Raw genomic sequence first — 123,325 nt, 5'->3', positions numbered from 1 at the left:
CGCCAGGCGGGCGGGTGGGCGGGGTTCGCGGGTCGCAGTCCCCGCCCGGAAGGGGCGGAGCCGCCGCCGCGGAGGCCGGCGCCCCGAGAGCGGCACCGACGCCTCGGCCTCCCGGGGCCTCGGTTCAAGGTCAAAGCGCCGGCCCGGCCCCGCTCCCCGCCCGGCCTGGGGCTGCCGGGGCCGCCCGGAGCCGCGGTCCCGCTCCCGGCGGCCTGGCCGCCGCCTCGGTTGCCAGGCACCGGACCAAGCACTTGCCCTCAGGCGGCCCGGTGGGGGCCGTGGAGGGGGGAGCGGAGGCCAGAGGGGCTTTGTCCAGGGCCGCGCGGGGAGGGCTGGGGGAGGGAACCGGACACCTGTCCCCACACCTGCCCCCAGCCCGAGCATTGACCTATGACCCAGGAGGTCACGGCTCAACCCCCAGTGGGGGGCGTGCAGGAGGCAGCCCATCAGGGATCCCGCATCATTGATGTTTCTCTCTCCCTCTCCCTTCCTCTCTGAAACCAATAAAAACATATTTTTTTAGAAAATCCATAAAGTTGCTGCAGGCAGGGAGGCCCGCACATGCGCTCCGAGCGCACTTCCCGGGTTTAACCACGTCCCGGAGCAGTGGGAGCTGCTGGGAGCACCCTGCCCCGATGGCCACACTGAGCCTGTGCCTGACACACAGTAGGACTCCAGCCGCGCTGGTCCCACCGGTGTCATTGGGGACCAGGGCCGCACCGGGAAGAAACCTCCCGGTTGTCAGGAGCGCTCTTTCCTTCCATCCCCAAGAGGCAAAGCAGCGGGTGTCCGCAGGGTTTGCTGTGAGCGCGGCCGACCCCGGTGGGCACCGAGGTCTCAGCCCGTGGCGGGCCCGGAGGCATCGCACTGCGTGTGTGGGCGCCCTCCCCCTGCCGTCATACGGAGATGGCATGATGCAAGAGCCAGCCAGCTTATCGGGCGTTCAGGAGCCCCTTCCACAAACACTATCAGGTGCCCCCGGGGAGACCTCCGAGCGCAGACGAGGGTTGTGGGGCCGTCTGCAGCAGGGCAGGCTCTACAGGCACGGCCGAGGGGAGGGAGGAGGCGTGTGTGATGTCATCCGTGGAGGGGGACAGGCTCGGGAAGGGCTGGGGTGGCGAGGGGGAGGGGAGAGGAGAGAGGGGAGTGTGGTGCTTGGAGGCGGCGGTCAGGCCGGAGTCTGCTCTCCACTGAGGGCGGAGGCACAGGGTCACAGGGGAGGCTCAGGGGCAGGAGTTCAGGCTGTGACGGGAGAGATGAGAGCACCCGTAGTAATTTATTCTTAAAAATACACGTTTGTTTATTTCAGAGAGGAAGGGAGAGGGAGAGAGAAACGTCCGTGATGAGAGAGGATTGTGGACCTGTGGACCGGCTGCCTCCTGGAGCCTGTGCCCTGATGGGAATCAAACCCTGACCTCCTGGGTCATAGGGTGAGGCTCAGCCCCGGAGCCCCGAGGCCATAGCCACTTAACAAGCACAGCGTTTTCATTCAGCCCCGCAGCGAAGCTCGGCTCGGACTGGTGCCAGCGCACGGAACCTCGGCGGCTCTTCTCCTCTGGCTGGGGAGCAGCCCCAGGGGAGGGTGGGAGGGCTGTGGAGGGGGGTGGCTGGGGGTGTGGCTGGAAGGGTGAGAGGGGGGTGATTGGGAAGCAGGTGGCTGGGAGGGGGTGGCTGGGAAGGGGGTGGCTGGGGAGGGGAGTGGTTGGGGAAGGGGTGGCTGGGGGGGTGGCTGGGGAAGGGGGTGGCTGTGGAGGGGGTGGCTGGGGAGGGAGTGGTTGGGGAGGGGGTGGCTGGGGGGGTGGCTGGGGAAGGGGGTGGCTGTGGAGGGGGTGGCTGTGGAGGGGGTTGTGGGGAGGGGGTTGTGGGGAGGGGGCGGCTGGGAGGGGGGGGTTGGGGAGGGGGGGGCGGGGGAGGGGGCGGCTGGGGAGGGGAGTGGTTGGGGAGTTGGTGGCTGGGGGGGGTGGCTGGGAGGGGGTGGCTGGGGAGGGGGTGGCTGGGGAGGGGGTGGTTGGGGAGGGGATGGCTGGGAAGGGTGGTTGGGGAGGGGGTGGCTGGGAGGGGGTGGCTGGGAGGGGGTGGCTGGGGAGGGGGTGGTTGGGAAGGGAGTAGCTGGGGGAGGGGAGCGTATGGAGGAGTGTGCAGGGACAAGGACAGCTCGGCTGTGGCCCAGCCTGGGAGAGGCCATATGCTCCGGAGGCCGGAGGCCAGTGTGCACCGGCCTCGCAGCGGGTTCTGGATCCGGCTGCCTTTTCCGGGAAGACCACCCAGGAGCGCCCGGTCTGTTCCCGCTACCTGCCAGGGCCCAGGGCAGGCTCGGGGCCTCCTGCCGGCTTCCTGGCCCAGGCCTGGCCCCTGCGGCTCTCAGAGTCCCGCCCGCCTGCCCGCCCGCAGCCTGTGGTTCCTCGGACCCGACCCCTCCTTCCTGCCCCAGCACGGCCGTGCATCGCTGAGTGCTGGACGCTTACACCTGTTCACTCACAGCCGCAACACACGCCGGTTCCTGGTACAACATGAAGCCATCGTGTTAACGTGCAGAGGTCTTCCCGTTAGCGCTTCCCGCCCATCAGTAAAACTTCCCACATGTGCAGCTACTGTAGTTTAATTGTTCCTATTTTTAAAAAAATTACTTTTATTGATGCCAGAGAGAGGAAGAGAGAGGGAGAGAGAGAAGAATCAATGATAAGAGAAAGTCATTGATCAGCTGCCTCCTGCACGCCCCCTACTGAGGATCAAGCCCCCAACCTGGGCAAGCTGTGACCTCCTGGTGTGTGGACTGATGCTGCTGTCTGTTTTTGAACTTGACATGGATAGTATCGTGCTGTATGTATTCTCACGTGCCTTGCCTTCCCACTTAACTTCATGGGATGGACGGGTGCCGTCTGGTGGAGCTGGACATTCCGTGTCGCGGCTGCTCAGTATGTCACGGTGTAGCCGTCGATGGCTGGGCACTCTGCCACAGCACAGACAGCCCCCGGAATGTCTGCTTACCCATACCCACGGGTTTTGAACGTGCCATCACCGGCCCTAACTAGATGTACTCTTAGCTTGTTTACGTCAAATCCATCTCAAACCGGTGGGAACTATGGGCAGGAGAGATTTTACTAAGCACCCGCCACGTTCCCACGGCCTACGGGGGTGGGACCAGGGCTCGGCAGGTCTTTCCCGCGGGCCCCAGTGCCGACTTCCAGCCACGGCGCTGTCTGCGTCGGTGAGGCCCCAGCCTGCCGGGCGGGGGAGGCTGGTAACGTCCCTGAGACTCACAAAAGGGTGTCGTTGGGGTGAGGAGCGAGAGCCAGTCAAGCGGGACAGAAACAGCCGCTCATTTAAATAGTTTATTTACAGCCTTTCCCGCCACCATCATTCCACGAGGATCACGAACACGGACACGGGGAGCATGCACCGCCCACGGGGGAGAGCTCGGCACAGGAGGACCTGACCGCTGGGGGCTCGGAGGACCGGGCGGCCCCTCGGCTCGCCGGCGCAGCCCTTCCCCCATCACAAAGGACGCGTCGCCCAGAGACAACCCCCCTTCTGGCCGAGCGAACCAGCGTTTCCTCAGTCAGCGAGCGCCGTCCACGCGGCCAGGCGGTCACATGGCGTCGAAGTGGAACCGGTGGGCTTCCTGCCGCTTCTCCCTGTCGTCCGCTTTCTGAAAGAGACGGCAGGCCGTTACACCCCGCGGCTCAGGTCTGGGAGACGGGGGTCAGTTTAGAAAAGCCCTCGGCAATGAACAGACACAGGCGTGATTCTGGAACCGTCTGCGCCCGGTTTTCAAAGTGGTTTTATAAGTAACGATCTACACTGACTCTGTAAGCCAGCCAGAGCCGTTCCTCCAACGCCTCCTTTTAACCGCGTGGTGCTTATTGGAAAGCAGGGGAGACGTGAGACTCTGTGAGGACGGAACCAGCGGTTACACTTCCCCACTCCCGCCCCTGCCCGATGTGATCACGTTAAAGCGCGTTAATGGTTTTGGGGTTACCCTCGTGAGTTAGCAGAACTGACTCTGTTCCCAGCAGAGTACTGTGCTCGGTGCTTCGAGGGATTAAGAAGACCCTCATTTTTGTATTTTGCTCTCAAGGAACTGAAAGGCTAGAGAGAAAAAAGCCAAACACACCGAATGGTGTTTCAGAATAAGAAGTGAAAAACGTGCCCGGCCGACGGTCGGCCGATGAACCAGGAGGTCAGGGTTCAGTTCCAGTCAGGGCACAGGCCCGGGCTGTGGGCTCCATTCCGGGGAGGGGGGGCGTGCAGCAGGCAGCCGATGGATGATTCTCTCTCCCTCCCTCTCCCTTCCTCTCTGACATCAATAAAAACATATATTTTTAAAAGTGGAAAATGCTGCCAGTGAGCTGAGAGGGAGAGGGCTTGGGATGGAGCTGCGGGTGCAGAAAAGAAATCCTTCAGGGACCGAAGGAGCCCTTTTGGGAAGCACCTGCCACCTGCTGGCTGGGCGCTTTGTATTCGTGCACACGTGGAAATGGCCTTCCATTTGCATCTAAACCGCCATAACCGCTGCCTGGTCCCCTCGCCGGCACCGTGTGGAAACCCGCACACTGGAGTCTGCTTTTCATTGGTCGGGGTTACACTGAGGCACAGGAATCACTCAGTGCAGAGGACACGTGACAGGAAGCTGGCACTTCAGCGCCTCGCCCTGGGGCCGCTGTGAGCCGGTGGGCTCCCTTCTTCTCAGGGAGAAAGAGGGGGAGGGGGAGAGGGGGGAGAGAGAGGGGGAGGGGGAGAGGGGGGAGAGAGGGGGAGGGAGAGAGGGAGGGAGAGAGGGAGAGAGAGAAAAGGAGAGGAAGAGGGGGGAGAGAGGGAGGGGGAGAGGGGGGGGAGAGGGAGGGGGAGAGGGGGGGAGAGGGAGGGGGAGAGAGGGAGGGGAGGGGGAGAGGGGGGAGAGAGGGGGAGGGAGAGAGGGAGGGAGAGAGGGGAGAGAGAGAAAAGGAGAGGAAGAGGGGGAGAGAGGGAGGGGGAGAGGGGGGGAGAGGGGGAGGGAGAGAGGGAGGGGGAGAGGGGGAGGGAGAGAGGGAGGGAGGGGAGAGGGGGAGAGAGGGGGAGGGAGGGAAAAGGAGGGGAGAGAGGGGGAGGGAGGGAAAAGGAGGGGGAGAGGGGGGAGAGAGGGAGGGGGAGAGAGGGAGGGGGAGAGAGGAAGAAAGGGAGAGAGAGAGAGGGAGAGGAAGAGAGGAAGAGAGAGGGGGAGAGAGAGGGGGGAGAGAGAGAGCGAGCGCTTGAGAGGTGTCACCCCGCAGAAGGCCTCCGCGGCTCTCCCGGGAAATCATGAACACTCATCAAAAATGACGATCCTTTTTCCAGGCCGTTAGGAAATTGTTTCCAATTTAATCTTCCCATGCACCTGGTGACTCGGGGCCATCACTCTGCCACTCTACCACAACATCAGCATTTTAAAAGAAATCGTCTCCTGTGATTTGTATGGCCTGCTGAGACACAGCACCTTAAGGGAATAAAAGCAAGAACCTATAAGGTGCCATTATGGCCCTGGCCAGCGCTGCCCAGTGGTTAGAGCATTGGTCCAAGCACCGAAGGGTCGAGGGTTCGGTTCCTGGTCAAGGGCACGTACCTGGGCTGCAGGTTCGATCCCTGGCCTGGTGGGGGCACGTGCGGGAGGCAGCCAATCGATGCCTCTCTCTCTCTTTCACACGTTTTTCTTTATGTCTCTCCCCTCCCTGCCACTCTCTCTGAGCCAGCGGGAAAGCAGCGCTCGGGAGAGGATTAACAGCAGTGAGGAAGAGACGCACGGACAGGAGTGGGGATCAGAAAGCCTCCCTCCGGTCGGAAAGGCTGGGACGGACCTTCTCCTGCCAGTGCAGCGTGCCGATGATGGCCAGGATGAACACGCACACGCCGATGAGCGCGATGGCCGTCAGCAGGACGATGTTGCTGGGCGTGAGGTACAGCTTGGCGCTCCAGCTGCCGAGGACAACAGAGGAGTCAGAACGGCCGTTTTGAACTAAGAACTATTCTACTGAGAGCAAAAGCCAGACGGCTTGTTCACGTCACCCCCGTCCGTCCCTGTGTCACCCACAAACAGAGCCGCCGCTGCCCTGGGGCAGGACTGACGCGTGGCCCTGAGGGTGCAGGCGCAGGCGCAGGTGGCAGCAGGCTTTCTGACGAGGGGCTGTGACCTTTCTCCTCGCTCTGAGGGCCCTCTGTCCAGGGGGCTTGGGATGACGTTAGGCGCTGCTTTCACACCCCGCTCGCCTCCTTAACTCCACACCTTGAACTCTACGCTGCTGGCCACAGGGTTTCGGTGAGGTCTCCTTAGCATCTTTCCTTGGGCCTCCGCGCACAGATGGACCAGCCCAGCTAAGACAAGCACGTGACCAGGTGGGTGCAGACACGGCTAGGGGGACCCTGGGCCGTCCCCGTGTCATGGTGGACGGGAGGCCCCGTACAGAAGCTCTGCGTCAGGGCAGCCTCAGCGCCAGCAGAGCGGGTCTCTGTGGCCCCACACGGCGGCACCGCACCCAGGGCCGGAGGCAGCACACTGCGGGTCCCCCACAAATCACTCCGCTCCCCCAGAGAGAGGCGATGGGTGTGTTCCATTCCAGAAGCTTAATAAAGGCACGCAGGTTCTGACGAAGGGCAAGTGAGACTGGCTGATTTGGGGCTAATTAAAATTTATTGATCCTCAAGTTAGTCTCTAGTGAGTAAATCTCAAAATACACCTCCAAGCAAAATCAGTCTGGCTTTTATTACGTCATAAATCTGGAAGGAACATTTCCTCAGAGAGAACAAGAGGAACGTGAAAAGTGTAGAGACTGCAGAGGAGCTGGGAGTTTTCCGGAAGCCCGGGAGTGGGGAGATCGGAGCTCATTAGAAAGCCCGGCGCCCCGACCTGCTGGTTCACAGCCGGTAAACCGAGGACCGACTGGTTAATGGGACGCGCAGAAACCCTCAGGTCGCCTGCTGGCTGTCGATAAGGTGCCATTTGTCTGCGCGGAGTGCGGGGCTTTGTGTGGGTCAGGGGCCTGCGGGCGGGCGGGGTGCCGATTGGGCCCGCCCTCCGGGGAGCACAGCAGGGAGCACAGGACAGACGCCGGTCTGGGCAGGAGGGCCGCCCTCCCTCAGGGAGCACAGCAGGGAGCACAGGGCAGACTCGGTCTGGGCGGGCAGGGTGCCGATTGGGCCCGCCCTCTGGGGAGCACAGCAGGGAGCACAGGACAGACGCCGGTCTGGGCGGGCGGGGTGCCGATTGGGCCCGCCCTCGGGGAGCACAGCAGGGAGCACAGGACAGACGCCGGTCTGGGCGGGCGGGGTGCCGATTGGGCCCGCCCTCCGGGGAGCACAGCAGGGAGCACAGGACAGACGCTGGTCTGGGCGGCGCTCAGGGGCCTTACCTCCGAGGCACGTCGTGGGGGTAGGGGATGACGATCAGCTGGGAGTTGGGGATGATGGCGGTCCACTCCTGCTTCCGCACCGCCTGCAGAGGGGAGCTCAGCGTCTGTCCCTCACACGCGCCTCTCCACCAGGAGCGGCCAGCGCCCTCTGGCCGCGGAGCCCTGGGCCCGGGAGGGAGGCTGCGTCCCCGTGCGGGGCCCGGCAGGCTCCCGGTGCTGCGGCTCCAGGTGTGCGATCTCTCAGGGAGGACTGCATGTCCGCCTCCCGGTGCGTTCCTTCCACAAATGTTATTATTTCTGCACGGCAGCCGCTGCTTCCAGGGCTGCGTACGGAGGCCGCTTGGAGCTCGGAGCGGAGGGGGTCTGACAAGCTCCTGAGACTCTGAGTGAGCAGGGGAGGGCGAGGCTCAGGGCGAGGAGGCGGGAGATCCAGCTCCCATTAGGACGTGCTCCCGCCAGGCCACCGCCAGCGATTCTCTTAGCTCTTTATTTGCATCACCGTGATCCAACTCAACTCAACTCAAGAGTCTGAATTCAGCCGAAACCAGTTTGGCTCGGTGGATAGAGCGTCGGTCTGCGGACTGAAAGGTCCCGGGTTTGATTCTGGTCAAGGGCATATACCTTGGTTGCGGGCACATCCCCAGTAGGGGGTGTGCAGGAGGCAGCTGATTGGTGTTTCTCTCTCATTGATGTTTCTGACTAGCTCTCTCTCTTCCTCTCTATAAAACATCAAGAAAATGTATATATTAAAAAAAAAAAAAAAAAAGAGTCTGAATTCAAATGTCTGAATAGTGAATATCAGAATACAGGTTAATTGTAAACAAGTATGTTTGTACGCACCTTCTCTCCAGAGGGACGGGGGATCCCGACATAGAGATGGTCAAGGAAATTCGCACTTCGACCCAAACCAAGCACGTTGTACGGCAGCTGGAGAGCCAGGTGGGCCGACTGGCTGAGCTGTCCGGCTGCATTTATTAAAAAAAAGAAAGGAAGGAAGAAAAAGAAAAGATACCTTTGGAAACAATGCGCTCATCAAATATCGGAAAGATAAACTTACAAATAGGAAGAGAATCTCACGAGGCAAAATCTTTTGTTCTAACAAGTTTGGCGCTGCAGTTCCTAATTTTCCTTGATTTTTCAGAATGCGTCTGACTCACTGCCTCCGTGCAGATGGGATTCCTAATTGCCGAGCAGCTGAACGAGCCGCAAACTTTCTCCCGTTCCTCCTGTTCTGTGCGTGCGTAAGTCATCCGTTCCCCCCGTCGCTCGGTTTTTGAAATCAGACCGAAAGGAGCACCAGTTGCTGCTTAGAGGTAGCCCGCCTCTCCCTCCGCCCCTCCCCCCGTGCTTGCCTTTCAGTGAGAGAGAAAGCACCGTCACTAGTTAAGTCCCTCCGTGTCCCCTGCTCTGTGGACGTGGCTCTTCCTGTCAGACCGTCAGTGGATGTGGAATTAAGGTAAGGGAACGATTCTTGCAAAAATTCATTTTTTCAGAGAGAAACCATGTCATGGGCATTCCAGAGGGCATTATCGTTCTTTCCATTTTCTTTTCTTTTTTTGTTTTGTGTTTTTTGACACAAAAATCTGCCTGATATTCGCTCAGCGAAGAGGAAGGACCCCAGCGTGTCCTGGATGCTCTGGCTTCACAAGGATCTGAATTGGGACGTGAGGAAGCGCTTTGTTCGAACGTCTGTGTCCTCACTTAGGCTGCCCTGACCAGCACCGTCTATTACGGCATCTGGTCATCACTGCTGGCCAGCTCCTCCCTCAATGCTGAAAGCTTTTACTTCTGGGATCTGTGTGTAACCGTGTGCAGTGGGCCGAAAAGGACACTCCGTGTACCTCCGTGAGGCCGGCATGTGCAGCGAGAAGGGCCGCACAGCCAGCTCTCCCGTGTGGCTGGGTCCGTAGAAACGAAGGATAAAAGCAGCTCTGCTTATGCGTCTCCATGGCGAGGCCTAGCGTCTCGGAGAGGCACTGAATGTCCCGGCCCCTTTTCTTGTTTAGAGAGTCGGAGCGATCGCAGGGAGCTTACTGCGCTCTCCGCCCCATCCCAGGCCGCTGGCACCTGTCAAAGGCACCCATCCCTCGCCGAGTCTCATTTCTTTTTTGTCTTAATGGCGTTTCTCTCCATTATTGCCTCAGAAGTATAGCAAGAGTTTTTCTTTACGATCGTATATCAAAACCAGCTCTGTGTAACGTTCTAGCTTCTCTTCCACTGGGGAAGAACCAGGACTGCTTTAGGCTGTAGACTGGATTCCTAATTTTTATTTCTTCCGGGAGGAGCTTAGTTAACTAATTTCCACTTCAAATTGAATAAAAATAACGCAAGTGATTTCTCTCAGTCTTTGTTACTTCAAGTGAAAAATCGGGTAACACTTTGGCTCCATCCCAGTCGGGGAATTTAAGGAATTAATGTATTTGTCACGAGGACCTTCTGTGACCTACTGATGTCAGTCTGCAGAGAGACTACGTGTGATGTGCAGGTGAGGGCTTGGTGAGGGGTGAGAGAGCGGGCTCACTCTGTCACCAGCTTACTTTGCCCACAGGGGTTCCTGTGTGTGAGCCGGGCACCCCGTCTTACCCGAACCGTTCTTCGCATAGCCGTTGGCATCCACGGTTGTGTACATGATGTACGGGCCGGGCTGATTCACTCCGAAGGGCTGCAATGGAAAGAAGGGTCGGCCTTGGGAAGTGAGTGAGCCCTCTTGTTGGACATCCAGGCGCTAATACTGTCCACCATATACGGTCAGCACCCGGAGCAGCTCCCCAGAGGACTGTCCCTCTTTGAAGTCTGGCAGCCCCCCCCCCCCCCCCCAGTCTGGAGCGGGACTGTTTGTTAAAAACAATCTTCAGGGTCCTGAGCTGACAAGGCACCTGGGAAGGTGCCTCCTTCCCAGCAAGCTCTCCCTGAGCACGGAGGGCACTGCAGTCACTCCTAACGGGTACTGCCTGGATTGTAACCTATGACAACTATTCTGTGTGTATCTACATATCACACATATCACGCAAAGAATTTCTCAGAAATATTGACAACTGAGAGTTTACTTACTGTTATCTTACGAGGACAGTCATTAGAACAGAGGCCGCTAAGAACTGTGGAGAAAAAAAAAAAAAGGCTATTTATTATCCTATATAATAAAAGCATACTGTGCAAATTGGCCGAATGGCAGAATGACCAGTCGCTATGACACACACGGACCACTGGGCAGACAGACGCTCAATGCAGGAGCGGCCCCCTGGTGGTCAGTGCACTCCCACGGGGGGGCGCCGCTCAGCCAGAAGCTGGGTTCACGCCTGGCGAGTGTGGCGGTGGGGGTGGGAGCCTCTCCTGCCTCCGCTGCGGGTGGACAGTAGAAGCAAGGGGTCCCGGGCCGCGGGCGGACATCCCCTGAAGGGTCCCAGACTGCAAGAGGGTGCAGGCCGGCTGAGGGACCCCTTCTCCCACCCTGGTGCACTAATCTTGTACATGAGGCCTCTAGTTACTAATAAAATGCAAACTTATATTTAAAGCAAACTCTTACTGTTTCACCTAAAATCTATTAATATGCTCTTCTGGTTGAGCAGAAACCAATTCATTTCTTTAGATCTGAGTAAATTAAATTTTTGTTGTTCATTTTATACCGGGATTTCAAAAGCCTTTGTGAAGCCATCAGGATGCTAATATATAGGTGAGGTAATTCTGGTTACATCCAGCTACAGCTACTGTGGGATTTATTTTCCAACTGGTTAGCTCCATTTCAAGGATGAATTGGAATCTGACAAAAGTGCCAAATGCAAACCAATTAAAATGCCTGCTGAGAAAAACAAATAGAAAAACATTTAGTACTTTATGCCTCAAACTAGACTTTTCCCATTTATATAGTCAAAGTTTCTGGTCACAGATTTTGGGCACGTTTGATAGCTGCTATAGAAAGCACAGCTATAAAATAATTGATGAGTCTACCGAACAACAAATATACAGAAATAATGACACACTTATTCTATAATCACCCGCAGAGAGAAGGCGAGGATATGGGAACAGTCCTTATAGGAGCGACCTCAGTAGGAGACACAGCTGCGCCCCGGCTACTGCAGGTGCGGCGACGCCGTGTGACAAAGCAGACACGTGCTAGGACACGCCCGTGTGTCACGAGCTGGAGAGAGCGGGAGGTCCCGCTCACACGCATGTGCTATCTCGAGGACAGTTACGAATGCGCCGGTTCACACAGGTCCATGGGAAAACGGGTTCTTCCCTTACGTTCTGTGACTATAACATGAAGATTGTTCTAACGGAAGTACCAAGGCCCTAAGACATGCATGGGCCTGATTGTTTCATCATGTGAGAAGAGAGCTGCTCATTCACGCTGAAGGCATGCATGTAATTCCATGTTTACATGACATACAACTTCAGGGAAGAGTGAAGTCAAGTTTTCTGCTTGCAACACAGTTTTCAGTGGTTACGTTGCTTTTCCGGGACAGTGGCTGGCTGGCCCTCCCTGTTTTATTCTCAAGGGTTCTTTTGTTTGTTTTTTGTTCATCTCCCCTCCACTCCAGGCAGACATCAGTATTTCTTTTCATTTGTCCCAAAGCCTGAGTGTCACACGCCTTCCCTGAAACCGTCTCTGCTGAACAGCGATTGCTCATGAGCCCGATGCTGCCTGGCAGGGGGCTCTGCAGCATTTCCCGCCGTCTCAGGGCCTGGCCACGGTCGCTGCCCCAGAAACACTCGTGCCAGCAGGAAGAGCTGGGTCCTTCAGTAAACGTCCGGAGAGTGGGCCGCGTGGAGGAAAGTGAGGGAGACGATAGCGAGTAACATAAAGATTACATTTGGCAACGGCCCAGATAATACCAAGAACTCCCACATTTCAATAATGAAGAGACGATCCATTTAAAAGTGAGCCAAAGGTCTGAACAGGCATCTCTCCGAAGAGGAGGAGGCGGACGAGTTCATGGGAAGGTGAGTGGCCGGCGAGGACAACTCGCACCGACCAGCGGAGTGCCTGCTACTCGAGTCCGGGAGTGGAGGCACCCCCCCCGGGGCTCTGCACCCCCCCCTCCTCCAGGGGCTCTGCACCCCCCCAGGGGCTCTGCACCCCCTCCTCCCCCAGGGGCTCTGCACCCCCCCAGGGGCTCTGCACCCCCTCCTCCCCCAGGGGCTCTGCCACCCCCCCAGGGGCTCTGCAACCCCCTCCTCCCCCAGGGCTCTGCACCCCCCCCAGGGGCTCTGCACCCCCCCAGGGGCTCTGCACCCCCTCCTCCCCCAGGGGCTCTGCACTCCCCTCTCCCCCAGGGGTTCTGCACCCCCCCCAGGGGCTCTGCACCCCCCCCCAGGGGCTCTGCACCCCCCCCCTCCCCCAGGGGCTCTGCACCCCCCCCAGGGACTCTGCACCCTCCCCCAGGGACTCTGCACCCTCCCCCAGGGGCTCTGCACCGGCCCGGGACAGGCTCCCCCCACCCCCACGGGGAGCTGGAGGACATCATGCTGTGAAACAGCCAGACGCGGAGGACGCAGGCTGGCCATCCCTCCTCAGGAGGCACCCGAGGAGCCCGGCTCACGGAGGGTGAAGTGGCGGTGACCAGGGACACTCGTCACAGTGCTTCCGGGCTGAGCCTGAGGCTTTGGCGGGACAGCGGAACCACCTCTGGGATCTGGCATCATCTCCCCCACTTCTCTCCCGGATGTGCGGGGAGTGGCGGGCTCTCAGGCGGACTTGTCCCCGCAGGAAGGAGCCGGAGAGGGCCGGCAGCCACTCCGGCACAAAGCTCACGGAGCTGAGGGCCACGGACACTGGCCACGGACTCGCCTGCAGCCACGCTCTCCTGCTTTGGGAAATGGCTGTTCTCTGTACGGGGTGCTGTGTCGGGCTCAGCACACTTGAGAATACCAGGTGTACCGGTTAATAATGCGGACTTCCTTCCATCAATAAAGTTACACATATGTTGATATATGCGAGTTGATATGTATGCTGTTTTAGTGTATTGATAGCAAGCTTCAAAACTTCGTCAAATTTTCTGAAGGTGTTAACATCATAGATATTTTTATGCTTAAAAATGTCAAATTTTGTGCTAAAAGAAGAGCATTTGCGGGAAGTCTTAATTCATTACTTTATTTTGAAGAAAAGTGCTGCTGAAGGTTACCGTATACTTCGGGAAGCTTATGGTGAACATGCTCCATCTCAAGATACTTGTGAACGCTGGTTTAAATGCTTTAAAAGTTATCCTTTCAATGTGAAAGACAAAGAACATCCAGGCCAACTGTAAAAATTTTGACGACCAACAATGACAAGCATTGTTGGATGAAGATGCGTGTCAAACTCAAAAACAACTTGCAGAAAGGTTAAACGTTGCTCAGCAAACAATTTCTGATCGTTTAGAAGCAACGGGAAAGATTTTAAAGGAAGGAAAATGGGTGTCACATCCACTGAACGAAAGACAAATGGAAAACTGAAAAGTCATCAGTAAAATGTTGCTTCAATGGCAAGAAAAAGTCTTTTTTGCATCTAATGTGACTGGCGATGTAAAATGGATTTACTTTGAGAATCCCAAACGCACAGAATCATGGGTTGATCCAGGTCAACCATCAACATCGACTGTTTGGAAAGAAGACAATGCTCTGCGTTTGGAGGGATCAGGAAGGTGTGGTGCATTATGAGCTTCTAAAATCTAAAACCAGGTGAAACCGTTAATACTGATCGCTTCCGACAACAAATAATCAATTTGAACCACGTTTTGTTCATAAAACCACCAGAATGGGCCAGAAGACACAGCAGAGTAATTTTGCTTCATGATGACACACCATCACACACCTCAAAGACACGTTAAAAGATCTTGCCTGGGAAGTATTAACCACCTGCTGCATTCACCAGCCCCTGCTCCTTCAGATGACCACTTGTTCTGATCGACGGCACACGCACTGTCTGAGCAGCACTTCAACACGTACAAAGTGGAAAATGGGGTCTCTGAATGGTCTGCCCCAAAACAAGAAACGTTCTATTGGGACGGTACCCACAAATTACCTGACAGATGGGGAAATGTGCAACTAGCGATGGACATCACTTTGAATAAAGCCCTTTGATGTTTCTCTTGAAGTTATCATGTTTTCTTTGATTATAAAATCTGCTATTATTAACTGGTACACCTAGTATTTACTCAAAATTACATAATGGGCTCTCTTTTCATTTTTGATAGAACAAGCTAAAAACTGGCTTGTATCCTGCATCTATTTTTGTTTTTTACAATACTTCCTCTGTCAAATTTGAAGTTTCATATTATATGGCCAAAAATGATAAGATTTCAACACGTTGTAGATAAAATTACACATATATTACCCAGCATGCATTCCTTGGCTTTTATAAGATTCGGGAAGGAATGAGGCCAATGCTTGGGCATCATTAACATCCTGCACATGATACTGTGTATGACAGTTTATACGCCCGGGACCGCGAGCGCTTCCAGGACTCGGGGCCTCGGGCGGTGGCCGGGCCCGGGTACTCTCAGATGCGGGGTAGGAAGTCACGGGCCACAGCCCCAGGAGACGCTGAGGTTTGTACACTGTTCACACGTAACTTTCCAAGCACAGACCTAGAACGGTATAAGGTAGCCCACGGACACGCCACACAGCTTCAACTGTCAACAGCACGTGGCCAACCACGTCCACGGCCACGGCCTGTTCCGGGCCCCGCAGGGGGACCTCAGGCCTGCGCTCCCGGGCAAGCACGTGGCTTCCGGCTGCTCCTTCTTTAAGGAGGGGGTCCTCTCTGCGCGGCCACGGGGTGGCCACGGTGTCGGCCACGGCGGCCCCGTGCCTGCTCTGCTTCAGGGAGAACAACCGCCCTAACTGGATGAGGACTCTGTTGTCATTTGTTATTATTTTAAAATTTATCTTTGTGGCTAAAAGCATCACAGATTTCCCCCTTTCCCACCACAGACCCCTCCACCCAAGATAAGCATTCCAAATACACAGCATGTTTAAAAATTTACTTTAGCCCTAGCCAGTTTGGCTCGGTGGAGAGAGCATTGGCCTGCGGACCAAAGGGTCCTGGGTTCGAGTCCTGTCAAGGGCACGCTCCGTGGTGGCAGGCTCCTCCCCGGCCCGGGCCCTGGTCACGTGCAGGAGGCAACCCATCGAGGTGCTGCTCTCACAGAGATGTGTCTCTCTGTCCCTCCCTTTCTCCCCCTAAGAATCAGTGGAAAATACCCCCAGGTGAGGATGAAGACAGAAACACCCAAAACAAACAAACAAAAATGTTTTGGCTCTAAAATAGCCGAATCATAGCCCATCCAAAATGGCAGAGGGGACACAGTCACATGGACGGGAAGTGCAGACTCATGCTGCTTCCTGTGGCCACATGGGTGATGGAGGCGGGGCCATCCTGGCTCATCCAAATCAGAGAGCATTCGCTAGGAAGGTCTCAGAAAGCAAATCACATGCTCTGTCACTTTCATTTCTCGCGTCTCCTAATGCCCATATTTCCGTGGTTAGCTAATCAGGACCACTTCAAAACCGTAATATTCACACGGAATACATGCCATTTCATTAACAAGTGGGCTGACTGGCTGTCCGGGTGTCAACTGTGATGACAGCAATAACACAGAGACAGTTACCTTTTCTCACCAATTCATGATAAAACTCTCAGCAAACCAGAAACGGGAGGTTTCCCGCACAACCCAGAGCGCCCACCGAACCCACAGCTCGTCCCGCTCAGCGTGAGACGAGCGCTTCCTGCGATCAGAAAAAGGCAGGAGTGCCCGCGCTCACCAGCCATCAGCCCAGGGTGGGATTCTAGCAAGAGCAAGAACGGGGGAGGCAGGGCCCGGAAGAGAGACACAGACCCACCATGCCTGTCTCTGGAGAAAGCCCCAGGGACCTAAAACCACCCCAGGAACTCCAAACCGAACAGCAGGAACCTTTACAATCACCTCGAGGGGCACAGACACAGGCAGACGCTGACGGAGCCCGTGTGGGGCCCGGGCCGCCCGGTGGCGGGAGGGGACGGGGACGGTGGGTGACTAAGTCCCCGGGGACGCGGGCGAGGAGCCATCACCGGCAGAGGGTGAGGGAGGCCTGTGGGTGGCTGGGTTGGCACAGAGTCACGCAGGCACTCCTGCGGATGCGGGTGGTAAGGGTGAAGCACTCACCGATGACCTTCACGAAGTAGGCGTCGGCCTCGAAGTTGTTCTTCAGCGCATGGATGGCCACGTCGCTCCTCCCGCCCCCTCTGCTGAGCACCACGATGTCTAGGATGCCCTGGGGGCGCAGACGGACCGGTGAGCACAGACACGGCATGCAGGGCCCGTTTCCACGTGAACGTCACCCTTCTCCACCCCCACGTGCACACGCAAACACACGGACAGGACAGACGCCCCGAGGAGGAACGCAGGGCGGGGAGACGCTGCTAATTCAGATCCCGGAGGACAGCGCTCTGCTCGGCTGACCCCGGGCTGACACGCGTGACGGCAAAGCCCCGGGACAGGGCCCCACGCCACGGCCACGGCCGGCAGAGGGCTGCCTGCCTGTGCCCCTCCTGTCACACTCCCTGCGGGAGGGGTGGCCTTGCTGACCCTGCTGGGGGAAAGAGGGTGCCTGTAGGGTAAGGTGACCAGACGTCCTGATTTTTAACAATTTTAATAAAGTTGTTAAACGATTGTTTAACGATTTTAATGAAATCGGGACTTTTTAAAAATGCCGTGGGACTCAGGACAAATTGCTAGAAATCGGGACAGTCCCGTCAAAAGCAGGACGTCTGCCCACCTTACTGCAGGGTCCCTTCCCAGCCCGTGGGGTGACCAGGGACCGGCTTTCCCACGCCAGCCGCCGTGTTTCTCCTGTGAGTGACGGCGCCCTGGTGCTGGGGGGGCGGGGGGGGGGTTTGGTGAAGCCTCTGCACAGCGAGGCGGTTAGTGATCTGATCCTCCCGCCTGCTCCCCGGCCCCGGGACTCACGTCCTCGTAGATGTCGAAGAAGGCGGCGGCGGCGGCCTGCGGGATCTGGCCCAGGTCCGTCAGCTCCCAGAACACGCGGAACATGCGGTGCGCGCCCTCACAGCTCGCGTTGTTGCAGGGCACGTTCTCCAGCAGGAAGGCCTGCTGGCCGCTGCGGGGAGGACAGGCGTGAGGTCACGGACACGCGTGCGCGTCACGCGGGCGGGGGCTCCCGGGGCGGTGCTGTGCACGTCTTCGTTTCACATCTTTACTGCGGACAGGGTCACATATGTCCCTCCCCCATTTCCCCTCTTATGCCCCCCTCCCCCCCACCTTCTCCCAGCTGTCCGTGCAGAGCGGTCTTCAGTGCTCCCGGAACAACACACACCGGGAGACGGTGAGCCCACAGCTGTGGCCGCCCAGCGGCCTCGGAGGACAGGAACCATTTCCTCTCACCCCCACAGGGCAGCGCGGTCAGGAGGCACCCCGCACGGCGATGGGACAGCGCGTCCCTCACTGTCGGAGGACGTGTGGACGTTCGCCGAGGTGACACCTTTCCCGGCGGTGTTTCACTCGGAGCTACAGACGCCCGCCCGGGAGAGCGCAGAGAACGCCTGGTGCTCAAACATCGGCGAGGAGACGCCTGTTCTCCCGGGAGGACGCTCTGGGCAGCAGGCACGGGCACGCGTGACTGTCCAGTAACCGTCAGCCCGTCCGTCCTTTACGGGGGGAGATGGCAATGGGACTCAGTCTGTCCTGTCACCGGCGTGTTTGGTGTTCACACCATATTCTAACAGCAGTTGCTGCGAAGCGCTCATTGCTTCCTGAAGGGGAGAGCTCCTGGGCGGGAAGCGCTCGCCCCACTGAAGTCCCAATGCTTCTTCCCGGGGGAAGTCTGACCACACGCTGAGTAAGACAATTACCACCTGCAGGAAGGGGCGTCATCCCGACCGGAAATGCATGGAAACGAGATTCAACCAGCGATGGATATGTAATCACCAATTAGGCCCTTTCTACCGCAGAGGACAAACCAGTTAGGTAATTGACCAGCAGAGGAAGGCAGATGGAAATAACTGGAGCTTCTGTGCAGCTGAAAACCTTCTCCCGGTCGGGCCTCCCTTGGCCTCGGGTGGCCCCAATGGCAGATTCACGCTCATCGCCCTAAGCTCTGCTACCCTGCCTGCGAGGGGAGAGAGTCTGTTCTCGCAATGAAGATGCTTGGAATCTGCCACGTCGTGGCACAGCCGAGATAATGTGAAATGGAAATTTACGCCGATGTCACCAATGAGCCGCGGCTCCGGGCTCGGGCACTGGAGGCGGTAAGCGAAGAGTACGGTTCAGAGACCGAAACCGCTCCGCGGGATTCAGCCCCAGCCGCACGCTGCGCTGAGCCCAGGCCCAGCCCCTCCTCTCGCCCAGGAGCCCGCTCCTGAGGCCGTGGCTCCGGAAAAGCCAGGTCCCTGGGCGTCCTCTTGGGTCAAACCTCCACTTCCTCTCGAGGGAGGGAGCCCCTTCCAAGGCCTGTGACCGCGGCACTGCTCCGTAACCGTTTCCCGGTCACACGTCACACACCGCATCTCCCCCGCGCCCAGCACCGTCAGCCTGGCCGTCTGCTCTGGGAGGGGGACGGGTTGCCCACCCCCCCAAAGGGCTCAGAAAGAGTCACAGATGCATTTTCTGGGGAGCTGAGAACCCCAGGCCTCTCCCCTACGTTGCCCCAACTGCTGGTTTTGGATTTAGAAAGAAACCACGTCTGAAATGCCGATCTCAGGCCTAAACAAAAACTCGGGCAAGGAAATGCTTTTCTGAGATCACGTGGCAGGACTGCCAGCACCCCGCTGTGAAAGGGTGGTGAGTGTGGGCCTCCTCGTCTCGTCCCTGACCTTAGGAAGAGCTTCCGGCTTGCCGTCACCGAGTATGATGCCAGCAGTGGCTTGTGGCCTTTCCTGTGTTTAGGCATGTCCCTTCCATGCCCACTCATTGTAAGAAATGGATGTTGAATTTCTTATGTACTGAGCATATGACTTTTATCCTGCACTCAGTGTATGTGACATAGTATGCTGCTTGACTGGTGGGTATTAAACCATCCTTGCATTCCGGGAATAAATCTCAGTTGATCATGGAATATGATTTTTTTTGTTCTACAGAAAATAAGTCTGTGAAAAAGAACTAGTGTTCTTTGCTCTTTCTTAAAAAAAAAAACACAAACTTTTATTGACTCTCCAGGAAGAGGGAGAGAGAGAGAGAGAGAGAGGAGAGAGAGAGAGAGAGAGGAAGAGAGAGAGAGAGAGAGAGAGAGAGAGAGAGAGAGGGAGAGAGAGGGAGAGAGAAACATCAATGATGAAAGAGAATCACTGATTGGATGCCTCCTGCACACTTTCTACTGGGGATTGAGCCCGCAAGCTGGGCCTGTGCCCTGCCTGGGAATGGAACTGTGACCTCCTGGCTCATAGGTTGATGTTCAACCCCTGGGCCAGCCGGCGGGCGGGAGGGTGTTCTAAGCAGCTGAAGAAGTTCAGGGACCACGTGAAGAAAAAGGACCCACCTGGTCTTGGTATTTGAGGACCGGACCACATCTGGGTGCCATTTAGTTACAAAGTGTCACGTGATGATACTTTACAAAACGGGGACTCGATCCCGTACCTGCCGGACGTGTTCCTCAGGATGGCCAGGGCGTCGGGGTAGCCGTCCATGTTGTAGTCGCCGATGCGGAGGGTGATGGGAACCGGGATGTCCGCCGGGTGCTGCTCCGGCACGAAGCCCCAGAGGGTGCCCTTGCTGCTGAAGTCCTGCAGGACCGGGACCCACTGCGCGCGGAGAGAGAGAGAGGGCCCTGCCGTCAGCTTAGGAGAAAACCACCGTCTGCAAAGCAGGCAGTCCCCTCCGGGTCCGCACGATAAACAGCACCTGCTTAAGTTCTTCTCGCCACGGGGGAGGGCGCCACACTTGACTCCGAACTGCGGCGCCCGCCGGCAGGAAGCGCTCTCTAACACTGACCACTAGCCGTCTTTCCCTGAACGGGCACGCACAGCCCCAGGAGGATTTCACAGGGCTTCAGAGTCTTAGGACTAACAGGGCATTACTGACTACGGAGCTGAACTGCCCACTTGAAAACCTGTATTGGCTGGAAATACAACCTTAGAGAAATAGTGTTAAAAGTCAGAGCCAGCTGTGATGTCACTGACGTCCTTCCAGAAGGACCGGGTTCGGGGCAGTGAGAACCCGACAACGCTCTTTCTGGACAACCTGGCTCCCGGCCGGGCCTCCGACACACGGCCTGACCTTGGCCATCGCTCCAGAGCCAGACACCACCCGCCGGGCTCTGACCACAGGCTCTGCCTGCCCCGGAGAGCTGGGTCCTGGAAGACGGAGCTCCGTGTCAGCCAGTCCTTTCTTTCTAAAGGAGTGAGTGGACAGAACAGAGAGAACAGGCTGGTTGTAAATAAGCGTTTGGAAGCCCCTTTCTTTCCTGAAGGCCCCCGTTCTCCCTGTGCACAGCTAACGCACACCGCGGCCCTGAGGGTGGAGAGGATGCTGACGGCGCAGACTGCCCCCGGGGAGCTGGGAGCGGGGACGCCGGAGACACCGAGACAGAAGCGGGTGCAGCGGGCGCCGAGGGCAGGGGCACGCACCCCCGCGGGGCTCTCTCTGACGAGCAGGGGAACTGCATGAAGCGGCTCCGGGAAAGGACTCGCTGCTCAGGGAGGCCGGACGCCTCTGTGCTGTCTGCAGGAGCACCATTTGCCAGGGAGAAGAGAGAAGCTTAAAGACACAGCTACAGAAAACAAGGCCCTTAAAAATACTTGTCTGAACTTTAACCACTTCTCCAATCTCATAAAGTAAAAAGGTTCTAAATATCATCAAACCATTTCCATGTTTCACTGGACTGAAAAAACAAACAAACAAACTGGTTTTGTTTTGGAAGATGGGAACTTCCTAAAGTGCCAACGCATCACCCCCTTCTGGAGGCCGACAGCTCACTGAGGAGGAGAAAGCGTTCCCGCGGAGGTGGCTGCTAGGGCCGGAGAAGCACAGCGCTTCCTCAGTGACATGACATCCCGCCGTCACCGCAGCCCGCACACTCGCCTCCCGGGGCTGGTGTGAGGTGTGTGCGGGGTGCCCCGGGGACGGCCCCGCAGGGGATCACTTACACCTGTGAATCCACTCGAGGTGTGTCACCTCCTGTCTCAGGGGTTCAAGCTTTAAGGAAGTCCAGGGCAATAACACTTACGACTGTAATAGCTAAATGTGTAAGGATGCTATTGGAGCATTGGGAGGACAAGGGCTATAGAATTATACGGCTTCAGATGCACAGCCCCACAACCATCATCTGTACACTGTGCTTCACCCCCCCCCCCCCCCCCCCCCCCGCCCCCGGTCAGGCTTCCTTCCATCACCATTCATCCCCTTTATCTCCCCTCCTTCCCCCCTGCGCAATCACCAAGCCGGTCTGCGGAGACTGGTTCTCCTTAGCAAAAGGTGGTGCTTGTACTTCTAAGGCTATAAAAGTCAGTGTGCTATTCTATCCTTTCACCGCCAAGTAGAAAGGAAAACGCATTAGCTCTGCCCTATTACTGGCTTCCTGCCAGCCCTGTCCACAGGGAGAAGTCCTCAGTGTCATGACCTATCGCTTCCTCGTCAGTCCTTGGCTGTGACTATCGGATCCTAAATCGTCCACCTACAGGCGGAGGGGAGAGTCGGTGGGAGATGACATGGATCTCGCTATCACAGACAGAAACCAGATCAGCCCGGTCAGAGTGAGAGTGCGTTTACCTTCCCCCCCCCCCGCATATAAATGCTAACACGTCATTTAACTACAGGACCGAGACCAGGTTTCTTCACCGGAATGATTGCAACAGCACTCCCCCCTCCACAGGCCAATAAAGAGCGGATGGAAACGCATGTCCTAAGGGAGGAAGTCCACACTTTGGTTTCTCTGCTTACTCTTCAGATCATCTTTCGGACCCTCCGGAGACCGCCTTCCCAGGCCTGACCCGCCCACGCCAGCGAGGGGACCTACCTGCTCCGCCCCGGACCTCGCCAGGTAGATGGCACTTCGCTGGCAGCCGGGATCCTCACAGCCCGGGAGCAGGTGGTCCATGTGCCCGTCTCCGTCTGCGGAAGAAGCGCTCAGAGTCGGCTGCAGCCCCGCCACGCGTGCTCCGTCCGGGCAGGGCACGCTCCCGCAGCCCCGCCACGCGTGCTCCGTCCGGGCAGGGCACGCTCCCGCAGCCCCGCCACGCGTGCTCCCTCCGGGCAGGGCACGCTCCTTCCCCCGCCACGCGTGCTCCCTCCGGGCAGGGCACGCTCCTTCCCCCGCCACGCGTGCTCCCTCCGGGCAGGGCACGCTCCCGCAGCCCCGCCACGCGTGCTCCCTCCGGGCAGGGCACGCTCCCGCAGCCCCGCCACGCGTGCTCCCTCCGGGCAGGGCACGCTCCTTCCCCCGCCACGCGTGCTCCGTCCGGGCAGGGCAGGGCACGCTCCCGCAGCCCCGCCACGCGTGCTCCCTCCGGGCAGGGCACGCTCCTTCCCCGCCACGCGTGCTCCGTCCGGGCAGGGCACGCTCCCGCAGCCCCGCCACGCGTGCTCCCCTCCGGGCAGGGCACGCTCCCGCAGCCCCGCCACGCGTGCTCCGTCCGGGCAGGGCACGCTCCTTCCCCCGCCACGCGTGCTCCGTCCGGGCAGGGCACGCTCCCGCAGCCCCGCCACGCGTGCTCCGTCCGGGCAGGGCACGCTCCTTCCCCCGCCACGCGTGCTCCGTCCGGGCAGGGCACGCTCCTTCCCCCGCCACGCGTGCTCCGTCCGGGCAGGGCACGCGCCCGCAGCCCCGCCACGCGTGCTCCGTCCGGGCAGGGCACGCGCCCGCAGCCCCGCCACGCGTGCTCCGTCCGGGCAGGGCACGCTCCCGCAGCCCCTCCACGCGTGCTCCGTCCGGGCAGGGCACGCTCCCGCAGCCCCGCCACGCGTGCTCCCTCCGGGCAGGGCACGCTCCCGCAGCCCCTCCACGCGTGCTCCCTCCGGGCAGGGCACGCTCCCGCAGCCCCTCCACGCGTGCTCCGTCCGGGCAGGGCACGCGCCCGCAGCCCCGCCACGCGTGCTCCGTCCGGGCAGGGCACGCTCCCGCAGCCCCGCCACGCGTGCTCCGTCCGGGCAGGGCACGCTCCTTCCCCCGCCACGCGTGCTCCGTCCGGGCAGGGCACGCGCCCGCTCCTTCCCCCGCCCACCTCGCCCCAGCACACCGAGCAAGCCGGCGGGACTGCTAAACGCGTTCCATCAGCACCCCTGGGCCTGGCTCCCGGTCACCCGGCTGCTTCCTGTTCTAACCGCTCACCTTTCTGGGCTACATACTTACCAACGTGGGGAAAAGCCCCGTTTCGGGGTCTGACGTGAAAACCGCCCAGTTAAAACAACGGGCTTCTGAGTTATTTACGTAATGATCGCTGCCGCCCCGGGAGAAAGAAGCATGCCTGTCCGCAGTACCCCACGGTCAGGCATGTTTTACATGTATTTACACGCGGTTTGTGTCACGTGCACGTTTAGGTGTCGCCTAGACAGCAGGATCTCAGTGGTCACAAAGCTCGCAGCCCCGACCTTTAAAAAGCAAGACGTTTTCTTTTCTTTCTTTCTTTTTTTTTTTTTTTAAAGGTTTAAAAAAAAAAATATATATATATATATATATATATATATATATATATATTTTTTATTGATTTTTTACAGAGAGGAAGGGAGATAGAGCTAGAAACGTCGATGAGAGAGAAACATCGACCAGCTGCCTCCTGCACATCCCCAGTAGTACATGCCCTTGACCAGAATCGAACCAGGGACCTTTCAGTCCGCAGACCGACGCTCTATCCACTGAGCCACACCGGCTTTGGCAAGCAAGACGTTTTCATCAATAAAAGAGCAAATGAAGGAAAACCAGATGTCATTTCCAGCTGCTGCGTTTGTCAAGCACGGCACACTGTCTGCAAAGACCTCTGGAGGGGGTGCGGAGGACCCGGGGCCACCCTCAGGGCTCCCCATCTGCTGCCCCGGAGCCTGATGGGGGGAGGGGGGCAGATTCTGATGTCCTCGCCAGGGAGTGGTCCCCTGGCTCCTAGGTTGGGGCCTGACTCGGCGCTGCTCTCATCCCTGACTCATGGCCACGGCTCATGGATCCGTGCCCCCGGGGCTGGGCTGCCGCGGGGCCTGTGCTGGGCGGTGCAGGGCTGCCACGGGGAAAGGCACACTGACAGACAGACGGCCGCAGACGGCCGTGAGCCTATGGAGGCTGAGGACCGCACCCAGAGGGAAAGCGCTTAGGCAGAGCGGGGACCTGGAGTGGAGTGACCTCAGCAGGTGCCTCTCAGAGGAAATGAGCGTTTTCATCTGATTCCAGCTCAGGGTCCTGGCGCTCTGGTGAGGACACACCTCCCGGGGGAGGGAACGTTAACAAAGCAGGGGACCGGGGATGGGAGGGCGGCTCGCTGCGGACGCCCGGAACAGCCCAGCTGAACAGGTTTAGACGATCTCAGGATTCCGTGTGAGAGAGAACCCACCGCCGCTGGGGAAGCCTTGTTCCTCGACGCCTTTTGGAACGGGCTCCTCCTGCGAGCTCCAGCCTTTATCCGCAGGCACCTGCTTCCCTTCCCTTCCTTTTTTTTTTTTTTTTTTTTTTACACCAAATGAATGGCGAACGTCTGGAGTCACGCTGACTTCCTGCCTGTCAGTCATTCCCTGACTTGGCTCACAGGAAGTGGGAGGCGGCAGATGAAGGCTGCGGTTCACAGACTCACTCAAATGCACAGGAAAATCCATCGTTTGTACATATTAATATTCATAGGCTTACTCAACGTACAGGAAAACGCATATTCCGTGTATTAATACGCACAGACTTACTCTATGCCAGCTGCTTTTTGGGACTCATTAGCAGCCTTGTTTTTTTCTAAAACCAACTAAGATTACAAGGACCATTTTTTTTTTTTTTTAATATTGTTGATTTCAGAGAGGAAGGGAGAAGGAGAGACAAAAACATCCATGATGAGAGAGAATCACAGATCAGCTGCCTCCTGAACGCCCCCCACTGGGGATCGAGCCCACAACCCGGGCCTGTGCCCTGACCGGAATCGAACTGTGACCTGGTTCAGAGGTTGATGCTCAATCACTGAGCCACACCAGCTGGACAGGACTTTTAAGTAGACGTTGTGGAATATTTATCTAAAGTCTACTGATATATTGATTCATATGCAACCTAGAATATATTTATTGACATGCTACCTAAAGTTATTAAAAATAGGGGAGAAATTAATTTTTTCATTAATTATATCCTATATTTTGTGCATCTTAAAAATGACAACATATAAATGAGCAACACATGCGCCTGAGCAACATAGTCACTTTGGCTCCCTAGCCTGGACGTATGGAACCTTCCCTGAGAGAGGCCCCAGTTCACTGTTACTGAACACACGTGGGCAAACTGCTCCTCCGCACCTGGGTCTGACCACAGCGTGCGCGCGTGAGGAGAGCCATCTACGACACGATGGCTGGGGGCGGCTGTCTGCTGACCCAGGTGGCCAGGGCAGAGTGGGGGGTGAACGTGAAGGTGGGACAGCCTTACCGAAATCTGCGAACGCTGACTGTCCCACCACCACCATGTTGTGAGGCTTTTCAAACACCGTCTTGCTGGAGAAGTTCCCGTCCTGTTAGAGGCAGAAAACGCTGGTTAGACTGTATGATCATCCGCCAGGGGGAAAAGCAAGCATTTGGCGGAAGCAGGAGAGAAGTAACTCGGACTTGTCCGTCCTACACAACGATCGTCATGGACAGGGCAGCGCAGCGCAGCGCGTGGACGGAGCCGTGCAGCTGGACGGCTCTCCGGTGTGGATCCCAGTGTGACCCCCTCCACTACACGTCACCCTGACCCCAGACACACTGAGCGCCCTCTTCCTCGTGTCAGGGGGTCTCAGAAACACTCAGCTATAAAAACAGGAGCAGACACGGTGTGACTACCCTGTTCACAGACAGTCCCGCTAACCGCATGCACGCTGCGTGCACACGCTGGTACGGCCTTACTTACATTACCCCCCTGATCCTCATAAAGCCTCCACAAGTACATTTTAGCGACAAGTAAACAGATGCCTAGATGAGAACTTTCCACGCAGGCCCGTCTGACATGCTGTACCATACTCATCAATAATAAAAGCTCCAGGCATCTCTCTCAGTCCTAAAACCTTTTAAACACTTTGAAATCCAACGTTAAGATTGGGCGGATTTATTCTTCATTAATGGTCCTTTCAGAGCATCTAGAGCAAGCTAAAAATGAATCAAATCAAATCACAACACCAGTTTGGGAATCTTCTGCCTGCAATTACACAATAACATGTATTGGGGGGGAAAACTCCTTAATCTTGGTCAACTTGGCAAGAAGTTTAGTATCTGTGTGTGTGTGTGTGTGTGTGTGTTATATATAAGCCTGGAGGCAGGGAGGACAACATCAGTCTCTTGTAAAGAGTTTTCTTCAATAAGCCATCAGCTGACTAATTACTGACAGCCCCGTCTCTCAACAGCTGACAGACAGCCCAGTGGGGCTGCTCCCGCCCCCACAGGCCGCCTGCCGGGTGTAAGTGGCAGCTGCCCTGAGCCTGCAGGAGCGGGGCGGGTGCAGGAGCGGGTGCGGGTGCAGGAGCGGGTGCAGGAGCGGGCGCGGGTGCAGGAGCGAGCGCTGGTGCAGGAGCGGGTGCAGGAGCGGGTGCAGGTGCAGGAGTGGGGCGGGTGCAGGAGCGGGTGCTGAGTGGAGCATCCTTCACGATGCTCGGCCGCCTGCACGCAGCAGCCCAGCCAGACTCCTCACCTCTTTCTATTTATTGTTGTAACCAACCGACCAGCTGATTCCTTTCGCTTCATTTTCTAACATGTGTTTTTACTGAAAGCCATCATTTAAACATGCTTCAAAGAAGAGATTTCTTACCAAATTTTCCCAGATCTCAAACTGCGGGGTGCCAGCGGCAGACAATGTCGTGAGGAATAAATCTAGAAGGAAGAGAACCGGACCGTAAGCTGGGTTACTGATGTGTATGCTGGAAACAGGAAGACACGGCTACACAAACCGCCATTCATTCAGTTGCTGACACTGCGTTAAGCGAGACCGTGAAGAGCCCGATCCCAGCACAGGAAGCAGCAGGGGGCCAGGCTGCTGCCTGAGGAGGTGTTTGTTGAGGGAGCACGGGGAGGGAGGAGCCTCCGACAGCCCTCAGCCCAGCCAGGCCTCTCCCCTCCACCGCAATCACACCATCCACGGGACACCCTCCTCTACCCCAGAGAGAAGAGGCCCAGGCCCCAAGCAACGCCCTCTGGGAACATCTCCCGGCCAGAGGGCCAGGAGGAAAACACAAAGCATGCTTCACCTGTGAGGCCTTCCCACAGCGGGGTCCCTCCTGGCTGCTGGGAGGTGCTGCCAGGGAGCCCACTACATCTGCCCAGTACTCGGAGCAGGCTGTCTGTTTGTTTTTATTAGGAGGCAGACTATTTTAAGAAAAGATATTCTGGTCGTAATCCCAGTTTGCTGTCTGCCCCTATAGCAGCATGAACCCCTACATCCACTCAGGTTCAAGCCACAGTGTTATCCAAACCGAAGTCACAGAATCCCGAGTCTCCAGCACTCATGTGAAGTGAACAAGTTGTATTTCAAATTTTGAGTAGAAAAATGATCGCCACACATTCTACCTTGAGAGCGGTGCTTTACTGAGAAGTACGACGACTTCGATGAAATTTACAAACAACAGGCCGGCAGCGGCCAGACCCCTGCCTGTGGGAGGCCCGGCAGCAGCCCCATTGCGCCTGCGCTGGCAGCTGGGCCTGTGATCAGAGGGGTGAGAGGGGTCAGCCGACTCCCAGGGACACAAAACGACATTACTCTTTGGAGCTTTAGAAATGGAAACTGTGCAGAGTGATGGGAAGACCTGACTGTTTTAAAGGAAATAGACGCAGGAAAACGTCATTCATCCTTTGTGTTTTCTATAAAGATTACACACGAACTTAATGAAGCTAATTTATGTGTCATTATAATAAGTGATAATGAAGTCATTATAATAAAGATTTCCCCAGATCCCCAGGAAGGTAAGTCATTTGCTGCTTTTATTTCCAGTTGAACTCGGAGCTCCTGACACGAGTGCGTGAGCCCATCCTTACGTCGCACACCCGCCGTCTCTGCCCGCGTGCCACCCCTCCCGGGGGGCTGTGCCTGACAGAAGGGGGTCCATTTCGAAGATAAACGTACGCTCCCCAGAGTGTGCGCCTCCAAGCTCACCCAGGAGGGTCCCCAGCACAGCTGAGGCCTGCGCGATGACACGGCAGCCCCCCCTCCCCTCCAGGCCCCCCACACCGCCGGCAGCATGACGCAGCAGAGCGCACATCTGAGCCCTCCCGTCTCTGGGCGCGGGATGGCCTCCTTGTACCGGTGACGCCCACCCGCCCACCCGTGTCCAGCTCACTCCCTGCCCCAGGAACCTCCTCTCAGTGACAGCAGCTCAGACGGCCCCCCTTCGCCTGGGCGCGGCTCCCCTCGCTGTGGCCTCACAGGGCGCCTTGTAGCCTGGTCTTTGGCCTGTTTCTCCCGAGCTCCCCCTGGGGAGGGTCACGTCGAACTGTGTTTCCCTCCCTCTGCCTCCTCTGGGCTCGGAAACAGCAGGCGCTCACACGGCGGCTGGGTTATGAAATGCTGCACAGATTGCACATTCGCTTGGGCTGCTTAAAAGCAGTCACTTGATTGCATCCTCTGATGGGAAGTCTGGGGAGAAGAGAGGTCTTATGTTAACGCATCTCATGGAAATGAGCATTATCTTTGCCTACTGTGTGACCGCTGAGAACACTGAGCGCCGTTACATTCTTATATTATCACATTATCTGAAGATGTGGGTCCTCAGCAGGAGAGAGTGACGGGGATTAACAGCCACAGAGACGTCCAGGTCCCTGAGCCGCCTCCATGCAGTGCCGAGCCGGTTGGAAGAGACGGAACTGGAAAAGGGGCGGTGATGCGGTTACTTGCTGTGACACAGGTGACTGTTCAAGCGGGTGACAGCCACTGCTGCACCCGGACCCACGTGAGGAGACGCGGAGGAGGCGGCGTTGCCACGGGCACCCAGGCTCACCGCCGAGCCCGCCCTCGCTCTCCGGGTGGTTGCCCGTGGCCAAGCGGGTCGCATGCCCCGCAGCCCGTCCCGGTCCTGGGAAAACAGTGCGTTTTTCTGTGGATGCTGCTACGTCCCAAAACATTCGCATGAAAGATGCTCAGAGCGTCCAGTCTGCCACTCATCTTTAGGAAACGTAGGAACTATAACGAAGTCTTCGCTGGCTGTGCCTTCACGGCCTCACCAGCCGTTTGTTAGGACTTTGAAAACCAGTGAAGTGAGATAAGGGGTTGGAAGTACCTTGTAAAATTGATTTTAAACATTCATTCCACTTTTCAATTACGTGCGGAGGTTATAGGAAATAAATGATTCATTATGTGCAGAAATAAAAATAGAGACGGTTAATTATTAACAGCTCAATGTGGAGAGTCACGCCCTGGCTCTGAGGGAGAACAGAGGCGGAGCTAGAAAACCTTCTAGGCGGCAGGCAGTGAGGGCTGGGCGCCGTGTGGCTGAGAGGACGCCCACAGCGAGGCGCCTCGGCGAGGGGTGTTCCCGCTCCCAGTGCCCCGTCTTCCCCGGCCGGCAGTCAGCAGCCTTTCCTGACGTTTCCAAGAGTTGAGGCCACGTGCAGCAGCAGCCTCCTGACCCCTGGTCTGCCCGTGGTCACACCGGCCTGGTGACCCCTGACGTGGGCGGGCAGGCTCTGCCCGTGGTCACACCGGCCTGGTGACCCCTGACGTGGGGGGCAGGCTCTGCCCGTGGTCACACCGGCCTGGTGACCCCTGACGTGGGGGGCAGGCTCTGCCCGGGGTCACACCGGCCTGGTGACCCCTGACGTGGGCGGGCAGGCTCTGCCCGGGGTCACACCGGCCTGGTGACCCCTGACGTGGGCGGGCAGGCTCTGCCCGCGGTCACACCGGCCTCACGTGCGCCTGCTGCGGGAGCCGTGCTCTCAATGTTGGGAAGCACGGCAGCGGGCAGAACAATGCTGGCTGGCTCTGGGGCGCGGGGCAGGAAGGGTGAGCGAGGGTGGTGCTGCCCCAGCTGACGTGCCCGGGGATAAAGTGTGAGGTCAGAGGGCAGGCCGCTCCCGGCCCGGCCCCCGCTGCCGCGCCTTGGGGAGAACCGGGGGCTGACCCGAACACGCTCTGGCTGGAGCACCTGGGCCTCTCCTTCTGGGCCGATAGCGATCAGCTATTATTTGCAACCGGATGTGAACCGGTTCAAGCCGAATGCATTCAGGAGGGATTTGTGACATAGCCTTATGAGATCTGAAGGGCTGGAATGGTTTAATTTGTATTTTTTTTAGAAAAATGGACAGAATCCTTTAAAAAAAAAGTCTTCATTATTCTCTCCCCCGGCTTAGATAAAGCTCCATGGCCCCTGTCCCTAAGCTGTGCATGTGACGAGCTGCTCCTGTGGAAAGTGACATTTAGACGCGCCCCCAAACCACAGTGCCCGCTTACCAGTCCGTGCTTCTCCCAGGCGTCCAGTACCCCTGACCTCCCTACATCCTTAAACCGTTTCACACGCAGTCAGAAAGAAAGCGCTTGCTGAGAACACAGGAACAAGTCCCACGATTTACACGGACACACAGCTCACCTGCTGTGAAGTCTCCCGTCAGGTCAATGAATGCGTGAGAATGTGGAGTCCGCATCTTACTTTTGGTGGCCAGTGCAGGGTGCCATGATAAATTCCTGAAAAAAACGACAGCACCAAGATTTTCGGGAGGCAAACATCAAATGAGCATGGCAGAGGCGTAAAAGTTTTGTTCCTTTTCATTTGGCTGTTTTGCACACCCCCAGCTTCCCCATCCTACAGCTCACTCGCAATGTAGGAGAGTTCTCAGATCTCCATTTCTGTGTCGGCACTTATCGCTGTCACACGTTTTATTATAACTGCCCTGGGCTCGCCGGCCACAGGCTCTCTGCTTTGGAGAACTGCCTCCTCAGGCCCACTGCCGGTTTGAAAATCGGGCTATTTGTTGCTTTATGTTTGAGCTGTGGGAGTTCTCTATAAAGACTGAGTACTAGACCTTCACCCCATGTGTGACTTGCCAATATCTGTTTTTTTCTTTTTTGCTTGTCCTTTTGGTGTCATGTACAGGAATTCATTTCCAAATCCAAGGTCATGAGGTTTTACTGCTATGCTTTCTTCTGAGTTTATAGTTTTAGCTGTTATATTTACAGATCTCTTCTAAATACAAGAAATAATGGTTAAATGCTATTATTTTTTTCCCTAGACCGTAGTATTGGTTATCTTTAATGAATATCAATTTTAAAGTTTGAGCCTTGCAGAAGAATGAATTTAAGACTCTACCTCAAACCATATAACAAAAATTAACTCAAAATGGATCCAAGAGCTAAAACTAGAAAACTCTTAAAAAAACAGTGATACATCTTCATGACCTTAGATTTGGAAATGGATTCTTAGGTATGACACCAACATAACAAGCAATAAAAGAAAGAAGAAAATAGATGAACTGGACTAATTAGAATTAAAAACTTTTTACATCATAAGACATCCCATCTCTGCTAAGGCCCTGGTACCCGGACTACATAAACAGCTTTCACAGCTCTGCATCAGGAGATAACAGCCTTCGTTAAAAACGGCCGGCCTAGCCATGTCTCCTAAGAAGGTATACAGACGGCTGCCAGCACGCCAGGAGATGCTTAGTGTCACCCGTCACTGAGGAGTCGCACACCAAACCAGTGAGCAGCCCCTTCAAGCCACGGGCTGGCAATCGTCAAAGCCAGGAGCAGCGGGTGGCGCAGCGCCCGTGGGCAGCGGGTCAGCCGGCCCCCAAAACTCAGACCCAGACCCACATGGGACCCCACCCTGCCGCACGGGGCCTCTGCCCGCAGCACTGAGGGTGAACAGGCTGACATGAAAGCACCCCCTCCCCCAGTTCCTTATTGGCAGGCATTCCCGTCCCACAGGGCCCCACCCACACCAGCCGCCTGCAAAGGCCTATTCCTCTCCGGCCTCTTCCCATAACCCGCTCTCCACGCACACGCTGCGGTTTGTGCCGGAACCTTCTCTCTGCGGGGGTAGCCCCTCCAGTGTCCTGAGCCCCAGCCCCGCATCAGAGGCTTCAGCAGCACCTCCCTCTCTACTTCTACCCTGTTTCCCCGGAAACAAGACAGTGTCTCATATTAATTTTTTCTCCCAAAGTTGCGCTAGGTCTTATTTTCAGGGGATGTCTTATCTTTCCATGCGCTAAGTCTTATTTTCGGAGGATGTCTTATTTTTGGGGAATCCAGGTAGTTAGAATCTGGCCCTCCCCCCCCATTATGCCCCAGTCCCTATGGAAGTACAGACACGTCATCTCTGAAGAGCAATGGAAGGCTCATTAAGTCCAACTTAATTGTCTGCGCAGCACCCAACTGCCTGTGGGCCAGCAAGGTCTGTTTGTGAATCCAGCCCGATGGGCGTGGAGAGCGGAGAGACAATTGCTCATCTGTTCCTGGCAGCTGGAGCCCGGGAGAGAGGACATGTTCACGGGGAGTGACCTCCGTGTACACGCTTTTAAGTACACACCGGGCCTGGGCAGAACAAAACCAGCACTAGCTGTACAACCTGATTTTACTATCTTAACCAAAAATACGGTGATGATGAATTTTATAAACGGAGAAGCTGTATTTAACATTTGTAAGGTAATTCCGTGCCAAGCATTCATGCCGTGCTCTTTTAGACCGCACACGGTTAAAAATGCTTAAAATAACTGCAATTACGTTCAACTGAATACCGGCTGGTGTGCTTCTTTTTAAGAGAGGCCATGCATTCATCGGTCCTTCAAACTCGAAGCATTCGGGTATTTTTAATTACTAACAAAATGATCAGATTCAGGCTAGAGATTCTATGACAAGTTTAACCCAAAGTCGTTTCAGAAGCACTTCCTGGTATTTGCAACAAATTTGTAATTATAGGCCAAACTGATTAAAAACAGGCTTTTGCGAGGTTGAGCTTAATGGGGTTAATCACGGGGCTGGCTTAGTGACTATCAGCACCGTTATTGATCTCAGTGCCTGGAGAATTTTCTACAGGTTTGCTTTAAAGGAAGCTACAAGTAGAATGTTGGAAAACCTCAAATAACTGGTGCTATTCGTTCTGGGAACTATTTGACAAAAATGTGCATTTTAAACGAAGAACGGAGAACAGGGATAAAGCAGGAGTGATAAAGAGGTGACGGGCCATATCCAGTAGAAAGATGTTATTTGAGCCGCATGCTGTTTTAAAAATTTTGAATTCACTGCTAGAAGTTAACTAAAATGTCAGCTTTCACCTACAAGCCTGGATTTCCAGCTTCTCCGGAAACATCAGCAGGTCTGACAACCCCTGGCCAGCGCCAGTGGACAGTGGCCGTCCTGCCGTCCCGCCCGTTTGCCCCCTCGCTCCCTCCTGCCCTGCAGACGTTTGTGCTCAGACTCCTAACAAAGCACAAGCTGCGGTCTTGCTCCCTGAACACTTCAAAGGAACTCTGCAGCTCGTCACGGTATCGACGCTGCTATGTGCTGCCGGTCCTCTGCGGCTTCACATGGACGCCTCTCACAGGCGGTCGCCTGACCCTCACACGTATGCAGTGCCACGCACCATGCGGATGGGTGCCGATGGCGGAGAGTGGAATGCACGGACAGCTGTCTATCAGAATCAGACGGTTTAAGATTTCGTAGTTCGAAACAGAATTCATTTTTCCTTCTGCCTTCAATGGGGCTCTTTGCACTCATAGTTTCTCCTAAGAGCAGACACCGGCGTTTTCAAGCAACTGTGCTCACATAACCTCATCCATGCTCAACTCCCATTTGAAAGCCAAGGTCGTAAGAACAAACTGTTCTGATTCCAGAGGAGGAAACAGCAGCGATGAGAAAGTGGGCAGTCCTGAGGCAGGTCGAGTCTGTTCGCTGACGTTTCCTGTTCTGTAGAAATCCCCGTTATTAGCTTCCCCCACGGGAAGCACAATCATGTCAAGGTGTTCTGATCTGTGGGCACCATCACCCTTACTCTCAAAGAAGAGCACTTATCAAAGAATCAATTTAAATGTAATTAATGTCAACTGTAGCTTCTCGTTGCCCATGGTAACTGCTCTTTGAAGTGACTGCCAGTCCACCCACTTTCCCCATCAGCCTGTGCCGAATCATCACTATTCAAGGAGCCCGGGGAAGGCACCGGGAGATGAGTCTGCATAGAGATGGGTCTGGCATGCTTCTCCAAGCTGCCTCCTTCTTTTTCTTTTTTCTTTTTTTAAAATATCGTCAGCTGAGCATATTTTTCATTGATTTTTGGAAAGAGCTGTGAGGGAGGGTGGAGAGAGGGAGAGGAACATTGATGTGAGAGACACACATCAATTGTTTGCCTCCTACACGTGCCCTGACCATGGCTGGGGTTTGAGCTTGCAACCGAGGTACGTGCCCTTGACCAAAATCGAACCTGTGACTCTTCAGTCCAGGGGCTGATGCTCTACCCACTAAGCCACACCAGCCATGGTGGCCTTGTTCTTGAGCCCACCGGCCCTCACACGTTTCTGCTCAGAAAGGCTCTAAAAGAATTTTGAAAATTTGTGTGCCCTTGAACACAGATTTAAATTCATTTCTAAGAATGAAAACGAAATATTTTCATCAGCCTAGACAGCTACAAAATAGGAAATCTTCAAACCTATTAGAATTTGGAGGTTTTAAAATAAAACGATTATCTTAAAAATGCATCCAGTGGACTCTAACTGCCATGCTGAGTTGCCATGGGGACGCCCCCCCCGCCCCCCAACATGGTGTGCGTGCTCCTCTTTACTGTGACCGTCCCTGTCCTTGAGGTTGTGCCTCCAGCCCATGTCCTCACAGAACTTCACTGCGATGGAGACGTTTCTATACCAGAAGTCTTTTTAGCGATCACTCGATCCTAGGTCTCCGAAGAGACGCAGGTCTGCAGGCTGATATGTAAATTAAATGGGTATCTAAGTGGTCTTGTGTACGTGTCCAAGTGTTTAAAAAAGCCCTGAGGTTATGTGAACTACATGTGCCATTGGTAAGAACACATGTTATATGGCTTGATCACGTACTAACGCAGAGGAAAGACTGTCCTGGAAGCGCGTATCTGCAGGAGCCGGTGGAGCTTCGCCGTGGATTGGCTCCTGCGCAGGCCGGCTGGAGTTACAGGACCAGCACCTCCGCCCTCCGCCCTCAGACCAGCTGCTGAGGATCCCGTTCACAGGTCCCATTAACACCTCCCTGGGATACAATGCTAAGAAGTTATTCTTACTTGTTAGGTCTGATATTCTGTAATGATGTATTTTTAAAAGTCCTTGTTCTTTAAAGGTATATGTTAAACGTGGAGAGAGTGACCATGTCTGGGAGGGAGCTGGCAGTGAATGGATAGGCTGGTCAGGAGGTGGTGACGACAGCTGGATGACAGGTGCGTGACGCACACATTCATGGCTCCGCTCTCTCCCCATGCGCGTACGGTTCAGGTTCCCACAATAAGAGCAGACAGAGAGCTGCAGGCAGAGCTGCGGACGTGGCTGCGGCTCGGTGCAGGGAAACGCCTGCCGCACACTCCGACCCGCAGCCCAGGCCGCACCGTCTCTCCGCCTCCACATGGAGTGATTCTGACTGACGGAGTCTGACCTCATTTCTCCGTTCACGTACATGTGTGACGATGCAGCTCCGGGAACGTTATAAAAACTGCCGAGCTGAGGACTGACTATAGGGTGCAGGCAGATTACCCAAAGCAGCCGATGTTAAAACAATGAAACCAGCAGGAGGGATGGACAATTAGTATTAGGTTCTTTATAATTGTCACCTGAGAGTTCCCCCCTCACTGTCCCCCACTAATTTCTAGAGAGAGTGAAAGGGAGGTAGGAGGGGGAGAGAAAGAGAGAGAAACCTCGATTGGTTGCCTCCCCCACACACCCCGCCTAGGGCTGGGATCACACCTGCCACCAAGTGCGTGCCCTTGACAGGGATGAGCCAGCCAGGGCCAGAACCAGTTTTAAAAGATACCGTTTTTCAAGAATCATCAGAGAAGCGAAATCTAATGTAGAATCCTCTGGGAAATAAGCTATGCAGTTGTCACATGACACGATGACACGGCAGGTGGGTTTCCTGTGCCCAGGAGCAGGGCAGGGAGATGCTGGACGGGTCCCTGCGCAGCCCCAGCCCCAGCCCCAGGCACACTCGCAGCCTCGCGGTGGCAGGAGTGGCCCGTGCAGCCCCCTCCCCACGCCCACGCCCACGCCCACGCAGGCCCCCCCCACCTCACACACACCCCATGCACACACAGCCCCCCCACCTCACACACACCCCACGCCCATGCCCACGCCCACACAGGCCCCCCCCACCTCACACACACCCCACGTCCACGCCCACGCAGGCCCCCCCACCTCACACACACCCCACGCACAGGCAGCCCCCCCCCTCACACACACCCCACGCCCACGCCGGCCCCCCCCTCACACACACCCCACGCCCACGCCGGCCCCCCCCTCACACGCACCCCAAGCACACGCAGCCCCTAGCCAGGAAGGCAAAGCAGGACCTCCCCCTGGCCTGTGAACCGGGCTCTTCCGGGCGCTTCTCAGAGTTTGGGGGTAACAGGCTCAGGATTCACAGTTAGCCTTTCACAGGTCACTATGAATAGCAGCAAGACACCCACGGTCTTTATGCAAACCTTTGGAGAGAGTGACAGGAAGTGTGAGAGCTTTCCTCCATCACACCTTGAATTTTAACAACTGACTCATCTGTGAACCGCATCTCAAACCTTAACCGCAAAAACACAAGACCTCGCCGCCGCACAGCAGAGCCGTCATGGTTCCTGAGCCGTGGGCAGGCAGAGGCCCCAGGGAGTGTCTGTGAGCTGGAAGGCAGGGGCAGGCCCGTGCTCGGTGCTCCGGAGCCAAAACCGGCCTCGTTTGCAAACCCCCCTCCGCGGTTCCGTTCTCAGACACAAAAGGAATCAGCCGGGTTGAACAGGCCGGTGAAGAACGCCTTACGAACTCTGCGTTAGGACAGCTCTATTTTAAGCCTAGAGGAACTGTGATGAAGATCTTAGACTTGGCCCAGCCGGCGTGGCTCAGTGGTGGAGCATTGACCTAGGAACCAGGAGATCATGGTTTGATTCCTGGTCAGGGCACAGGCCCACGTTGCGGGCTTGATCCCCACTGGAGGCAGCCGGTCCATGATTCTCTCCCATCATGGATGTTTCTATGCCTCTGTCCCTCCCTCTCCCTTCCTCTCTGAAATCAATAAAAATACGTTTTAAAAAAAGATCTAGAACTGCAAGGCTCCAGAGGGTTCCGGGAGCACAGCTGCCAGGATGGGAGGAGTCCTCGCACACCAGCGGCCAGGAGAAGTGCACACGGAGAGCCCCAGGGCAGAGGGAGGGACTGTTTACTCTGACAGGCCGCCACTGCTCACTGAACAAATAGAAGGAAAAGGAAGCGGGGGCATCACTGAGCCGGGGAGCCAGCGACCGAGGAGGAGAATCGAGGTTCCGTGCAGACACCCAATGACTCAGCACCGACACAGCCCGGGAGCCGGTCCCGGCGCCCAGAGGGCGGGAGCCGCGGCCGCTCTGCACGGCGCGCACCAGCAGACCCAGCCCAGAGCCCCGGAGCGCTCACTCGGACCAGATGCCCTTTCCACGTCTTTCCGACCAGGGGCTTCCGGCGAGTGGGACTCGCCAGTGGTGCATGCAATGGGCTCACAGACACACAGTCTCCGTGGGGCTAAAACCAACAACAGGTTACAGGGTAATAATCACTCGTTTACTCACCCTCCTATCAGGATCTGTGGCTGGCTGGCTTCATGCGTGACGCCAAACACATCAGGAATCAAATCACCATTGAAGCTGAGAAGGAAACATGAGGCAGCGATGTCATCCAACTCTCTGCCTGGCTTTAGAAGGAGAGACCCGGGCGGTGTGGGGACATGGATGCTCACAGCATCTGCCACAGTCCGGGAAGCGCCAGCTGAGGGACAGGGTCACCTCCAGGCAGACGCTCAGCCCCCTGCCACGGCCACGCGGAGAGCACGTGACTCAGGGTCCAGCCGCCCAGAGGGCCAGGCCCGGACAGCCGGGGTGCCTGGGTGACGGCCAGAGCAGAGCCCACCGTGACCCGCGCGGGGTGGGGGGCGAGAGGACTAAACCCGTGCTCTGACCCCTGGCTGCCTGCCCCCTCTGCCTGACCTCGCCCATCCCTGAGGAGACGGAGAGGCCGCGTACGGCTGAATGTGATCCAACCTGTTCGGTCGGATGGACTTGGGAGGCTAACCGGCTGGTATCAAAGTCCAAAGTGTCCGCCGAAGGCTGCGACAACAGCGGAAACACGCAGCAATGGGAGAGATCCGGCTGCGTGCCGAAGGGGATGAGTCCCCGGGTTCCAGAGCTCTGGTGGCCACTGACCGGCTGATATCGACCGTGACTTTCATAAGGATGGAAGGACAGAGTGGCCCAGGCTGCCTGGCCCCCAGTGATCTCCACCGCGTTACCGACAACCCTGACTCCGGTTCATTTTATCCCTGTCTGGGTCTGTCCTGAGGAAATGAGCGCTAACACTGAGGAAGAGCTGTGAAAAAGGACACACGTTTCTCCTAAATGTAAAAACCCGTGCAAATCACTGGAGGAAACCCTGTACCCTGGATATCCGTCCGTGACGTAGTAATAGTTTTACCCAAAAGCAGTTCTCTTAATTCTCTGATTAATGACATGGCTGGAATCACCCTGGATTCGTAAGAGACACAATCAAAACGACTGACACAGAAAGAAAACACAAATGTCCTTTTCTTTCAAAAATACTGAATTTCGTTTTCCTCTTTCCTTCATCATGGCTAACAAACACCGTATCACCGAGGCCAGGCCCTTTTCAGCTTTAAAGGGAGAATGAATTTAGTGTCAATACTACTTAGCAAAGTAGTTAAAAATATATATATATATTTTATTGATTTCAGAGAAGAAGGAGAGGGAGAGAGAGAGAGAAACGTCAATGATGAGAGAGAACCATGGACCTGCTGCCTCCTACATGCCCCCCCCACTGGGGGTCAAGCCCACAACCCAGGCATGTTCCCTGACCGGGAATCGAACTGTGACCTCCTGGTTCATAGGTCGATGCTCAACTGCTGAGCCACACTGGCCGGGCAGTAGTTTTTTATGTGAAAAATGTTATGTTATGGTTGTAAGTTTAAAATGACTCAAAGGGAAGCAAACGCATACTTACTCCATAATCAGAGGTTCATCTTGGAAAGTCCTATTGAGCATGGTCATGTTGTGAGGATCTGCGAAGAAAGCGCACACACTGTACAGGCACTCGGCGTTACTTTCTATATGTTCCCGGAGGAGAAGATAGTCTTTCCGTCATTTTCAAGATTCGTCTCTAACGAATTCCAACTCTTACCACCATGGAGACACTCAACCAGTGGTCGGCAAACTCATTAGTCCAGAGCCAAATATCAACAGGACGATGGAAATTTCTTTTGAGAGCCAATTTTTTTTTTTTTAACTTAAACTTCTAACGCCACTTCTTCAGCATAGACTCGCCCAGGCCGTGGTATTTTGTGGAAGAGCCACACTCGGGGGGCCAAAGAGCCGCATATGGCTCTCGAGCCACAGTTTGCCGACCACGGCTCTAAACAGAACTCAAACCGACAGCCGGTTTGTAAAGACAAACCGCCAGGCGAGTTCATGCCACAGGGATGACCGGCCCGACCCTAACTTCCACTTGCGCTCCCCTTGCCCCACCGCACGGGCCTCCTCCTTCAGGTCCGCGCTGCCGGGCGGCCTCTGAAGCAGGAGAGTCCGGTCCTCATGCCCACGTGACAGACAACACCACGGCCCCTCCGGAGCAGAGCTGCCGGCTTCCCCAGGAGGAACTGGAGCTCAGATGAGACTGGAGGGGCTGGGAGGGGCCATGGCCTGACTCTCAACCCTGCTCCGCCCTCACAGCCAGCCCAGCACCGAGGCGCCCCCTCCCCACCCCTCCTCCGTGCTGGGAGTCCTGGAAGGCAGGTGTGCGGGGCCTGCAGGTCTCCTGGGGCCTGATGACCGCACTGTGAGTCTCAGGGGGCAGGTGCGGGCACCAGTGGGCGGGGCAGAATCCCAGTGGGCGGGCACAGTGGCGTCCGGCAGGTGCTGTGCAAATGGTCCCTTTCTTGAAGTCTTTGGGGATTGTTCCAGAAAGTTCAACCTACAGTGTGCTCTTCAGCCATCAATACCCTCTAATAAATCTCCTTAGTATCCAGACTGAGTTTTTTGTTTTCTGGAACTGACCTCAGAACAGGTCTAGGCTGAGAATGAAAAATAAGAAAATGGACTTTTTTTTTTTTTTTTACAAACAATTACTGACACTCAAGAACTGCAATAATAAAAAAAAAAAATCTGACTTGAGAACAAACTTTTGCTACATAAGAATACCCTTCCTCAGCCACTGGTAAATAGTAAAAACCCCTAAGACAACTCACCTAAGGTCTGGTTTCTCCCCCAGACGATGACAGCGCCTAGCCCGCCGTCCACATGATTCTTGGGGAGATACGTCAGCAGCACGTCCATCTGCGAGTCCCCGTCGTAATCCCCCGGCACCACGCCGGTGATCAGGGCGCTGTGGTTCCTGCGGAGACAGGCGCGTGAGCCACCGGCCACCGGCCGGGCCCCGAGAGCAAACACGGCCCTGTGGATGCACCGCATCTAGTCCCGATGCAGAGCCGGCTCCCGGCGTGCTCTGCTCGTATCAGCATCCGTGTCGTAGGCCCCTGGGGCCTACAGAGGAATTCAGGATGGACGCAGGGTGGTTTTCAAAAACAAGACTGTGCCCAGCCGGTGTGGCTCAGCGGTTGAGCATCGAGGCAAGAACCAAGAGGCCACTGGTTGATTCCCGGTCAGGGCACATGTCCAGGGTTTTGGGCTCAATCCCTTGTGTGGGGTGTGCAGGAGGAAGCCGATCCATGATTCTCTCCAATCATGGATGTTTCTCTCTCTCTCCCGCTTCTTTCTTCTCTGAAGTCAATAAAAATATATTTAAAAAAAAGAAAATAAGAACAGAGGTCATTGATCTTTTCTCCAGTGCAAAGGACTCTCTCCCCCCAGGTCCCCCCTCCCCCTCCCAAACAAAGTTGACTTGACAAGCCTGTGAGCGAGCTGCTCCCAGGACCCTCAGGGTCAGGGTCAGGGTCAGGGTCAGGCCGTCCCAACACACGCGGGAGAGCAGACTAGACAGCGAGGTAATGAGAGGGGACTGCCAGGTCAGACCTGGACCCGCCGACTTCTATTTCCTTTCAAAGTGAATCATTTGCAACCTTTGCTGCAGCCACTATTTCTCCAAACAAATGACCTCCGACTCAGACCTCATCACCAGTGGTTCTGTGCCAGCGTCACAGTTGGGTGCCGCGGAACGCAAAGACCACCCAACCAGCGACCGCCTGTCCCTCACGACACTGATGCCCGTTACAGGGAAACACGTCCATGTGGACTTACTTCAGGGAAATCTTCACTTTGGGTTTGAAATAGGGCGCGCTCTGGTCCGCCAGGAAGACGAGGAGATCATTTTCTAAAGGGAGAGAACAGGGTGTCGGAAGAAGGCTCCAGTCCGTGTTCCCGGGCACTTTCTCAACAAGAAAGCTTTCCTTTGGCCCCAGGCCACCTGCCCTCTGAGGTCAGCCCCTGAGTCTGACGGAGCGGAGAGCCCTAGGGCCCATCACCAATCCGAGGTCCGGGGGTGGGGGTGGGGGTGGACATGGGAAAGGCAGCCGGACGAGACAAACCGGAGCGGGGAAGGACTCCGCCAGAAGTCGGATCGGTCGCCTTAAATAACGCGCCTCATGACTACACGTCAGCCCTGTCCCCCCAAACCGGACCCCGGGGCCCCTTGTGAAGGCTGCTGAGTCCGTCGGACGCGTCACCGGAAGGACATGGGACTCCAGGGCTCTCACAAGAACACGGGTTCGTGTTGAGGCAGAACAAGCCGAATCCTCCCAGACCCTCCTCTCGGGGCTCCCACGGACTCTTCTCCAGGCCGAGGCCACCTTGGAGCTCAGTGAGCAGCCGCTGGCACGGACTTTAGGGACTCAGACCCGAGCCACCCTGAACGTGGCAAGACCAGACGGCGCCCAGTTTGGAGGGAGTAGCTACAGGTGCGGGAGCCTGCACCCTTCCTGCAACATATGGGATCCCACAAAGACAGGGGAAGCATCCGGGTCCACAGGAGGTCCTGGGCCTGGCAGGGGCCCCAAGAAATCGAAATCTGGGCCGGGATCCCATCTGTCATAAGCCCTCCATTCCTGTCTTCCTGGCCTTGACCTTAAACAGCACCTGGTCCTATGGGTTCTTGAGAATGCCACGACCCTGTAAGGACCACGGTCAGCACCGAGATTTACAAAAACTTGGCGTAGTGATGGTGAGAGCAAGGAGCTCCCAAGAACCTCAGGTAGGCTGGCAAAGAGAGCAATGGCATGGAAGACAGGAGCGTGACCCCCGCACACGACAGGCCCGAAGGCTCCGGAGCGGGGTGAGTTGGCGGTGGACAGCCCTTTCCCAGGGGCTCAGCAGCCGCCCGTCGGCCGTGGAGAGGTGAGGCCGCTGGAGGGGCCAGCAGCTGCCGGTGACGGGAGGGGCCGGTGGGGCACACAGGGAGGCGGGGAGAAGCCCACGGAGCACAGATGTCAGGGTGCACTCCCAGGTGACGGGAAGGAGGAGCGAGGGGGAAGCAGGAAGGAATGGGGCCTGGGAGGAGCGCAGGCCCACACTCCTGGGGACCAGGGAGGACTCGGAAGGCAGGCGATCCCAGGGAGGACGAGGGTGGGCCGGCCTCTGGGGGGAAACTGGGGTGTCTGCAGGGCTGTGGGTCAGATCACACTGTGGGGGACCCCGCCAGGACCTGGGAGGGTGGGGGGAGATGGAGGGACGGGCAAGCTGTCAGGGGTCTGGGGGTAAGGGGAGATGGTCTGGGCGACCCAGGGGCCCAGCCCGCGGGCAAGGGGTGAGGGGGACCCCGGGAGGACACGGGGCGCGGCCGAGGGGGCGGCGGGCACTGACTTTCTCGCAGCACGAAGAGGTCCGTCTGCTTGTCGGAGTTGAGGTCCCCGAAGGCCGCCACGGTGCCCCAGGCCTCGGCCCCGAAGAGCTCGGCCGTGACGTTGTGCAGCGCCCCCGCCGGCGCCGGCCCGACCCCCAGCCGCGCGAGCGCCCCGAGCAGCGGCGCCAGCAGCGCCCACAGGCCCGGCATGCCGGCCCGCCGCCGCCATGGCCGCCTCGGCCCCGCCCGCCGCCGCGCCGCCGCGCTTGACGGCAGCCGTAAAGTACCGCCGCCGCCGCCCCAGCCGAAGCCTCCGCTCCGCCGCCCGCCCGGCCCCGCCGCCGCCCCGGCCCGCCGCCCCCGCCCCGCGGCCCGCCCTCCGACGGTCGCGAGGCCGCGGCTCGGGCGGGACCGGCCCGCGCGCTCACTTCCGGCCGGCGTCCTCGCGACAGTGTCGCGCGCGGGGGGCGGGGCCTGCCGGCGAGTTGACAGGCGGCGGCCGGGGGCGGCGGGCACGACGGCCTCCCCGGCGCGATGGCGGGGGCGGCGGGGCTGATGGCCGAAGTGAGCCGGACGGTCCTGGAGCAGAGGGCCCGGGCCAAGCGCTCAGGTTTGCGGGCCGGGGCGCCCCCTCCCCCGATCGCCTGGGGCGGGGGGCAGCGGGGTCCCGGCGCGAACCTCTGTCCGCCGCGGGCCCCTCAGAAAGCGGCCGGCGGCCCGGCCTTCCGCCCGAGGTCTCCCCCTGCCCCCACTAGAAATGAGGGGATGCTCTAACGTGACCCCTGTGTGACCCCCAGAAACCAGGCGGCGACCCCGTTCCTGGTTAGGAAAGGCCTGATGTGGGTCCCTCCCCAAAGCCGGTGGCTGCACCCCTTCCCCCTCCTCACCCCCCGACGTGAATGGAACCGCTCGCCGCCTTATCTCACATCTGCTTCCTGCTTTCTCTCTCCCTGCTGGCTGCCTTATTGCACATCCCTCTTTGCACTCCTCCCCGAATCCTGAGCCCCAGCCAGGTCATCTTGGCGGCAAAAATGTTGGGGGACAGGGCCCAGGCCACGAAGAGGGCTCCGGGGAGCACAGTTAGGGCTCCTAAGGAAGCAGGTGCCCTCCCCAGGCGGGGGGCCCCCGGGGTGCGCCCACCCCAGGCCGTGCAAGCAGCCCCAGCAGCTCCAGTGTCCCGAGCTGACTCCTTCAAATTGCACAGTCACGACCCTGCAGCCCGGAGCCAGGGCTGAGCGCCCTGAGCGGAAAGCGTGCCTGTAAGCGGGACGGAGAGGGGGTTCCCCCCCTCACCCCACAGCCTTCCCTTTGGAAGGACCCGGGTTGCTGCAGGTCGGAGCTGGGAGACGCTAATGTCAGCGTGGCTAATGGAAGAACAGAGGTGCGCGAACCCCGCAGTTGGCATCGGTGTTCAGAATGGTTTTGCCTCCGCCAACATGGTGCTCCGATGCAGCCTTCTTGCCGTGCGTGACATTCTTCGTTGTCTCTTGTTGGATGGATGCTCTCTGGTCACAGAGAGGAACTGGGTTTTTTTTTCTCGCAGGGAGCTGAGCTCTGCCCTCAACATGTTTTCAAAGCATTTCTCTCTCCCTTTCCTAAGCACGTGTCGGGGTGGGGGGGTTGATTTTCTTCTCATCTTTATTTCCTCTGAAATGCATGTCATAACCGTGAGCTCTGAAGACCTACCTTCTCTTTCTTAACCGAGAGGGAACATCCCAGCTTTATTTAACCCCGTGGAATGCAGCCTCGTCTGCCCCGTTTCACGTGCACAGCGGCTCGGTGCATGCTCCAGACATCGCCTGCTCCCTTGCTTGCATGGCGGCGGTAGGAGAGGTACCCCTCGAAGTCCTTGCTCCCCGTTAGTTGGGGTTTCAGCGTCTTCTGCTGACTCTGAAGGAGCACGAGACTCTGATGCTTCTTGAGTGAACCATCGACGTCCCGTGTCACTAAACACAACCCGCCCGGGGCCTGTTGCTTTTAGAAGAAAGTAGGACCCGAGCTTTGCAGCGTGGGCTACTCCGGCTCTGGTGGCGAGGTCCCCGCAGAGTTCTGAGCATTGTTGCATAGCCGCCTGGTCACGTGATGCGCCACCAGTGGACAGTACCTGTTCCTGCCCAACCCACACAGGCCACCCGAGCGCCAGGCGCTTTTTCCAAATCATAGAGAGAGCACACGATGGTAACGAACGTTGATTGACGGCCTTCGTCGCGCTCGGCATCCTGGGCTAATACCTGCTCACCCTGCTTCCAATGATCCTAACCGTGATTGCTTCTAACCCCCACTAAACAGCTGTGGACATGGCTGTGGTTTAGCCTGTGACGCTTGTGGTCAGAGGCGACCATTTGACATGGCCAGCCCGCCTGACGCGGCCGCCTCGTCTCCCCGAGCCTTCTTAAGGTCTGGTAAGTGTGGAGCGCCCCCCCCCCGCCCCCCCCCCCCGGGGGGGGGTAGTTTTACTTCCCTTTGTTTCTGAAATTTGATGCCGCCGTCTGGCGGGCCCATGCCCGCACACCGCGGTCCCGGGTCCCGCTCCGGTTGGCGAGGCTGCGTGGGCGCTGTGTGCTGAACGTGGCCCGGCCCGTGGGGGGGCGTGCGGGGGTGAGAAGTGACGGCTGTCAAATGGGTGCAAAAGTGACGGCTGTCAAACGGGTATATAAGAAGCTTCTTAAATGATTTTTGTCTTCTTGCGTCACGGAAATAAGTTTGCCAGAGTTAGAAGTTTTCAGTCAGAGTCCCAATTACTATTATTATTTATTATTACTATTAAAAATTTTTTTTATTGATTTTTTTTTTTTTTTAGAGAGGAAGAGAGAGGGACAGAGGGCTAGAAACATTGATCAGAGAGAAACTTTATCAGCTGCCTCCTGCATACCTCCTACTGGGGATGTGCCCGCCACCAAGGTACATGCCCTTGACCGGAATCGAACCTGGGACCCTTCAGTCCACAGGCTGATGCTCTATCCACTGAGCCACACCGTTAGGGCCTGGGTCAGCATGGACTCGCCGTGCAGCGAGCACGTTCACACGTTCTCAGTCAGGAAGGGGAAGCTCCCTTGGTGAAAAGAGGAAGCAGCCGGCCCAGGTCCTGAGACGTGGGCTTCACAGCCACGCGGTACGCTTGGCAGGAGGGTGGGGGGCGAGGTGGGCACAGCAGCTCTGAGACGGTCGTGGTGGTGAGACCCCTCGCCAGCTGGACGGGGGCTGTGGAGCTCCCCCCATGGGTGTTGAACTGGTCGGAGGAGGGTCACACCCGTTCGGAACCCAGGCTTGGGGTGCGGCCAGGGAAGGGGCCGTGGCCCGACGTGAAGGCTGGAGCTCTTGGGTTTTCCGGGAGAAGCCTGCGGCCAGCGTGTGCTTTGTCCCTTAGGGACCTTAAGCAGAATGTCCTCGCCTCGCCTGGCTGGCAGGGCTCAGGGGTTGAGATCGACCTATGGACCAGGAAGTCACGGATCAATTCCTCGTTGGGGCACAGGCCCAGGTTTCGGGCTTGATCCCCAGAGTGAGGGGTGCAGGAGGCAGCCGGTCCATGATTCTCTCTCATCATGGGTTTCTCTCTCTCCCTTCCTCTCCGAAATAAAATATGTATGAGAAGAACGTCTAGCCCTCAGGACCCATCACTAGGTGAATGTGGGGTGAGCCAGCCAAAAAGTGATCGTGAACGTTCCGTTTTCTCTGTAACCGTTTATTTTCATTTACATTTCCCATCCTGGTTTGGCACCATGGAGGAGAAAGATCTTGGGGTGTGTGTGGGGAGGGAAGAAATAAGAAATAGCTCAGGGAAGATTCATTCCCGGGAGATAAAAAAGCTTCTGCATCGAGGAAGGAAAACAGTTCTTGCCTTCAGTGGCCATCCGCTGAATAACACGGCATTGCCAGTATTCGACGTCTGACTTGGTCTTTGAACTGAGTGAGCAAGAGGGCCTCTGGCTCTCTGTCTGTCTGTCTGTCTGTCTGTCTTTGGGCTGTGTCTTCTTTCGTTCCCATTTTGGCGGGCCGGCAGGAGCAGGGGCGTTTGCAGGTCTCGCCGTTATGGGGAAATAGAAATGCTAACTCTGAGGCAGGCTTTCCCGCCTCGGCAGTCCTGGAAGTTTCCACTCCTCCAGCGGCTGTGACATTGCACAGCACACACAGGAGGCTGTCCCAGTGCCGCGCCGTTACACGGAAACAGAACGCGGCGAGCGCAGAACAGAACGAGCCCCCCGCCACCGCCATTGGCCACTGCGTGACTCTCCCTTAGCCTGGGCTCGCGACGTGGATGCTTCCTGGAGGGGCCTCTCCAGCGAGGACGGAGGACTCCGAAGTCAGTCCCGTGGGAAACGCCCGTCTGTCACAGTAGGGCCGCGGGGGCGCAGGTGCGGCCGGTGGCTCCCTCAGAGATGCCGTGTTTCCGTTGGGAACGATCGTTTCCCCACGGCAGCTCCTCGGAGGCGAGTGTCTGGCACCATTGAACGGCATTTCAAAGCCCGGGCCCACAGCCCCGCTGTTCCTGGCCCAGCGGAAAGCCAGGGTCCTGCTTCTGGAAAACCCCTCCCCATCGCACCCAGATGGTTTAGCGTGTTTAATCATCTCTGTCCCTCTGAACGGCCCGCAGTTCTGTCTGTGTCTGCGCTTTCGTGGCTGCAGCGTGTGTCCTGCATTCCGTGCGGGGCTTGTGCTGTGCTCGGACTGCTAATGCGTCCATCGGATGTGGCTGAGGATCGATCGCTGCTCTGTGCAACCGCTGGAACCCCGAGAGAGCTGAAGGCCTAGCTTCCTTCCATCCGTCTCTCCCTCCTTCCCTCCCTCTCTTCCTCCTTCCCTTCCTTTCTTCTTCTCTCCCTCCCCGTTCCTTCCCTCCCTCCCTCCCTCCCTCCCTCCCTCCCTCCCTCCCTTTCTTCTCGGATTAACTTTAAGATTTCCCATCACAGACGACACACAATGTTGTATCAGTTCCAGGTTCACAGTGTTGTGATGAGACGGTACCTTTCTGAGACTTGGTTTCCTTGTCCGTAAAAATAAAGATAACAATACTCCCCCCCCCCCCCAAGATATTGTTGCAAGGATTAAATACGATGCTATATAATGTAAAGACACACTTGATGTTAAGGAGCTGGCCAGTACATTTAAAATATGCTCTTATCTTTCCTAAAAACACCTGTCCTGTCCAGTGTTGCTGATGTGTATTCATGAGTGAGGATTTACCCAAACCGACCCCGAGTGCTTCTCTCCTTCCCTCGCTTTGGCATCTGCCCTCCGAGCAGCCGCTGGAGTGAGAGACGTGTCATGTGAGATACAGCCAGCTCCGGAGGCGGCAGCGCCGGGCCCGCCTGGCCCGCCCCTGCTGACCACCCGGCATCACCTCCCGTCTCCTGCAGGGCTGGGGCTGGGGGACCTGGCTGAAGGCCTCTCTGGAAGGGGCGTTTGAGCTGGAGGAGGAAGTGGGGGTCACACAAAACCTCGGGTGGGCGCTAGGAGAGGACCTTGGGGTGGAGCGAGCGGCACGGGGGGGAGGGCCAGGGGCCAGGGCTGGCCGAGGGGTGCTGCGGTGGGCTACGGGCCGCGCGTGGGAACCTGGGAACCCGGGGAGGAGCCTGGAGGAAGGAGGCCCTGCTCAGGCTGCAGGCAGGAGGGGGCTGCCCCCTGGGGGCCGTTCCAGGCCCTCCCGCTGCCCGGCCTGCTTATTTCACAGGGACTGCCAGGAATCCCCTCTGCGCAGCTGTGCGTGGTGTTCTGCGGGGCATCGGCGGGGGTATTCATCATCCCCACGGACTCTCTCTCCGCTTCGATGGGGGTTTTTCCGTTCCAATCGAGGCCCTTTTAAATGCGGCTCGTCTCAGCGAGTTGGTCTCAGACCTCCATGCCACCTTCATATTAAACCTTTAAGACGGTCTGCCGGGCACAGGGGCTTCTGGTCAATGTCTCTAAAATAGAGGCATTCACAAGGAGAGCTGTTTTCTTAGCTTCCATATTTCGGAGGGTAATTATCTTTACTTCGCTGTGAATTTTTATCTGCTGTTTCTTTCAGTTCAGAGACCCTTGTTCACAGGGAAATGCATCGCGATGCTCAATTAATTTGTTATACCCACTTAATCCCGATTCTCAATAGGCTTGTAGCTTCGATAATTATCATTTGTTCGATAACCGCCGGGATAAAAAATCCTGGCAGGATGGAGGGTTAGTTATAATAATCTAAAGGAATAAAAGCCATCTGAGGATTAGACGGGGTCCTCGGAGTCTCTCCTGCCGCGTCCCACTGAGCCGTGCTGGCTCTGGTGCCCAAGACCTGCCCCGAGTGTAAGCCGTTCTCCGTCCTGTTTATTCCACCGCTCCAGCCCTTCCTGCGCAGCCCTCCTCTCTGCCACCCTGCTCTCACTGTCTTTTTAAGAAACACACGTTTTTATTGATTTTGAGAGAGAGAGGAAGGGAGAGGGAGAGAGAAAGAGAGAGAGAGAACCATCGATTGGCTGCCTCCTGCACACGCCTGACTGGGGATGGAGCCGGTAACCTGGGCCTGTGCCCTGACTGGGAGTCAAACTGTGACCTCTCAGTACCTGGGACAACGCTCAAGGCGAGGCTGCCATCCCACCTTAATGCTGTAACCACAGAGACCCCCTGTCGCCGCTGGCCTCTTCCTCGCCGTCCTGCGCTTTCTGAAGGCTTGGTCACCTGACGTCCCCGGTGCCTCTCCATCATCTAGAGCAGCGGTTCTCAACCTCCCTGATGCCGCAGCCCTTTAACACAGCTCCTCATGGTGTGGTGACTCCCAACCGTAAAACTATTTTCGTTGCTACTTCTTAACTGTGATTTTGCTACTGTTAATGAATCGTGATGTAAATATCTGTCTTTTCCGAGGGACTTAAGCCACCCCTGAAAAGGGGTCGCTAGCCACAGGTTGAGAACCGCTAGCAGGGTCACCTAAGATGATTTCTTACCTCCCCCTCGCCCGCCAACCCTCCCCAGCCTTCCCGCTGTCATTGGACAGTCTGTTCGATGCTTCTCTGACTCTGTTTCTATTTCTGCTCATCAGGTTATAATGTTCTTTATTGTCCATAAGTGAGTGAGAACATGTGATATTTATCTTTCTCCGACTGGCTTATTTCACTTAGCATAATGCTCTCCAGGTGCATCCATGCTGCTGCAAATGTTAAGAATTCCTTCTTTTTTACAGAAGCGTAGTATTCCATAGTGTAGATGGACCACAGTTTTCCAATCCACTCCTCTGCTGATGGGCACTTAGGCTGTTTCCAAATCTGAGCTATGGTGAATTGTGTTGCTATGAACATAGGGGTGCATATACCCTTTCTGATTGGTGTTTCTGTTTTCTTGGGATATATTCCTAGGAGTGGGATCACTGGGTCAAATGGGAGTTCCATTTTCAGTTTTTTGAGGAAACGCCATACTGTTCTCCACAGCGGCTGCACCAGTCTGCATTCCCATCAGCAGTGCATGGGGCTTCCTTTTTCTCCACATCCTCGCTGGGGAATTTGCTGATTTGTTGACGGTAGCCATTCTGACAGGTGTGAGGTGGTACCACATTGTTGTTTTGATTTGCAGCTCTCAGATGATTAGTGACTCTGAGCATGTTTTTTTCATATGTCTCTTGGCCTTCCTTCTGTCTTCTTTCGAAAAGTATCTATTTAGGTGCGTTGCCCATTGTTTGATTGGGTTGTTTATCTTCCTTTTGTTAAGTTGTGTGAGTTCCTGTAAATGTTGGAGACTATAAACCCTTATCGGTGATAACAGGCAAATGTGCTCTCCCTAGCGGTGGGCTTTCTTGTTGTTTTGTTGATGGTTTCCTTTGCTATGCAGAAGCTTTTTATTATGATGTAGTCCCATTTGTTTATTTTCTCTTTAGTTTCCATTGTCCAAGGAGCTGTAATCAATGAAGTATTGCTTTGGCATATCAACGAATACCCTATTACATAAGCTTTTTTAGACCATCAGAAACACAGAGTAAAAGCCACTCTCCTGGTGGCAGTCCTTTTTGACCCATTCGGTGTATGTCCCAAACTTTTCAAAGTATGTTGTTTATCTACATGTTCATATGCATTTGTAAAATCACACATGTAATCCTTTTTGCTTAGCTTGCAACACATAGCATCATGCTCTATGCCTTGGTCTCTGACATTACCTTTTCACACTATATTTTTGGGGTCTCTCCTGGTATTACAAACAGATCTACTTCATCCCTTCACTGTTTAAGGTATTTCGTTGAATGGAGGTGCCACCATTTATTCGTCCCCCCACCCCCCGCCCCCCACCATTTATTTCTTAATGTTTCAGTTCCTGTGCATGGACCAACTGGACAGTAAAGGAAATCATGGTTTGCACTTTGCTTCTTTGCTTTGCAAGGAGAGATTGGTGACCTTGGAGATGCTCAAAGTGCTGAGGCATGCTTAGTGCATTCAGATCTCTTAGCAAAAACAGGTCCCTGTAGCCAGGAGACGCCTTTCTCAATGTGTCTGCCTGTGGGAGTCTGCGGGTGGCCCCTCACCACAGATTCTGGGATGTGGGTGGGTCGCAGACAGTCCACAGTACCCAGGGCACCCTGAGATCCTGTATGCAGATGGGGTGAGCTGCCCCAGGCGTGGCGGTTTTGAGAGACCGTTATGCAGCCACAAAAGCTGCCTGTTGTCGAGGCCTTTGGCAAATGTCACACGTCCATGGCAGGTTTGAGATCTTACGTAACACTGCTACATCTGAGAAAATGTATTCAGGCCCAATGCTGCATTATCACATACTACGGTGCCGATGTTGATTTGGAAATGAAATTGCAATTCTTTCAAGAGGAAATGGCCCATTTGAATCCCATAATTTGGGATGCTCTCTGCTTAGAATTTAGGATAAAAGGATCTTTCTATTCAATATTTTGTAACCTAAAAAAAAGGAGGGGCCCATTTGATCTCTTAAAAATGCACGGACTTGACTTCCTACGTTAAGTTAGTTTAGGAAACTAATTCGCAATGCGTCCAACGCCTCAATAGGAAGAGTATCTTCTTACATAATAGGAGCGTCGCGGGACATTGGGGTGGCTCTGTGGCCCCGAGGGGCTGTCACACGCCTGTGCAAGCGGAAACCAGGCAGATCACAGGTTTGTTCTTGTGCCGGCGTCAGACTGACTCGCGCTCCCCGGCCCAGGTGGACTCGTGACCCTGAGCCGGTGGTTCTGAGCGCGCTCAGCAGCGATCGGAGGCCTTCCCCAGGCCCTGGCTGCGGGCTCCGGTTCTGTCCCGTCATTCTGAGCGTGTGCGCTGGCCAGGTGAACGCTTTAGTGGCCAGTTGTCCTGGTCACGGTGACTCCTGCAGCGTGTGAGGCGGGTGCCCTGCCCTCCCAGGCGCTGGCGGTGTGAGCGGCTGGCAGGAGCCGGCCTGGTGCGGCTGAGCACAGCGTGGCTGCAGCGTGGGTCTCAGGGCAGGTTAGTGGGTGTTTCTCAGGCAGCACGGAGACGGTTGGGCGGGTGACCGGCCCTGAGCACAGGAGCTGTTTGAGGTGTTGATGGCTGCGGGTTGAGGGGAGGGATCTCCCCACGGCCAGACCCCCGGGCTCGCTGCAGGGGAGCTCTCTTCTCCCCCTGCTTCACCCAAACCCGAGCCGTAGTGAGCCACGCGTCCCCCGCAGCGCCGAGTGAGATTGCTGGGAGTTTCCTGGTGCGCGGGCTGGAGGACCGGGTGACAGGCTGCTCTCCCTGCAGGCTCCGTGTACGAACCTCTGAAGAGCATCCACCTCCTGCAGCCCGACCATGAGAGCCTGTGGGAGAAGCTGGACCGTTTCTACAGGATCGGTGAGCGGCGCACGTCCGCCGGGGCCAGCGCCTGCTCCCCCGGGGATGCCCTGGACGGCACGCGGGATGCCCCCGCGCTGGGAGGTTGGGCGGTGGTGCTGGGGCGGCTCTGTGCCCGCGGCGTGGGGGGCCGGGGCTGCAGAAGGAGCCAACAGTCACATCCGTCCCTGGAATAATTATAGCGCTGTCACCGGGGTCTTTGGTGTCCCTTCAGCCTTCCGGAACATTCCAGAGGCTTTCCTGGGGCACCTGCCCGGTTTGTGCACGTGCTGGCTGCTCATTCGCTTACGCCTGGCTCCCGGGCAGCCCTGAGCCTCGCGTCACCGTCTCTACCTCATCGAGATACAGACGTGACCTCGGGTCGCTGGTCCTCATGTGGTCCCTGTCCTTGCAGTCAAGGCCACGGTGCTGCTGTACCAGAGCCCCACCACCGGCCTCTTCCCCACCAAGACCTGCAGCGGGGACCGGCACGCCAGGGTGCAGGATAGCCTGTACTGCGCCGCGGCCGCCTGGGCCGTGGCCCTCGCGCACAGGTGAGCGGCGTGCGCCGCCCTCTGGGGAGAGGGCGCTCCCTCAGGACGCCGGGTCAGCTGTGTCTTCCTGTCTGCCTACGGCGTACACGAGACGGTTCAGCGTTTCACAAGCGTAGATTCTCACCTCTGGGTCGGCCATCGGCATAGGTGGTGGCAGAAGGAGCTGCCACGGGGAGGAACTTGAAGAAGATACAGATGGGGGGAGGGAGGGAGAGAAGTCAGGGCCACATGCTGCTGTGCCAGAGTCCTAGTGCCTGCAGCAATACACAGCTGCGTGCAGCCCTGTTAGAAACCAACGGCTTCTCCTCAGACGAGAGCACGAGTCCTAAGATGCATCCGGAATACAGAGGATCCAAAGTAGCTAGAGCACCTTGGAGAAAGTACGGAGAGGGAGGGGTCAGGCTCCCTGATGTCAATACTATAATACAAATCAAAACAAAATAATAGGCAAACGGTATGGTACTAGCATGAAACATATATATGTATATATTTACATATATGCTAATAAAAGGGTAATATGCTGATTAGACCAGGAGCCTGGACATCTTCCTATCGTCCGACTTCCAGACAAAGCCACGGTGGCAGACTGAGGCAGAGGCAGTTTGGGGCGATCAGGGCTGCAGGGGAGCAGTTAGGTGGTGATCAAGACAGTAGGCAGGCAAGTGGTTATGGGCCAGTGGTTCCGGATTGCAAAAGGGATGTCCGACTGCCATGGGATCGGGCCTAAACCGGCAGTCAGACATCCCCCAAGGGGTTCTGGATTGGAGAGGGTGCAGGCTGGGCTGAGGGACCTCTCTGCCCCCCATGCACTAATTTCATGCACTGGGCCTTTAATATATATATATATATATATATATATATATATATATAGAGAGAGAGAGAGAGAGAGAGAGAGAGAGAGATCAATAGAGTTGTATGGAGAGTTCAGAAATCAAGTGGCCATTGCCTAACCTAAAGGGAGTGATATTAAAAACTGCCTCCACCCTGAAACAGTGAGCTTTAAAAATATCTTCTGGTAGATTTTTCCAACATAGAAACATCGCTTAAAATTTGAGCCAAGTCCGTGTGGAAAACACTGTCTGCTATTTTTAAAGCAATTGCCTTCCGTCCTTAAGAGAAGGAGAAATCTGCATAAATTTCATCATGGGATTTTCACATATTTTTCTGGCAGCATTTCTGCATCCGCCGGGAAAACGGAGCTTCACCGTGAGGGACTTAGTGGATGCTGCCGGAACGCGGGATTAGCCAGATAGCTAAATAGGCAATTATCGAAAGCTCTGATCCCTCCCCACATCCCAGTTTCCACCCTCCTCCCCGAGCTATCTCTCCCGCCAGGCGCATCGACGACGACAAGGGGCGGACCCACGAGCTGGAGCACTCGGCCGTGAAGTGCATGCGAGGGATCCTGTACTGCTACATGCGGCAGGCCGATAAGGTGAGGTGCGGCCGGGGCCTCCGCACCCAGGCGGGGCGAACCCACAGCAGCCCCTCCCGGTGGGGGACAGGGGCACTCTCGGAGGGCCAGGCACAGCCCCTGCCTGCCCAGCCACGGCCCCCAAGTTCCGCCATCGAGGAGACCCTCGCGACGGGTGGTTGGGAGTTGCTGTTCAGGCTCCCGCCTGTTTGTATTAATATTTTGCATCTGGTGTCTGCTTGCTGAGGCGTTTCTCAGGAGCATCACAGTGTCCATCTTCTCCCCGGAAACCCTCATGAAAATTCCCTTTGGGCCTGGCCAGGGTGGCTCCGTGGTTGAGCATTGACCTAGGAACCAGGAGGTCACGGTTCAATTCCTAGTCAGGACGCATGCCCAGGTCTTGGGCTCTAGGGGATGTGTAGGAGGCAGCCGATCCATGATTCTCTCGTCATTGATGTTTCTCTCTCTCTCTCTCTCCTTCTCCCTTCCTCTCTGAAATCAATAAGAATACATTTAAAAAAGGAAACAGCAGACTGTGCAGGGTCGTTGTGGAAATTAAAGGAATAACACACACAATAAGGCTGTGTAAATGGCCAAGCACCACACACGTGTAATGAGGTGTTTCCCTCCCTGCCTGGACGCAGGTCTCCCGGGCCCTAATATAATAAGTGTCTGTGAGTGTGTCATGTGTCCCTAAGGCCACCCCAGGCGGATGGCTCACTGCAGAGATGCTCACCGTGATTATACAGGCAGTCCTGCGTGTGCTACATTTTGTATGTTCTTATCATGGGAGTGTTGTATTGCTTTAACTGATGCTCGACGTGGTAAAAAATGGGGGGTTGCACAGCGTACCCGATGGTTACCATTTCTGAGGGCCTGTCGTCTGTGCATTCAGCATCCCCCTCCCGGAGGCAGGTCTCCTTGGGAGCAGACGGGGCTCAGCCAGCATCGCGGACCAGAGGGAGGTGCTGTCACGGCAGGGCTTTTCCCTGTGGCTTGTTGTCTGCTCTTAACGTCCCTTCCTGGCGCTTCACCCTCCCCGCCCGGCTCCTCAGGGCGGTGTCCGGCGAGGGCAGCCCCTCGGGGGTTTTCCTCGGTGCACGGGGTCGGTCACTGAAACCCGTGCGCTGTACGTGTGCGATGGCGTTGGGACTGGGTGTCTGCACACCCCGCACACGGGGCTTACAGCTTTCAGGCATTTTCCTGCTGTGAGCCTTCTTGTCTCACACCGGTCAGAGCTTAGTAGTTACAACGACTTACCTTTTCAGAAAAGCCAAATATTAATAAAATAGAAACAGAGAAAACATTCATCTAGATTTTTAAAAATCTTTTTTACCTGAGGATATTTCCCCATTGATTTTTATTTATTTATTTACTTTAAAAATATGTTTTATTGATATTTTACAGACAGGAAGGGAGAAGGATAGAGAGTTAGAAACATGGATCAGCTGCCTCCTGCACACCCTCTACTGGGGATGTGCCTGCAACCAAGGTACATGCCCTTGACCGGAATCGAACCTGGGACCCTTCAGTCTACAGGGCTACATTCTATCCTCTGAGCTACACCGGTTTTGGCTCCATTGACTTTTAGAGAAGATGGAAGAGAAGGAAGAGAGAGAGAGAGAGAGAGGACGTCGATTTGAGAGACATTGATTGGTTGCCTCCCACGCGCACCCTGACCTGGGCCAGGGACCAAGCCTGCGCCCGAGGTACGTGCCCTTGACTGGGAATCAGATCTGCTATGCTTTGGTCTGCGGGCCAACACTAACCACTGAGCGAGACCAGCTCAGGCTCTAGATTTTCTCAGTCCAGCAAATGTCGTGTCAATCATCCCTTCCTTTTTCTTGCCAGATGTCAGACATCACGAAGCACGAGCTGATTTCTCCTTGATTTTGACTGCTTTCAGGAGTGCTTTTCGTCAGTAATTCACATCCAATTCACCCCATTCCATTCCGACGCTTATAGAGTTTGGGCCCTGCTTTTTCTCTGAAATGTTAAATTACTCGTCCTTTAGCGGCTTTCGGACTGAGAGCGCAGGCACGGAAAGTTCTGTTTGAGCATCGTGAGTCTGTTAGCCGTTGCCCCCCCTCCCCCCCCCTCAACGCGGTGATTGAACGTAAACCTCCCGCCGGGGCCGTGCGTCTCGGAGACAAATGACAGCCGCCCGCCCGGCAGCTGCCTCAGGCACTTTATTAAACAGATCAGACCAGCTCCTTCGGCAGATCCTTATCCAGGAGGCAGGATGGGCTTTGTTTTACTGTCACCGGGGTTTAACCTTTGCTCCCAGAGCCATGTTTGAGATGATAACCATGGTGTGTGGAAGGGGTGACCACACGGTGTCTGTCTGTGTGGTCCCAGGCCACCAGCAGTTAGGGTCTGAATAATGTTGTTTTTTTTTTAAAAAAAAATGTGTTTATATTGATTTCAGAGAGGAAGAGACAGGGAGAGAGAGAGAGAAACATCCGTGATGAGAGAGCATCATGGGCCCGCTGCCTCCTGCACGCCCCCCACTGGGGATGGAGCCCACAGCCCGGCCTGTGCCCTGACCGGGAATCGAACTGTGACGTCCTGGTTCTAGGTCGACGCTCAGCCTCTGAGCCTCACCGGCCAGGCTCTCTCACGTCTCTTCAGTTGCTTTTCCACTGAGTCACGTGCCATCCGTGCATCCTCCGCGCCTGTCCCAGGGTGCTTCTGGGGACCCGCCCCGCAGCTGGCATTCAGTTGGCACCCGTCAGTGTTTGCCAAGTTGACTTGGATAGGAGGAGACGAGGGGAAGGGTTTTGTTCTCCTTGGAGCGGGCCTGCGGGCGCATTTAGTGTTTCCTTGGTGTTCCGAACCGTTAGCGTGGATGTCAATGAGCAAGGGAAGGCGTGGCCTGTTCCCTGGAGCTGTTGCCTGAGAGAGGGGAGTGGGTGGGAGGGAAGGAGCCAGGCGGACAGGAGCCCGAGCTGCGTTCATGTCCTCGGAGAAGGAAGCAGCATTTCCGTTTGGGCTCTCGCTGAATTGGCCCACGGCCCCCAGCGCGCTGTCACCGAGTGTCACGTAAGCAGCAGCTCTGCCCACAAGGGAAGCCGCTACTGGACTCTGACTGAGACGCAGGGCTCTCAGAAGTCAGTGGTAGGACATTGGCGAGCTCCCTGCTACCTCGCTGCTGGGTTTATAAGTCCCACCAGGTGTCCGCGGCCGGGAACGCCGGCCAGGCAGCAGCCATGCTTCTGCCTGTTGTGTTTCTTCAGAAAAAGTCACGTCTCTGCCTTGTCCCGCCCTCTGCCTACAAGCGGTAGCTTTCCTCAGCCGAACCTGTCGCGAGAGATGGCTCAGGGTCTGTGAGGAGCTGCAGCTCGGCCCGGACGTGCACGGCCAGCGCTGTGTGCACGTCGCGTGTCGTTCCAGGTCCAGCAGTTCAAGCAGGACCCGCGCCCGGCCACCTGCCTGCACTCCGTGTTCGACGTGCGCACCGGGGACGAGGTCCTGTCCTACGGGGAGTACGGGCACCTGCAGGTGAGCACACGCCTGCCCTGGCGGCCCACCCCGCCCGCACGGAGGGCTCCCGGCCTCGCCGAGGTCCACAGTGACCTCATGGGTGTTCACGGGTGAAGGCAGCAGCCATGACGAGGGGGGCCGGGAGCCGCCGGGGCCGAGTGAGTCATGGTGGCTGAATGTCGAGTCTAGCCGACTCCTTGGCCCACAGGCTAGAGGGCGGCTGGGAAGGCTGTGATGTCAGGACCGTCCAAAGGACGTTTTCACCGATCTCAGAGAGGAGGGGAGAGGGGGAGAGGCAGGAACATCCATGATGAGGGAGATTCATTGATCGGCCGCCTCCTGCCCTCCCACCGCCCACTGGGGGTTGTCGAGCAGGCAGCCTGGGCAAGTGCCCCGACCAGGAGTGGAACCGTGACCTGCTGGTTCATAGGTCGACGCTCAACCCCTGAGCCACGTCAGCCGGGCACATCTTACAGCTTTTTCGTGACAAAAGCTTGTACTTGTCATCGAACTTGAAAGAGTTTCGACGCTTAGGAACCAGCGAGTAAGACTGTCGGCAGGCCGTCACGGCCGATCAGAAGCTCCCGTCCCACAACAGCTCGTTTTTAATGTGCCAGCTTCCCACAGAGCGAGAGCATTCGCCCAGTGACCCTCCGGAGGCTCCGGAGCCTGTGCGCTCGTCTGCGTAACGTATTAACTCCGGGCCGGGCTGAGGACCCCTGCAGGGTTTTATGCTCTGCCTGCCCAGCTCCCGCGGCTCCCAGCTGGACTCCCGATGCCTGCCCCAGGACACAGATCCATACCCGGCATCCTTAGCGCTTCCTTCCTCCCCTCCTGCCGCCCTCCGGCTGCAGGGCAGGGTGCAGATTGCCCATTATCTGGTGCTAAAATAAGATCTTCTCCTTATAGTTCCTCTCTTCCCAACCATCAGAAAAGCCTCGCTCTCGTGTGACTCCTCCAAGCACGGTGCGGTGTCCCCATTTCTGGGCAGCGCCAACTCCTATACTTACCTGTGACCCCGAGTCCATGGGACGCAGTTATATGCCCGTGTTGTTGCTCAGCCTTCTCCCAGGCCAGCAGTCTGCAAACTCATCCGTCCACAGAGCCAAATATCAACAGCACAGCGACGGACATTTCTTTGGAGAGCCACATTTTTTAAACTTAAACTTCTTATAGCTCCATTTCTTTAACATAGACTCGCCCAGGCCATGGTATTCTGTGGAAGAGCCACACTCCAGGGGCCAAAGAGCCGCATGTGGCTCGTGAGCCGCGGTTTGCCCACCACGGCCCTAGGGCTGACACATAATTGGTTCTAGGCACCTCTTGCTTTGACAGGAGTTTCCTACTTGAAGTAGGGTTTTCAGACGTTCCCAGCTCGTGTATTTTTGTATCCCGGGGCTGAGGCCCGGTGCTGGGCACACAGTAGGTGTTCAATAAATGTACACACGTAGCTTTTAAAGGCTCTGATGGAGCATCCAGTGACTTGGACATGTGCTGCCGATGCTGCCGTGAGTCTGTGTTCTCTGTTGATGGTGGCTGGTGGCATCCCCTTGCACCGGACGCGCATGCGTTCGAGAGGGTCGACATGGCAAAGCTGCCTCTGGGGCAGAACTGTTCCAGCGCAGGCGTGTTCTAGCCCTCGGTTTGAGAACAAGTCTGAAAACACTGCTCTAGATCAGCGTTTTTCAACCGCTGTTCCGCGGCACACTAGTGTGCCGCGAGATGTTGCCTGGTGTGCCGTAGGTGCAGACAAGACAAGAATTTTATAATTTTTCACTATTTTGTTTACTTAATATTTCATAATAAAGTAATTATAAAATACTTTCTTTGTGTTTATTTGATTCCTATTCAAGAGAATTACTTTATATATAGTCAATATAGGCACAGAGTTAAATTTTTTAACATTTTCTAATGGTGGTGTGCCTCGTGATTTTTTTCATGAAACAAGTGTGCCTTTGCCCAAAAAAGGTTGAAAAACACTGCTCTAGATACACCTGCCCCGAGACCCACCTGCGGCCGCTGCCCCGCCCGGTGTGACCCCGCAGCGGACCTGAGGGCGCCGGGGTTTCCTCAGGGGCCAGATCCACAGCTCCTTCCGGTCACGGCAGGAAGGACTCTGCTGAGAGCCGCACGAGAGCGGAGGGCGGGCCCTGTGGCTTTGACCTTTAACTCGGTAACGCGTCTCTGTTGTCTCCCGTAACGCGCACGGTGCTGTGTGTTCCAGATCAACGCCGTGTCCCTCTACCTGCTCTACCTGGTGGAGATGATTTCCTCGGGGCTGCAGATCATCTACAACACCGACGAGGTACGCGCCCTCCAGCTCCTTTAGAAACGTGTTTATTGACTCAGAGAGGGAGGGAGAGAAACGTCAGTGATGAGGGAGTCACGATTGGCTGCCTCCTGCACGCCCCCTACGGCGGATGGAGCCCACAAGCTGGGCCCGTGCCCCGACCGGGAATCGAACCCTGACCTCCTGGCTCATAGGTCGACGCTCAGCTACTGAGCCACACCAGTCAGGCTCCTCATATTCTTTAGCACTGAATTTCATCTCCAAGGACCTCTTTTATCTTACTTCTTAAAACTTGATTTTTGTTTAATAAAAAATGGATTATTCTTCATTTCATATCCTCAGAGATTGGATTTGGGATATCAGATAGAAAAGTCTCGGTGCACAGCACTTTGAAAATGAATAATCATATAGCAAGTTATAAAATTGTTCTCCTATGAAGGCTCTATTTAAGGCGATCTGAAATTGAAGCTTTCAGGATATTTTAGTAACAAAGAAAGTAAAGTAGCATTTGCAGGTTTTCTCTGTTATTATTTGTGGTTTTTGTTTTTTTTTTCTTCATTCCTTTTTGTGACCCGTCCCTTTAAGAGTAGAGAGATGCTTTTGTCATATTGTATTATTTTCATCTGCACAGCCTCTCAGCAGGGTTTCCGGTGTTTTTCAAAGAGAGATACCACACTCTTATTCTTCTCGGGAATTGGAACGGAATGTCCGCCCACACTGCCCAGAGTTGGGGAGCGTTTCTTTCACGGGCAGTAATGCCGGACGCACACAGACACACCTGCGACACGCTTTCAGCTGGGCCCAGCCAGGCACAGGCCCTTATTGAGACGCCACACACAGTGGGAGCACAGGCTCTTATTGAGACGGTACACACAGTGGGAGCACAGGCTCTTTTAAAAAAAATATATTGTATATTGTATTGATTTTGTACAGAGAGGAAGGGAGAGAGATAGTTAGAAACATCTATGAGAAGAGCGTCATCGATCAGCTGCCTCTTGCACACCCCCTACTGGGGATGTGCCTGCAACCAAGGTATATGCTCTTGGCCGGAATCGAACCCAGGACCCTTCAGTCCCCAAGCCGACGCTCTATCCACTGAGCCAAACCAGTTTCGGCGGGAGCACAGACTCTTATTGAGACGGTACAGGCAGTGGGAGCGCAGGCTCTTATTCTTGAGGTGTTAGAATATTAACATCTCACGTGGGCGTTTGCGATCCCAAACGTTACCCGCTGTGAAACGGTGCTTTTTGTCCGTCTTCGTTCCCGAAATGCCCTCACACCCTCCCTGAAGAGGGTGGCGGGGCTGGCGGCGTCAGCTCTCTCTCTGGGCGGAGCAGCGTCAGCTCCCGCTGGAGGCCGAGGCCCTGCGCACGGCGCTCGGTCGTCACGAGCTCGGCGTGTCCGGGCGGGCCGCGTCCCCACGGGCGCCACCGTTCCTGCCGGCGCCTGTGCTCATGTTCCGTTTCCGTCCTCCCAGGTCTCTTTCATCCAGAACCTGGTGTTCTGTGTAGAGAGAGTCTACCGGGTGCCTGACTTCGGGGTCTGGGAGAGAGGCAGCAAGTACAACAACGGCAGCACGGAGCTGCATTCGAGGTAACCGGCTGCTTTCTGAGCGGTTCTCATTCATTTCAATGTGTGAGTCTGAATATGAATCGCAATCCGGGTGTCGGATTGGCGCTGTGCCTGCTATGCTGATGTCCACCTGCTCTCCCCACGTACGCGATGCCGATGAAATTCACTTCAAATGAGAGCTACAGAGCGGCTCCCCGCCCGGCAGCTGCGGGGGGAGCGGCTCCCGGGCCTCCGGTCGGGGCTGGCCGGCCCGGTGCCCTCCTCTGTGCAGGCGGCGCTGCTCTTTGAGAGTCAGGTCCGAGGAACCGCCGAACCCCAGCGCGCACGCGCTGTGTGGTGCTCCCCTCTGCCCTCATGGCCACGCTTCACCCTAACCGGCAGGTCAGACCTTTCGCATCCAGAGGAGCGGTCGGTCGGTCGGTCGGTCGGTCGCTGTTTTCTGGAAGAGGTGCGAGCAGCCCGGAGCGGGGCTGTGAGTCTGAGGCAGCCGCAGTGGCTGCCGATGGCGGTTAATGGTGGATGAATCCCCCCGCTCCGTGGGGTGACGGAAGTGGCCTTAGTGCCCCCTGTGCCTCTCTGACACCAAACGTATGCCCAGGAGGCCAGCTTTTAGCGAGGCTCAGGGCAGGTGGCTGCTCCCCTTCCCGTCCGGTCACCTCCCTATGACGCGGAGCACCTACTGCAGAGACGTCACGTGAACACGCCACGGAGAACGTGGCTCCCAGCCACACGGACCTCAGAACAGGCGCTCAGGCACCTGCAGGGCCTCTGCCCTGGGCATGGCCTCTCCGGGGAGCGGGGAGGGAAGAGGGGGAAAGGGAGGGAGAGGAGGTGGGGAGGGAGGACTGGCTCTGCTGCCGGCTCCCCGCCAGGCTGCTGCTCCGGCCGCTTTGTTCTCTGCCTGGGAGACGGCTGAGCGAGGACAGATCATTAATTTTGCTCAGTATTCATGGCGCGCGCAGTTGCTCTCAGAAGAAAGTTGTAGTAAGTGAAATAGGCTGGATGTGAAGTCTAAATGCTTTAAGGTTGCTATTTATAAGATGACAGTGTCCTATTTTTAATGGAATTCGCGTCTCCCCGTTTCTGAGCACCACTGTCTGCGGCGGAGGAGCACATGGTATCGCAGAGAGAAGCCTGTAGGGCCGGCCGAGGGGCCGGCCGGTCAGTCGTGCTGGGGACACGGACGTGCCTGTGTGTCCGTCCCCGAGCGGGGACTTGGCGGTGCGGCAGCCATGCCCTCTGGACCATGTACGACGCGAGAGAGCTTTTCCGGGCTCGGCTGACATCAGGACAGCTCTTCGGTGTTGTTCTGGACTGACGGTGCCCAGCTGGTGGTGACGGTGCCCAGCCTGGCAGTGACAGTGTCCAGTCTGGCGGTGCCCGGTGCCCAGCCTGGTGGTGACGGTGCCCAGCCTGGCGGTGACGGTGCCCAGCCTGGTGGTGACCAGTGCCCAGCCTGGTGGTGACGGTGCCCAGCCTGGTGGTGACCGGTGCCCAGCCTGGTGATGACGGTGCCCAGCCTGGTGGTGACGGTGCCCAGCCTGGTGGTGACGGGTGCCTAGCTGGTGGTGACGGTGCCCAGCCTGGTGGTGACCGGTGCCTAGCCTGGTGGTGACCGGTGCCCAGCCTGGTGGTGACCGGTGCCCAGCCTGGTGGTGACCGGTGCCCAGCTGGTGGTGACGGTGCCCAGCCGGTGGTGACCGCACCGCTCCTCCCAGCAGTCTCCTCTGAGCTCACCTTCCCTCCTGGGCCAGTGACCGTCAGTGCAGCCTGAGTTCAGGCTACCCCACCGGTCCCATGGCCCCTGTCCACGTCGAGGGGAACTTAGGAACATCCCCTTCCCCAGAGGTCACTGGCGACCAGTGAGGAAGATGAAACAGCGGCCCGCCATTCTGAAGTCTCTCAGCCTCCCTCTCCTCCCGGAAGTCGTTAGAAGTGTTCATGAGGAAACTGGCTCTGAATGTTCATCAGCCGATGGCTCTCGTTTTGTAGCCGACGTGGCAGATGACAGCGTGTTCCTTTCCCTTCCAGCTCGGTGGGCCTAGCAAAAGCGGCTCTGGAAGCAATTAATGGCTTCAACCTCTTCGGCAACCAGGTAAGCACACGCAGCAGCAGCCAGCGCCGACTGTGTTTTTAATTACCTGCTTAATTAATTCGGCCACTCATTCGCCACGTCACTCAGTATCACAGAGCGTCTGAAATTTATGTCGCACGGCCCAGCAGGCTGCCCTGCCTGCAGCTAAATCTTAGTTTCCTGACTAAAGAACATTGCTTAATTTTAAAAACCTTTTAGTGCAGGATTCTCATTACCTTTTATTTTTTTTTAATTTTTTTATTTTGTTTTAAAAAATATATATTTTATTGATTTTATAAAGAGAGGAAGGGAGAGAGATAGAGAGTTAGAAACATCGATGAGAGTCAATCAGCTGCCTCTTGCACACCCCCTACTGGGGATATGCCCACAACCAAGGTACATGCCCTTGACCGGAATCGAACCCGGGACCCTTCAGTCCCCAAGCCGACGCTCCATCCATTGAGCCACACTGGAGGGAGACTGCTCATGTGATGCAGAGCGTTCAGAGAAGGCACAGCCTCCCTCCCTTTGAACAATGTGTCTGAGCCTCTGAGCAGGTGATAATTACTTCCACAGGCACACCCTCCTCAATGATGTTTTTAAAAAGCCGCTTCTGAATGCGAATCACTGCCTGTGGGTGATTGTTACCCTCCCGTAAACCTGGACCACATGCCGAAAGCATGGCCGGTTTTATTTATTTATTTTTTAAAGATTTTTCAATTGATTTTGAGAGAGCAAGGGAGAGGGTGAGAGAGGAAACATCGATGTGAGAATGAATCATGGATTGACTGCCTCCTGCATGCCCCCTTCTGGGGAGGGAGCCCACAGCCCTGGCATGTGCCCTGATGCCTGGGAATCGAACCGGCAACCTTTTGCTGCTCAGAACTATGCCCAGCCACTAGCCACAGCGGGCGGGTAAGCTGGTCTGTGTTTAAGACAGGCTGACCATTAGGGAGTTAATTGCCATAGCATGCAAGTCTGCCTTGAGTTGAAATTTTAAAGGCACAATCTACAGTAAGTAGGCTATTTATAAGTAAGGAAGTGAAATGGTGGATCTGGCTATTCTGGCTGTTGTTTGGCCTGTTTGTCCAGGTCTCTCCCTCCGCCAGCCACTAGGAAGGACGTGCAGGGGAACCGTCTGTCCTCTCACCACATGTCAGCCTTGAGCAGAGGCCAGGCAGCGGGTGGTTTGCTGTCCTCTTAGACCTGACAGTCCAGGTGCCCAGCTTTGTACGCGTCCCCGCTCCTCTCTCGTTCCAGGGCTGCTCGTGGTCGGTCATCTTCGTGGATCTCGATGCTCATAACCGCAACCGGCAGACCCTGTGCTCCCTGCTGCCCCGGGAGTCGAGATCTCACGTGAGCACCTTTCCAGTGGACTCGGCGTCACTGGTGATGTCACCTCGGTTCACTGTCCTTTGCCAGAGGAACCTTCGCAGTTTGCTGGGAGTTCCTTGTGGCTGTTTCTAGAAAACGCCTCAAGTGAGATTAATTATCTAAAAACAACTATGGTATAGAAGAAGTAACTCAAGATTTTAAAAATATATATATATATTTTATTGATTTTGTACAGAGGAAGGGAGAGAGAGAGAGAGTTAGAAACATCGATGAGAGAGAATCATCGGTCAGCTGCCTCTTGCACACCCCCTACTGGGGATGTGCCTGCAACCAAGGTACATGCCCTTGACCGGAATCGAACCCGGGACCCTTCAGTCCCCAAGCCGATGCTCTATCCACTGAGCCAAACCGGTTTCGGCTAACTCAAGATTTTGATAAAAGAAAAGAAAAACCCACACATGCAAGTATCGCCATCTCATTCCTGCACCCCCACACTTTCACCGCAGGTGACACACTCCTGGGTGTCCGCATGGTTCATGTATGTACCCGATATTTTCACTTTACAAAACTGGAAAATATCCCCAGTAATGCCCGTAACGGAGTCCTACGAACGGACAAGCTTCCATATTTAAAAAAATTGTTTCCCCAGCATACATTTTAATGGCTTTATGGCACTCTCCTATTGGTTGGACATTTAGATGGTTTTGTTTTTCCTGATTATAAAAGATTGTTATGACAAGCTACGTTGTGAGGACTAATTAATGGTGTTACGTTTTCACACTCTGCCTTAAGTAAGACCTTCCCGCCGAGCTCAGTGCTGGGCCCTGAGAAGACTTCCTCCCGGATAGGATCTGTCTCCTCCGAGGCGCACAGCCCAGGCCGCGTGGCCGTCCAGTCCCCGGGGCACTGCCGTCCCATTGGTGCCGGGCCCCTGCCGACTCCCCCGCCCCGGGTCTGGGGGGGCCGTGGATCACGTCGCCCCCTCGTCTCGCTCCCCAGAACACGGACGCCGCCCTGCTCCCCTGCATCAGCTACCCTGCCTTCGCGCTGGATGACGAGGCTCTGTTCGGCCAGACCCTCGACAAGGTGGTCCGGAAGCTGAAGGGGAAATACGGCTTCAAGCGTTTCCTGCGAGACGGGTACCGGACAGCCCTGGAGGACCCTCACCGGCGCTACTACAAGCCGGCCGAGATTAAGGTGCCCGGGGATCCCCCTCCGCTGCCTGCGGGCCGGGAGTGCCGCCCGGCTTGAATCGGGCGCGGCGCTTACCAGTGGGCTAGACAGTGAGCCTCCTCGTATGTCATGTACGCCATTGTGATGAGGAAGTTAGTCCCCGGGGTGCCGCTCGCACAGGCAGCCGGTGCTGGTAAGGCGCCCTGTCCCTCGCTGGAGAGACCTGCCAGGCCTCCTGTGTGCCCCCTTCTCTGAGCCCTCCCCTGGCCCTGGCAGACCCGGGGGGTTCGTTTCTGTTCCGGACGCTCATGGGCGGACATCTGGGCCCTGAGGGAGCGGCTGCCTGTGCTCTCAGCCCTGGGCCAGCTGGCGCCGGGCATGGGTGTGTTCAGTCCCCGTGGACTGTCACGGAGCAGGCACGCTGAGCGGTGACAAAGCACAGGCTCTGGGAATGAGTCAGAGAGTTTAAACAACAATGGCGACACTGCTCAGTGTGCCTTCTCCATGAATGCTCACACCAGCCCGCTTGGTTACACCATCAGTCACTCCTTTGTACCTCCCGCTGTGACTGTGACTGATGCATTGCCCTGGCACTGTGCTGGTCCCAGCTAATTGTTCATGAAATCGTCTGCGTTTTACTTTCTGTTCCAGCTGTTCGATGGCATCGAGTGTGAATTCCCCCTGTTCTTCCTGTACATGATCATCGACGGTGAGTGCGGCTCCCGGCGGCCGCCGCGGGCGGGCTGGTTAGGGAGGGGTCAGTGGGAGATGCCACCGCTTCCTGCCGCTCCCCCGGTGCCTCTGCCACTCGCCTCGGCACACCACGCTCTCCTGCTTCCCTGTGGAGGATTAAATCGCTGAGAGAATTAGAACCGTACTGTGAATTATTTTATTGTTTTCTAAAATATATTTTTATTGATTTCAGAGGGGAAGGGAGAGCGAGAGAGATAGAAACATAAATGATCCCACACTGGGACCGAGCCCGCAAGCCGGGCATGTGTCCTGACCGGGAATCGAACCACCACCTCCTGGTTCATAGGTCGATGCTCAACCGCTGAGCCACACCGGCCAGGCTGAATTATTTTTAAAATGATACAGCTCTATTTTCATATTTATAAAGAAGGAAGTTTCATGCGTAGAAACCATGAATGCCATAATCTGCGACACTGAATATCTATAAAATTTATACTGAGAATCGAGAAATTTCAATTAATATTCAGTTTTCAATTCTAAATACTAACATGACCTTCTAAATTGATTTCCTGGAAGAACGTCACACACATTTTCATTGCCTGTTTTTAAGTGTTATGTTTATCGTTCACCCGGATAATCACCCCCGCGGTCCTAGGGGCGATGGCTTCCTGCGGGGCCGTGTGCTCGCGGAGGGGCTGCTGAGGGCGCGCTGTCTTCCAGGGGTGTTCCGCGGCCACGCCGCGCAGGTGAAGGAGTACCAGGACCTGCTGGCGCCCGTGCTGCACCGGACGGCCGAAGGTAGGCCCCGGCCGGCCCCGGAGCTCAATGCAGTGACTCCTCTTCCATAGAGCGGCCGTCAAACCGAGAGACACGAGGGGCCAGGGATGGATTGGGAGGAACAGCCTATTTGTCCTCACAAGTGTGTCTCCTGCACGGAGTTGGTTTGGCGCGGCCAGGACTGGCATGTAGGTGGTCATGGCTGCAGCCGCTGCAGGACGCCGGCCGGGCGGCGGGCCCTCCTCTGCCAGCTCTGCGGCTCCTTCTCTGAGCCGGCCTGGCAGGAAGGACTGGCTTTTCATCCTCACCGGAGGGTGTTTTCCCGTTGGTGTTCAGAGAGAGTGAAGTGGGGAGAGAAGCACGGATGTGAGAGATACATTGATCGGTTGCCTCCCACACCCCCCTTACCGGGCTGGGATGGATCCTGAAGCCGAGGTGCCTGCCTTTGACTGGCAGGGGAAGCGAGCCTGCGCCCCTCAGTGTGGGCGCGCTCTCACCACCCAGCCCCAGCCAGGGCGGAAGTGACCGACGGACATCAGGGCCCGGGAGCCGGGAGCTAAGGCGAGTCCGCCTGCAGAGGCCCCGGAGGCCGCGGCGCTGCCATGCCAGGTGGCTCTGGCTCCTCCCGGGGTCGCCTCTGACGCCTTCCTGGCGTTCTGTCGGATGTCTGCTCAGGTGCCCCCTCTGAGGCGGACTTCACATCTTGGAAATGATCGCAGGCCCGTGCTCTGAGCAGCGTGCTGGCTCCCATTAGGGGCGGCAGGGCCAGGAAAGAGCGGACTGAGTCTTCGGTGTGAGCACGAGATCACTCTCCCAGGATTTCAGAGGAGGGGTTCTGGCCGGGCAGCAGGGCCAGGGGGACCAGGGGGACCAGGGGGCTCAGGGGGCTCAGCGGGGCTCAGGGGGACCAGGGGGACCAGGGGGCTCAGGGGGCTCAGGGGGACCAGGGGGACCAGGGGGCTCAGCGGGGCTCAGCGGGGCTCAGGGGGACCAGGGGGACCAGGGGGACCAGGGGGCTCGGGGGGGCTCAGGGGGACCAGGGGGACCAGGGGGACCAGGGGGCTCAGCGGGGCTCAGGGGGACCAGGGGGACCAGGGGGCTCGGGGGGGCTCAGGGGGCTCAGGGGGCTCATCGGCGAGCGCTGACCCGGGAGCCGGCGTATCACAGGGGGTCAGACAGACACCAGGCCCGCCTGCGCAGGAGGACGGGGTTAGGGAAACCTGTGCGATTCTGTCAGGAGACGGGGTTTCCCACGGGCTGACATGCAAAGACGCAGAATGCCGTCCCCCTGTGTAGCACCCACAGCCCCATCTTCCCACGGCCACGTGTGGTTCCCCCGGGAGCGTCCTCACCCGGGGGGAGCAGGAGGGCCGTGCTCTCTCCAGAGGTGCGGACTGGAAACGGGATTTCTCTGCGCTCGGCCGGGGCCGCGGCAGGGCGTGCTAGTGGAAGTGTGACCTGCGGTCAGATTGGGGTTCTCAGGTCCCCCGCCCCCCTCCCCCCCGCTGTGTCTGAAAGGAGCCCCTAGCCGGTTTCCTGGAGCCCCCGACCCGCTACGTCCCGCACACTCCCGTCTCTCTGCCTCCTCCGCACACTCCCGTCTCTCTGCCGCCTCATCCCCGCGCTCCTGGCGGGCAGCGGGGCGGGGAGGCTGAGGTGCTGTGCCCCTCACCCAGGCTACCCCGTGGTCCCCAAGTACTACTACGTGCCGGCCGACTTCGTGGAGCTGGAGAAGCGGAGCCCCGGCAGCCAGAAGCGGTTTCCCAGCAACTGCGGCCGGGACGGGAAGCTGTTCCTCTGGGGCCAGGCCCTGTACATCATCGCCAAGCTGCTGAGTGAGTGGGGCCGCGGGCGGGCCCCGGGTTCAAGCCCGTACCCGTGCGTGGCTTTGCGGCCGTTTTCCCCGATGTCCTGGTGTCGGTGCGGGGAGGGGGTCCGGGGAGTTTCTCCGTGCGCACAGGCGTCTGGATGTGGCGGGCAGCAGAGGCGAGTGCCCGCGGGGATGTGCATGAGCAGCAAGCCTGGCCACAGGTGCAGCTGAGAGAGAGAGAGAGAGAGAGAGAGAGAGAGAGAGAGGGAGAGAGAGAAAGAAGAAGAAGAAGAAGAAGAAGAAGAGAGAGAGAGCGAGGGAGGGAGAGAGAAAGAGAGAGAGAGGGAGAGAGAGAAAGAAGAAGAAGAAGAAGAAGAGAGAGAGAGAGGGAGACCCGCCGGGACACAGTGCTCTCAGAGGCCTCAGCTGCCTGTCGGGGGGGTGTGGGGTTGGGGGGGGGAGAGAGAGAGAGAGAGAGAGAGAGAGGGAGGGAGACCCGCCGGGACACAGTGCTCTCAGAGGCCTCAGCTGCCTGTCGGGGGGGGGGGTGGTGTGGGTGGTGGGGGGAGAGAGAGAGAGAGAGAGAGAGAGGGAGAGAGAGAGAGAGAGAGAGGGAGGGAGACCCGCCGGGACACAGTGCTCTCAGAGGCCTCAGCTGCCTGTCGGGGGGGGGGGTGTGGGGTGTGGGGGGGAGAGAGAGAGGGAGAGAGAGAGAGAGAGAGAGGGAGAGAGAGAGAGAGAGAGAGAGAGAGGGAGACCCGCCGGACACAGTGCTCTCAGAGGCCTCAGCTGCCTGTCGGGGGGGGGGGGGGTGGTTGTGGGGGGAGGAGAGAGAAGAGAGAGAGAGGAGAGAGAGAGAGAGAGAGAGGGAGAGACCGCCGGACACAGTGCTCTCAGAGGCCTCAGCTGCCTGTCGGGTGGGGGTGTGGGGGGGGGGGGGGGGGGAGGAGAGGAGAGAGAGAGAGAGAGAGGAGAGACCCGCCGGGACACAGTGCTCTCAGAGGCCTCGGCTGCCTGTCCTATCGTGCCCATGCTAGTGGACTCGCACTTACGCTTGCCAAGGGCATAGCGTCTTAACCCACCTGCGGTCCTTCTCAGCTAACAGAATAAGATGGAGCTGCGTTTCCGTGCCGGCGGCGAACATTAATTATGTAACAGGCTGATGGTCCTGGGAGTTCCCACATCCCAACGATCAGACAGACGAGCCCGGGAAATAATTTGCTGCTATTTAGAATATCAGAGCACTAATCACCCCGCCTCACGAGCTCAACTGCTACTTAAATGGAAACGACAGGTCGATATTTGCCGTAACGAACCTGTGTTGCTTCCACTTAAATCTTGCAAAACTATGCAAAAGCACGTGAGAGAAGGTTCTGGCCTGCGCTCCCTGGTCTGGGCAGGACACTACCACCCAGTAGGTCTGACGTATCTGTGGACGGCCTCCTCCTGCGTCTGCCCCACTCGGCGTGCGGGGAAAGTCGTTGTTCTTAAAGGGCAAGGCCCCGGAGAGAGCCTGCTGTGTGAGGCGGAGTGCGGCCCTCCCCAGCGTGGGTGCCAGTTGCTTGGCCACATGGGGCCTCCGTTTCGTGGCCTGCGAAGGAGGAGGGTGCTGTGAGGAGGAATGCCTGGCTGCATGGCCGCCGCCGCTCCTCCCTCCCCTCGCTCCTCAGTTATCAGCATCACCCTCGCTGTTAGAGACCTCTCCGATGCGCCTAGAGACCCGTGGCGATCTGGGCAAAGGGCAGCGTTGCCACGTGCCCAGGCGTGGCTCAGCTTAGAGATCCCGTGAGAAACGCTCCCCCAGCCGCCCGCGTCTCTGTGGCAGACTCTCCCGCCCTGTGTTCCAGACCTGGCCGCTGCAGATGCGGTACTCACGCGGCCCAGGAAAAGGGAGGACGTCCTATAAAAGTAGGCGTTCTACAGGGCGCGTCTACACAGGAAGCCAGCAGGCCGTTGATTTTACGTGATTGCATAGAACTGAAGGTCGGGAGAATGAGCGTGTTGTAGCTTCCTGCAGTGAGGGTGAGCAGAGGAGGCGGGGCTAGCCTGACCCCCGTGGCTCAGTGGCTGAGCATCGACCTCTGAACCAGCTGATCTGATTCCTGGTCAGGCGTACGTTATGTCTAGGTTGCAGGCTCAGGCCCCAATAGGGGGCGTGCAGGAGGCAGCCGAGCAATGATTCTCTCTCATCATTGATGTTTCTGTCTCTCCCTCTCCCTTAGTCCCAGAAATCAAGAAGAATATATTAAAAAAGAAGAAGTAGGGACTTTATGTTATTCAATTAACTTTCACTTGTCTGAGCCAAACACAAGATAACTATGGCTAAGATAACTGGCCATTTGGAAATTGGGTTGTTTGTCTTTTTATTGCTGAGTTGTAAGAGTTCTTTATGGATCCAAGGTACAAGTCCCTACAAGATGCATGGCGTTCACATTTTTCCTCCTGTTTTGTGGGCTGTCAGTTTGACTTTCTTGATGGTATCCTTTGAGAAACAAAGATTATAATGCAACCAAATCCAATTTACCTCGTTTTTTCTTCTGTTACTTGATGTTTGGTGACGTGGTTTTATCTAACTTGAAGTCACAAAGATTTCCTCCCGTTGGCAGTGTTCTGTGGATGCCGGTCAGGTTTTGCTGGGGTTGGGGTTGTGCAGTGCATCTTGGGTAACGCCTTCCTTCTCCCCCAGCGGATGAGCTGATCAGTCCTCAGGACATCGATCCCATCCAGCGCTACGTCCCGATCCAGAGCCAGCGGAACGTGAGCATGAGGTTTTCCAACCAGGTAAGAGCCGGCTGTTCCCCAGCTCGGCTCCTGCGCAGACATTGGCAGCCTAGCTGACGGAGAAAGGTTACTCCACATGCGGTTTTTATACCTCCGTCCGAGGCAAGGCTTCTCCCTCTTCTGGGCAGTTAGCATTTGCCTGTTTGTATGTCAGCTATACTTCAATTTGATTGATTGATTGACTTTATTTTTTAAATCCTCACCCTCGGATATGCTCAGAGAGAGGAAGGGAAGAAGGCAGGGAGGGTGGGGGGGGGAGAGAGAGAGAGAGAGAGACATCGATGTGAGAGAGACACATCGACCTGTTGCCTTCTGTACATGCCTTGACCGGGAATTGAACCAGCAGCCTTTTGGTGCACAGGACAGTGGTCAGCTCACTGAGCCACACGGGCAGGGACTGTACTTTAACTTTAAAAATGACTTTGGGTCCAGGGCTGCCTGTGAAGGTGGCAGTGTGAGCCAGAGGTGCCAGCGAGATGTCTTCCGGTAAACGTCCTCCTCGCGGGGGTATGTCGAAGGTTTGAGAAGATGCAGGGTGAATGGGGGGATGAAACCCAGGACCCTTTGGGCCACACTGAAACCACTGAGCCAGACTGCTTGGGCAGTGCTGCTCCTTTTAGTTTAAAAAAACATGCATGTGTGCACACCCACCCACCCACACACACACACACACACACACACTGACTCACTCGGGGCCTGGTCTGCCCCTGGGCCAGGGCTGCCCCCGCCGCCGCTGTGTGCAGCTCCCGCATCTGCCACATGGTCTCGGGTGACTTGTGAATCTGGCACTGCGGTCACGGGCCCCCAGGACCTGGTCACCGTCGCCCGGAGCGATGGCGTGGCCGGTGCCGGAGCCGGGCTGCGGAGTGACGGGCGGGGTGGCGGAGCGCGGGCTCCTGGGAGAGTTGGCCGCCGGCAGAGGGGCAGCCTCTCCTCGGCCGATTCCTCGGCGGCTCCCACAGCACGGGCTCCCGGCGCCCGCTGCTCTGGTCTCAGAGCTGCTCTCGGTGTTAAAGGTCCGTCAGGAACGTTGCGTGAGGCTCCACTCTGTTTGGTTCTCTGCATTCTAATGCCCTCGGGCAGTTTAGAGGCCCCTCCTGTTCCGTGGGGCCTGTGTGTCGGGGCCCAGGGGCAGCGGGAGCAGGGGCGGCAGGCAGGCAGCTGGGCCGTCCTCTCTGAACGGAGACGGTTCCGCCGCCGCCGGACGCCACAGGCGCCCCCCCCCCCTCAGCCTCCCTCTCTGCGCAGGGCCCCCTGGAGAACGACCTGGTGGTCCACGTGGCGCTCATCGCGGAGAGCCAGCGGTACGGGCGTGGGGGCGCCGTGGGGCCGGGCGGGCCGGCTGCTTTCCCTCCCGGCAGTGAGGCGGTGGCATGGGCCCCTCCGCAGGGTTTGAGGACGTCGTTCTTGCCCCTTTAAGGGCGGGACCACGTTCTCTTCAGGGTCAGTGATGTGAGTGTTAGCCACGGTGACCAGCCCAGCGCTGCCGGGGTGCAGTGCTGAAACAGGAGCACACAGATTGGGGGAATCCCCCAGTCCTGTGCCTGCCCTCCGCCCCCGCTGGCCCGTCCCCAGAGCTCCCACCTGATGTTCTGTGAGGACCCCGGGCCTCCGGGTCCCAGGGCAGACGGCGCACTGCGCACCGACAGACACAGCTACTCCGAGCCGGGCCCCCTCGCCCTCGGTGTCTGCGTGCCCCTGCTGTCCCCAAGCCCCCCGCCTGTCCTCAGTCTCCAGGTTTTCCTCAACACGTACGGGATCCAGACGCAGACGCCCCAGCAGGTGGAGCCCATTCAGATCTGGGCGCAGCAGGAGCTGGTGAAGGTGGGTGCTGGCTCCGCACCATCGCCCTGGGAGCCCCCTTTTCCTGACCCGCAGGCCCCGTCCCAGCCCTCCCGCTCCTGCAGTCCCAGCAGCACGGAGAGGCAGACGACGCGGGGCGCACAGATGGTATCCGAGAACCACCCGTGCCGGCGTCTGCGCTGAGGCGTGGGGGTGCGGGCGTCTGTGCTCCCGGAGGCTGCCTGCTGCTGGCGGCTCAGGGCCCCGGGCCGCACCTGCCCCTGGAACGGGCACCAGCGCTGCCCAAGGGGCTGTGAGAGTCCGCGGGCCGTTTAGCCGCAGCATCTGGCTTAAACTTTAAAGTAAAATTTAAGTCAGAAGAAGCAGGAAGACGCGCCCACTTCGGCGGGCGGTGCTGGGCGGGGAGGGCCCGGCATCGCCCACTTCGGCGGGCGGAGCTGGGCGGGGAGGGCCCGGTGGCCTGGCCTCCCGCGGCCTGAGCTCCGGCCGGGCCGGGGAGCCGATGGCCGTCCGGCTCTCACACGCGGCCGAGAGTCCAGGGGCCGGCGTGGCCGGCGTGGGTGCCGAGTCCACGGAGCAAGGTCTCCGCCGCTGCCGCTTCTCGGAGGGAATCAGAGGAGCAGGGGCGGGCGGGGGAGAAGCACGCTGCCCGCCCGGCTCGCTCACACGTGTGTCTTCCAGGCCTACTTCCACCTGGGCGTCAACAACAAGCTGGGGCTCTCCGGCCGGCCGGCCCGGCCCATCGGCTGTCTCGGCACGTCCAAGGTGCGGCTCCGGAGGGCGGGCGGGCGGGCGCCGCAGGCACCGCGTTTCTCACTCTGCCGTCCACATGCGCGTTTCGCTTCTCTGCTTCTACTTTAAATTACATTTTCATTGATTTCAGAGAGGAATGGGGAGAGAGAGAGAAGCATCATGATGAGAGAGAATCACGGACCGGCTGCCTCCCGCACGCCCCTCACTGGGGATGGAGCCCGCAGCCCGGGCCTGGGCCCTGACCGGGGATCGAACCCTGACCTCCTGGTTCCTGGGTCGATGCTCAGCCCCCAGCCATGCGGTCGGGCCTGCGTCATGATTTCAGCAGCCGTCTCCTGAGCGGGTTTGCGGGACATCACAGGAGTCTCCGGGAGGGAGCGCCCGCGCTGTTACTTCTGAGCGCAGACAGAGGCCCTGTCGTGGGGGAGGGACGGTCACGTGCTCGTTCTCACACAGAGCCAGTCCCGGGGCTTTCAGACGCCTTCACATTGCGTGTTGTTTCCGAGTCTATCGCGTGCCTGCTGAGAATCGGCCATCAGTGGTGGTTTCTGCAGGACTGCGGTGGCCTTGGCCTCGGGGCGGCTCTCATCTATCTGAGTGTCTTCTGCAGATTTACCGCATCCTGGGCAAGACGGTGGTGTGCTACCCCATCATCTTCGACCTGAGCGACTTCTACCTGTCCCAGGACGTGCTGCTGCTCATCGACGACATAAAGGTAGGGGAGCGTCCCACGGGCACAGCTGTTCCCGCTCATTCCGCGGTTACACCTCCTCCCTCCCCGTGTCCCCTGCGGACCATCGGGGCCTCTGGGGCCAGGCGGCCCTTGTGAAACGCTGGCCCCGCCATTTCCCAGCCGCACGGCCCCGAGGCGGATGGGCACGCAGACACCGAGTGGAGGAGACCCTCCCGTTGTGGGTTCAGTCCCAGCTCCCCGCCTCCCGTCCCGCACGCTCACCAGCGCAGCTGAGCATGAGCCCACCTCCTCTCCGGGCCCCCTGGGCGGTGCTCCTCCGGCCGCGCCCCACGGCCAGCACCCAGGCCGTGTGTGTGTGTGTGTGTGTGTGTGTGTGTGTGTGGGTTCTCTCCCGGCACCAAGCACGCAGGCGGGTGGCTCCCGGGAGCTTGTGCGTGCCCTCCGTGTGCGGGCAGGTGCTGGACTCCGCCCTGGCTGTCACTCACCCCGGGTTGGACGGGGGTGACCCGGGAATTGAAGGCTTTGCCGGCTCCCTGCTGGCCTGGGTGCCACCCCGACCGCCCTGTCTCCCCAGAACGCGCTGCAGTTCATCCGGCAGTACTGGAAGATGCACGGGCGGCCCCTGTTCCTGGTGCTCGTCCGGGAAGACAACATCAGGTGGGCGGGCGCCGGGAGGGTGCCGGCCCACGGGGTGGCCCAGGATGCGGCCTCCTGTGCTTTGTGCCCTATGCCCCAGGCTGGCGGGGCGTGGGCACCGAGAAGGGCCCTCGGCAGGAGATGGCCCGTTTCTCATTCTGCGGTGCACACGCGCGCGTTCATGCGCGTTCTGCTTCTCTGCTTCTCCAGGGGCAGCCGGTTCAGCCCGGTCCTGGACATGCTGGCGTCCTTTAAGAAGGGCGAGGTCGGCGGGGTGAAGGTGCACGTGGACCGCCTGCAGGTGCGCGGCGCAGTGCGGTTTGGGTCCCCCCCGCACCGGGGGCATCTCCTTCCATCCGGCTGGGCTCGCACCTCATTCAGTTCCCACACTCAGTCCAAAGGGAGATGGCGGTGCTTCTCCTCGGCGTGCTGTGGAGGGCGCTGGTCTCAGGCTTTATTCCCGCCGTCCGGTGCCCGCTGGCGCCCTGTCCCCCTGACCCTCCCCCTGACCCTCCCCCCCTGACTTTCCCCCTCCCCCTCCCCGCCGCCGCTTGCCTGTGAGCTCCAGTTACACATCTCCTTTATGGGCTGTTAGTACAGAAGGGGCCATGCTAATAGAACTAGAAAACACTAAATCAAAATGAATTTTCTTACGTTCTCGTGTCAGTTCTCAGCTTGGAGAACAGATGAATTCTTGACTCTTTCCTCCTGCCCACGTGACAACCCAGGATCACAGCGGTTTTCTCTCCTCTTGGATTCCAACAGCACCTAGCCGCCCACCCTCCCCAGTCCCACACTGAGGCCCAGGCCCCCCGCCCGTACCCCGGATCCTCAGAGCCCTCTTCTCGTTCCCTTTGGCCGCAGACGGCGCCCTCCTGCTCTCCCCGCCACAGGGAACCGGGCCTCTGCTCTGTGCGCTTTCCGCCCAGCCCTCCTCAGGCGCTCTGCCCAGACAGTTTGAGCATTGTGTTTCCTTTGATTTCAGATTACTTTTTCACATTTTAATGGGCGAGTTTTATCTCTGCCTGACAATGACCGCAGCTCTGAGAGCGGAGGGAAGCACAGCTGGTGTCGTGTTGCTGTCCTTTGTTCACTCTGACTTGGGACCATAGCTCAGCGTCTGTGTGTGTGTGTGGCGTGTGCAGACCTGTCTGATTAGAATGCCCACGTAGGAAACGGCCTCAGGACTGCCTTCACGGTGGGGAAGCCCATGGAAGGATGCCCTGGGGACAGAGGCGGGGGCGGGGGTCACAGAGCTCACCCGCCCGGCCGTCCCCCCTCCAGACGCTGATCTCGGGAGCCGTGGTGGAGCAGCTGGACTTCCTGCGCATCAGCGACACCGAGGAGTGAGTCGGGGTCGGGGTGCGCCCACGGCGCCTCGCCGAGGCGGGTCCGGAACGTTCTCTGTGGGTTTCCAGGCCTCCGGAGTTTAAGAGTTTCGAGGAACTGGAGCTCCCCAAGCACTCCAAGGTCAAACGGCAGAGCAGCGCCTCCCAGGCCACGGAGCTGGAACTGCAGCCCGACGTCAGCCTCGCCGAGTGGCGGGCCAGGCCCACCCAGGACATCCTGCAGAAGCTGGAGGTGAGGCGGGCCTGCCCGGGGCCCGGAGGGGGCCTGGAGGGCGGCCCGCAGCCCCGAGGTGACCCAGGGGTCTGTGTTCCCAGGACTGCAGCGGCCTGGCCAGCCAGGTCATCCTGCTGGGCATCCTGCTCAAGAGGGAGGGCCCCACCTTCATCACCAAGGAAGGTAGGGCGCGTCGGAGGTGGTGCCGCAGCGGGCCGCGCTGCTGGAGCTTCTGCAGCACACGTGGCCGGTGCCCACCAGGCTCACCAGTTATTTCCTTCAGCTACTAAACGTTTGAGGGCAGCGTTCACGCATGCCACCTGGCCCGGCGGGGGAGGTGGGAGCCCCTCGCGGCTCAGGGACGTGGGGTTTCTCATATTGCAGGGCGCGGGAGCCGGGCTCTGCGTGACTCTTGCCCCCGTTGCTCCCGGACACTGTCTGTTTCCAGTTTTATTTTGTCTGTTTTTGAGAACAGCACTGAATTATTGTAGCTGTAAGCCCGCAGCAGCCACGTGGGCGGGACCGGGCGGGCCGGGCGGCAGAGGGCTGAGCTCTAACGATGGACAGAAACACGCTACTTCTGTGGGGTCCACGCCTCTGCCTTCACGGGGAGCCCGTGACCCTGAACCCACGTCCGTGCGCTGAGTCACAGCTCTCAGGAGCCTCTGAGGTCTCCACTGTGGTCTGCTTCGGGCATTTCCCAATGAGCACAAAGCAGGAGGCATCTCACGCGGGTGTGGGCTAGCTGCTCAGCGTTTTGGCTCAGCTGGGCATGTGGCTTTAGTTGGGATGGAAATGAGTCAGAATTTTAAACATCGGAGTAATTAATAAGATTTACAGTTTGGTAGTGAACCACACACACCCGCTTATTCACATAAGGCGCTTCGTTTTTGCATGACTGTAGCTAAGAGCTAACCTTCTTGGGCATTATACATGCAAATTGAATGCTTTTAATTTTCTTAACTAATTAAAGGCAGAAGAACTTTAGGCGAATTTCAAACAGAATCCCTCATTTCTAATTAGTATTGGAACTATAAGTATAAGCAGAATCCCCAGTATATTGGGGACATCCGCTGACATTTACACTTTAAAACAATAGGATTTCATAAAAGCAAGGATTTCATTAGGAAACTGTGGTGCAGACTATTTGTGTAAACAGTTTATCATGAAAATGCTGAGGGAATACGTTTTTAAGCCATTTTTGTAAACTTAGAATTAATACTCATCCCTCACTTAGATACTTAGATGGTTTAAACCTGTAAAACCTCATGATGCAGTGGAAATCACGAGCACGTAGAGAACCTGAGTGTGATCGTACACAATTAGCACAGAGCTAGCAGGTAAGTTCAGGGTGAAATGGTGACTCTACTCTTTACCCCAGTGGTCGGCAAACTCATTAGTCATCGGAGTCACATATCAATTGAGCAGAATGTCAACAGGACAACGATGGACATTTTGTCGGAGAGCCACATTTTTTAAACTTCTTCGAACGCCACTTCTTCAACGTAGACTTGCCCAGGCCGTGGTATTTTGTGGGAGAGCCACACTCAAGAAGCCAAAGAGCCACATGTGGCTCGCAAGCCGTGGTTTGGCTGTGCTCTGTGTTTTATTTTCTGCGGTGAATTTAAATAACATTTTCACGTGTTACAAACCTAGAGATTGCATATTAATTAAGGAAAAACGGAGAAGTACAGTGCTCACTGAAAGTATCTGCTCAGACCAGCTAGCAGCTAGCAAGGGCAGGACCGTGTGTGTGTTGGGTCGCTCATCACATGTGTCGGGCTGTGCAGACACGGCGGGGATGGCCATACCAATTCTCATGGAACCAAACAAAACGGGAACCGAGTGCCTTTGAAGGGGAGAATAAACGCATTGAACGGAAACCTGTTCTCAACAAAGTCTCTCCTCTCTCCCCGATGTCCAGGCACCGTGTCCGATCACATCGAGAGAGTCTACAGGAAAGCCGGCAGCAAGAAGCTCTGGTTCGTACGCGTGTCCTCGTCCTTGTGTGTGTCTGTGGTGTGTTGTTATGGTCAGGGGCCTGAGGAGGATGGGCTGGTCTCAGAGATGCTGTTCCCTCATTTCCCACTTCCCAAGGCCGCGGACAGCGCGTGGCTGCCCACACTCCACGGCCCCTGGCTCTCCCGGGAGAGGCACAGAGCCCGGGACAGAGACTCCACGGGGGCAGCCTGGGGGACTGGCCACCGGGTGGCATGTGCTGGCCTTCCCCTCCGGGGCCCAGCAGTGCGTCCGGCTCTGCTCTGTCCAGAGCCCCTCCCGCTGCCGGGGGCCGGGGCGGGGAGCGGTGCTCCCCTCAGCCGTGGGGCCGGGAACGTGGGCAGGCAGACCTGCCACCACTCGGGCGGGATGGGTCCCAGGGCAGCCGTGGCTTCGCGAGGAATGACTGATGTGCTCGGCGGCGTAGGCTCTTCCCAGGGGTTGAAACAGAAGCGAGGTAAGTCGAAATAAAACAGTTTAAATTCACAGCAGGGCCGTTTGCCTAAACGCATGGCTCTCTGCAGCTCAAAGCAATTCTAACAGCAGTACTGGCGGAATCTAACATTCTGAAAGTAAGAATATACATAGACATATATATACTTACAAGACCCATTATTTTCTAATTTTGGGGGGAAAAGTCTCAAGATGTGTAAGAGACTCCCCTCACCTGAGTGAGCCTTGGGTTTGGAATCCCTGAAGTCAGATTTCGAGAAAGCAGTCTGTTGGCAGCCGTCCAGCTCCATGATGCTAGCACACACGCCATTCCAGCCCGGAAGCATAGCGCGGTGGCCTGCGGGCGGACCCTTTCTCACTGTAGGCCGGCACGTGCGGCGTGAGCTCACAGATGCTGCCTCCCAGCCAGTGGGGCCGGGGGGGGCCCGTGACCCTCCTTGGGCTAAGCAGCCGGGTCCTCACTGCCTTTTAGGTCAATGTGACACTGGCGTCTTGACCGCTGGCCAGCAGCCGGTGCTGGCCGTCACGTTGAGAAGAACCAGCCCCCGCCAGTTGTATTCACTGTGTTTTCCTTTCACGCTCCGCACTGGCACGCCCAGGCTGGCGGTCCGCTCCGGGGCCGCGTTTACCCGGAAGTTTGCCTCCTCCATAGCCCCGCACGTCACCACCCTGCTGGTCCACGGGAAGCAGGTAACGGCTCGCGTGCGGCCGCAGCTGCCCGCCGCCAGTGGCTTCCCCGCATCCGAGGGCTGCGCCGCCCTGCTGGCCGAGTGTGCGGTGACAGCTTCTCTAAACGTCGCACTAACGTACCCGTCACTGACTTCCTCTCGCTGGTCCACCCGCGCTGAGGTTAAGGAAGGGGCCTGCTTTTTATAGGAGCTTTCATCAATGTCTGAACTTCAAGGAAAGCGTTTTAAACCTACATTTTACTTTTTTTTTCATCTAAAAGTTCCACATGAATTTTCACTTTTGAGGGAGAAAAAAAATCTCATGCCTTGCATGTGCTGAGCTTTAAAAGCAATCTGTTCTCCGAAGGCTAAGACTTTTGCAGAAAAGTAAAAATAGCAGTGTGAATTCTTTCCTCCCACATTCCGGCTTCAGCTAAGAAAAGTGCTGGTATTTCCTCGTGACACTTCCTAAACCTGGGACTCAGCGAGTCCGTCAGCCAGGCGTCCGGCCCGAGGCCCCGAGGGACACACGGCGACTGTGGCTGGTGCAGGAGCAGGTGGCGGGCAGTGTTAGGCACCAACCTTTCCACAGTCATGGCTCCCACCCACCCGCTCCGGCCCCGGCCCTCCCCCAGCCTCCCCCTCAGAGGCCCCTCAGGTCCCTCCCTCCCCCGGTGAAGCTGGTACCGGCCGATGACGCTGTGGCCCAGGCGGGGACGGGGACCTCCCTGTCCTGCAGGGTCAGTCCTGCGTCTGGGACAGGCCCGGCCGGGCCCGGTGTTGGGCTCGGTGTCCCCGCGGCCGTGGCTGAGGCCCTGTTGTGCGTATGTCTGCGTCCCCCCGGGGGCCCGGCACTGTCACAGCTGTGACCCTCTGGCTGCTCTCTTCTCCCCAGGTTGGTGGTGCGCCACGCAGCGAGCCTTTTAAGTAAAGTAGTGGACAGCCTGGCCCCGTCCATTACTAATGTGTTAGTGCATGGCAAGCAGGTAAGTGTCCGCCTCAGACTCCCCCGGGGACCCTGGCTCTGAGACCTGGCGCCCCCGGGCCCTCGGCCTCCGTAGCCGCGTTGTTAGAATCCCGGTGCGTCCACTTCCCCGGCGCCGGGCCTCAGAGAGGCAGTCACTCCCCTCTCCTCCGCACCGCGTTAACGCGAGGGCTCGGCAGACGCGGGCGCAGGACGGGGACTGCTGGAGGCAGGTCATGGCGCCGGTCAGGCAGGCGGGCAAAGACAGCTGCTCCGGCAGGCCTCTCCCTCACTCCCTCCCGCGAGGGTCTGTCCCCTCGGGGCACACCGACTCCCAGACCTGTCCCTCTGGCGCCCCCTCCCTCCGCCAGCTCTGCTTGGATCTGCTCTGGACCGCGGTTCACTGACCATGGCTCTCACCGCGGCTCGCACGGCTGGGCGCTGTCCGTGTGCCGCCTGGGTGGGCCCTGGTGCCGTGGCTGCGTGGAGCTGGGGGCGCCTGGGAGTGGGGCTGCTCGGCTCCGGGCTGTGCGCTTGCGCTCTGGCTGCCGGGCGGGGTGAAGGCCTGTTTGCTTCTTTCTCTTCTGGGGGAACATGGTGCTTTGTGGCCGTTTCCGGGAAGTCGGCCTGGGCCCTTGTGAGCGTCACAGTCAGGAAGGGCTTTAAGTCTCAGTGAAATTCCTGTGCTCTCTTGTCCTCTCTGTGGGCCGCCCCCCGGACGCCCCTCTGAGGTGAGAGAGCAGCCAGTTTTTAGAACTCTCGGGGTGACCTCCCCTCACCCTTCCCAGGGAGCCGGAAGAGGCGGGAGGGACCCCCCCCCCCCGGGCTGTGTGCGCGGGCTGCAGAAAGACGCCACTCCGTGCGCTGGGGTCTCGGGGACCTGCCGGTGAACTGCCTTCAGAGCAATCCCATCTCAGTGGTTATTTACGTCCCTCCCCTGCCCTCAGCCGCTCGCCTCTCCCGCGAGCTGGGACCCCACCTGCCCTCGCTTCAGCCAGACTGCGCCTGGGGCCCCGGGAATCACGCTTTCACAGCCATTTCCATCCAGGCAGGAGCGGTCCCCCCACCTGACCCTGCGGTGCGCAGCCGCCAGCCCCCGCCTGGGCCTCAGGCGCATGGGCAGCTGGGAGTGGCCGCTCCGTCGTCTCCTCTAGGTCACGCTGGGCGCCTTCGGGCACGAGGAGGAGGTGATCTCCAACCCGCTGTCCCCGAGCGTGATCCAGGACATGATCTACAAGTGCAACACGCACGACGAGCGGGAGGCGGTCATCCAGCAGGAGCTGGTCATCCACGTGGGCTGGGCCATCGCCAACAGCCCCGAGCTGTTCAGCGGCATGCTCAAGATCCGCGTTGGGTGGGTGGCGCCCGGCGCGGCCCCGCGGCCTCCCCCCCGCCTCTCCTCTCCCCGGTCCGGCCCGCGCGGCTCCTCCAGCACGGCCTCCCTCGGGCCCGGCGCCACTGAGCCCGCTGTGGACGGGCTGGTCAGATAAGGATCTGGTTTGCTGTTGGCGTTCATTCATGCTCGGCCTTTACATTGGGGTCCATCAAGCTGCTGACAGGCCCGTTACTGTACAGACTGCGATCCAGCTCTGTGCGCTGCCTGTCAGCGGCTGCCGGAGACCCCTGAGAGGGCGTGCTGTCGGCCTGTGCCATCTCCCTCACCTGCCTGCACACCCCCACTCAGTGACAGCCCCCTCCCGCTGCCCCACTGCCTCTGAGCCTGTGCCATCTCCCTCACCTGCCTGCACACCCTCACACAGTGACGGCCCCCTCCCGCAGCCCCACTGCCTCTGAGCCTGTGCCATCTCCCTCACCTGCCTGCACACCCTCACACAGTGACGGCCCCCTCCCGCAGCCCCACTGCCTCTGAGCCTGTGCCATCTCCCACACCTGCCTGCACACCCTCACTCAGTGACAGCCCCCTCCCGCTGCCTCTGAGCCTGTGCCATCTCCCACACCTGCCTGCACACCCTCACTCAGTGACAGCCCCCTCCCGCTGCCCCACTGCCTCTGAGCCTGTGCCATCTCCCTCACCTGCCTGCACACCCCCACTCAGTGACAGCCCCCTCCCGCTGCCTCTGAGCCTGTGCCATCTCCCACACCTGCCTGCACACCCTCACTCAGTGACAGCCCCCTCCCGCTGCCCCACTGCCTCTGAGCCTGTGCCATTCCCTCACCTGCCTGCACACCCTCACTCAGTGACAGCCCCCTCCCGCTGCCCCACTGCCTCTGAGCCTGTGCCATCTCCCTCACCTGCCTGCACACCCTCACTCAGTGACAGCCCCTTCCCGCTGCCCCACTGCCTCTGAGCCTGTGCCATTCCCTCACCTGCCTGCACACCCCCACTCAGTGACAGCCCCCTCCCGCTGCCCCATGCCTCTGGGATCCCACAGGTGCCAGACTGCGACTGTGTGCGCAGCCTGGGGGGTGGGGGGAGGACACAGCTCTGGGTCATTAGCGTGGCTGAGGCCCTCACAGGCCTTGGCACTGGATGTGAGGGGAGGAGGGAGACCACCCTCCCTGTGCCCGTCGGGATCCAGGCACCCGTCCCCTCCGCAGCCCGCCGCCCCCTTTGGGATGGCTGGTGTGGGGCGTGCCGTCGCCCATTCACGTCATAGCAACCTGGGCGAATTCTTCTCAGCACCTCAGAACAGCTCAGGACGGTTATGGAAAATTGTTTCTGGTTATGAATCGGTGCATTCTATTAAAAAAACATTTTTGTAGATTTCAGAGAGGCAGGGAGAGAGAGAAACATCAGTGATGAGAGCATCACGGACCGGCTGCCTGCTGCACGCCCCCGCTGCAGGCCCCGCTGGCGCAGCCCGCGCCCGGCCTCCCCGTGCGTGTGCAGCGCCGCCTCCCTCGGTGCCCTGCTCTCTCCACTCTCCTTTGGTTCGCCAAGCTGGTTTGTCTCAGTGCTCGCCTCAGAGTACGGCAAATGAACAAAATGAGGTAAAACTGCAAACAAACCGATGAAAAGCTGCTCAGCCCTGGCCTCGGTGGCTCAGGGGCTGAGCGTCAACTTGTGAACCAGGAGGTCAGGGTTCGATTCCCGGTCAGGGCACAGGCCCGGGTTGTGGGCTCGATCCCCAGTGGGGGGCGTGCAGGAGGCAGCCATTTGGTGATTCTCTCTCAGCATGGATGTTTCTATCCCTCTCTCCCTTCCTCTCTAAAATCAATAAAAACATTAAAAAAAGAAAAAAGAAAAAAAGAGAAGGGATGGTGTGACAGCTGTCCTCGTGGTGGCCTCTGGTGCCCGGTGGATGGGATCTCGTGTGGCAAGGTCCCGGGTTCTAACCCGGTGTCCATATTTCCTGCCTCACCTCGTCTGCAGGCACAGCCGTGTGCTCAGCGGTCAGATCCCGTCACAGCCCTGACGGGAGCGGGCCTCTGGGCTCGGGAAGCTGCGTGGCCTCGCCCGCGCCCCCGGTGGGCGGTCTGCGGGGCGGCCGCCAGGAGCCAGGGGACCGCGCCCGGTGACGGCCCCGCTCTCCCGTCGCGCAGGTGGATCATCCACGCCATGCAGTACGAGCTGCAGCTCCGGGCGGGCGGCCAGGCCGCCGAGGACCTGTACCAGCTGTCGCCCAGCGCCGTCAAGCAGCTCCTCATGGACATCCTCCAGCCGCAGCAGAACGGACGGTGAGAGGCCCCTCTGGACATGTGACCACGCTGGACGCGTGCAGGAAGGAAGGGAGATAGGAAGGAGAACGCCAAGGCCCAGGGATGGTGCAGGGACGCGGATCGCAATACCGTCCTCGGCCGTCACTCGGCCCTGCCCGGAACGGGTACACGTCTCGGGTGCGCTTTATCGTTCTGGGCAGCACACAGCACTCCTCCCACCCCCGTCCCTGCCCGAGCCTCCGTGGGCGCCCCTCCTCCCCTCCTGTGGGCGCAGGCGCGGCTCGGGGACGGGCCGGCTCCCTGCTCCTGGAAGAGGTTCGCCTCCGCAGCTGACCCCGTCCGCAGCCTGGGCTTGTGCTGAGGGTGGAGCGGGTAAAACCTTGTGGGTCGCACTGAATGGAAGAACGTGTTTAGGACGGAGGAGGCTTTCGGAAGGTTCCTGAAGCTGCTCCTGTGTGTTTAAATGACCTGCTTTGCCTATTAGAGTCATTTAACGACAGGGTGAGAGGCAGTCGATGTTTCCTCGTTTGCTGCAAGCTTTTCCCTGAAATACTCAGTCCCTCTGACACGGACTCGGTCTGTGTCCCTGGCGGTCCCGGCTCCCTCTCGGAGGGTGGCCCCTGCCGGAAGCCGGGCTCCCTGCCAGGCCTCGCCGGCGGCTCCGCTCTGAGGCCGTCTCCTCTGCTGCAGGTCTTGGCTGAACCGGCGCCAGATCAACGGGTGTCTGAACAGAACGCCCGCCGGGTTCTACGACCGCGTGTGGCAGATCCTGGAGCGCACGCCCAACGGCCTGGTGGTCGCGGGGAAGCACCTGCCGCAGGTACGGCCGCGTGGCCTCGGCGAGGGGGCCGCGGGGGGCCGAGCTGCCCTCTGCATGGCCAGCACTCTCCGCGAGTCCAGGTCCTGGGCGCGCTCCCCTGGGCCCAGGGCAGGGGGTAAAGAGCGAGGCTGAGAAGGTCACCCTTCCAGCAAACAGCCCCTCGGAGAGCCAGGCCCATGGGTGGGTGGGGGGGACACCGAACCCGAAAAGGGAAGTGATCCAGGTGGGACGTACGTCCAGTGGGACGAGGAGACCTCTTTTCTCATCCGCCCTCACATGCACGCCCCCGCCCCCGCCCCCGCCCCCGCCCCCGCCAGCGCGCCTGGGAGCTGGAGCTGCAGCGGCGGGTGGGGCTGCCCCGCGGACGGCCCCCGGGATGCAGGGCGCATCGCGCAGGCAGGACAGGCTGCTGAGGCTCCACTGGACGGGGCGGCCGGCTGGGCCCCGGGAGTGAGTGGGTGGCTTAGTTGGGAGGCTGAGGGGAGTCCCGGGAAGTAGGGAAGTGTGACTCGCCATCTCCGCCCGCCCCTGCCGGGATGTTGGCCCCTCCGCCCGCCCTGCTGGCGGAGCCCACACTCAGCCTCGTCCACCTCGCTCCGGTTCAGCCCTTGCTGCTCCGCGTGTGGGGAAGGCGCAGGCACACATGCAGTCCTCCTGCCGTAAGCGACGTGCAGGGCAGAGACAACCCTTTGGTTTTGCTCGTTTCTGTGTTTGCCTGCCTTCCCCGCACACGGCGCTGTCCTTGCTGATTCGGTGCATTTTTGTGCCGCCGGTTCGGACAGGTCTGCCACAGGTTCAGGTGAACTCCTTGGAGAGGGTCTGGCACGCATCTGCCACGCATTCCGCTTTCTAAGCCCGTCGCCCTGTTCCGCACGAGGCACGGCCTGTGGCCACACAGACGCCTGCCCGCACTCACCGCGGCGTGCGCGCTGTGGGGCGACGGTGCGACATGAGAACCCGCCCCAGGGCTGGAGGGCGCTCGGGTTCGGAGGGACGGAGAGGGATTCTGGGGGAGCGAGTGGAGCTCCTGGTAGAGCCAGGGTCCCCCCCCTGCTCCCGTGCCGCGGTGACGCTGGGCTCTGTGTTCCAGCAACCCACGCTGTCGGACATGACCATGTACGAGATGAACTTCTCGCTGCTCGTGGAAGACATGCTGGGCAACATCGACCAGCCCAAGTACCGGCAGATCATCGTGGAGGTGCGCGGCGCGGGGACGGCGCACGGGGGCCGGGGCCGACCTGGCCGGGGAGGGGGGACCCGCCCGCCCGCCACCGCCGGCCACTCGCCCGGCCTCACTGTCGTCTCTGCAGCTGCTGATGGTCGTGTCCGTGGTCCTGGAAAGGAACCCCGAGCTCGAGTTCCAGGACAAAGTCGACCTGGACAGACTGGTGAGGGAAGCGTTTCAGGAGTTCCAGAAGGACGAGAGTCAGCTCAAGGGCGTTGGAAATCAAGTGAGTAGAGCACATAGCTTTTCGGGGGTGTTTTTCATGCCTCAGTTCCTCAGGCGGCCCCCCATCTCTCACCCTGTGCCCTGCAGAGTCCCAGGGGCACAGTGGAGAATCGGGGAGGGGCAGGAGGTGGGAGTGACCGGGAATTAGGGCTCCTCTGTGTTAACCGTGAGGCAGTCCGGCCGTGGGTTCTGTGGAAGAAGCGGGAAGAGGGCTCTCCTGTAGGCGCAGTTCTGTGCGGCCCCGAGGCGGAGGGTCCGGCCGGGAGGGGTGCGCACCCCCCAGGCTCTCTGTGGCACGTCCTGTGTCCAGCTGTCAGGGGCCCCAAGGAAACACGCGTTGTCGGCAGAAAGGAGGATCGGGAAGTGTCGTGTTTGTTTTGCTCGCTGAGGAGACGCCTCAGGACCGGTAAAGAGAAGGTTTTTTTTAAAGAGAAGGAAAACCGCTGGAGGCGGTTTTCCAGGAGGAAATCCGGAGGACGATCTTCCCGGGCTGGCCGGGGGGAAGGGAGAGGAGAGGGAGAGAAACATCAATGACGAGAGTCAGGGATCGGCTGTCTCCTGCGCGCCCCCCACTGGGAATGCGCCCACAACCCAGTCAGGGCACTTAGGACCTCCTGGACGTAAGCCAGCACTCAGCCACTGAGCCACACCAGCCGGCCCTGCCAGCCCTTCCCCCACCAGAAAGTCACAGGCACCTGCACTCTCCCCAGGACGACATGACCGCCTTTTACGACACGCCCCCGCTGGGCCGGCGCGGCACCTGCAGCTACCTGACCAAGGTGGTGATGAACCTGCTGCTGGCCGGCGAGGTCAAGCCGGGCGGCGACGACCCGTGCCTGGTCAGCTAGCGAGGAGGCCGGGGCCCGGGCCGCGCGTTCGGGGAGCGGGACGCTGAGTCCAGGCGGGTGCGCTGACTCCGCCGGGCGGTGCGGCCCGCCTCCCACGGCGACCGGGCCTCTGGCTGCCCCCGCCACGCGCGTGGTGGGACACGCTGCCGGGCACGCGGGAAACGTCCTGTGGTCACGCCAGCTCGTCGTCCTCTTGACTGCACGGTCGGAATAGCCGACCATGGCAGGCTCGCCTCTGCATGCCCCGCGGTCAGCAGCTCATCAGGAGCAACACGCTTCCCCACTTGCGGCCACTGCAGTGCGTGTGCCACGCGGCGCTGGACGGAGGCTGCGGATCCACACGCACCGCCGCCCGCGGCCCGCTGACGTGTGATGCCAGGAGCCGCGGTATCGGTAACACGATAGCATCCAGAGCTGCGCCACAGTTTCACCTGGGAAACGTGACGATGGTTTTGCATGTGTCCCAGCGGTAGCGGTTGGACTAAAATGCAGTGATAAATCTGATCCAACGTGTGTAATACTTGAATGTTTGTATTGCAAACACCGATCATGCCCGATGAAACGTTTTCTTTGAGCTTTTCCTAGAGAGAGGGCGTCTGTGAGATTATTGAGAAGAGTGGGTGGCTAACCTAGTTTGTATTAGTAAAAATGAAATTAAATATGACTGCATTTTATTTCTGAGTTAATGGTTTTGTCTGGTCACAATCTTTGTTCTCATGGTCCCAACACCGGCTCCTGACCATTGAGGGCGGGGGAGCGAATCACTGGTACCTCCCATCACGCCATTTGGGTACTTACCAGATGTCCGTAAGCAAACTGATAAAAGCAGGATGTAAACATTTAAATGTCATGGATGGTCCTCTTACCTGAAATGTACCTCCCCCCTTCTCCCTCGGTCCATCCCGTCCCCTCCTCCCACTAGTCTGCGGTGGAATGCCCGAGGACAGTGCCCTCCCAGCACAGGACACACACTCGCCACTGTCGTGGGCTCTTTCTCAAGGCTGCCGCCTTCAGATGGAGTGCACGCCTCCTGAGGCCCAGCACCAGTGAGGCTAATGAGGTGGTGTGTCCACTCAGTGCCCACGAGGCGCCAAGCAGGCACAGAAGCCGAGTGAATGCTTGTTACTGACAGCAAAGCGTAGGTAACAAACACTGACGACGAATGGGGGTTTCCCCCCAGGAAGATGGGCTTGTCTGCTGGTCGGGGACCGGGAAGGGGGTGGTTTTATAGGTGGGTGTGCAGAGGGCTGAGACTCACGGAGTGCCTCCGTGTTGATCGCCCTGGACAATGGGAGGCAAACACCCTCAGCTCCACAGTTAGGGCCGCTGATGAATGGCTTGTCGTCCGCAAGCAAGAGCCGAGGATTCCAATTTGCTCTGCAAAGATAGCTTTGTAGTCACATTCTGGCGCTGGGAGCTTTTATGCAAATTAATAAGTGATTTTTCCGCTTCTGTGGAACAGAGGCGGACCCAGCCAGGATCCGGAGACAGCGGCGGGAGTTCTCGAAGTGTGTGTGTGTGTGGGGGGGGGGGGGGGGGGGGAGGAGAGAGGGGGACAGTGCGTTCCTTTCCTGTTGTGTGGAGGAGGGAACCCCAGCGTGGTTCCTGCCGCTCTGCGCCCCGGCTCCATCTCCTCGGCAGGCGTGTGGCTGGCCGCTGTCTGGCTAGCACACCTGACGCTGGCGGGACTTGGCTGAGGGGACCCAGGCCGCAGGGCACCCTTGCTTCACAGGAAACTGGCGCTCCCCTGGGCCGAGTTTGAAGAAGTGGAGCTAGAAGAAGTTTAAGTTTAAAAATGTGGCTCTCCAAAGGAATGTCCATCGTCGTGCTATTGATATCTGGCTCTGTGGATTCATGAGTTTGCCGACCACTGGTTTAGCTCAAGCTCCTCCAGCAAGGGCGCGCAAGGAGAGGGGACTGAGGGAAATGGTAGAGGAATGAGAGTGGGCTCTGGTGAGACTGCGAGCCAGGAGCCGGGCTTCATCGGTCCTCACTGCCACTGGCTAAGGTAGAGGGCGTGTCTCCGTCAAGGCCCAGGGCTGTGTGGGAGCAAGGGACTCAGGAGCTTTGTCAAGGTCAGGAAGTGGTGAAATTGGGGTCCAGACCCGAGTTGCTCATCTTCCAGAGTCCACACTCCCAGGCGCGCCTGTGTCCTCCGGGCGGAGCTGGCTGGATCATATGGTCCGTCTAATTTTAAATGTTGTGTGCAACCTCCATGTTGTTTTCCATCTGGCTGTGCTCATCTTCACTCCTACCCGCTGTGCACGAGGACTCTGTTCCTCCTCATCTTCTCACCAACGCTTGTCATCTTTGGTCTTTTTGTTGACAGGCATCCTACCAAGTGTGAAGTGGTATCTCTCGGTGGTTTTGATTTGCATTTCCCTGACGGTTAGTGATGTTGAGCATCTTTTTTTAAAAACAAATTTTATTGATTTCTTACAGAGTGGAAGGGAGAGGGATAGAAAGTTAGAAACATCGATCAGCTGCCTCCTGCACACTCCCTACTGGGGATGTGCCCGAAACCAAGGTACATGCCCTTGACCAGAATCGAATCTGGGACCCTTGAGTCTGCAGGCCGACACTCTATCCACTGAGCCAGACTGGCGGGGCTATGTTGAGCATCTTTTCATGCATCTGTTTGCCATTTGTTTAGATAATCCTGTTTACTAAACACTCCTTTATCAGTATGTTCTGGATATGTCTCCTCGCGCACATGCACACGCACACACACACACACACATGCACACACATCCACACACTCACACATGCACACACACGCACACGCACACACGTGCACACACACACTCACACACACGCACACGCACACACACGCACACACAATGCTGTATTTGTCTCACCGAGCCATCCCTGTCTCCTCAGAGTCTCAGGGGAGATCGCTGGTAGAGGTCAGTGTGGTCACTGCTTTGCCTCAGCGTGAGCTGGACACCCAGGGCGGGTGAGCTCCCACAGGAAGCAGCGGCCGAGTGCACAGCGAGACCAGAGCGACCCCGTGTAAGCCGGGGACACGCAGCAAAGCTGTCTGTCAGCTCCTCTGCGCAGCGGTTCTTAGGAAGCTCCCTGGGGCTGCCGTCCGAAGCAAAAGGGCCCTGGCTTCCACCCAGCCGGGCCTGGTCCTACAATCATCTCACCCCAAGGCTTCTGAGCCTTTCTTTGCAAAAGCCAAGGGCAACTTGATCTTTGCGCTCTTGGTTTTTCAATACAATCGCAGCACATTTTTCAAAATGCCAAGTACTCTGAGAGTAATTACATCTCAGCTAGGAATAGGCTTGATTTTTAGGATATTTTCCTCCTTTCCCCCCCAATGGGGCTCTGACGAACGCAGCGGTGGGAGTAAACATTCAACGAGGAACAAATGGCGTGATTAGAGGGGAGAGCTGCGAGGGCGGGAGGAGCCCGGACGATTTAAAATGTATCCGGAGATCACTTAATTCCGTGCAGGGCGAGTTTCCGGCACTGCCAGGGAGCCGGCGGACGGGAGTCATTAAGACGCACCCCCCGTGGAGTTAGATTAGGGGTGATCATTCAGAGACCTCATGGTTTTCACACACAAATGCAACCCCATCGTCTTCACAGCACAGACCAGCTGACAGAGGCATTCACCTGCCGGTTGTTAAGGTAAGTCTCTCCGGCTTCATCCAGCAGTGACTGCCGAGCCTGACTACAGTCCCCACGCCCTCTTCACCCTTTTCCTTCCCCTTCCCCGCGCCCCTCCCCGCCTGAAACGTGCTCACGTGGCCTCGAGCTGTCTTCATTACAGCACACGGACCCTCCACTCACGCCACATGATTTCCCAGGCCTCCGGAAACCAGCCTGGAGACACCAGGTCCAAATCGCAGGAGGACGCCCCAGACTTTCAACAGAGACTAACCCACCGTGCACCGGGGCAGCCCCGGCTGCATCCGAAGATTGTTCTGCTTTTCAGCCACTGGGTAGATATGCATATTATGCTCTTATTATTATAGATTACCACAAGTACACACACACACACACACACACACACTGGCATATTATTCACCCTTAAAGGAGAAGGAAATCTTGCACTTGTGACAGCATGGATGAAACTGGAGGACGTTATGCTAGGTGAAATGAGCCAGACAAACTCAAAACCTGCCTGATCTCACTTATGTGTAGAATCTAGTCAAACTCACAGCAGCGGAGAGTTAAGTGGTGTTTGCCAGGGGCTGGGGAAGGGAGCTGGGGAGTGACAATGCTGCTTGAGGGGTACAGCTTCTGTGCCAGATGGGTAAGATCTGAATATCTGGCGCACAGCAAGGTGGCTGTAGTGAACAACACTGTATCTGGTACTTGAAATCTTCGAAGTGGGTAGATCTTTAGTGTTCTCACCACACACACACACACACACACACACACACTCAAATGGTAATTATGTGAAGTGACGGATGTTAATTAGATTGGGTGTGCTGATCATCTCACAATGTATATCAAAACATTATGTTGCACACCTTAAATACATGCATCTTAACGTCAATTATACCTTGACACACAATCTATAACCATAAAAGCATAATATGCTAATTAGACTGGACAACTGAATGACCTTCCGGACATCTTTCTGGATGACTTTTTGGATGAAGCCAGAGCTTCGAGGGCCGAGCCCCTTGCACGAATTTCATGCACCGGGCCTCTAGTAGATAGAGAGGGTCCTTGGGCCCTTGAAGGCTACTTTGGCCCCCTGACCTGCCTGCTCACAGTGGCTGTTGCCCGCTGACTCGGGTACCTCTGGCCCCGGGCTCCCCTGAGCCACACTTCTTACTCGGCACCATTGATCTTCACGCCCTCGTTCTCAGGTATGTTCCTCTTGTCTCCGCAACCAGCGTTAGCTCCTCGATGGCAGTAACCACACGGGAGATGGCTTCTCTGCCGCTTGTCATGCCTGGGACAAAAGTCCACATGTGTGTCCTGGTGGCCTCACTTTTCGGAGTGAAAATAAATGTCCTTAGTCTGCTGTTTTCCTAGAAGTGAAGCTGACATAAATCTGGCTTCTCAAAACGAATCCTGTTAAACTTGGGGCTGCTTCTTTCACATATGCAGCCACCTGCCTTCCTCAAAAGCCACAGATGGCCTTCCATTGGGATGATGTTGCTGATTTTGTTCCCTTCTTGGCAAATTCAAGTCAGCTACGAAGGGAAGGGGGAGTTTTCAGAAATCTGGCCCCCGTCCTGTGTGACAGGGAGCTAGCTTCATGCAGAATAATCTTCTTTTCTGCAAGGCTGCCTGCTGCTGCGTGATTGGACACCGCCTTTAATGTGTTGGAGGAGGGAGATGACTGAGTCGGTGGGTCACGTGGTATCTTTCAAAGGCTGGCTTTCTCCTACTTTCTTTTGCCATTTAAGCTACAAACATTTTAAACTCTCAGCACTAGCAAGAATGTTGAAAGCAGTTATTCTCTGAAACGTCCATTTTCTTAATAAGTTTGCAGGAAACCCTAGGACATGTGATGCTATCATTTGGGAAATCACACTCACTTTACTAGACACACCTGTGAAGTGGCGTGAAAGATCGTTACTGAAGTGTGGTCGAGATGGCCATTATCTTCTCTCCTCTCATCCCCCCCTTCTTTGGTGACCATCAGCTTATTCTCTATATCGATGGGTCTGTTTCTGTTTTGTTTATTCATCAGAGGTGTTTTTGTTCCTGCTGTCAGATTCCACATGTAGGCAAAATTACATGGTATCTGTTTCTGTACTTAGCATAATACCCTTTAAGTCCATCCGTGGTGTTGTAAAGATTTGATTCTTGTTTATTGATGAATAATAGTCCATTTTTATATACACCACACATTTCTTACCTATTTATTGATGGACATCTAGGTTGCTTTCACATCTTAGCTATTAGTAGTAATGCTCCAATGAATATAGGGGTGCAGAGTATATCTTTCTGAATCGTTGTTTTTGTTTTCTCCAGGTAAGTACCCAGAAGTGAGATTGCTGGATCAAATGGCAGTTCTATTTTTAATTTTTTTGAGGAACCTCCATACTGTTTTTCACCAGGGCTGCATCAATTTACATTCCCACCAAACAGTGTAGGAGGTTCCCCTTCCAGCACAGCCTTGAGAGCGCTTGCTATTTGTTGATTTACTGATAAGAGCCATTCTGACAAGTGTGAAGTGTTATCTCGGGGTGGTTTTAATTTGCATTTCCCTGATGGTTAGTGATGTCGAACATCTTTTCACGTGCCTACTGGCCAGCTGTAGGTCCTCTTTGGAGAAATGCCCATTCAGGTCTTCTGCCCATTTGTAAACTGGATTGTTCTTGGGGTTTTCTGGTGCTAAGATTAATGAGTTCTTTATATATTTTGGATAATAACTCCTTATCGGATATATAATTTGCAAATGCCTTTTATCATCGGTAACTTGTCTTTTTGTTTGATTGGCGGTTTCCTTTGCTGTGCAAAAGTTTTTAGTTCGATGTAGTCCCATTTTTTTCCTTTTGTTTCCCTTGCCCAAGGGGACATATCCAAAAAAAATATTGCTAAGAACGATGTCAAAGAATTCACTGTCTTGGTTTTCTCCTGGGAGTTTTATGGTTTCAGGCTTAACACAAGTCGCCTGCAGCTCTGAGCCTGCGGACCGGCAGGTAGGCCGCGCCCCGCGCCGCCACGTTGGGTGCGCCTGCTCCCCTGGTGGGGACTCCCCGACGCTCCCCGGGCTCCGGCCCCCAGGCTTCTCCGTGGTCTCTCCCTCACGCTTGTCGTCAGAGGCTGTTCCTGGAGCCTCGGTGGTCCCCTGGGAGGAATGGCTCTGTCTGCGCTCGCGTGTGTTTGCTCGTGGGAGGGGCGGTCAGCGCCCCCTGCTGCCGCCCTTTGACCTCTGCAGCTGGTCATGGTTGCTGAGTCATAGACAGGGTCTACGCCTGGACCCACATGGTGTTACTCAGAACACGACCGATCCATGGTTCACATTTAAATCTGGCCTTTGAATAAGATCCCAGGACATCGGGAGGGCGATGTGAAAGGATCACGGGTGGCGGTGGGCCGGAACCTCGGCCAGAGGCTGGTCCCTAGGGACATGTTCTTGCACCACCTCCATCCAGCTGCCCCATTGGTGCACAGCCCCTCTGCCAAGCAAAGCGCACAGCAGCCCCCATGTGGCCCCAGAACGCATTTGACAGGAGGGGCTAGTCATTCTTAATCCGTGTGTGTGTGTGTGTGTGTGTGTGTGTGTGTTTAATTATGTCTCAAAGCTCCCTTTGTTGAGGCCAAAACGCGCGTGGGCCATGTGTCTGGAAACACACTGAAGTCTCTCTCGCAGGCAGGCGGGCGCCCCAGGGAGAGCCCCTGCCCTCTGCAGCTTTGGATGTCTGAGCGGAAAAGATCCGTGGTGGATGCCCTTTAGCTGTTGCTGGGGGCAGAGAAGGAGTTGCACGGACTCCTTCGTCCTTGAGGCATCTTGCCCTTTAAAGGAGGAGAGTCTGCCCGGTTGCAGACTGAACTGTCTCAGGAATAATGATGATGATAATTCTGATACCTGAAGGTGGAGCAAGGGCAGCCGTGACTGGCCTCATTGATTTCTCCCCTCTCCAACGTACAATGCACAGCGTGGGAATCGGACAGAGACATCCACTCCTGACAGCCACGGCAGGCAAGTGTGTGTGTCACGAGTGTGGCCGTGTGGGTGGCATTCGGTAAACAGCCCCCAGAAGCCATCGTCTCCGGGAGCGAAGCCGAGACACCGTTTCCGAAGGTGAGGAAACTGGATGGAATGAGACTGGCGGGAATTGGAAGTCGTTAATAAGCCAGGTTTTTGCGAAATCTGAAAAGCGGTTTGGGAGAGTGGGCGTTGGCTCCCCTGTAATGAGATGTGGGAATATTGGTAAAAACATTTCGCTCCGATTGTCTTAAAGAGAAGAGATGAACTGTTTAACGTGCACCCGGAGTGTGCCTCTCTCCGCGTTTTAAAGGATAATCCTAATGAGACACCTATAATGCATAGCAGATCAAGTCATATAGCTTCCCATTGGTGCGTGCAGTTGAGAACAGTGGCACAGATGGGATATATTCAGTTGACGAGGTGAGAGCCGATTTGAGGAGAGAGGAATTGAAGTGCCTAATCGAAGGTCCTAGGGCTCACCTGCTGACCTTGGCCAAGGTGCTTCATCATACACTAGAGTAGGGGTGTCGAACTCAATCAGAGAAGGGGCCAAAATCTAAAATCCAGCCTAAATCGCAGGCCGAATGTTTTACTGAACAGTCATAAACTGTCATTGTGATGGAAACGCAGTGGAGTGCAGTGATGACAGCGCGGTGCGGGCCACATTGCAAGGCCTGGCGGGATGGATTTGGCCCGCGGGCCTTGTGTTTGACACATGTGCACTAGAGGCCCAGTGCATGCAATTGGTGCACAGCTAGGGTCCTTAGGCCTGGTCGGCAATCAGGGCTGACCAGGGCCTTCCTTCATTCTGTGCCTCCCCTGGTGGTCAGTGCATGCCATAGTAAGCGGTCAAACTCCTGAGGGGACAGTTTGCATATTAGCCCTTCATTATATAGGATAGGGCCAACTGCCGAGTCTACTTTCTGATGAAAAAGATACCCTAGGGCTCTTGAGATATGGGGGGAGGGGGGAATGTGATTGTACTAATGATTATGAATCTTTGTTGCTCAGTCCAGTGGTCCTAATGTTGTTTTGAAAGAAAGGCCAAGAAAATGCACATCAGTATTGTGAGAAATGGCTCATCTGTTCGAATTTCAAATGCTGGACTGGGAAACAGAAGCATGGCGAAAATGAGACTTTTAATAACACTCCGGAGAGTGGGTGTCCATTGTATGGCGCGTGCGCGCGCGCGCACACACACACACACACACACACACACACACACACACGGGGCAGGGAACACAGCTTGTTTAGTTAGTCCCTCCTCTGGTTCCTCATTGGCTGAGTAACACGTCGCCTAGGTCTTCCTGTCTCCCATGGGGCCCTTTGAAACACTGTGCTGAGACCTTTTTAGCTCTTTCCACCTCCCTTTGTTTAGGGAAATCTTCCTGGAAAATGTGCTATCCACCGCGTGCACAGCTCTCATACCCTCTCCCCACCCCCCACTTCCTGTTTGCTCTGGGGAAATTCAGCAACGGTCTGCCTTTTCGATGAAGATGAATCAGAGGCAAGTTTCTTACAATTTGTATGTTTAAAATAGGAACTTGGCCGTGAATAAAGCCTTAAATATTTCTGAACGTATTCTTTGATTATAGTCCAATGAAATTGGAAGTAAATAATGAAAGGGTGAGTTTTAAAATCTTAATCCTTTGGAAATCAAAAGGACACACTTTTAGAAAACCTGGAATTAGAGAAGAAATTTAAAAGAAACCCAGACAAAATCAAAAGACCCAGCACAGCTGAACTCTCCAAAAGCTAGAGCTTTAAATGTCTTAATTTTTAAAGAAAAAGGACAAAACTATTAAAGGAACAAAATGCTCATCATATAAAGTTAGAAAAAATAACCAAGTAAACTAAGAAGAGGGAATTAATAGAGATAAAGGTTGAAATAATGAAACAGAAAAAGAGGCAAGATAAATAAACCTTGAAATTGGTTCTTTGAAAAAGCAATAAAGCAGAAACATTTGCAAGCCTAATTAAGATGAACCAGAGAACAAACACAGGCAAGATTTGAAATGAGCGCCGGGCTATAGCCACGGAGAAATCACAGAGGCTGCAAATGCAGGGCGGGCGCTGCTGCTCCTCCTCCTGCCCAGCCCCCACCAGGCGCCGCTACAAGGTCTGGCCCCCCGTTTGCTGTGTTTTCACCAGCCGTCCCTGAAGGAGGAGGAAATGTCCTCCATTGCAGTGAACCTCTGAGGGGCCTTTGTGCCCTGCCTGCTGCCTCCTGTAGACAGTCTCCCTGGCTCTCTCTCCCTGCAACCCTCTGTCCCCCCCACAGCACGGCCCTGGTCCTGGCTTTCTCCCGTCCCTCCCACAGCACTGCCTGGTGGGGTTCCTTCTGTCCCCCCCTCAGCACTGCCCTGGTGGGGGGTCCATCCCCCTCAGCACTGCCTGGTGGGGGGTCCATCCCCCTCAGACAGCACTGCCTGGTGGGGGGTCCATCCCCCTCAGACAGCTGCCTGGTGGGGGGTCCATCCCCCTCAGCACTGCCTGGTGGGGTTCCTGTGGCCGGAGCTCTGGCACCTGGAAGGGCAGCGCTTCCTGGCGGTGGAGGGCGACGGGCACCCTCCCAGCCCCAGGCTCACTGTGTCCGCACGGAGGCTCCTGTCCCCCTGCATCGGCCGCCTTGGGGGGAGGTCAGCTTCTGGCCCCGCTCCCCACGCAGAAGGCGGAGGTCAGCCTTCCTCTCCCGCCCTTGCTGGCAGGTGGGCCTCGGCTCCTAGGGAGTCAGACCCGAGCAGAGGAGAGACGGTGTCCCCTGAGCCCATCTCCTGGCAGTGCCAGCGCCCCGGGTCCTGCCCTGAGGACCTCCAAAGAGCGAGGCTCCTGAGACCATCACTGTGGGTAGGGCATCGACGACGTAGGAATCTGAGGAGGACAGACTTTCACCTCCACTGCCATCTCTCACCTCACTGCCATCTCTCACCTCCACTGCCATCTCTCACCTCCCTGCCATCTCTCACCTCACTGCCATCTCTCACCTCACTGCCATGGTTGAAATTGGCCTGAAGACAGAGGCTCAGGCTCCCTGTTTGGTCTCTCTGATCTCACAGACTCGGGAGTGAAAGGCTGGTTGAAGGGAACAGACCCGCAGCTCACAGGCGCCGTTAGACCCTAGGAGCCAGCTCTCCTGAAGGCAAGGAGAGCGTTTATGCGGGCCCCGGGGAGGTTCTTGTACAATTTTCCCCGTCAGAGCTGCCAGACGCGTCCAGCTGTCCCGATGGGTGTGCTGCACGTCCCCCCAGCGTGTGTGTGAGGGTGGGGGTGGTGGGGCGAGGCCTGGTCCCAGCGTTAACAGGCTCGGTGGAAGTGGGCGGAGGCCGCTGCGGGGGAGGTCTGCCTGCTGGTCCTCCCGCGGGAAGGAACTTGAGTTCCCGGACCTCCACGTGCGCTCGCTCGCTCGCTCGCTCGGCGCGGCCCTCTTAGAAATAACACGCCGCTGTGCCGAGCCGCGGAGCATACGGAGGCAGGCACGCGAGGCAGGATTTGCACTTAATTCAGGTTTTTGGAAAATGCGCTCGCTAAGAATAAGGTGATTTCAGACTATAAAGTAGCTAAGGCAGCCGGGAGACGTTGCAGTAGGAAATGATCCGTTCCATTTAGTGCCGGCATCCTGAACCGCTCACGGATTAATTTACGGGAAAGGTCACCCCGTGGGGCGGGGAGGAGGCTGGGAGCCGCTCTGAATCACAAGTCAGGACACGGCTGTGGCCTTCAGGCCCACCTCCTCCTCCCCTGGCTCTTCAGCGGCAGTGTCAGAAACCTCCCCGCCCCCCCTCCAGCCCCCCAAGTCACTGATGTGGGCAGGAGGGGGAGAAGACGGGAGAGGGGGAGGCCTGGAGACCAAGCTTTCACCTTCACCTTGATCTGTCATTAAGGGCTTCATCTTTTTTTTTTTTTAAATATGTTTTTATTGATTTTAGAAAGAGGGAGGGAGAGAGAGGGAGAGAGAAACATTGAGAGAGAAACATGATCTCCTGCCTCCTGCAAGCCTCCTACTGGGGATTGAGCCCACAGCTCAAGCATGCACCCTGACGGGGCCTTTGGGTCATGGGTGGACGCTCACCCATGAGCCATACGGGCTGGCGTGGGGCGTCATCCTTTTTGTGGGCAGGCAGTTCTGAGTGAGCCAAATTGTTTAAACTTAAACTCCTTCTAACGCCGCTTCTTCAACACAGACTCGCCCAGGCCGTGGTGTTTTGTGGAAGAGCCACACTCAAGGGGCCAAAGAGCCGCATGTGGCTCTAGAGCCGTGGTTCGCCGACCTCTGGACTAGGTAGTCTTTAAATTTTGTCAGCTACCTCTCAGAACCTCTCTTCAGTCTGTTCTCCTGCCTTCGTTCTGTGCTGTTGCTGTAAAGCACCCTCCATGCTCACCCCTGGTGGTGGTGGCGGCGGGAGAGAAGATGGGGGGGACGCTCTGAGGGAGAGACAGGGGTGCCTCCTGCAGAGTCGGCGGGTTTCTGTATGCTTTTAAGAAGATCTGGAGCAAATAGCCCAAAAGCTTAAGGTTTACTGAGTCTGTGTGGCTGAACCCGAAGTTCATCACTTGCTGTTTTTTCTGTATTTCTACTTAACAGGAAAAAGGCTTCACGTTCTCGCCTGACTTTCCGGAGGCTTCCCTTCATCCTGTCCTTCCTCTGCAATTCTGCTAAACACTTTAATCACAAATCTTACTGTCTTTTTTTTTTTTTTTTTTTTTACTTGAAAACCCCATCATGCTACTACTCCATCTGGTACAGAACAAAAACCCAAATTTACTAGCTCAGCATAGCAGGCCATGCTAGACGCCATAGCTCCCACACAAGCACCGGGACCACTCCAGGGCCTGCAGCTGCTGCCGGTGCCCAACCCCCAAGGCCGCCCTCCCCACCTGGGGCCCCACCCCCTTCTCACAGCTGACCTCCAGCGCCCAGAGGAGGCGAGCTTTCTCCGAGTCCCCAAGCAGCGGCTGAGCTTGGCTCCCTTTATGCAGACTCTCAGGGACTTCTGTTCCTGGCGTTTGTCATTGCTCTCACCACCGGATTCGTTTCTACGGATTCTTCTGGAAGATAGCTCCTCAAGGGCAGGGCTGGCCTCTTCCTTTCTGTGAGTCCCATGCAGAGTGCAGTGTCCACACGTCGGGAGCTCCGAGGGTGCTGTGCTCCTGGATCCGGGAGCCCTTCCCTCCACCCGGGTAACGTGAGACACCGGGGCAGACGTGTATGCTAGGGCAGTGGTCGGCAAACTCATTCATCAAATATCAACAGCACAACGGTTTGAAATTTCTCTTGAGAGCCAAGTTTTTTAAACTTCTTCTAACGCCACTTCTTCAACATTGACTCGCCCAGGCCGGGGTGTTTTGTGGAAGAGCCACACGCAAGGGGCCAGGGAGCCGCATGTGGCCCAAGAGCCGCAGTTTGCCGACCACTGTGCTAGGCAGTTGGGATAGCACACAGAGTCGGTAATCAGAGATCCACTCTCAGAAGAGAATCAAGTCCCAAGAAATGGCAGGGTGGAAATTTCAAATGCCAGACTGCAGCCTGTGAGGGCGAACGCCAGAGCCGGCGTGCTGCTGGCGGCCGTGACACAGTGCCCGTGGGGCTCGCAGCCCAGACCGCACTGGCGGGTGGCGTCTCCTGGTCCCCCAGCTGCTGGGCATGAGGCAGCGTCACTCTCTGGGAACTGCCCTCCGGTAAGGCAGGCCCTCACATTCAGACCCTCTGAGAAAAGGAGCAGATACTGGGGGGTATGGGGTGGGGTGTTTTACTGACTAAGCCGGTTAACTGTTCTCTCTGCAGCTGCTTTAAGGGAGAAACAGGTGTTTGCATTCACTGACCTCTCTGCGCTTAAAAGCTCGTCAAAACTTCTTTCCCGGAGCGTGGTGGGCATTCCTGGGCCGCGCTGATGTCCGCGCTGCTGTGAAACACTTTTTCTCGGAGTAGGTGACTGAGCAGAATCAATGCTGCCGCCCTCTTCACTGTGAGAGATGTCTGCGTTTCAAAACCCCTTCCCCACACACGTTATTCCTGAGCGCTCTGTAAACTTTGTAGGGAAGGCGGCTCCCTCTTCTACATTTTATAGACTGGACATGTTTAGCTTGAATAAAAAAACCTCTTCTTCCATTAGAATTTTCTGATAGATGTCTCTTAAACGGAATACTTTTATACCTATAAAAAAGTTGATTGTAGAAAGTTTTGGAAATACAGACAAAAAGAAGGTAAGGATGCTTTTATTTTTATTTAAAAACCCACACCCACATAGAACGACTATAAACCTTTTGGTAACTGTTCTTTGATGGAGATAGGTAAATGGATGGGGAGAACTATGTGATCAGATGTTCTTAATGTTTTACAGTAATGATGTTTATTTAGAAAGTTATTACATACCTTTTTATGTTACTAAAGATACTTTACAACATTTCAAAATAGGGAAATAGTATATAATTGGGTTTGCACCATGATTTCTGACCTTTTTTCTTGGGTATTTGGATAATTCCTATTATCTCTATTATATTATAAGTGATTCTATAAGAACTCATGCAGCTAAATGTTTCTGCATATTATTTCTTCAAAAAAGTGCTGGGGTTGGAATTGCTGGTCACATAATTTAAGGTCTTATGATCCGTGTTGCTAAGTAGTCCAATTTGAGCAACAATGAGCAGCTCATTTGCTCTGTAGTCATACAGAGTGCCAGCTTTAAAAAATTCATGGGTGAAAACGGCATTCTTCGGTTTTAATTTGCATTTCTCATATTACTAGTGAAGTTGGATATTTTTTTTTAAGACTTTTTGGCGATTGACTCTTTCTTTGCCTAGCTTCCATCTTGCAGCCTTTGCCTGGTTTCCCATTTGACAGATTGGAGTCCAGGTCTTTTGACTCAGTGCTCGTTTCCTGAGCCACCGGGCACAGCCATCATGAAAGAGTGTGCTCAGGGCTGGTCCTTGGGTGGTAATGTGGGCTCGCCTTCTAGATGCTTCCCCTCGAACTCCCAGGCTGTCCCAGTTTCAGCTGTGACAACCCTGAGCCTCCCTGTTGCTTCATTACTCGCAGGTGACCTCTCAGTTCTCCCAGGCGTCCTGAGAGGCAGGCAGGCAGGCAAACCCTGGTCTCTGCACAGCAGGGATCGCAAACTGAGTGGAGGCAGGTCTTGAACCAGGACCTCCTAGTGATATAGGCTGCAGGGAGTCTAGTGGGACAGGGATCTGATGAGCTAACCACACTGAGTGTCCTGACTCAACGCACTTTCTTCCCCAAAGTCATTGCATCTAACTAGAGGAACCTGGAGCAGTCACTACCTAGTGTGCCCTCTCAGGCAGGGGCAGGGCGATTGCAGGGTCTGGAGCCTGCCCACCCTTAGCTCACCCTGTGTGGACATCCACCTACTTCATCTATGCCTGGCCCCGGCACAGCTGTCTCCAGGTGGAATGCCAGCTCTCACAGTCTGCTCATGCACGATATAATGCCCCCAACACAGAAAATAAGCTCTGTCTTTCTCTCTTCCTCCCTCCCCCCTCCCTCTCATTGTTTTTGTTAATCTAAAAATAAAAGGCCTTTCTGAGTGAGAGGCAGCAAGCCTTTAATGGGATTAAAAAATAGCTATTTGGGAAGCACTGATGCAGGCAGAGCCCAGATGAGGGGGCCAGGGCAGGGGGCGTTGAGGAGCCGGAGGGAATGAGTCCGGGAAGGAAGCGTGTCTGCTGGTGCGATGGCAGGACCCCGTGACGCTGTCCCCGCCGTGTTTAGATTTTCAGTCCCTGGTCATCGGCCAGGAGTCACCCCTGCTTTCTGTGCGGACAGCTCTTTGGGGCACAAAGAGGTGACTTTCCCTGTTTTAACACCCGAAGGTGTGAGGCATAAGGCATGCCCGGCAGTTCCTCTGGGGCGGCAGCTCCAGCTCATGTGAAAGTGGCTCAGTTTATTGTGACTGTTTTTACATATTCTTCGTGCAGAAACTGTGGTGTTTCCCATTTTCACAAAGTCACTCAGACCCCCTCTCTCTCTTTTTTTGTGGAGAGCGGCTACAGAGTTTGGACAGGTCGAAGCCTTGGACTATGAGAGGGCACAGACCTCATGGCCACGTGCAAGTCCCAGCCTGGAGGGCAGGCCTCCCAGCACAATGATGGCCAACAGCTGTGGTTGTGAGCTTGAACCTGTGGTCGGGACACGTGGCCCCACGTGCCTGAGTGCTGTGGGCTGCAAGTAAACAAAGGCTGGCCAGGTGCATGTAGTTGAGGAGGATCGAAACCCATGAGAACGGTATAAACATCTTGGCTGCGCCCTCACGTTGCTTCATGGCCTCTGCTATGAAATAGACACAGCTTGTACTCCGCCAGAGAGGACAGAGTCCCACGGAGACCCAGCTTCCATTCTCTTGTCTGTCTTTTCTCCACCCTTCACCGCCCCCTCTCAGGGTCACTGAACCTGGCTGAGCTGGTGCGGCACAGAAGGTGCCCTGGGGCTGAGTATGCCATGGCTGTGCCAGCTAGCCACACTTTTCTCAGAGGTTAATGGACCCTGATATGCCCGCCCGCTGCCCTCTGTCCTCCCGCCAGGCCCCTGAGGACGGGGTGCCTCACGTGAGCCGGCCCTGGCACTCTAAAAGCCTATCCTTTATCCTCCTCATGGGGCCGGCTCGGCCGGTGCAAGGTGGACCTCCTGTGGTCGCGAGGCTCAGGTGAGATGGGAACATTCAGGGCGTTAGGAGCAGTGTTCGGAGTGCCCACCTGACAGCGGTGAGTGACAGAGAATGCGAGGGACAGGGAGAGCCGGGTGAGGTCTCAGGGCCGCAGAGGCCAGTCACTGCCCTGCTCTGGGGGAGCGTGGGGGCGAGCTTCAGGCTTCGTTTTCCTGCGCTGACACCTGCACTGGTACAGCCTCAGGATCACCATCTCCGTAATGGGCCGGGGCGCAGACACTGGGGCCTCCTCCCTTCCCTCCCTTCTTCCCCTCCCCCCCAGTGTCTAATCCTACAAGCTCACATAGGCGTGGGCTGGGGGCGTGCTGCCGAGGCGGGGAGACACCGGGGAAGGAAATGGCGGGGCGGAGAAGGGCCCGCCAGCTCGGCGTCCTGAGGTGCCTTTTGTACTTGCAGGGTCAGTTTCGGAGGAGCGGGAGGACAGTCCTCCTCGCCAGCACGACTCGGCGCTGAGGAGCCGGTCCCCTTCAGGACCGAGCCTGAGAGGATGCAGCTGGGCTGCCGTGTCCATGGCAACGCCGCGGCCTGGTGAGCTAACAGCCCTGCTGCTCAGACGGAGACCGGGAATGGGCTCGGCTCCATGAAATGTTGATGAGTCTCCCAGTGGGTGCCGGGGTCAGAGGCCCCAGTGCCATCTGGTGGCGGACTCGGCAGGCCCACTCCTGGGGCAGACAGGCCTGAGTGAGACGGGGGCGCCCTGGGCAGCCTCTGTCCCGGTGGGACCCAGAGGGCGGGTTCCCACGGGGCCTCCGGAGTGGGCGGGCAGGGCTGCTCCCTGTGGAGCTTAGACTTGGCAGGAACGACTCTCAGAAAGATGAGAGCATCCACCGTGGACCCGGGTATTTGTGAGAACACCGTTTGAATTCTCTACGTTCGGATTCTTCTGAATTATTTAAGACGGAGTGCGCTTAGGTACTGCGGGGCAATGAGTCCAGGCGGTGCAGAGAATTGGAGAGAAATCCAGAGCGCATTCAGCGAAGCGGAGACCCTCCCTAGGGCAGGGTGCTCGAGGGCGGCCTGCCACAATGCCACCTGTGCTTCCTGGAAGATCCCCTCAGAGACTCGGAGGATATTCTCCAGCCTGTGTTTGCCGAGCCCGTGTGGTGTGCAGTGGTTTGCAGATAATTTGATTGCTTCCCCAGAAAATTCAAGAGAATAAGCCAAATTCCTACTCATTTTCATGAGCTTTTAGTAATAAGGTCAAATAAGGTCTCACAAAAATGGTGCGTTATCCCGTATGTCATTTATAGCCTCGGGGAGGCATGAAGGGGGAGGTCCCGTCCGCAGCCAGAACCAGACCTGACCGGATGCTCAGCTTGGGGCTGTTCTCTCTGGTGCCAGCATGGGGCGGGGGGGGGGGGGGGGGGGGCAGGGAGGGTGCTCCTTTCTCTGCGGGCGCATCCGCCTGGGCCTCCCACCCTGTGTCGCTTCCTGACACCCTTTCTGCCCCTTCCTCCCGCACGCCAAGGATCCACGTCAGGGAGTCTGAGACCCGCCTGTGCCTGCTCCCTTCCCGGCTCCTGCTTCACTCCCGGCCATTGTCACTGTCCCGCCTGGTGCCGGGGCAGAGGCTCGAGGCCTGGAGAGACACTGCGTGGGCTCGGCTCTCCTCCCAGGCAACACCGAGAGGCAAGCCGGCTCCTGAGGGCTGCCACTTCCTGCGGGACCCGAACCTGCAGCGGTGGCGGGCGGGCACTCTCTGCCGGGCCCCCAGCCCTTCCCGTCCCGAGGGGCCCGCAGTTTCCTCCTTGTGCCCAGAAGTGTTTGAAAACCGGGGAATTCTCCCTCCCCCCAGACCCACGTGCCAGCAGAGGCTGTGGACGGCGAGCGGGGACACGCAGACCTGCCGAGGAGAGGCGCACGCAGGGGTGCCGGGCTCATCTCCCCCGGGGATGGTGTGCACATTGGCGGCACCGGCTCCGCTTCCAGGGGGCCCACCCCGTCTCACTGGCCGTAACGTGATTGTCTGCTCGGTCCACTGGTGGTGAAAATTGCATTGTCCTCGTCAGCGGGATTCGGAGAAGGCGGCTGCGAGGCAGGAGGTGCGTTTGTTTCCTCAGCTCCTTTGAGATCATCTCTGCAGGACCCCGAAGGGGACGCCTCACTGTGACCCTAACCCAGAAGGTGCCAAAACGTGGCCCGATTCAGAGCATCTGTCAGCTCAGCAGTGTTCGGGGGGGGTCACCTGGGAAGAGCTGGGGTTCTAGACCTTCACCAGAGGGCGGGTGGGGTGGGGGGGAGGGGGGTGCACAGCGCCTTCCCTGCGGCCCTCGGTGGAGGTTTACCCCAGAAAGCCCGCATACAGGCCCGGCCTCTGCTCTCCGGCGGCACAAAGCGTGGTGACCTGCTGCCTCCCCCATCGCCCATCCCCTGGGCTGGGGGCTGTGCTGCGTGCGGAGGGATGGGATCGGACCAGGGCAGTGGACTCCACGCCGTGAAGCACAGCTGTGCTGTGTGCCCATGTGCCGGGCCCTGTGTGGCCCTCGGGAGGCACCATCTCAGGGGCCCCGCACGCAGCTCAGAGGGTAGGCAGGTGAGGCAGCTGGTAGTCCCCTGGGATGGGGGCCCGGTGGTGGGCGTGTGGGCGTGGTCTGGCCATGACGGCGTCAGTTGTTCCGAGCACCTGCTGAGCAGCGGGCGCGGGGCGGCCTCTGAAGCCAGGGCCTGGTTCCGGGGGCCCTGGAGGCGCTCTCAGGTGGCCCCGCTCAGCATTGGGAACCACCCCAGGCCGGCAGGCTGGGCTCCAACAGGCTCGCTGGTCCCAGAACCGCCCAGGGGCATCTGTTAGAAGGTTCAGGGGTGAGTGTGACCCAGCTAACGCTGACCCTGAGGGGCTTTTGACACGACTGAGGGCGGCTGCACCACCGACTCAGCAGTGCCGTCTCCCCAGCCCGTCTCGGCCGCGCCTCTCACTGCTGTGGGCCGGTCAGTCCTGGCCACCTTCCCGAGACCTGGCTCCTCTGTCCTCCCTCGGCTGCTGTGAGCGTGGAGTCCACATGAGGACCAGAAAGCACGAGGCAGCGGGCTCAGTGGAAATGCTCAGCAAGTCCTGAATATTAATATTTATTAGGGTCTGTTATCTGAAGAAAAGGAACATGAGCATGGACGAATTCTAGCTAGGCCTTTAATTAGTACTCGGGGGCTCCTGCAAACTCAGACTGTCCCACTGCCTGCATATGTGTGTGCACGCACACGCGTGCACATGGAACCACAGACTATTGACCATGCTTAAACTTGACCTTCCTGAAACGTAGCTAAGTGAGCTCCCTGCCTGGTATGCACGTGTGACCAAGCCAGGAATTTCACTCCCCTTCCTCTTAAACATTATGAAATTCCCTTCCCAGTAACATTTCTTTTGAATGCACTCTGAGTCCGTTTGAATGGGAGAAAGTCATTTAGATCAAGTAAAAGAACCGCTTTTAACAGCAAAAGAGAGTCTTTAGGGAAATGGGAGCGACCGGGGAAGTGTGTGTGTGTGTGTGTGTGTGTATGTGTGTATGTGTGTGGTACCTCATTTAGCATAATGGTTATCCCGAGTGTCCTCTTTCATTTTAGGATCGCCTGTTCCGTCCCCTTGGGAGAGGGTTTAGCTCCACAGAGCATGAATTTTTCACTTGTCTAGCGATTATTTGGAATAAAAATCCCCTGTGACGTGAGTCCCCACCTTTACCGGTCTCCTCAGGGAGCAGTTTTCTGTAAACGTTACATATGCTTCTCCAGGGAGCCCGGGACCCACTGTGGTGGCAGCGCCGCGGAGAGCCAGCGGGGGCGCTGATGGGCCCGGTCCTGAGCCCCCTGTTCTTCAGGCTCCGGATTTCCTTGCTCTGGTGGCATTTCTACAATGATGTTTAGCTTGAATGCGGGCCTGTGAACAGTCTCTCTCTCTCTCTGCTTGTGCCCTCGGTCTGTGAGATGAAGGCTCTCTGAGAATCTGCCCCCCGGGGGCTATGGTGGGGTCAGGGCATTCACCGGTCAGGCACTCAGAAGTGCCCACCACCAGAAGTACTCCCCGCGGCAGCTTATCACCATCGGCCTTCAGCGCACAGGAGGCGGCAATCCCCAATGGTGTGCCACCCTCCAGGGCACCCAGTGCGGCAGGGAGCGGCTGCCAGGGTCGCTCACTGTGTGGCCTTCTCGTGAGGGTGGGGTGAGGCGAGAATGTGAGGATAAGGACAGACACCGTGCCTCGCACGCACACAGCAGGTGTTGAAGAGCCGCCTGTAGGTGTCCTAGCGCTGGCTTTTCCCTTAGCTCTTAGCATTTCAGCAAGCACAGCAAACCCGGTGACTGCATTCCTCCGCCAGGTGCCCCCGGCTGCTCCAGCCTCAAGCCGGGGTCAGGGGTCCGTTACCAGGGACAGCGGGGGGGGGGGGGGGGTCTCGGAGTGACGGGGCAGGGAGCAGATGGGACAGGGAGTATCTACGTCTGTGGCAATCACTGTGGGAAAATGAAGATGGAGAAGGGGTGGGAGAGCATGGTGGTCAGGATAGGAGAGGGGGTGGTCCAATGGATGGGACGTGAGAGGGAGGGAAGGCTGCCTTTTTCTCCAGTTTTCTCACCAGCCTGCGAGCTAGAAGCGCCTGAGGCATCGCACTCCAAGACCAGATGGACTTGAGGGAATCCTGGGGCACTGCTGACGAAGGCTTGCAGGCTGCAGCCAGCTCCCCAGGTCACCTTCCTAGCGCAGCTCCCTGATTGGGTCAGAGAGCTGTCAGTCGCAGTGTCCAAACTGCTGATTAGTGCTCTGCCATCGCTGGCTGCAGGCAGAGCGGCGGAGTGATTTGCTATTGTCCTCCTGAAGAGCAGTCCCCGGGCAAAGTAGTAGTAGATTTGATTCTTTTTTCCCTAAAAAGCTGGGAGTGAAGCTATTTAATTAAGATTGTGTCACAGCAGAACTCCGTTCTCCCCGTTGGCCCTTTTCATTCCAAATATGAAAGGTTCCCTCTGGGAAGAATGCACAGAAGCTGGTTTGTCTCCATTATCGCCAAGCGACGTTTTCTTTAATCATCCTGCTGGCCATTCCTCCTGGAAACTCACTACCAGGCTCCTTTATGCTGGAAATGCCCGATCAAACCTAATGCTGCCTACGCCGAGGCCCGGCTTCATCTAGCCAGGCTCGCGAGGAAAGTCTGGGCGGGGACTTCGTGTTTCCCTCTTCACACTTGTTCAGCTCCTTCGTTCACTCCTGGTTATGAGACCCGAATGTGCACCTTCGGCAAGGCACCTTCCTGGGCAGCGGGGCTGGCAGCAGACCTCGCTGGCGCTGACCGCGGCCCTCCAGGTGGCCGGGTGAAGGGCGCCTTCCTGGCAGAGGCTGGCACAGTCGGTGCGGGTGCCGCGTCAGGGTTGGCTGACCTGGGGCTTTGGGGCCTGCGTCTCGCTTTCCGCTTTAGCAGCTCTGAGCTCTGTTCCCGAAGGAATTCATCTCTCTCCTCTCTTCACACAGCACATCACAGTGTTTACAGCCAGTGCTTACGCGAGAGCCAATTTATTCCAGATAATCTTTCTGATGTGATTCTTATCAGTAGCCCCTGACAAGAGCAAACGAAAAAGAAGCCTCGGCAGGTGCGGTGCCTCTGCTGGCTGCTCTTGGTTAGTCCTGCAGGCCGTGCTCCCGGGCTGGGCATTGGGCGCCCTCTGCTTCGCTCTTTTCCATCGGGAGTCGGACCCCTTCGCCTCCGTCTATCGGTGCTTCCAGTCTTGTTTTTCACATGAATGCCCGCTCTGAGCCGTGATGAGATATTGATTCTTCTTCTTGTCATTTTGTCTGCGGCAAAAGGCACCAGATGCTGGACCTCGCTCCTGGAGTTTGGCTGAGAAAAGAATTCGGAGCCAAGGGACTCGGATACAAGCAGAAGCGTATTTAGAAAGTCACGGGGGGAGGAGCAGTGAGCCTGCTGGGCTGCATGGGCTCCGGACACACCGTGCAGAGGCACCAGGAAGGCCTTGGAGCTTCGGAGAAAGAAGCCAAGCCGCACGCCAGGGGGAGGAGGGGGAGGCGCGGTTGCTCTAGAGTAGGGGTGTCGAACTCAATCAGAGAAGGGGCCAAAATCTAAAATCCAGCCTAAATCACGGGCCGAATGGTTTACTGAACAGTCATAAACTGTCATTGTGATGGAAACGCAGCGGAGTGCAGTGATGACAGCGCGGTGCGGGCCACATTGCAAGGCCTGGCGGGACGGATTTGGCCCGAGGGCCTTGTGTTTGACACATGTGATCTAGAGGGAGAGGCTTGCCGGGAAAGATGGGGGAGGGGAGAGGTGTGAGGTGGAGGGGAGGGAGGAGGGGGAGAGGGAGAGGGAGAGAGACACCACGCTGGGTGCTGGGTTCGCTGGGTTCGTTTAAGGGCTTTCATCTGAGGTCTCAGTAGAATATTCATCAGCTTGCAGGTGTGTCGCCTCAGGGCGCTGGTCTCACTGACTGGCCGGCGCTGGGACCTGCACTGATGGTCCTGCGTCATGGGCCTGATGCCGGCCATGGCCTGGCCTTGTCTGGTTCGCTGATTCCTGGGCCTGGAGCTGAAACACGCTGAGGCCTAGATGTTCCCTCGAGTTTGACCAAAGCCTGTCTCCGGGGCCAGCAGACCCACAGCTTCGTTCCTCCGATAGGGCTGTGGCTCAGAGCCTCATGGCCGAGGGCTGCATTGTAGGGATGGTCCTGGGGGCTTGGACGGGAGTCTGTGAGGCTGTCCCCGCCCCCAGGTTCCTCCTCAAAGGGGGTCTGCCACAGGCCAGGGGGGAAGGCCACCCTGGGGTAAGGCCCAGCCTGGGACTCATGTCAGACGGGGCACAGTTTTCTGGAAGATTTAAGTCCGGAGCATGTGCTCTGAGAGCAAGGGGCTGGGGCGGGGACAAGGACCGTGACGGAGGTGCTTCTGGGCCAAGCACAGAGCAGCCCCTCCCCCCTGGCCCCCCGAAGTCGGATACGCACCCGGGACCAGGAGCTTCCGTTCCAGTTCCCTGTGAGCGAGAACTCGGCCCCTGGGGCTGCGTCAGTCCTGTGCTGGCAGCGGGCGAGGGAGGCAGGAGAGCTTGAGTGACTGCTCAGGTCACCCCCAAGAAGTGTGTCTGTCGGGGGGCGGGGGGATGGGGACCCTGCCTGCCTGCCTCCGGGATCCCTGAGCCCCCTCTTGTCTGCTTTGCACACAGAACATAATTTATGCAGCCTTTTTGGAACTCAGCTTGACAAAATCTATTTAAAAAAAAACATTTTATTGATTTTTTTACTGAGGGGAAGGGAGAGGGATGGAGAGTTAGAAACATCGATGAGAGAGAAACATCGATCAGCTGCCCCCTGCACACCTCCTGCTGGGGATGTGCCCGCAACCAAGGTCCATGCCCTTGACCGGAATTGAACCTGGGACCCCTCCGTCCACAGGCCCACGCTTTATCCACTGAGCCACACCGGTCAGGGCTTGACAAAGCCTACTGAGTGCAGCACGCCTGTTCCCTGCCGCCGGCTCTTCCGTTTCCAGGAGGCGCCTGCAGAGCTGTCGGCCCGCAGACAGGAGCGCGCTGCAGCGCGGCTGGCCACACCAGAGGCCGTCAGGAGTCACTGTGCGCCCTCAGCGGGGAGGTCGGCCGTGCTGCTCCCACCCAGCGGCCGGGAGCTCGCTGGGACGCCTGGCCACCCGTGAGAGGCGGATTCGCGTAGGGACGCGGGAAGAAGCCGTTTCCGGACCGAGAAGACCTGTGTGCGCCTCTGTGAGGAGCAGGAAGGCGCAGAAAAGCACCCGGGACCGCAGCCAGGGCATCGCAAGCTGATCTTCCCCGAGGTGAGGGCTACGGCAGCGGATGCGGGGGACGTGTAGTTACTTCGTGTCGATTCATTGGATAGTTAGTCCTACACCTGCCCGGTATTAATTTCACTGCGAGAGTTCTGGGAGTTTTACATTTTTTTAAAAAGCACAGGGTCTAGCACAGGGCTCCCCGCACACAGGCTGCGGGGCTTCGGAGTGGCGCTCCCAGTGTCGGTGTTTCTCGCTGTGAGCTGTCCCCGCCTGCGGGTGTGGTGGCGGAGGTAAGTCCCCCGTCAGAGCCGGGAGTACGAAATGGAGCTCGGCACACTGACAAGGCAGCCGCGCCGTGAGGACTCTGTGCCTGGAGACGCCGGGCCCGTGGCAAACGAGTCATATTTCATTTTACGCTCAGTTGCTCCCACGTTTTAATAAAGAGCCCATTACTAATGGGCTCCTTCCCCGGGGAATTTAAGAATCCCATCAGACGTGCACAAAGGGACAGAGACGAATGGCACCCAGCGAGCTGCCCCCCCTCCCTGGCACGGCTCCCGCCTGCCCTTCTGTCCGAGGCGCTCAGCTGGCTCCCGCGGGTGTCCCGGCGCCTGGCCTGGGAGGGGGGCTGTGGGTGCAGGTCTGCGCTGTGAACCACCTCGTTCTCTCTCCACCAGGAGCTGGGGCGGCGGCCTCGGGCAGGCAGCCCCCCACACCGTCATCCTCAGCTCAGGGCTCCTCCTGCCTCCTCAATGGACTGCCTCACTGGCGTCATGCTTTCATTTCTCATTTTTAAAAAGCTGTATTGTTGAAAGTATTACATATGCCCCCCTTCCCGCCCCCGCTGACCCCTTCTAGCCCGCCCCGCCCCGCCCCAGGCCTTCACCGCCTGTTGTCTGTGGCCGTGGCTATGCATCTGTGCACACAGGTCTGGGGCTGGTTTTAGCCCTTTTCTGTGCTGTCTGGTTCCATCAGCCCGCGACAGGGAATGATGTCTGTCCCCGACCCAGCCAGTGACCTTGTCTTACGTCTCCCCTCCACTCTGACCCCATTTCTGGGAGGAAGGCGCTGCCCAGGTGATCATGTCTTCGTTCTAGAATTCAGAATCCATAGCTTCTCCCGTGAAAAGGTCACTGGGCCCTGGCCAGGTGGCTTGGTTGGTTGGAGCCTCGTCCCGTACACCAGAAGGTTGCTGGTTCGATTCTCAGGGCACATGCCTACGTTTTGGGTGGATCCCCGGTCGGGGCCTGTGCAGGAGGTAACCGATGGATGTTTCTCTCTCTCTCTGGAACAGTGCAGGGGTTCAGCAGATGGTACCCGGCCAGGAGCGCCCTTCCCTCCCTCCCTCCTGACCGATCTCAGCCCTTGCTGAGTCTGGAGTCTGTCTATTCCGGGCGCTCTGCCTCCTGCGTGCAGAGGCACGGCGGGACCAGGAGTGAGTCACAAAAGCCTGGCGTGGCATTTGGAATCTGCCGCTTGACCTTCAGCCTTCTGTCTCCGGCGCCTGGCACGTTCCCTTCGCGTGGAGACCAGCGCTTTCCTGAAAGGGGGGGAGAGCAGAGGCAGCCCAGCCCCAGCCCCAGCATCACCTGCTCCTGCAGGGAGGGAGGGAAGCACAGCAGGGGCCCTGTTTACATGAGGACTTGCCTGAGCTCCTGGCGGTAAAACCCACACAGCCATGTGCGCCCCCCCCCCCCACGACTCCATGCCTGGGTCCCGGGTCGTCACTCTCAGACCTGCCCACGCCGAGCCCAGCCATGTGCTGGGTGCCGTTCAGGTCCCCCCACCCCAGCTGCTTCCCAGAGAGGCCCTCCCGGGGCAGTGTCCGCTGTGCCTGCCAGCGCCTCTCCTCGGAGGTGCTGCTGTCCACCGAGACCTTCCCTGAGGACAGGGAGCCCGAGTGACAGGGCATTGTGGGTAACGGAACGATGGCTGCCCTCAGCCTCAGCTTGGAAAGCCCTCCGGCCGGGCGCGGTGAGAGGGCGGTCCCTCCTGTCCATCTCAGCTCCCAGAGGAATGGCCACAGGAGGCAGAGGCAGCTCCGCACCTCCTGCAGCCTCTCCCTGCAGGCGGCGGGGCCCTGCCTGGGCTGCTCCGGGAGCTCCGGGGCTGGGCGGCCTCTGGCTCACAGCCCGGCCGGCCTGTCTGCCTTCTCCTGCCCGGAGCCGTCCCTGAGGCCCCTGTGCCCACGCCCCCGGGCCTGCCCTCTGCGCTCTCCCCACCCACTTCACCCAGCACCCCTCCCGTCTCTGGGAGACTCCTCCCCTCCCCTCCCCGCCAGCCCACACAGCCGCCTGCACATCGCTGAGGCCCATGTGGGCCCCGTTCCCATCCACTCCCTTTGGCGCCTCTGCCCGCCGCCCCTCCCCGCGATGTTCGGGAGTCTGACCCAGGAGCGGGGAGAGGAGGGCCAGGTCAGCGGACATGGGTTCCAGTCCTCATTGCTGCTCCCGGTGTGTGTGTGTGAGGTTGTGTGTGTGTGTGTGTGTGTGTGAGAGAGGGTGTGTGGGTGTGTGTGAGGGTGTGTGGGTGGGTGTGTGAGGGTGTGTGTGTGTGAGAGGGTGTGTGTGTGTGAGGGTATGTGTGTGTGGGTGTGAGGGTGTGTGTGTGTGAGGGTATGTGTGTGTGGGTGTGTGGGTGTGTGTGAGGGGGTGTGGGTGTGTGAGGGTGTGTGTGTGAGGGGGTGTGTGTGAGAGGGTGTGTGTGTGAGGGTATGTGTGTGTGGGTCTGTGGGTGTGTGTGAGGGTGTGTGTGTGAGGGGGTGTGTGTGAGAGGGTGTGTGTGTGAGGGTATGTGTGTGTGGGTCTGTGGGTGTGTGTGAGGGTGTGTGTGTGTGTGTGAGGGTGTGTGTGAGAGGGTGTGTGTGTGTGTGTGTGTGGGTGTGTGTGAGAGGGTGTGTGAAGGTGTGTGTGTGTGTGTGAGGGTGTGTGGGTGTGTGTGTGAGGGGGTATGTGTGAGGGGGTGTGTGTGAGGGGGTGTGTGGGGGTGTGTGTGTGGGGTGGGAGGAGTGGGGAGACACACTGTACATCCCGAGTGTTCCTGGGAGTGACCCTCAGGACTTGAGGCGCTTCTGAATCAAACGCCCTTTGCCCTGGCACCACCTGCTCCATCTGCGAAGTGCCCTCTGGGCTCTTCACCTTCCTCTGCCTCCCCCTGTCCCCATCCCAGTAGCGACAGGCCGCGCAGAAGCTGCCAGCTGGCCCTCCTGTGGCCAGGGGCCACCTGGAGCCGGGTCCTGCCCGGCTGGTGGGCGGTGTGGGCCAGGCAGTCCTGCTGCATGACCTCGGTGCCCACCCGCCCCACGCCCGGCCTTCGGACCGCCCACTGATCCTGAGCCCAGCCTCTCCACAGCCCCTCTCCCCGGGAGAGCCAGTGGGTTTCTGGGGTTTGTTTTTGGACAATCAGCCCCCAGAGCTGCGTCAGCTGCAGAGCCCAGCTGAATACTCCTCTCAGGAGGCGCCAGCCCGGCCGCCGGCGGTGAGGGTCAGTGGGCGCTGCCTCAGGACTGTGGTGCCCCCAGCGCGGCTCCGAGGGCTCCTGCCTGCTCAGCGCCAGGCCCGCGCTCTGCAGCTCAGCCTCCAGCCAGGACCGCTCTCCCTGGAGCTCAGAGCGTGCCTCACACCTGACTTAATGCAAGCAGTGCCCCTGCCAGTCGGGGAAAGACCTCACCCAAACTATAGGGGCTCGGCCTGGGCCGCGCCATCACAGCTGTGGCGGTGGGTGCGTGCCTCCCCCGGGGAGGCGGGAGGGCTGGCCATGCCCTCCGCAGCCTGGCCGCTGCCTTCCCCGGGCAGCTGCGCTCTGCTGGCACCTGGGGGGGGGGGGCGGCGCCATTAGACTTTTTGCAGGAGCCCCTTCTTGCTCAGAGCCTCTCTGTTCCCGAAGGCCAGGCTGTCTCTTCTCTCTGCCCCTCCCTCGCCCTCAGCGACGTGCACGAAGGAGGTGCTCAGCAAGACCTGAACTGGATGGAGAAGGGAGAGCTGAGGGGGAGAGCGAAGGCAGGCAGCCACCACCGCCTCCTTCAGCTCCTTCCGGCTCCTTCCGGCGGAGCAGGGCGGGCCCTCCTGAATCATCTCAGACCAGCCGTGGGGGGCACTTTGGGGTGGAGGGAAGTGGAAGATGGGACCTTGGGGGCTGGGCTGGGGGCTGAGGGCAGAGGCGATGCTCCATGATGCACCGTTCCAGGTGGTGGTTATCGAGGCCTGGGGTCCAAGGCCCCTCCCTCCTCAGCGAGGCCCGGGGTCCAAGGCCCCTCCCTCCTCAGCGAGGCCCGGGGTCCAAGGCCCCTCCCTCCTCAGCGAGGCCCAGGGTCCAAGGCCTGCACCCCCTCCTCCTCAGCGAGGCCCGGGGTCCGAGGCCTGCACCCCCCCTCCCTCTCCAGCGAGGCCCGGGGTCCAAGGCCTGCACCCCCTCCTCCTCAGCGAGGCCCGGGGTCCAAGGCCTGCATCCCCTCCTCCTCAGCGAGGCCCGGGGTCCAAGGCCTGCACCCCCTCCTCCTCAGCGAGGCCCGGGGTCCAAGGCCTGCACCCCCTCCTCAGCGAGGCCCGGGGTCCGAGGCCTGCACCCCCCCTCCCTCCCCAGCGAGGCCTGGCTGCTGGCGTTAGGCAGGCACAGCTTCGCTTTATGGCCGGCACCGGAGCGCTGTGACCATCCGTGAGGCGTGGCCCGTTCGGACGGAGTTGACTGAAAGCTTCGTCCTAATGGTATTAACTGACTCTTCAGAGCAGATGGGCTGGCCCCCCAGCCACGCTCGTCACATCTCATCAGAGTCACGGTGACGGCGGGCGCTCTGGGCACCACAGCCGTGTCTGATGGCTCCTCTGCGCTTCCTGAGCCGCCACGGCGCTCGCAGCCAGCCCGGCTTCCCCGCGGCGAGACCTGCCTCTGTCCGGAGACGCCCCGACACCAGCCGATTTCTCCCGCTGATCGTCTTCCTGGCTGCAGGACCTGGGTCCGGAGACCTGCGGGCCCCCATCCCACGTGTCTCCCCGCCCTCTGCCTCCCTCCCCGCCCTCTGCCTCCCTCCCTCCCTGCCCCCCTCCCTCCCGGCCTCCACTGTGTCTCCCCGCCCTCTGCCTCCCTCCCGGCCTCTGCCTCCCTCCATCCCTCCCTCCCGGCCTCCACTGTGTCTCCCCGCCCTCTGCCTCCCTCCCTCCCGGCCTCCGCTGTGTCTCCCACCCTCTGCCTCCCTCCCCCCCCCCCTCCCGGCCTCCGCAGTGTCTCCCCGCCCTCTGCCTCCCTCCCCGCCCTCTGCCTCCCTCCCAGCCCTCTGCCTCCCTCCCTCCCCGCCTCCGCGGAGTGGGCTTGAAGGGCTTATGTATCACATCCGATGGGATGACTATAGGTCAGATGGGGGCGAAGGGACTCTTGAACTCGGATCCCAGCCTTGTCACTTCCTACGGCGGGTGCCTCCGAGCCTGGGTCCTCGTCGGGAAGGAGCCCTGTCCTGATGGGCTGCAGTGGGCTTCAGTGCTGATGCTGGAGCCTGCGGGGCTGTGGGGAGAGGAGGGGGGAGGAGCTGGGAAGCTTGGGCCTGTCCCCAAGGTCCGAGATGGCACAGGCTTTGTGCCCTCGGGGTGTGGAGCTCAGGGGGAGGGAGGGGAGATGGTGAGCATGATGCCCCGGGGGCCGGGCCTGCCTGTGCTGTGGAGACCCCCTGGCTGTGGTGAGCAGAGCTGCTGTGGCGCGGCCAGGGAGGAGGCTGCCGTGACGAGCGGCCGGGCCTGTACCAGGGAGGCGGTCCGGGTGGGAGCCATGGTAACGGGGAAGCCAGCAGGGTTTGCTGCGACAGCGGGGACATGAGAGCGGGGAGCCCTGGGTGTGGGGTAAGGACGGGTGAGCTCAGGAGGCATTGCCTGGTGGCCGGCCTTTCTGCCCCGCGCCTGCTCTGTCCCGAGAAGATGCAGCCCGTTTCTCATGAGCGGGGCCTGGGTCCCCCCGGCCTGAGAGGGCAGCTGCAGCCATGAACCCGTCAGCTGGCGCATCGAACCCGCAGCTCGTGTTTGGGGATTGCTTTTCACATTCTTTCCACTGCTTCCCCTTAGCGTCCCGCGCTTTTGTGCCTGTGCATTAGCTAGAGATTACATTACCCCATTTCACAGATGAGCACACTGAGGCTGGGAAAGATGGGGACACTCGCCCGAGGGCACACACTTAACCGTTCGCACGTGAGGACCAGTGGAATTCAGGCGCCCTCCCTTATCCATGGTTCTAGTCGCCCCCAGTCAGCCGCAGTTCAGAAATGGGGAACTCCAGAAATAATTCACGATGGTCACGTTTGGCGCCGTTCTGAGGAACGTGATGGAATTGTGAGCCGTCCAACTCTGACCCCCCAGGACCCGAATCGTCCCGTCCAGCGTCTCCACACGGTGTGCGCTCCTGCGCGGAGCCCGGCAGCCTCCGGCCATCAGGGCTCCTGCCCGGCCTGCAGCACGGCCCTCGGACACGTGGCAAAAACACCGCTTTCCATCTCAGGCGAAGTGTGTGTGAGGCGGCCAATGCTCCCCGCCTCCCCCCCCACTCCCCGAGGATCCTGCAGCTGGGAACGCATCCCAGTCGTCAAGCCAGCCATGTCATTTGCCAGGCGGACAGGCGATGTCACAGTAGATGATGCTGGTGTCAGAGAACATCCCTCTGGGAACGCGTCTGAGATGGCTCCTCAGAACCAGGAGCGGATGTGCCGGGAGGCCCGGTGGGCGGCGTGGATGCCAGCTGTCTCCCCCGGTGGCACAGGCGTGCTGTGTGCCGTGGACACAGAATGGGCTGCTCAGAAGACCCGGTGCCAGCGCCGGAGAACAGCCCGGAGCGCCCTGTGCGCCAGGGACTGGCCAAGGACCAGAGGCTTGAGCCTGAGGTCGGCACCAGCCTCCCCCGATGGGATGCAGCACCGATGGGTGCAGCTGGTTTTTCTGGGGCCGGCGCAGTGTCTTCACCGTTTGGATCACATGTGTCAAACACAAGGCCCGCGGGCCAAATCCGTCCCGCCAGGCCTTGCAATGTGGCCCGCACCTCGCTGTCATCACTGCACTCCGCTGCGTTTCCATCACAATGACAGTTTATGACTGTTCAGTAAACCATTCGGCCCGCGATTTAGGCTGGATTTTACATTTTGGCCCCTTCTCTGAGTTCGACACCCCTAATTTAGATTGTGACCTAAATGGGAGTTAACATTTTAGAATTTAGGCCCGTTTTCAGGTGGGGCTGGTGGAGCCGAGCCCTGTGGCTGGAGAATGGACCCTCCAGAGGCTGACGATGTCCTGGTTTATTTAACCACCTGCCCGGTGCTGTTGGCGTTCAGCTGGCCGTCCTGATTTGAGTGTGGGGTCCCAATCCCGATGTTTAAGGCGCTCCTAGTCGCTCCTTTAAAAAAATTTTTTTTTTTTTAAATTTACTTTAGAGGGAAGGATAGAGAATCATTGACCTGCTGCCTCCTGCACGCCCCCCACTGGGGATCAAACCCACAACCCGGGCCTGTGCCCTGATGGGGGAATGGAACCGTGACCTGATTCATAGGTCGATGCTCAACCACTGAGCCACACCCGCCAGGTGTCTCCCCTTCCTTTTATAGTTGCCCCGCCCCTCAGTACCACCAGGGCAGACCCCGGAGGGTCAGCGTTGCATCTCCCCAGAGGAGAATTCCCCCCGCCCCGTGGCTTTATAAACGACAAACGTTTCCAAAGGGCCCCCCCCCCCCGCCCCGCCATTTCTTCACCTTCGGGCTGGTCCTGGAGGGAGGGGAGGTTTGAAATGTGAAGAGAAGCCGTTTCATGTTCATTCTGAACTGCAGCTGTGGGAGGACCCCCGCCCCCCCCGGCTTCCTGCTCGGTCTAATAGCGGGGAAGGCGGCGCTGTCATATCTCCCCGGAATGGCTTTCTCATGCATGACTGCCTTCTCAGTTAAAGGCTGGAGATGCTTCTCTGCTGTCCCCGCTGTGGGGATGATGACTGTTTTCATTGGCAGACACGTTGCTGTCAGAGCCCACGAGCTGATGATGGTCAGCTGGTTCTCCCGCCGAGTGTCAGGGCAGCCGCGGGGGCTGGTGGCGGGTGACGCCGTCCTGGAGTGAAGGGGTCGGCTCTCGCCCTCCTCCGATCCTCACAGACACCTTCTGGGCCCGGCCGGTGTGGCCCAGGGGCTGAGCATCGACCTACGGACCAGGAGGTCCCGGTTCGATCCCCGGTCAGGGCACAGGCCCGGGCTGCGGGCTCCATCCCCCGTGTGGGGCGTGCAGGAGGCGGCCGGTCCACGATTCTCTCTCATTGTTGATGTTTGCACCCCGCCCCCCCCCCAAAGGGACCCCGGCTTCCTCCGTGGCGGGTGAGGTGTTCACTAGCCATCCAGACGGGGAGGCAGGCACTCTTAGCCCCGGACGAGGTGTGAACTGGGAGCGCACGATGAAGAGTCTCAGAACCCCTGGGGAAGGGGGCCCCCCGCCACCCCAGTGCGGGCAGCGTGGCAGCGGGCGCGCCCCCAGTCTGGGGCGGAGGGCGCGCCCCGCCCATGGGATGTGTCTGCAGGTCCTCCCGGGCCCTGGCTCCGCACAGGACGCCCGCTCCTCTGGCTGTTCTGAGCTGCAGTCCCCGCCCCCTGCGCCTCTTCACGCTCGGCTCTCTTCTTCAAACAGACGTCTGTTCTTCTCTAAAAATTCCTCGGTCCCTCAGAGCAGGCCGTCCTCGGCACCGCCGGCTCTGAGACTGCGCTCCGGGCCCTTCCGCGGAGCTTTGATGTCCCCGGCGAGGAAGCCGTCCGGCCTTTGTTCGGCGCTTGAAAGGACCGCGCGGCCGTCCCAGCTGCGAGGCGGGCGCGGGCCGGCCGCAGCTCACGGCGGCAGATGGCTTTTCATCAGGTGTGCACTCCCTCCCTGGAGCCACCCCCTCGCTTGGGAGAGATGCGATTTCTCTGCAGATAATTACTCCCTTTCTTGTTGGGAGCCTTGCATCAAAGGGACCCCCACATTCAGACTCTCGGGGCTCTCTCCCTTGCGGGGCTGGAAAGCTGGCACAGGCCGGATGGCACAGCTTTCTCTCCAACAGCCTGGCCTGGCCTCCAGGCCAGACCGAGGTTACCGGTGTTTGGCGGGGACTGCCCTGCAGAGCAGCTGGCATTCCTGCCCGTGAAAACCATCCACGGCTCCAGATCCCCTTCCATCGCTCTCACAGAGGCCCCGACCCCCACGCTGCTCTGTCCCTTAAAGCGCTCCCTGCCTTGTTCCGGTTTTCTCCCCGCCCTGCCATCCTGCCTCTCCTTTCCTCTTTAGAGAGGAAGCTCAGGGACAGTCCAGCCCCCCTCCCTGCCCGTTCTTTCACTTCTCCTCGTGAATTCCACCCACATCCACATTGTGGGCGCGAACCCCAGGTGGGGCGTGCAGGAGGCAGCCCGTCAGTGATTCTCATCGTTAACGTTTCTCTCTCTCCTTCTCCTTTCCTCTCTGAAATCAATAAAAAACATTAAAAAAAAAAAAAGACAGCCATTGAGGCAGAAGGAGGATCCTCCTGGGAGGCACAGAGGGGCCTGTGAGTCACGGTGAAGCTGGGCAGCCTGTGCCGGCCACAGGCTGCCTGGGAACAGGGCAGCGATGTCCGGGGACACCGCCCCCACCAGGGCCGCCCACGGCCTGGTTTGCACCACGCACTCGGCGCACTCAGGGCTTGCCCGGGGGACGTGCCTGGCTCGGTCACCTGTCACACTCTGTTCCCGGCTGCGCCAGGGCCCCCCTCCATCTGAGGGCGATGGCGGGGAGTCCTGTGCGGAGGCAGGAGCGGCTGTGTCCGCTCGCAGCGCCCACCGCGCCCGCCGCTTCCCGGGGGGAATGGCAGGACGTGAACCGAGCACACGCTCGCTCGTTGGCTAAATGAAGGATTAATTTTTAAAAGCGACTGTGGAACATGGTTGACTGGCTCGAACGGCTTCTCGCTCCTTCTCCCGCACTGAATTCTAAAAGAGGATTTGAGGAGGACGCAGCAG

General features: G+C 57.7%; 2 protein-coding genes across 4 annotated transcripts; one reads left to right on the top strand and one right to left on the bottom strand.

Moving 5' to 3' along the window:
- Positions 1 to 3,318: 3,318 nt before the first annotated feature.
- On the bottom strand, positions 3,319 to 43,586 carry ITFG1 (integrin alpha FG-GAP repeat containing 1). Its single transcript, XM_036440657.2, is given in 19 exon segments — positions 3,319 to 3,649; positions 5,811 to 5,928; positions 7,359 to 7,441; positions 8,199 to 8,323; positions 9,942 to 10,020; positions 10,410 to 10,453; positions 16,478 to 16,586; positions 17,282 to 17,432; positions 19,904 to 20,067; positions 22,281 to 22,375; positions 25,857 to 25,938; positions 27,207 to 27,268; positions 30,970 to 31,064; positions 38,131 to 38,205; positions 39,572 to 39,629; positions 40,812 to 40,957; positions 41,821 to 41,893; positions 43,378 to 43,567; positions 43,569 to 43,586. Coding segments are annotated over 19 exon segments (1,827 nt in total). The 3' UTR covers positions 3,319 to 3,589.
- A 231-nt stretch (positions 43,587 to 43,817) lies between these two features.
- Positions 43,818 to 89,998, top strand: PHKB (phosphorylase kinase regulatory subunit beta). 3 transcript variants are annotated; one of them, XM_036440652.2, is made up of 32 exons: positions 43,826 to 43,967; positions 45,647 to 45,759; positions 53,029 to 53,118; positions 53,513 to 53,651; positions 54,987 to 55,086; positions 58,459 to 58,566; positions 60,773 to 60,853; positions 62,316 to 62,431; positions 64,442 to 64,505; positions 65,745 to 65,840; positions 66,819 to 67,016; positions 67,644 to 67,701; positions 68,406 to 68,483; positions 70,139 to 70,297; positions 72,959 to 73,053; positions 74,302 to 74,357; positions 74,784 to 74,877; positions 75,538 to 75,621; positions 76,220 to 76,324; positions 76,878 to 76,960; positions 77,150 to 77,240; positions 78,224 to 78,285; positions 78,358 to 78,520; positions 78,604 to 78,685; positions 80,427 to 80,484; positions 82,517 to 82,607; positions 83,740 to 83,939; positions 86,090 to 86,224; positions 86,897 to 87,026; positions 88,117 to 88,224; positions 88,337 to 88,477; positions 89,187 to 89,998. In XM_036440652.2, the coding sequence occupies exons 2-32, from the start codon at positions 45,705 to 45,707 to the stop codon at positions 89,322 to 89,324; spliced, it is 3,258 nt and encodes a 1,085-aa protein (XP_036296545.1). In that variant the 5' UTR covers positions 43,826 to 43,967; positions 45,647 to 45,704; the 3' UTR covers positions 89,325 to 89,998. The 3 variants fall into 3 exon arrangements, with proteins under 3 accessions (XP_036296548.1, XP_036296549.1, XP_036296545.1); XM_036440655.2 differs by lacking the exon at positions 45,647 to 45,759 and having other exon boundaries at positions 43,818 to 43,967; XM_036440656.2 differs by lacking the exons at positions 45,647 to 45,759; positions 82,517 to 82,607 and adding an exon at positions 81,553 to 81,643 and having other exon boundaries at positions 43,818 to 43,967.
- The last annotated feature ends 33,327 nt before the right edge of the window (positions 89,999 to 123,325 follow it).

The sequence above is a fragment of the Pipistrellus kuhlii genome, unplaced genomic scaffold (assembly GCF_014108245.1).
Source record: "Pipistrellus kuhlii isolate mPipKuh1 unplaced genomic scaffold, mPipKuh1.p scaffold_m20_p_17, whole genome shotgun sequence".
NCBI classification, from domain to species: domain Eukaryota; kingdom Metazoa; phylum Chordata; class Mammalia; order Chiroptera; family Vespertilionidae; genus Pipistrellus; species Pipistrellus kuhlii.
Note: the sequence above shows the minus strand (reverse complement) of the source record. Positions and strands in the feature narration are given on the sequence as shown.

What these genes read in the sequence shown, in the direction of transcription:
- PHKB (XM_036440655.2), top strand. Translation starts at nt 43,892, where the DNA reads ATGGCGGGGGCGGCGGGGCTGATGGCCGAAGTGAGCCGGACGGTCCTG. An exon ending in GCTGTCTCGGCACGTCCAAG is followed by an intron (nt 75,622 to 76,219) that starts GTGCGGCTCCGG and finishes TGTCTTCTGCAG; the next exon opens with ATTTACCGCATCCTGGGCAA. An exon ending in ATGCTCAAGATCCGCGTTGG is followed by an intron (nt 83,940 to 86,089) that starts GTGGGTGGCGCC and finishes CCCGTCGCGCAG; the next exon opens with GTGGATCATCCACGCCATGC.